The sequence below is a fragment of the Ascaphus truei genome, unplaced genomic scaffold, assembly GCF_040206685.1.
Source record: "Ascaphus truei isolate aAscTru1 unplaced genomic scaffold, aAscTru1.hap1 HAP1_SCAFFOLD_985, whole genome shotgun sequence".
In the NCBI taxonomy this organism is placed as follows: domain Eukaryota; kingdom Metazoa; phylum Chordata; class Amphibia; order Anura; family Ascaphidae; genus Ascaphus; species Ascaphus truei.
The window spans coordinates 1-135,198 of NW_027457325.1; the positions used below are offsets into that span (position 1 = coordinate 1).

The following is a 135,198-nucleotide window of genomic DNA, read 5'->3' on the forward strand; positions in this document are numbered from 1 at the left end:
CTTAGCTCGGTGCTTAGCAATGCTGAAGAAGTAGTTTAGCGGTACTGTCACTGCCCTCTGAAGCTGGTAACCCCAAGTGAAAAAGAACGCCGTGACGTTCGAAACGCGTTGGATGGGTCTTTTATCACATTAAAGTGCCCTTTTAATTATTTTTCGTTTTGGGTCCTTCCTGCTCCGTTTTGTGCTGGTGCGCTTTTGGTCTCCTTTAACCCCAAGTGTAGGCTGGTGGGGGAGGGTTAGGGTTGCCCCGCAGTGCCCCAGGCCCGAGACGCTTATCCCGGCTCGCCTTCCCCTGTTGGCGGCCCTCAGTGTAGCAGGCGCCTAAATTAGATTGTGAGCTCTATCGGGCAGGGATGTCTTGTGGCCTGCAAAATCTCTTTGTACAGCGCTGCGTCCACTGTGAGAAAACCAATATTTATTATTAACTCCGATTACTGCAGGCCCTTTTTGGCAGGGAAGGGGTTAACCAGCCCAGTTCTATTTACAGTCTAAAATATTCCGTTACTGAACAATGCTCCCTTAGGATAAGCACACCGCCTGTAACACGGCAGCAAGAAACCGCCAAGTGTCACACGCAGAATGCACAATTCAATGACAGATCGATGACAACAGCATTTAAAGTATCCAGGAAAGTTCCCGCCCCGGGGGACCTGCTCTCCTGGGACTTTGCTGGCAGAGAGCACGTGGAAGTGCACACGTCGGCCTTCCTGCAACAAATCCGTTACATTGTCATTATGGGTGACACCGTATAGTTACATTCTCCTTTCATTCAAACGCATTTAAACAGCTATATTGCATGTGACCACCTCTGACGGGCAGCACATCTCCGCGGATCTCAGAAGAAGGCTCGCGTTGGGTTTCCCAGAAAAGTCCTTCAGTGACTTATAAGAAAACCAGCAGGGCATTATAAAGTAAAAAAAGGGTTATCAGAAATAACTCAATACAAACTGCTGATACAATAACGAGTGTTAAACACTCACTTGCAGCTCAATTAAAGCAATGACTTAGGGTCTGGTTCTATAACGGGTAACAGCGCTGCGCCAGTGACCCCGCATGGGACGTCCCACCAAAGTCACGGTATAGGATAAGGACGTGACATGTTAGATCTCCTCACACAGATACAGGAGAAGCAAAGTATTCTTGGGGTTTCAGCTACTAAAAATGTGAATATGCTCAATAAGAGGAGTACTCGTGGGCCAGTTTCACAAGGAGTACACATACACATACACACATACACACATACACACATACACATATATATATATATATAGCATAAAAGCAAAATAGATCTAGCACACTTGGACTTTTTCAATAGGTGGAGTTTATTTACATAGTGATTGACGTTTCAAGATCCCCGTTGGGACTGTGTATATATATATATATATATATATATATATATATATATATATATGCAAAGCTGTGACCATGCAGCAAGCTTAAGCCTATAGGGAACCATGTTAAAATGGTTTTAGAGGCAAAAAGTGACACTGTGTGCTCATTTGCATGTCATTTCCCAGAATCCCTTGCTGCAGTGGAAGTGCTGTATGCTGGGTGATAAAGGGGAAAGGCGGGGTTGCAGACCTGCCTAAGACATGCAGATGAGCATACAGTTGTATTTACATTTGCATATTTGCTTTGCTGTGGAGGGTTTTTGTCACTTTTTTTACTCACCATAACTTAACTCAGTATTATGGTATACACACACACACACACACACACACACACACACACACACACACACACACACACACACACACACACACACACACACACACACACACACACACACACACACACACACACACACACTCTCACACTCACACTCACACTCTCACACTCACACTCACACACTCTCTCTCTTTACTCATACACTTTACCCACACACACAGCACTGTGTTGGGAATTACCCATCCTCCGTTATTAATGAAAGGCAGTCTGCCTGATGTCAGTCCTGTTTATCATCACCAATGCTGTGTCATACATAAAGAAATAGGCAGTTTTCCAATGATTAATAACTGGGATTTCTCACTTATTCATATGCTGGTCATATGTGAGAGATCGGCACTATTGCAGCTTACAGAAAAAGTCCCGTTGTGTCTCCGGCGCAGTTAGGGGCACAGTGGCCGAGAGACGAGAGGTATATTTCTAGGATTGTGTCTGCAATTGGTGCAGTCAGTTATACCCAAGCAGATCCGAAGTGATATTAATACCTGAGCACGGTGTAATAGAACACATTGCATCATGTGAACGTACCCCCAGAACATATTGGGGGCGATGGAAAAAAATCGTTTTTTTTTGTTTTGTTTTTTAAAGTGCATTGCATCCAAAAAAAATCTATTTTCCCCTTTAAATCCTCAGTGCACATGTTGGCATCATCATTCCTGTTCTTACACCGAGTGCACGCTTCCTCGCTCTTTGTACGCTGTGCGTCATGCTCATACATATAAACGCAGTAAGACTTGTTTGCGTTTTCTTGCGCTTGTCTTTTACGGCAAGAAAAACTTGGTGCACAATTTTAACGCATTTCTGGTGCATAAAGTGGCGCATGCGTGTGGTTTAATATTACATATCATTTGCATGTGTGTCACAGACAACATCCCGTCTCTGACTCAATGCCACGTGCATCGTTTCTGTCATAGAGAGAAAGCCGGCGGCGATGACACCGCACGAGACATTAGAAATCGTTTTGTACATTGGCGCACGGAAACTCGCAATTCTTATCGGCCTCCATTTAACAACGAAATCACTGCCAGGCGAAGTGAATCTTTATAAAGAGCCTTCTTTGTCTTTATCCGCTAGCAAGCCCAGACAGGAGCAGAAGATTCCACTTCAATGTGAACAGTGGCTGGTTTGTGAACCTACCCGGTCTGCGTGCGCCTCTCTCTTTGCCTCACTAACGCTGTCTAGGACTGGAATAACTGGCGCTGCCTGGTAGTAAATGTACATTATTAGGTCAGTGGATCCCAACCTTTTATAAACTGTGCACCCCCTGTTAGAAAATATTTGTTCCATTGAACCCCTAATTAATTTTAGCGCTTACTCAGGCTATTCCTAACAGAACTGTGTGAGCGATCCCAGGCAGTGTGGTGTCCTGAGCTCATGGGGGGAACTTCCGCTTAATAAGGCCCCCAAATGACTCTCCGTGTTTGCAGGCAGCATGGGGACTGGGGATGGGGGGGAGGGGGGTATAGCTGTCACTCACTGTGGGAGCTTCCAAAGTCATGCCCCACAATGCCTTGCTGCTATGGATGCAAAGCAGTGTTGGTAGTGACTTTGGAAGCTCCTCTATAAGTGACAACAATACCTCCACGCTGAGGTGCAGTTTGGGGCCTTACTAAGTGTGCAGTCCCGAACGGGCTCAGGACCCCGCTATACTGCCTGGATCCCCCATTACAGATTATTTTTGCGCACCCCTTTGAGACACCTTACAAACCCCCTAGGGTTTCCCGAACCCCCTGGTGGAATCACTGCATTTCATCCTTGGGGGCAGTCAGCCCTTATTTAGACCAAGAGTTAAATGCCTTATTGCACCTCCAACATGAGTTGTACTCTGAGGGGCAATCCTTCCCGGTAATCAATGAAGAAAGCTCTTTATGTGAAGATAAAACCCCTCTCTTCACAGGGGATACATTATCTGGTTTTGATAACATCTGGTAGGCCAGATGCTTATTGGTGTGACATTTCAAGCATGCAGAACAGTATCTGAGCGGCGTTTTAATGCGGAGCTCAGAGCACCTTAGAAAAACCCTCTCTGCTTCGGTGACCACTGATAATTAGCTACGTGGCACCACATGAACGTGGAATGCGTTGGGGAGTGTTGTGGTAAACATACTTTGGCCAAGAAAAATAACAGAAGGTTACACTGTGTACATTGAGTTTAGCAACATGTCGTATATAAATATAACCAAAATTAGCAAAACTGTAACGTATAAGTAACTAGCACTGCAATGCGGCCACAACAAGCCCCTACTCCATAGCACAAATCTTGATGCCTGGGGCACAGGGCGATTAAGTAACTTGTCCAAGATCACAGAGAGCTGACAGGGCAGTGACATTACCCCATAGCTACTGCTTCTACCCAACTGGACTGTAAGTTCTGGGGCAGTAGGTGTTCCGTAGGATCAATATTAGGGCAGAACTGGTGCACACTAACTCTGCAGCCCTTTATAATAAAATAAGCACTCAAGGGTTGGATTAACTCAGGAGTTGGTGAAGTGGCACCTTAATTCCTCCTTGAGAAAGTGCCACACTGGTGCAAAATGCATTGGCGCTACACTGGTGCGAAATGCGTTGGCGCCACACTGGTGCAAAATGCGTTGATGGTATTGTTAGTCCATTTGGACTCTTTTATTCCTTGTGTACAGTATGATCTAAAAAAAATTAACAAATCATATTTTTCTAAAGATCCGGGTTTTCGTGCTACATTTGCTTGCTGTTGCTCTTGTCAGAAGTGGGATACATTTGAGGGTCCCCTCCCTGGTAAGTACAATTTTGAATTGCTTACCTAAGGGGGGGGTGCCCAACAACAGGTAACGTGTAGACTGGGGTGATTTAATGAAAAGGCGTCAGCGTAGCAGAGCCCGGTAGTGGGGGCACCATGAGTGATATATCAGAATGGGACGGGCCATTTTCCTCTTTGCACCTTAAAGTGGTTTAACATGAGGGTAACCTAGCTCCTGGGTGACATGTGGCAGAAGTTTACAAACAGCGGGTGTGTTTCACTGACTTTCTGCCACGCGGGGCTCCTTAGGAGAGCCATCATCACTCAGTAACACATTCATAACGCATCTTATCATTGTGACACTACACTGCAAAAAATACGCGCCCATGGAAAACCCAATGATAATCAACTAAATGAAAATAACAATAAGTCTACTAAAAATGTGACCGTATAGCAAGACACGTGACTGCCCACAGCTGGGAAGAGTCCTAGTGTAAACATGTATGAATAATGTATGAAACTATTTTCTTTCACTGCAGTGTACGCTCCAGCGAGCTCCTCAACCATAATATTCATAGTGTTCACAAGACTTTATACCTGAGCACACACCTCGGGACAAACTTCTAAAGGACATCATCATATAACAAACAAACAATTCTATTGGCTGATATTAGTTGCGCTAAACATTAAACACTAAGGGTCATTTTTGACAGAAAATAGATTTCAATGGGGGTTTCCAGCCATAACCATCCTGAAGGTTGCTTGGGTGTATATACAATAAGGCCCTAAAGCAGGGTTGGCCAACTCCAGTCCTCAAGACCCATAACAGATCAGGTTTTCAGGATATCCCTGCTTCAGCACAGGTAGCTCAATCAGTGGCTCAGTTGAAGAGCTAGCTTCAGCACAGGTGGCTCAATCAGTGACTCGGTCGTTGACTGCACCATCTGTGCTGAAGCAGGGATATCCTGAAAACCTGACCTGTTGGTGACCCTTGAGGACTGGAGTTCAAAGACTGCACCACCTGTGCTGAAGCAGGGATATATAGGACTAGAATTGCATACACAAAAGTTGCGTCGACTACATAAAATAGCCGGAAATAGACAAATAAGTGATAACTCATAAAGACTGCCTTAATCACTACCAGCGAAGAGAGCGGGGGACATATCACACATTATTTAACCCTTTGATGCCTGAGGGTACCACAATGCATTGCAAATAAAATGTCTTCAGGTACCAGAGGGGTTAACATAAACACCAAACAAATTAAATAAAAAAAAATCAAAACACCCATATGTGCAGATGTTAAGCCTTTAGAAGTGGCCAGATAGTCATAGGTTGGCCATTACTAGCCAGCTACTAAGGGGTTAATATATTAATATATTATACAATATTAAAGGAACATTTCACCCTAACTAACTAAGCCCATTATTTTTGTTTGCAGGATTGGAACACAGCTGCACCACACTCAACCTATATTCAGCTCTGTGGACGCCCGCATGTAAGAGATACTTACTGGTATCAGCTCTTGTTTTTTTAGGGGGGATGTAAATGGCCGTCCAATGGGCAGCCTCCACCGATGATATTGCAGCTTCCTATTGGCCCGAAAATTTGGCAGCCATTTTGTTAGGAGATTTGAAGCCGGTTGCTTCACCGGTAAATATCTCAGGACCCAGCGGGTCAGCGGAGCAGAAAATAGCGGCGTTTGCCTCAGGCGGGCATCTGGTTCCCACCCGGTAAAACAAGAAAAAAGGAGTAGGAGGAACTTCTCTTTTAATATGATGTATTTTTAATCGCATGTTCTAAGTTGGCAAGTCTAACATTATATGCATATCGTAAGGTAAGATAGGCCAGCGGCAGCCTGGCGTAGCTCATGGAAATTGGCAACATGTGTTGCCGGTAGGCTAGGCACTGGAGTTTAGTGAATCAGTAACTTGGCAGGAATTACTCATTTCCATTCAAAGTAACGCAGACATCGTGACGCGGTAAAACAGGCCCTTAGTACTGCTGGCAATACGGCTTCAGGGAATAGGCCGATAAATAAACTCGGCGATACGCGCGACTAATGCCAATGTTATATTTATTGGCCTTTATTGAATGTAGACCTAAGGGAGCGATTCTCAAAATCACTGATGCCCAATATCACACCCGGTGATCCAAGTCGATGGCAAACAAAATACATGTTACATTCAGCATAGGTTGAGCTTGAGGGACGTACGTCTTTTTTCAACCTCATCTACTATGTAACTATGTAACTATGTAACTATGTAACTGTGTAACTATGTAACTATGTAACTGTGTAACTACTGTATGTACACAATACACTGGAGTCTTCATTGTAGCAGATGAACGGTTGCAGGGTTAATGTCACAGGCCCATGTATGACGGACGTGACAGTGATACGCTTTACAGGTTAAAACAATTTGACCGATACTTTAAAAAAATGTCAGGTGAGTATAGTTTTGAGTTCAGTTTAGAAATAGTAATCTGAAATATTTCTATTTTACCCTATCCACCTGCATAGCTAGATATTTTAAAGGATGGAGTCATGCAAAATTCTAATTATATATATATATATATACACACACACACACACACACACACACACACACACACACACACACACACACACACACACACACACACACACACACACACACACACACACACACTGCCTTGTAGTAATCTATCTAGTACTGAAGCTACATTTGTTATTAGTCCCGTGCCTTCCTCTGTGTTTTTCTGGTCATGTTTGGGATATTTAATACAACTTTCTCAGACCTATTAGCTGCACTAGAGAATGTGCTAAAATGAATACATGCCATTATCCTGAGTGTGTCACATAATTCCTCCGCCGTCCCTTGTAATTGTTCTACATAACCATTCCCTGCAGGACTAAATCAATGCAAAGAAGGCAGATACTGTGAAGAGACATATATTTAATAACACAATGGCAATATCACGTTAATGTCAAAGCGGCCGGCCTGATAGCTTTTCCAACAAAGCACAAATTATCATTTTCTAGTGGTACTCCCTTGTGTTTAAAATCCCAAATCCCTGGTTTAATCTATATATCCCTTCAATATAAAACAGAAGCTTCGCGGCACGTCGCAGGTGACTCTGGCAGTGAAGGGTTTAGTGTGCTGCAGTGTTAACAATGAAATGTATGCACCTGGCATGGCGCCTGCCTGTCAGTGGTGCTTTGAGGTCCCCTCCTCTACGTGCTTGGGGTATTTCTTTGTTCCTTTGTGCTGTAGCAGTGGGCCGGGAGAGCAGGGACAGCAGCCAGTGCTGAAATCGCTCCTAACAAAGAATCCTTGGGGACCACATGAAAATGCTTCCCTCATAAGGATGCTCCTACATCAGGTGGTCTCAAGGGAGGGTCTCTGCAACAGCTGCTGCTTCCCCCATCATTGAAAAGGAAACTGGCTGAGTGAGCAGATTCTGTGGGATGGTTTTTACGCCTCTGCTGCTGGAGGGGCCGCAGGAAAAGCAGGTTTTCTGGCCAACCCAACAAAAAGGAGACTTACGTTGTATTGTTATCTTATCGGGAAGGGCAAGATAACTGGCTGATTATATGCCCTAAAGAACACACACATTAGTGCTGTCCTTGTATGTATGTATATATGTATGTATATCTTTATATAGCATCATCTATGTACATAGCGCTTCACAGCAGTAATACATGTGACATAATAATATAACACATAATGGAAGGAAAAAGAGGGCCCTGTCCCGAAGAGCTTACAATCTAAGTCTTGAACTCTTTGGCTCTGATCCACAAAAGGGGGCTAACCTTCAGCATCAGCACGCATTTACTCTCATGTAAATGGGAGTATATTTGTGCTAAAGCTTAGGCCCCCCCTTTGTGGATTTAAGCCTTCGGAAGTTACAAATGTGACAAGTGATTTTTATTAAAAAGAGAAGAGGGAAAAAAAGGTGCTGCTCAAGAACGCAGAGTCAGTGATATGTCGCTGCCAGCACCAAAAGGGTTAAGGATGTAAGTTATTGCGCTAGGAGGCGACAATGATCGTGGGTTTAAAATACAAAGGAATAAAGCCGGTCATGATCCATGTGGAAACACACGGGCCAATAATGTAGCACATGATATTATCCGTGGGGAACATAGTGTACTGTAGTAATCACTGTTACAAAGGAACAAATAACAGCCGCGTGTGGTTACAGTATTACAGCCTAATCTTTCTTTGTGTCTGATTGATGTTCACATTTTTAACACCTTTGCACTGCAATAAATTGCTGGGCTTCACTGTCAGCGTAGGGTTAACATAACCATGCCCCACATGAACTGTAGGACATGGGACAAGATTAACTCCTTCTGTGCTAGGGAAACCTGCAAATCAATGTGGGGTTTCGCAAACCCTGCCATGGACTATTGGGGTTGCCTTTGGATATGGATTAAGGCAGGGGTGGGCAATTCCAGTCCTAAAGGGCCTTCGACTGAGCTACTGATTGAGCCAACTGTGCTGAAGCAGGGATATCCTGAAAAACAGACCTGTTGGTGGTCCTTGAGGACTGAAGTTGCTCACCCTTGGAATAAGGGATATATAAGAAAGACATGTCACAGCCAAACCGCGTTTGGTTAAGTAACAGTGCACAATTTCATGCTGTCTGTCTATAAAATATTGAGTTACCACTAGAGACTGCTTTATCTAATAGCTACATTGATTTCTCATAGTGAGGTCAAGCGACAGAGATATTGATAAGATGAATGGAGTGTTGGGCAAATGTGGACAGTGTTCCCTTCTCTTTCCTTAGCTCCTAATATGTGTCAGGGTATTCATAAAAGACAGAACCAGGTCACAGGTCTGATGCCCTCATTGCTTTCCTGGGTAGGGTAGGACTATAATTACTGCTCTGCTAGTCCCAGTCTCCATGGTGACACAGAATAACACCCAAACCCCCTTCTGTTACATTAAACCCTTGCTACAACATTATAAATGAGATACCTGTGATCCATCATTACAGTGTAAATCAATTGTACCAGGGAGCTTGTGCTGTGAAGCTCTGAAACAACCCCAACATGCCTGAATGACCACTTGCACACAAAATAATAACTGACTTCATTTGTTTTCCTGCCCCTGAAATTGCCATAATTCATGCTTTCCTACAAGTGTAATTACAGCATAGCACAGTTGTGCAAACCCTGCAATTACAGACGCCATCAGCAGGTACAAATCCAGCTCCCCTTTTGTTCTGCGTCTCAAATGAACATTTTATTTTAACAAGACAAGTGTATTTGGCAGCAACCCTTAATTCTGATCTACAGTATATTAACAGTACATGTTATGTTTTGAAACAACTCCACTACTACAGAATAGCTACAATAAACATGTCAATTTTCTTTCTCTTAAAAATTTCCCTAAATTTGTTATTTTTGCATGGATGGTCAGAAAATATTGACATCAAATTACCCTTTGAGCACTAAAAGTTGTTTGTTTTTTTAAGCAGAAACATGTAATATGTAGCTGCTGTGGACACTGCAGACTTCCTGTGCATACAATGGCAACAGCATTAGCAAGAATATGTATAGAAGCACAAGTACATTGCAGAATACATGAGAATGAACAAAGGCTAAATACAAAGCCAAGTCACATTCATAACAAAACGGCATGAAATACAATGTATTTAACACTGCAATGCCTTTGAGTAAGAAACACTACATATTAAATATTTCCTCTGCAAGCAGGGGGTGCTGTGTACTGGTGGTTAATCTGCATGCATCACCAATGTCCTGTTTTGCGCCTAAAATATAGTCTATTCCCTTTCTGATGGATCATGATAGCAGCTTTTAGGGCATGTACTTATAATGGCGCACCTTGCAGTTACTGTAGGTAACCTCGTGTGACTGGATGTCTTTGCATTGTCATGATTACATGTGCTGCTCCATTATTGTTCTGCATTGACCCATTCGGGATCCTGCAAGGCATTCCAGCCCTGAAGAGGCAATGGGACCACACCTCCCCCCTACACACACCCCCTCTAATATGTCTACAGAGCAGACAGCCCCAGGAATAGCTCCAAGCAAAAACCAGACCCTCATATACCTGTGCTGTCCTCTGATTCCGATCCATTTTCATTGAGGATGCTTGGGTCACTCTGGGATCTGCCTCTCTGAATAAGTGATCCAGTGCGCTCTTGTGATGTGGCCATGGGAAGCTCGGGTGAAGAGATTACCGGACAGGTTGCAAAATGCCCTCATTAAAGATGGGGCCTGATCTCAATCCAGTTGACCAATCCAAGAGAAAGATGCTTTGAATCAGGACAGTTCTGACTTCAGCAGATCCATGGAAGCAAGCTGGGGATCTCCTGGAATCTGTCCCAGATGTAACAAAGGCTTACCAGTTTCATCCTGCCCTCCAGAAAGGGCTGAGCAACTTTGACTGGGTGTGGGTTGAAACCCCATAGAGACACCAAATCTTAGCCCTCACCAACCGCTTTTGATCTGGTGCTTTTCTTATTGCATCTACTGGAAAATATTGGGATTTTACCATCATCCCTTGCGAGAGGGATGCAACATTCTGACGTCAGTGGTCCCTGAGAGATGAAATACCTGCACTGCTACAGCAAGGAAGAAGTATGTCTGTGTGTCTGTGGCTGTGACCTGATCTAACCATGGCCCAAACCAGGACACACCCTGCTAAGGTGAAGTCAGTGTGTGCACTGCTGATAATGTACAGGTGATGCTGTGAGACACTCCTTACTCTGGCTCTGAGAAATGATTCTCTGTGCATCTGATGCTGAGCTGATTACCATTTCAATGTCTTTGCAAACCCAGAGGAGAACTTTTATTGCAAAACCAAACCAACCACAATTTCCTGTTTGTTTTACAAAGACTCGTACATACAGTAGGCTACCCCCTCAAACTCCCCCCCCACCACCACCACTTGTGTAACAGTACATAATATTACCATTGGCTTTTTTTTTTTGCTATCAAAATCTGAGTCTGCAGTGATTATTAACCCATTCTGTGCTGGACTGCAATGCTCTCTGTTAGCTCAACTGGCACTAGCGGGGTTAAATTAACTAGCTCTTCACTCCCCTGATAACAGATTATTGTCATCCAGCGCCAGATATGTGCCCCACTATCCAAAATGCAAGGATTATAAGAAAAAAAAAACTGGCGTTTGTGATAAATATAAATAATGATAGAATATATCAATAGCAGCTCTTAACCCAAAATAGAATTCACCTCTAAATTCACAGCAGATATACAAAATGATTGAGGGGAGCGCTATTTAGTTGTGCAAATAAATGCAACCACAAGTGCTACTGAAATTGCAATTTATAGTGCTGATTATGTGCAAAGTACAATATGTGCAAAATAGTGTATCATTAAAGTGACAATATAATCTTTTTGTCTTCAGAAAAGCTATAGAAAATGCATTTGCTACATTTTAAGCATAACCCCCCCCCCCCCACTCCCTCTCCCAATTATTCACTGCGACACCTTTTGCGCAGCCTCAAAAGGGCTAATAATGTTGTTAAATGGGTAGGGCTTCCACGAACATATCAGTGCAAACCATGGCGTGCGCATCCTATGTATAGTTCCAGCATTCCGCTAAACCTAGCGATGATGGCAAATTAGCACAATAGAGAAAAGAAAAAATAGATGATCCCGGGCAATTTCGGATTTATCTAAAGAAATTTAATTAGCGCAAAAAAAACACAACGTTTCATTCTTCCAAGAGGACTTTGTCAAGTGACGGGCTGATAAAGTCCTCTTGGAAGGCTGAAACGTTGTGTTTTTTTTGCGCTGATTACATTTCTTTCGATAAATCCGAAGTTGCCCTGGGATCATCTATTTTTCTCCATACGCTGGATTCTTTTAGGCAGATATCCCTGAACCTGGAGCACCGGTCATTGCAAGTATTTTGATTCTATTCATTGTGGATGTGCAGCTTTTCCTAGTATTAAATTAGCACAATAAACATAATTGCGATGCGCACTGACTTAACGCTCGGCGAATCGCTTGCGAACCCGGACTCGGGGGCCGGCTATTTTTCGGGACTGCGAAATTTCGCAGGGTTAGCGGCCTCGTGGGAAAGTTTTCGCCCGTCGCTGTCCGGTAGCCAGTCGTCTTGCGTTTTCACTGCGCCTCCTTGGCAGCCACTCTCCGGCGTACTCCGCCGGGTGTTATGCATTGGTTTAACAATGCCCGATATCGCTGGATTGCGGCTGGTTCTGCAGCACTCACTTGCCTCCCATCTATGCTTCTCCGGGGAGCGTTTGAAAGCCGCCAATCATTCTGTGGCTGCGATAAAGTGCTGTACATTCAATAAACTGTACACAAGGTAGAGTTCTGCTTTTCATTAGTCTCTAAGTGGCGTTTGCAAATCAATCCCTTTAGCCACCTTTCATATCCCTGACGCAGACCCTAAGCACAGCAGCGCTTTCGTTAACCCTTCCCAGACCCGGCCTTGTGGTTGCCATGGTGATTTCATAAAGGCAAGTTACGCTAATGTGGGTCAAACCCTATGAGAGCTGCAGGGGTCGCCGGGTTTGAGTCGCAGCCCCAGTTGGGTCGCGGGTACCGCGGCGGCCATTTTCTGGGAAACGGAAGAGAAGATGGCGCCCTGCGCTCCGTGGGATCGCCGGACACGATCACGAAATAACAGACTCTACGTCTTGATGCACGCACAGGGTTAACGAAACCCTTCGATGCCAGAGGGGCCGGCAACGCAGCTGGTTGTGTAGGCCTACTTGGCAACATGTATTGGAGACCTATGTATGCGTATCTTTGTGCGTGCAGCGCCACCGATGTAAGCAGCGCTTCACAGCAGTCATACACGTGACAGAATAATAGGAGACATAGAGTGATAGGAATAATCACTGCAGGCATAAAAGTAAACTTTAAGAAGAGGAGTCCTTGCCAGAAGAGCTTACAGTCTATGTCAGGGGCGGCCAACTTCAGTCGTCACGGGCCACACATAGGTCAGGTTTTAAGGATATCCCTGCTTCAGCACAGGTGGTGCTGTCTCCCACTGAGCCACTGATTCAGTAATCTGTGCTGAAGCAGGGATATCCTGAACACCTGACCTGCTGGTGGCCCTTGAGTTGAGGGGGGTTGGCCGCCCCTGTGTAAGAGAATTCTCCTGCATTGTAGGCGGGAGATACTATGGAAGTCTATGGACCAGATGCACTAATCTCCATCAGGCTATTTAACCGTCCCACTAACCCATTAACCCATTAACACCATTAACCCATTAACACAATTAACCCATGCACCTAAATTAACAGCAGGTTATGCGTAACGTGATCCGCCGAAGAAAATATTGTGAATCCAGTGTTACCTTTATAAATAACGTTAAATAAATCCACTGAGGGACGTTCAGGTTAATGCGGGGATTTAACCAGACGTTATTTAGGTCTAAAAGTGGCGTTACCCCTTCAGACCCGAAAATATGAGTTTTACTTGAGAGGAGAGAGGAGGAAGGTGGAGAGAGGAGGAAGGAGATGGTAGGAGAAAGGAGGGGAGGAGAGAGGAGGAGCAGAGGGGAAGAAGGAGGAGAGAGAGGAGGAGGTGGGGAGAGAGGAAAAAGGAGAGAGGAGGAGGAAGGAGGAGAGAGGAGGAGGAAGGAGGAGAGAGGAGGAGGAAAGAGGAGAGGGGAGGAAGGAGGAGAGGGGAGGAAGGAGGAGAGGGGAGGAAGGAGGAGAGAGGAGAGGAACAGGGAGGGAGGAGGAAGAAAGAGAAGAAGGAGGAGGGGGTGGAGGGGGAGGAGGGGGAGGAGGGGGAGGAGGGGGAGGGAGGAAGGTGGGGGGGGAGGAAAGAGAAGGGGAGAGAGGAATAGAGGGGAGGAAAGAGAGGAGGAGAGGAAGGAGGATGTAGGAGGAGGAAAGAGGAGAGGGGAGGAAGGAGGAGAGGGGAGGGAGGAAAGAGAAGGGGAGGGAGGGAAGAGAAGGGGGGGAGGAAAGAGAAGGGGAGGGAGGAAAGGATGAGGAGGAGAGGAAGTAGGAGAGGGGAGGGAGTAAAGAGAAGGGGAGAGAGGAATAGAGGGTTAGAAAGAGAGAGGAGGAGAGGAAGGCATACTCTCTCCTCTCCAGCAAAACCCATATTTCAGGAGTAAAGCTACCTTTAGGTAAGACTGGTTCCGTTGCCATGTTATTGGAAGCTAACACCAGGCAGTGCTAATTTAACCTGATGTTAAGCCTGAACGGACATTGTTTACCATCATTAATCTCAGGTAAAATGACTGAGCCACCTGCGCTGAAGCAGGGATAGCCTTACAACTTGACCTGTTGGTGGCCCTTAAGGACTGGAGTCAGCCACTCCTGGTCTAAGCGATATTCTGTGGAGATGTAATAACATGCAAGCCACGTCCCTAGAGATGTGTGAATGTCTTTGCCCATGGTTTCGTGGTTCTCGCTTAAGTTTTCCGTTTCTCGTGGCACTTTTACAAAAGTTTCCATTACTGTGGAATGCACAAAAACAGACTTAGAAGCGACATAGTCACCAGATTATCGCAACATGTTGCTAATTTCATCAGAATTTTGACACTTTTCTCAAACATTGCAGTAAATGACAATATGTAAAGGGTACATGACCTTTCAAATAGATTTTTTTAAAGCGTGGCGATATTTTTTGTGTGGCTTGCTGTTTTTGCTAACGTTTTTCGGACAGAAATAAAATGGAAAATTGCGCCCAATTTGCTCACCTCTGCGAGGCGTTTGCAATGTCTCTACATGTAACCACTTCACTGCCATCTTAACAGCGGTTTCATAATACAAGATGTATTTAATAGCTTTAGGAGCTGTTGTTAACTCAGGCCCACAAGGGTTAACTCTGAAATGCACACTAATAAAAATACCTCACAATATACAATATATATTGCTATGGGATATTCAGAGATTCATGTGTAGGAAAGACTGAAGCAGCTATCGCAAATGTACAGTAATGTATGTATATCTGTATTTGTGTACGCGCTTTACAGCAGTCACACATGGGGCATAATAATGGGAGTGAGCACTTCAGACATAAGTTACATTAAGAAAAGGAGTCCCTGAAAGGTCTTATCTCTGAGATCTACCGTGCACTGGAGAACTCAACGACCTTCAAACAGCATGACTATATGCTCAGATGGGCGACGGACCTGAGTATAACTATAGAAAGAGAGACTTGGGAAGAAATCTGGCAGGCAGCCTCAGAAACTTCCCTATGTACTACAATTAAGGAAAATATTTATAAAATTATGTTTGGCTGGTATCTTACCCCAGCACGGTTAAACCAGATCTACCCTTTGGCATCAGACCTATGTTGGAGAGGCTGTGGTCATAGAGGGGACATGGTCCACATCTGGTGGTCCTGTCCAGAAATTGTAAAGTATTGGGCCAAGGTCCAAATTTTGATAAAAGAGGTCACCGACCTAGAATTACCTATCGAACCACTGACCTTCCTATTGGCCGCCCCAATGTCCGACCAACTAGGAAATTAATATCCTTCATCCTCACCGCGGCGAGATGTGGGATTGCGGCCTCCTGGAGGAAAACAACCACACCAGCTATGAGAACAATCAAAAAAAGAGTCGGTGATGTGATGCTCATGGAAAGGCTTACTGCTACCGTGAGACAAAAACTCCCCGCCTTCGAGGATGTTTGGGAGCCTTGGATTCTCCTCAACAGAGAGAGACAGTCTGCCCCGCCTAGACGGAGAACCACCCCCTCCCCCTAGAGGAATAAGAGTTACTCCTCGGACTGAACCCCCAACAGCCAGGTGGGACACCCACCCCTTATCCCACCCTCATTCCCCCCCTCCTTCTTCCCCCCCCCTCAGACCCACCCTACTCCCCCCCCCCTCTGACCCCCCTCCCTGAAGGCACTCCCCCGTTTCGACAACTCAGTTTGTCACTCTGTTCCCCAAAAAAATTATGTTAAAATGTTAGGCAATATGATCTGTTAAGATTTTATTGATGTATCAAAGCCTAATAAAAATATTTGAAAAAAAGAAAAGAAAAGGAGTCCCTGCCCCGAAGAGCTTACAATCTTTATGGTAATCTGGAGAAGTTACAGAGACAGTAGGAGGGTGTTCTGGTAAGTGTGTCTGCAAGGGGTCGTGGGTAAATGCATATGAGATGTACACAGGGCCGGCGTGATGGTCGCGCCGAGTCTCGTGGTTACAGAGGCCCCACGCTCTTCTCCACAACAATAAAGCTGATTGCCGGGGAAGAGCGCGGGGCCTGTGTAACAGTCTCTTACCTATTCGGCGGCATCTCCTCCTCCAACGTCCCGCTATCATGGCGCCACAGTGTCAAATGACATCACGTTGCCATGACAATGTGACGCCACATGGCTCCACGATGTCATGACGCTGCATCATCTGAGAAGAACAAGAACAAGCTGGCTCTGAGTATGAGATGTACAGTATCAGCCCGCGGAGCCACCTAAAGGCTTTGTTACATAGTTGCGTTTTAAGGTGGGTCCTAAAGGTGGAGAGAGAGGGTGCCAGTCGGATATTGAGGTGAAGGGCATTCCAGAGGTGTGGGGCAGTCAGTGAGAGAGGTTTCAGACGGGAGAGGGCTGACAAAAGGGGTAGAGAGAAGACATCCTTGAGCAGAACGCAAGACGAGCCAGAAAACTGTTTGTGGATCTCAAAATGTACAATAAATTGCAATTTGCCTTACGTTTTATTTTGATCATTGTTCGTAAAGTAATTATGATGCCGTCACCAGCCAAACTGATATAGGGACAACCCCCCTCCATTGAAGGAACTCACCAGAAGAATGTTCTTTTCATCCGCACACCTCACGAAACCATAGCGAAACGCGTAGGGTTAACGCGAGAGCTAGGGAGAGATTGAGAGCCCAGCTGTTGGCATCGCCCTGCTCTCTATCTGGTGGACTTATCCTGATATCGCGAGAGGAGAGATCCCTCACGTGACGCGGAAGTTCTCCGTTCCAGCTGCAGGTCGCGCACAGAGAAACACCGGCATCGAAGGACACGGGCGTTGGCCTTTGGGCTTTTCTCTAACCGCGCTTTTACATCCTCAAATTTGTTTCCATCGTGGCAGTCCGACAATACCACAAGCATTTCCATCGTTTCTCCACCTCTGGCTGCTGGTTCCAGATCCACTCCAGCCCTCTGTGCAAAAGAACATTGTTCTGTGAGTTCCTGCATCAGAGAGGGTTATCCCAAGTCCCCCACACATTTCACTATGATATGTTTCTCTGTCTTGTCTCTCCCAGTGCTATAGGTTCTAGCTTCTTGGGGCCTTTTCTCTCTCTCTCTCTGGGTGAGAGAGAACCTGAGATGCAGGGACAGATAAAGATTTATATATTTTTATATTTAATAATTGTTTTATTTGTTTCACATGTTGTGACCTTAATCAGAGATTTGTCGCACACTTTTATATCTTCTTTCCTGATATAGGAGCTTATTTAATGTACGCTGAAGTGCCCGAAGGAAAAACTCCTATTCCTCGTTTAATGAGCATGAACCTCCCGCAGCGTATCTGCTGCTTGCTGTTGACATAATACAGTGACATCAATTTAGTTAGCACCAGTTGATTGTGAATGTATATAAGAAGCACAATGTGCCAGACCTACAAATGTGCAAATGCTCATGGGGATTGAGCGACAAATATATCAAATAAGATCAAAAACAGGTCCCTATTTTCATTATATGAACCTCATTTGCTGGGTGTAGAGACTCTCTCCTCTCTCCTCTCTCTCTCTTTCTTCTCTCTCTCTCTCTCTCTCTCTCCTCTCTCTCTCCTCTCTCTCTCTTCTCTCTCTTCCCTCTCTCTCTTTCTTCTCTCTCTCTCCTCTCTCTCTCCTCTCTCTTCCCTCTCTCTCTTTCTTCTCTCTCCTCTCTCTCTTCTATCTCTCCTCTCTCTCTCTCCTCTCTCTCTCCTCTCTCTCTCCTCTCTCTCTCCTCTCTCTCTCCTCTCTCTCTCCTCTCTCCTCTCTCTCTCCTCTCTCTCTCTTCTCTCTCTCTTCTCTCTCTTCCCTCTCTCTCTTTCTTCTCTCTCTCTCCTCTCTCTATCCTCTCTCTTCCCTCTCTCTCTTTCTTCTCTCTCCTCTCTCTCTTCTATCTCTCCTCTCTCTCTCCTCTCTCTCTCCTCTCTCTCTCTCCTCTCTCTCTCCTCTCTCTCTCTTCTCTCTCTCTCTCCTCTCTCTCTCTGTGTCTTCCTGGTGGTGGCAGCAGAGTCACTGCAAAGGCAAACACTGGGCCGGTGTGGGATCGCGTTTTCTTTCCCTTGCTGTTAGCTGAGGAGTTTTGATCCCTGCACGGACCAGTAGAGGCGCCAAAATTGAAACTCAGGAGATGCCGGAAGTGCAGCGGAGAGCACAGTGAGTGATACAATGTTACCGGATAAGTGTTACAGACACACACAGGGTACTGATGTAAATGGGTACATAAACACCCGTACTACAGCACCTCACGGTCCTCACCCCACATATTCCCTCACCCCGCAGCCACTCCTATTCCCTCACCCCCCCTCATATTCCCTCACCCCACCGCCCCTCATATTCCCTCACCCCACCGCCCTCATATTCCCTCACCCCACCGCCCCTCATATTCCCTCACCCCACCGCCCCTCATATTCCCTCACCCCACCGCCCCTCATATTCCCTCACCCCACCGCCCCTCATATTCCCTCACCCCACCCCCCCTCATATTCCCTCACCCCACCCCCCCTCATATTCCCTCACCCCACCCCCCTCATATTCCCTCACCCCACCCCCCCTCATATTCCCTCACCCCACCCCCCCTCATATTCCCTCACCGCCCTCATATTCCCTCACCCCCCCTCATATTCCCTCACCCCACAGCCCCTCATATTCCCTCACCCCACAGCCACTCCTATTCCCTCACCCCCCTCATATTCCCTCACCCCACCGCCCCTCATATTCCCTCACCCCACAGCCACTCCTATTCCCTCACCCCCCTCATATTCCCTCACCCCCCCTCATATTCCCTCACCCCACCGCCACTCATATTCCCTCACCCCACAGCCACTCCTATTCACCCACCCCACAGCCACTCCTATTCACCCACCCCACAGCCACTCCTATTCACCCACCCCACAGCCACTCCTATTCCCTCAGCCCCCCTCATATTCCCTCACCCCCCCCCTCATATTCCCTCACCCCCCTCATATTCCCTCACCCCCCCTCATATTCCCTCACCCCACCGCCACTCATATTCCCTCACCCCACAGCCACTCCTATTCACCCACCCCACAGCCACTCCTATTCACCCACCCCACAGCCACTCCTATTCCCTCACCCCACAGCCACTCCTATTCCCTCACCCCACAGCCCCTCCTATTCCCTCACCCCACATATTCCCTCACCCCACATATTCCCTCACCCCACATGTTCCCTCACCCCACAGCCCCTCATATTCCCACAGCCCCTCATATTCCCTCACTCCACAGCCCCTCATATTCTCACCCACAGCCCCTCATATTCCCTCACCCCACAGCCCCTCATATTCCCACATCCCCTCATATTCCCTCACCCCACAGCCCCTCATATTCCCTCACCCCACAGCCCCTCATATTCCCTCACCCCACAGCCCCTCATATTCCCTCACCCCACAGCCCCTCATATTCCCTCACCCCACAGCCCCTCATATTCCCTCACCCCACAGCCCCTCATATTCCCTCACCCCACAGCCCCTCATATTCCCTCACCCCACAGCCCCTCATATTCCCTCACCCCACAGCCCCTCATATTCCCTCACCCCACAGCCCCTCATATTCTCCCACCCCACAGCCCCTCATATTCCCTCACCCCACAGCCCCTCATATTCTCTCACCCCACAGCCCCTCATATTCCCTCACCCCCCTCATATTCCCTCACCCCCCTCATATTCCCTCACCCCACAGCCACTCCTATTCCCTCACCCCACAGCCACTCCTATTCCCTCACCCCACAGCCCCTCCTATTCCCTCACCCCACATATTCCCTCACCCCACATATTCCCACAGCCCCTCATATTCCCACAGCCCCTCATATTCCCTCACTCCACAGCCCCTCATATTCTCACCCACAGCCCCTCATATTCCCTCACCCCACAGCCCCTCATATTCCCTCACCCCACAGCCCCTCATATTCCCTCACCCCACAGCCCCTCATATTCCCTCACCCCACAGCCCCTCATATTCCCTCACCCCACAGCCCCTTATATTCCCTCACCCCACAGCCCCTCATATTCCCTCACCACACAGCCCCTCATATTCCCTCACCCCACAGCCCCTCATATTCCCTCACCCCACAGCCCCTCATATTCTCTCATCCCACAGCCCCTCATATTCCCTCACCCCACAGCCCCTCATATTCTCTCACCCCACAGCCCCTCATATTCCCTCACCCCACAGCCCTTCATATTCCCTCACCCCACAGCCCCTCATATTCCCTCACCCCACAGCCCCTCATATTCCCTCACCCCACAGCCCCTCATATTCCCTCACCCCACAGCCCCTCATATTCCCTCACCCCACAGCCCCTCATATTCCCTCACCCCACAGCCCCTCATATTCCCTCACCCACAGCCCCTCATATTACCTCACCCCACAGCCCCTCATATTCTCTCACCCCACAGCCCCTCACCCACATACCCTCATATTCCCACATCCCCTCATATTCAGTCACCCCACAGCCCCTCACACAGACCTTGTATACCCCAACACCTCAGGCACCCTCCACATGCCCCTCCTATAGATTCCTCATATACCATAACCCTCATATAGAGCACATTTATATTGTTTATATTATTGTACAGGCAGGACTGGGGTATATTTATATTATTGTGCAGGCAGGACTGGGGTATATTTATATTATTGTACAGGCAGGACTGGGGTATATTTATATTAATGTATAGGCAGGACTGGGGTATATTTATATTAATGTATAGGCAGGACTGGGGTATATTTATATTATTGTACAGGCAGGACTGGGGTATATTTATGTTATTGTACAGGCAGGACTGGGGTATATTTATATTATTGTACAGGCAGGACTGGGGTATATTTATATTATTGTACAGGCAGGACTGGGGTATATTTATATTATTGTACAGGCAGGACTAGGGTATATTTATATTATTGTACAGGCAGGACTGGGGTATATTTATATTATTGTACAGGCAGGACTGGGGTATATTTATGTTATTGTACAGGCAGGACTGGGGTATATTTATGTTATTGTACAGGCAGGAATGGGGTATATTTATGTTATTGTACAGGCAGGACTGGGGTATATTTATATTATTGTACAGGCAGGATTGGGGTATATTTATGTTACTGTACAGGCAGGACTGGGGTATATTTATATTATTGTACAGGCAGGACTGGGGTATATTTATATTATTGTACAGACAGGACTGGGGTATATTTAGGTGACACTGAGTGGGGTATATTTATAATATTATAGAAGCAGGACTGGGTTTTATTTATATGTAAACAATGGGTCTACAACTCCTGATTATCAATTACCATGATCAGCTGATTGTAACAGTCTCTGGATTCTGACATTTCTTTCCTGGTGCCATTTAATAGAGGGGTTCTCAATCAATATTGTATGATTTATGTTGTGGATTTCACCGATATAAAATGAAGTAGGAATAGTTGTGTTAGTCCAGGTGCGACAGTGCCGAGTAAATAAGTACGTCAGCATTAGGTGATACCTTTTCTTATTTAGACCAACAATTGATGATATAGGACAATATTCGAGAGTTCTCCTCTCTTCCTCGGGTCAGCGAAACTGATTAACAGAGTTTCCATGAGCTTAAGACAGATGTAAAAATAGAAGAACTAGATATAAAACATATAAAAATACCACTTGTGAGCATATTCACATCTCGAATAGGTCTGCAAACCTGTTTTTCACCGTCATCTCTTGGCGTACAATGCTTCCACTGCAGCGAGGGATTCTGGGAAATAACATGCAAATGAGCACACAGTATATACAGTGTACACAGATATAAAAGGAACCACAACTATTTTTAGGAGGCATAGACATGGAGTGATAAATATATATATATATATATATATATATATATATATTTTAATGCATATTGTTTCCATGCGGCTGGGGTTTTGCACGTTATTCGAAATCGTTGGTTATAGACTCAGAAAGGACACTAGATGGCACTAACTAACAAGTTTCAAGTCCAACTCATTCAAGTGATTTCATGGGAACATACAGAACTTGTAGCTAAGAATCTACACATCTCCATCAAGTAACAACCGACGGGAACCTTTCAAATGAAGATGGAATGGAGTGTATCTGGAAGAAACAATATCATCTTACAAGGAAACCTTCCACTGTGCCTCAAAAAGTAAGTGTTTGACCAGTGCATCCTGCCCGTGCTCACTTATGGATGTGAAACTTGGACCCCAACTGCGAAGACCATTGAGAAGCTTTAGACAACTCCAAATATGGAAGAGATGTATGCTGGGTATTACCCGAAGAGACAAGAAAAATAATGAATGGGTCCGAAGGCAAACAGAAGTCTGGGACATCATCACAAAGGTGAAGAAATTAAAAATGGCGGTGAGCCGGACATATTGCAAGAAGAAATGACCATCGTTGGACAGACATGTTAACACAACTGTATTCCAACAGAAATTAAAAGACCAAGACGACGACCAAAAGTAAGATGGGAGGATGAAATCAGAAAATGTGTTGGAGCGACGTGGAGGAGAGAGGATTGTAACCGCAATAGCTGGGGGATCATTGGAGAGGCTTCATCCAGCAGTGGGGAAACAGGGGCTGAAGATGAAATAGATTAACCCCTTCACTACCTAAGCAGTGCTGGCACCTCTGGCAGGGATGGTGTTAAACAAATAAACATCTCACACCACATAATTTGTATATTAATACAGTTTACTTATAGCACCTTTTATTGATTAACTGGCCAAGCCATTATCTTTTCAACTATAGGAAATCATGGTGAGGGGGGGAGGGGGGGAAGGGTGGCACGACCAATCACAGCACGGATGCTGCACGGGTACCGGAATCAGGACACGAGTGCTCGCCTACATTGGCCAATGAGGGCTGGATGCGAGGCGGAGGTGACTTAAAGGGTAGGGAGGGAAATAGGAACGTCCAATGGGAGCAGCACCTACCAGCAGGAGCTTGGCAACGGGTTCCCCGGCCGGCAGGATATCCCCCACTGGGCTCGGCGCCCGGATGTCTGGGCAAACAGCCAAATGCTCTACTTTTCAGGCGGGTGGCTCCCCAATCTTCGCCCCCGGCCACTCTCTCCTTTATCCCCTGCACCTGACCTCACCCTCCCAGCAATAGCCAGTTCTCTGGACATGCGGGCTGCACAAAGGGTCTCTCAGCCCCGCATGTCCAGAGAGCTTGGCTACGGTTTATAGTGAGCACCATTACATTCTTATGCTCGGGTACAGTTTATAACACACAGGGATAAGGAATGACCGTTTCAGGGTATGGAAGGGCAACTGGGTATATAGAAATGGGGTAACTCCGGGGTCTGGCGAGCTCCAGGGAAGGGCGAGCAGAGTCCTGGGACCGGGCGTACCCTTTATTATGCTGGTGCCTGGGCCCCCTTTCCATCACAGTCAGTCTACAAGCTAAGCACTTAGATACGTAGCAGAGAATACAACGTACGAAAGGTAATACGTTAAGTCCAAGGAAAATAGGAAATTTGAGGGTTGTTTGAGACGTGTTTGGGGCGCGAACGCCTCCCCGTCTCCTCCTTAAACCTGTAAACATTCCTTGTGACTGCAGAATAAAAAAGCTGGAGGGGAAAAGTCCTGCCCAGCGGTGCTTTAGTTTCAGGAGGAAATGTAACAGTATTGTATCAATCAGCAGTTTGAAATGAATTTTTATCTTCAGTTTACAGCCAGTGGCATTTGTACTCTCATCCCTTTTTTATTTATTTTTTAATTTACTACAAGTTTGTGGAATCTCTAAGAAGGTTACCCTTAGGCGACAGATGCAAAAAAACATGTGCTTGTAATTTGATAGCGTCGCTATACACCCTATTTACTTTTTGAGTGGCAAATCTTCAAATATATATTTGTTAGACATTTGGACACGCCTGTCCATGTGTATTCCTGCAGTTGCTTTATCAAATTAACTGCATTCATTGAGGAGGTAAACAATGTTCTTTACGGGTTGGGATTCCCTTTTATTATACATCTTAAAATTGTACATAATTGTTTTGCTTGGGAATCTATAAGGTTGATCCTAAAGATGGATGCATGTATTTATATCTTTATTTATATGGTGCCCTTGATGTACATAGCGCTTCACAGCCGTAACTACCCCAGGATCACAGAAGAAGAAGATATTTTATGTAGGAGGGCAGTCGGAAAAAGCAAGGTTTCATGAAGAGTAAATCACTCTAGAAGCGGTTACTCTAAACCAGCTAGTTGGAGAGTGGCTAAAGTGGCCTTTTTCATGGGCACAAGTCAAGGGGTTGATCATACAGCAGATACAAACCCACATTATGCCTGCGGGGGCCCGGGGGAGTTTGTAGTATGTCGGAGGACGTCTCTGGGATTTTGCTACAGTCTACTCTAGATACTATCGGGGCCAAGTGGGTTCTAAAAATAATGCCAGACGGTTCTAGATTAGAATTCAACCAAGAAGATACCTAAGATTCAAAGAACCCAGAATGTCCCAGGCGAGGTTAGCTTTACCTCGAGGTTAGCTTTACCTCGAGGTTAGCGTTAGAAGGTTAGGACCTGCGATGTTATGGTCATGCCTTGAATGTGGCTCGCAGGCTTATACGCTTTGGCCAAAGGGTTAAGTAAATGACCCTTTTTTCAAGAGATATATAGGTATTTCACTGTGCATTTTTGTAACATTGGATGTTGCTCTGGACTTCTTTGTTTCGAGGTTAGCGCTACAACAGAATATCTATAAGCTTCCATGGGAGTCTCGTGATTACAGAGGTACAAGCCTATGGCATACAGGACAGACTCACAAGATTTTCAGTAGGACTTCAGACTGGTGTGTGTATATATGGACAAAATCAGAAGAGAGTGGAAGTGATGGCTGTATTGCCAAGTTGGCCACGGAGAGCATGGTTTTGACGGCTAATAAACATGGGCTGGCCATAGAAAAACCTTGGCAAATACCAGTGACACCAAGAACCTAGAAACAAAAGCCCATCAACCTTCCAAATGCACAAACCTTGAGTTTGGTGTCATGGAGATTCAGCAGGAGCAACTCAAAACTGTGGGACTATCGGCTACACTAATTATATGCCAGAAAGCCTTCTACATCCAGAGTGTATAATAGGATATAGCATCAATTCAAGAAATGGGTAAACAAAGCTCGTATAGCATGGTCTGACCCTCCCACATCCTCTGTATTGGATTTTTTGTAAGAAAGATTTGATATGGTATTAAGCTACAGTACTCAAAGTACAGGTTTCTGCCTTATCATTATTATTACAAAAGGATCAATCAGAAAACAGGCTAAGCATTTTTCCCAAGCAATCAAAAGATTAAGACCCCAGTTTCGGAAAAATAATGCAACCTGGGACTTGCCACTGGTGCTAGACATGCTGATTAAGGATCCCTTTGAACCCTTAGATTGTATACTGCTTAAGTACATCACAATATATATTTACATCAGCAAGAAGAGTGGGGGAGATGTAGGCATTATCAGCAGAAGAGTGGAGGAGATGTAGGCATTATCAGCAGAAGAGAGGGGGAGATGTAGGCATTATCAGCAGTAGAGCCATATATTGTGTTACATGAGGACAAAGTGGTACTCGGACTAGTAGAGTCTTTTCTGCCTAAGGTAGTGTTAGTTTATCATTTAAACCAGGAAATAGTACTACCATCATTTTTCCCGAATCCAAGACATGGAGAGGAAATTCCACTTGTTGTTTTAAAGAATACACCAATAGAGTAAGAAGTATACAAAAGACGGATGCACTCTTCATGTTACCAGGGGGGGGGGGGGTCAAGGAAGGGCCAAGCCATTTCAAAGTCAACAATTGCAAAATGGATTTAGAGGCGAATTACGAAAACATACGAGGAGAGAGGCGATGGCCACAACTTGGGTGCCAAAAGCTCAAGTATCGCCTTCCGAACTGTGCAAGCCAACAGTATGGTCCTCAAGGAATATGCTCATCAAGTTCTTCAAATTAGACCTACTGGCCTTAGCTGACGCAAGCTTTGGTCATAAGGTCTTATAGGCCGTTGTAAAAGAAAAGGTTCAAATGGTACAGTGATATATTGGAACCGAAAGTTCATGACCAGTGCTGCAAAGTGAGAACAGGAATAAAGAGAATATATCTCCTGAAGTGTTTGTGTAATAGATGTAATCATCAGGATGTGGGTGCAAAATAAATGAGTCACCCCCATTATAAGAGTAATGTCCTTCTATTTAGATAGAAAATGACGTTAACAGGTCGCTTCCACATACCACCAGAAGATAACAGTTACACTTAAAGTCCATTCCACAGGGGAAGGAAGGCAGGAAGAGACGGGAAAAGGGGAGGAGGGCGGGTTGGGCCACTGTCCTGCTGGGGCCCAGTTTGGTCCAGTAACTGGTGTGGCTTTTGTCTCCCTCCCTTGGTAGCTTAGGTATGTCCCTTACATGATCACTGGCCATGATGGACGATCCAGTTTGCTGGAATCTTGTTTCCCTGGAGTCCTATCATGGCCTCGGTCACCAATCCCCCCCCCCCCCTTCTTTTAGCCGATTTTAGTTATGTTGTTCAGCTTTGGGAGACTCTGAGGCTAAGTGCAAGTATAATGAGGGGCCTTATATACAGTAGGTGGTGCTACCTGCAGGAAGAACATCTTCTGTCCTAGCGAGGGATGGGATTAACTCTTATGGGACTACTGCCATCAGTGTCAGGAAAAGGAAATTCCATCAAACCAGTGGTACTGCAAATGTTCTCCTCCTACACAAAAATATTGAACTAGTTTATATTAAGAGGGTTCTCCCTATATCCTGCACCAGGAATTTTTCATGCAGCAAAAGTTGTTTAATTAAGTCTTCTGAGAGCACGAAGCGTTCATTTTTTTTTTTGCATTAAAAGTAAACTCTTTTGGATACTTTTTTTAACCTGCTTTTCCAGTTTATATTTATTTTCAGAACAAGCTAAAAGAGCTTTGCGCATTTATATTTCAAAGTTAATACCAACCTTTCTCATTAATTAACCAGCCAACATTGTTTGTTTTTTTTTACGTCTTTACCGTCCAAAGTTCATATTTTTGATTTCTTTGGCACCTTGAATCCTATGCGAGCTTATCATCAGTGCTTATTCCTGGGTCATAAGTAACCTTTTCCTGTTTTGCTGTATTCTCAGCAAATCTCATGAATCTGGAATACATTGTGAAAGTCTGCACATGGCCAATGGTTTGATTACTTTCTTATAGTGTTAGTTTGCCAACAACATTGTTTTTTAGTATAAAAGCCTATAGGAGCTGTTTGGACTATTCTGATATATCCTAAGCCAAGAACAGCTGGCTAGGCATAGGGTAAGCTACCCTGCTGCTAGAATATCAAATACAAATGTGGCTGGGTACATCAAACAAATATATATATATATATATAGTGGGTCACAAAGGCAGCTGCTGAAAATAAATGCATCATTTGACTATTTATATTGAGAATTGGTCTTCTGTGGTTGTTCTATCCTAGGCTTCTCTGGGCTCAGTAAGCTTTGACAGGCAGATAAACTCATCCCCTTCATGCAAGATCGAGTCGTCCTTGAGTTTCTGCTAAACGTTATTCAAAAGCACAAACAGAAATGAATAGAAAATGTTTGGGGGGATCCATAAGTTGGTGTAAAAACAATACTGTGACCGGGAGAGCAGAGGAAACCACTTAGGCTGGGGCCATGGTGCCGCAGAGTGTGCGGAGGCGTCCGCACGCCAAGCGATCAGACTGCCATAAGGCAGTGATCGCGTCCATGCGGCGGGAGGGGGCGCGCATTGCGCAAGGAATCAGTTGAAATTGATTTCTTTGCGCGCCAGGCCAGTCACGTGAGTGGTTCGCCCAATGAGAGCGAACCAGCTCCGTGACACCCGTAGGCACACCCCCCACGGTCCGTCCACCATGGCCAGGGAAAGCACCCGCTTCACACTGGTCACTGCACAGGCTCCGCACGCCTCCGAACGGTCTGCGGCACCATGGCCCCAGCCTTAGGCTGCCTCCATAGTAGATCTGACATCACTCGCGCCGAATACAAACACATGGATGCAATGCGCATAGATCGCACGTGCAGGAGGGCGAACCGTACTGGTTTTAATTTGCTGCGCGATGACCCAGTCATGTGTGCGGTTCAGCCAATGAGGGTGAACCACTCACGTGATGTCACGGGCACGCCCCCCCCCACCCCCCATTGCGCAACCCTGCGGGTCAAAGATCACAGCAAGTGCAGCTATGTACGGAGCCTTAGCTGACTGCAAGCTTAAAAAAGACCCAAATACAGGGCTGGCCAAGAAGGAAGCAGGGCAGGACTTTCCCAAGTGCTAGGGAGAGGGGAACAAATCAAATCCCCCCTAGGGGCCGGGGAAGGGTAGTTCATGAGGCAACAAGCTGAATGACAGGTCTAATGCAAAGATACATAGTAACAGAGGGGCGGAACTGCAGCAAAGGTGCTGAGCAACAAAGTAGCAGACAAACACAGGCTGGAGACAGAACAGTGGCTGATACAAATACTGACCAACTGATCTGTTTAGCATGTTCTTATTGACCTCTAAGTACTTACTGTACCACTCTGGGGATCCTACACTTTTCCTTTTATTCTTTTTCGGGATCCCTTTGATTCTTTTACGCTTTTACTATTTTCCAATGTTCAGCCGTTGTCTCCAAGTGGGGAAGCTGTTCCGTGGAACCAAAGTGACCCCGGGAAGGGTCTGCTCGCAGCCCAAAAGTTACACAATTGTATTTATGAGATAGGTAGAAATAACACAGAACTATAAGCAAACACAGCACAACAAATGTCCAACGCACCCGATGAGAAATCCACAACATTTTGGGTATTTCCACATTCTGCCCCCACCAGCTCATTTGTTGAACCCCACGATATGCTCTTCTATACAATACTGCGAACGCTGTGACATTTTGTATCCAGGCAAGAGTTAAGTATGCAAACAAAATATCGTATATTTTACGATCCACCATTGTGGGTTTGTGATCGGCACACACGGGGGTAGCTTCACCATGGGGGTGGGGAGACAGCTTTGTATGACACACATCATTTCACCTTTGGAAAGCTTAACTCGGACCCACGGAGAGTGTCTGCTAGTTCCCCCGGCTGTAAATATGGAGGTTCATTGGGTTATAATGTTTCGTTTTCAAATCCTATGCTTTCTTAAACCGGTAACATCAAAACGTTTGAGCCATCAAAGGGGCTTGAGAATGTAACAGAAATATAATCTCTTAGTGGAGAAAAGGGTTATAATGTAGGACACTGAAGAACACTGTAGGATGAAAGCTTGGAAAATATTTCTGCTATTTCTCCTGTCTGCAGGGAGAGGTGCATAGAGCCTCGTTATACACTGAAGAAAGGCCTCGCGCCCTGGAAACATTTCATTGGCACAAAGTATTGCTCTCCGTCGTATTACCGAGACCCCAACAGGTCAGGTTTTCAGGAAGTCCCAGCTACAGCACAGGTGGCACAATCGGAGGCTCAGCCGAAGATGTGGGATGAGGTAGGAAGGAGCACAGAAAAATAAGAAGGCAGTGGGGAGGGGGGCACGGTACATTTAGTTCATTTATACATTTTCTTCTGTTCTCCAGCATATTTTTAAAATAATTGCCCATCTTCTTTTTTTATCGGGTTGTATTCATGGAGTGCCATTGGGTGGTGTGGTGTGGTGACGTGGCATGGTGACGTGGCGTGGTGACGTGGCGTGGAATGGCCAACAATCTACTCTACTGAGTATAATGGAAAACACGTAGCTGACAATATGCTCAGTTTGGTACTGTCGAGTTAGAATCTGTCAATTGGCCTTACTGTATGTAAGTATGTCTTTATTCATATAGCACAAAGAAGAAGAAGCAGGTACACGGTCTTACTCAAAAGGAGGTTTAATATGCCATAAAGTCCTACGTTTCGGCAGTCAAATACTGCCTTTCTCAAGTATTTGATTGCCGAAACGTTGGACATTATGGCATATTAAACCTCCTTTTGAGTAAGACCGTGTGCCCGCTTCTTCTTCTTTGTACTGGAACATTTGGGACTACAGGAGCTCCCCAGGACCAGCGCACCGGCAGCTAAGTACCCCACCTCTATTACCATTGATATTGAGTGCGTGTCTCATCCTCTGTCTATTTATTCATATAGCGCCAGTAATGTACATAGAGCTTCACAGCAGTAATACACGTGACAATCATATAAATAACAAATAATGCAAATAACAGATCAAGGGAATAAGTGCTTCAGACATAAAAGTAACATTTGGGAAAAGGAGTCCCTGCTCCGAAGAGCTTACAATCTAATTGGTAGGTAGGAAGAGCGTACAGAGACATAGGAGAGCGTTCTGGTAAGTGTGTCGGCAAGGGGCCAGGGTTTATGTATGAGGTGTATAGTATCCGCCACAGAGCTACTCATATGCATCGTTAAGCAGGTGTGTTTTAAGGTGGGTCTTAAAGGTGGATAGAGAGGGTGGGTTCTCTAGTCCTCAAGACACCCCAACAGGTCAAGTTTTAAGGATATCCCTGCTTCAGCACAGGTGGCTCAATCAGTGGCCTAGTCAAAGACTGAGACACCTGTGCTGAAGCGGGGACTGATTGGGCCATCTGTGCTGAAGCAGGAATATCCTGAAAACCTGACCTGTTGGGGGGGGGGATCTTGAGACCGGTATTTGAGAACCCCTGCCTTACTGGTTATAATAAACGTTTCCTCCACAAGGTATGAATAAACACCTCATTTTTAACCTCCAATTTTTCACAAGTTGTCAAAACTGCAATCCTATCATTTGAAGACACTCTGCCCTTAATTCTCAGTTAGAATGTTCTGGGCTCGGCCCTTAATGCTCAGTTAGAATGTTCTGGGCTCGGCCCTTAATGCTCAGTTAGAATGTTCTGGGCTCGGCCCTTAATGCTCAGTTAGAATGTTCTGGGCTCGGCCCTTAATGCTCAGTTAGAATGTTCTGGACTCAGCCCTTAATGCTCGGAGTTAGGATGTTCTGGACTCGCCCCTTAATGCTCAGTTAGAATGTTCTGGACTCGCCCCTTAATGCTCAGTTAGAATGTTCTGGACTTGGCCCTTAATGCTCAGTTAGAATGTTCTGGACTCGGCCCTTAATGCTCAGTTACAATGTTCTGGACTCGGCCCTTAATGCTCAGTTAGAATGTTCTGGACTCGGCCCTTAATACTCAGAATGTTCTGGACTCAGCCCTTAATACTCAGTTAGAATGTTCTGGACTCAGCCCTTAATGCTCAGTTAGAATGTTCTGGACTCAGCCCTTAATGCTCAGTTAGAATGTTCTGGACTCGCCCCTTAATGCTCAGTTAGAATGTTCTGAACTCACCCCTTAATGCTCAGTTAGAATGTTCTGGACTCTGCCCTTAATGCTCAGTTAGAATGTTCTGGACTCAGCCCTTAATGCTCAGTTAGAATGTTCTGGACTCGGCCCTTAATGCTCAATTAGAATGTTCTGGACTCGGCCCTTAATGCTCAGTTAGAATGTTCTGGGCTCGCCCCTTAATGCTCAGTTAGAATGTTCTGGACTCGGCCCTTAATGCTCAGATAGAATGTTCTGGACTCAGCCCTTAATGCTCAGTTAGAATGTTCTGGACTCGCCCCTTAATGCTCAGTTAGAATGTTCTGGACTCGCCCCTTAATGCTCAGTTAGAATGTTCTGGACTTGGCCCTTAATGCTCAGTTAGAATGTTCTGGACTCGGCCCTTAATGCTCAGTTACAATGTTCTGGACTCGGCCCTTAATGCTCAGTTAGAATGTTCTGGACTCGGCCCTTAATACTCAGAATGTTCTGGACTCAGCCCTTAATACTCAGTTAGAATGTTCTGGACTCAGCCCTTAATGCTCAGTTAGAATGTTCTGGACTCAGCCCTTAATGCTCAGTTAGAATGTTCTGGACTCGCCCCTTAATGCTCAGTTAGAATGTTCTGAACTCACCCCTTAATGCTCAGTTAGAATGTTCTGGACTCTGCCCTTAATGCTCAGTTAGAATGTTCTGGACTCAGCCCTTAATGCTCAGTTAGAATGTTCTGGACTCGGCCCTTAATGCTCAATTAGAATGTTCTGGACTCGGCCCTTAATGCTCAGTTAGAATGTTCTGGACTCAGCCCTTAATGCTCAGTTAGAATGTTCTGGACTCTGCCCTTAATGCTCAGTTAGAATGTTCTGGACTCAGCCCTTAATGCTCAGTTAGAATGTTCTGGACTCGCCCCTTAATGCTCAGTTAGAATGTTCTGAACTCACCCCTTAATGCTCAGTTAGAATGTTCTGGACTCTGCCCTTAATGCTCAGTTAGAATGTTCTGGACTCGGCCCTTAATGCTCAGTTAGAATGTTCTGGACTCGGCCCTTAATGCTCAGTTAGAATGTTCTGGACTCGGCCCTTAATGCTCAGTTACAATGTTCTGGACTCGGCCCTTAATGCTCAGTTAGAATGTTCTGGACTCGGCCCTTAATGCTCCATTAGAATGTTCTGGACTCGGCCCTTAATGCTCCGTTAGAATGTTCTGGACTCGCCCTTAATGCTCAGTTAGAATGTTCTGGACTCGCCCTTAATGCTCAGTTAGAATGTTCTGGACTCGCCCCTTAATGCTCGGAGTTAGAATGTTCTGAAATCGCCCCTTAATGCTCAGTTAGAATGTTCTGGGCTCGGCCCTTAATGCTCCGTTAGAATGTTCTGGACTCGCCCTTAATGCTCAGTTAGAATGTTCTGGACTCGACCCTTAATGCTCTGTTAGAATGTTCTGGACTCGCCCTTAATGCTCAGTTAGAATGTTCTGGACTCGCCCTTAATGCTCAGTTAGAATGTTCTGGACTCGCCCTTAATGCTCAGTTAGAATGTTCTGGACTCGCCCTTAATGCTCAGTTAGAATGTTCTGGACTCGCCCTTAATGCTCTGTTAGAATGTTCTGGACTCTGCCCTTAATGCTCTGTTAGAATGTTCTGGACTCTGCCCTTAATGCTCTGTTAGAATGTTCTGGACTCACCCTTAATGCTCAGTTAGAATGTTCTGGACTCGACCCTTAATGCTCTGTTAGAATGTTCTGGACTCGCCCTTAATGCTCAGTTAGAATGTTCTGGACTCGCCCTTAATGCTCTGTTAGAATGTTCTGGACTCGCCCTTAATGCTCAGTTAGAATGTTCTGGACTCTGCCCTTAATGCTCTGTTAGAATGTTCAGGACTCGCCCTTAATGCTCTGTTAGAATGTTCTGGACTCTGCCCTTAATGCTCTGTTAGAATGTTCTGGACTCACCCTTAATGCTCCGTTAGAATGTTCTGGTTATGTTTACAAGATCGTAGCGGTTTGGAAAAGGGTATGTCTTTTTTTCCTATGAGCGTGCAGATCGAAATTCTAAAATATTCCAAAACTTTGGCATACAAAGATTAACATTTGATTGATATAGAAAAGAGAGGGGGGGGTATATCTACATAGTTCGTGAACTGGGGCGCATGCCTATTTCAGACCTACAGTAATACATAGTGAAGGCTTGGGAGATATCCATGCATAGTAAGTACTGTAGGTCACATATTTAAACGGCATAGCATATGCTGAGGTGCAGGACATATTCCATCAGCTTTGCTTGTGAATGTATTTATCTGAGATTTTTTTTTTTTTTTTTTAATGTTCCTAGACTGAAAGCACACGAATCTACGTATAAACATCATTGTAGGGCGCCCAGCATTAAGAGATAATGCGTATCATCTGGTAATATGTGAACTTTACTATTTACCGGAAATATCCACATTTCCTGGATGAAAACGTGATTGAACGTATTGAAACAATAGTCTTCTTTGGTTCTGACACTGATGCAGTGGTGAACATTTCATTGACCTCACCATATGTACAATGGTACAATGTGTACATTTTCCTTTTTCTTTAACCCAAGAGTACAACATGCTGTTGGCCTAAACACTTCTCCGTGGTTTCTGGAGACAATTACTTCAGGAGGAGTTATTTCGGTTTTGAAGCCATTGCTAGCTCCATGGGACCTCGAAAAAGTACTTTCACAATTTACATTGTGCCTCCAGGTTTAAAAATTAGATTATAATCCCTTTGAGACAGGAACTGTTGGGGTCCTTGTATCTGTGGCATACTACCGCCGGGATGCCCTCTGTAACCCCCAAGCGGTTACACAGGCCCCCCGCTCTTCCCCACAGCAATGAAACTGACTACGAGGGGAAGAGCAGGGGTCTCTCTAAGAGAGCAGTACTGTATACCAATTGTATCTAGTGACTGCCTGGTCACATGATCTTCCCCACAGAACTTTGCGTATTTGGTCCTCTTCTGCTGTACTGGCAGCCATTTAATGAACCCCCACTCCGAATCTTCGCCGATCGATCGTCAACTTAGCTAATTACTTATCATTGCGTAACACATGTAAATAAACAATAATATATATGTACATTACACAATAATATATATATATATATATATATGCAAATATAGCTGTATGCTCATCTGCATGTCTTAGGCAGGTCTGCAACCCCGCCTTTCCCCATTATCACCCAGCATACAGCACTTCCACTGCAGCAAGGGATTCTGGGAAATGACATGCAAATGAGCACACAGTGTCACTTTTTGCCTCAATAACCATTTTTAACATGGTTCCCTATAGGCTTAAGCTTGCTGCATGGTCACAGCTTTGAGCACAGCCAGGGTTAAGGTGCATACCCAGAAAACCACCCACAGACAGCTGTTTCGACCTTGATGTATATATATATATATACGTTACACAATAAATTAGGGCGCTGTGCTATTTTCCCTTATAATAGTCCCAGTGTCCAGTGTAGAAGCCCTTAGGGTAATATTATTGCTAGCGCTGCTTTGGAGCTCTGTTCTCAAACTTGTGTGTAGTAACATTGCAGGCCTGTTAAGGGTGACATATTTGTGAGGTGTGTGTGCTACACAAAGGATACTTGATAGTTGTGGGAAAAGGCCTCCCGGATATCTGTTTTCCAGGAGTACTTTAACAGCCGGGAAAGTATCTGGATCTCACTTGGTCTGGGTTCTTCTCTCTCTTTCTCCGTGTGTAGAGAATGTGTTTCTGCTGCTGTCTCTGACTTTCTGTCCTTGGCTAGCAGTCTCATACAAGCCTCCTATTTTACCTCTGCGAGTGTCAGGTTATCTCTCTGTAGTCCATCTCGCCGTCATCATCTGGGCCCAAAGTATACATATATTTTTATAGCATGGGATATGCATGTCATTACATGCTATAAACATGTAACTGTAACTGTGACACGAGGGGGTAACCAGGCTCTCTAATTAAGGTCAAGCCCGTTTTGGTAACATTGTATCATTGTGTTATACTGTATGTATTAAAAGTATTTTTTGTGTTTTTCCCTTTCCGGGTATGCAATCAAGCAGGGATTGCTAGGGTATGAGTTTGAAGGGGGTGGGGGAGGTTTGTGGGGGAATCGTTGACAGAATGTACCTAGGAGGTTGGGGTCAGGAGTTGCAGTTTCCCCATAAATGTACCCAGGAATCATGCTTGACTCTCGGATACATGTAGACACATTGTCCCGGCAATACCTCCCCTTGAAAACGCAAGCGCGACTCACCACTTGGGTACCCTGCTTCAGCACAGCCCAGAAAGGCGAATGAGGCACAGGGATACAACATGTATTCCTGTAGCTGAGGGAATCCCTAGGTTAATGGGGGTACTACAGCTAGTGCCCAGGTGACCCACAACCAGTATAGGGTTTGTGGGTGCCCCAACCGAATGTAAGGTTGAGGGGGACTCTCAGAGTCCAAACTGAGTCCAACAGGAAGTGTGTGGGGAATAAGGCAGATAGAAATAAAACTACAATGCTTTTCCTTTTCTGTCCCCTGTCCCCAATGACTCAGAGTGTATTAAAAGATACTTTAATGTAATGTGCTTTTTACATTCGGAACCGATGTCCAAACAGGCTGTCCGAGCTAATCCATAGGCGCCGCTAAGTCTGATGGACATTGGAGTTCAAAGCAGTCAGAGGAAGCCCAGAGGTGTGAATAGCATTTGGTCAGCGGGGAAAGCCGGAGATCAATGGCAGCCCTCAGGGATGTCGATTGTTCTGCCAGACCTGGTGGAGCCTGCCCAGCGGGTGGCATTGAGATAGCCAGGGAGAGAGGTGCGCATGCGCTTGCGCATGTCTCTTGGCTATTTTGGATTTCTCACTGACCCGCCTATTCTAGCTGGCTTGGCTCTGATTGGTTGCTTGGGAAAGTTCCCACGCGTTGATTGGCTATTCAGTTTTGTGAATGAAACTGAAAATACTATAAAAATCGATGAGCCAATCAGATTCGCTGTCTCTTGTAGTTGCTTCTGAGTCTAAGTCCCGACTTTTGCGCCCAAGTTCTCAGAAACAATCGTAGCGGACGTGGCTGGGATTTTATACCGATTTGAGTTCCAGGAGATTTGGACTAACTCGCGGTCTGGAGGGACCAAGTTCTCAGAAGAGAATGTAGCGGTGGCGTATGGAACTTTATGCCAATTTGGGTTCCAGGAGATTACCTGGATTCTGGGTAATAACCTGGTCTCCCGTGACAATTAGCCAGAATCCCTGGCTGCAGTGGAAGCATTGGATGCTAAGATAATGGGGACAGGCAGAGTTTCAGACCTGTGAATGTGCTCACAAGGGTATTTTTGTTTGCTGTACACTGAACGGGGGAGGGTTTTTTTTTTGTTATTTTCTTTACTCGCCATAACTTATTTATATAGAAACGATATAAAGCAACATCCCTACAGCATCCCCGTCTTCTCAACGTGATCTAAAATTGGAATGAAGGCAAAATGACACACTTGGGAAGATTCTGTCACGGAGACAAGCACTCTTTCACAGCATCAAGTACCAGACAAGATGTTTATTTCAGCCGAAGCCAACAGGGCAGCACAAAGTCACCTAACACACGCCACACCCGGAATATAGCAGTCCTAGGTGCCCGGTGGCACTGGAATGGCTTACCCAGCGCAGCTTCCACTCCAGTGGGGGATCGGGAACTCCAGGCAGTGCTGACTGCAAGTCGCAGAAGAGCAACATTAAATCTACGACTAGGAATAGCAGGAAGACTCGGATTCGGGTGTATCTGGCACAACCTCAGAGAACACCATTCAGTCCATCTCCAAGCCAGTCCAGGAATGATCTGTGAAACTCAGACCGGTCGTCCCTTTTCTAGATTCCCGTCTCCATAGGAAATCATGGAGAATTGGTGGAGACCAATCACAGCATGAGGGCTTGCCTGCGTTGGCCAATCCGGACTGAGGGGTGTGACGGAGGCCGAGGTAAGGAGTGTGGGAATTACAAACCAGCCAATGAGAGCAGCACCTACCTGCCCAGGTTCTCAATGCTGACTTGCTATCTCTTGATGAGATAGGCGCCTCTCTGTCTGGGGCAGACAATGGCTCCCAAATAGGAGGCCATCCCATCCCCACTCTCCTCAACCCCCTCGTGTAAGCAGCTAAACCCAGATCCCAGGGTTTGCAGGCAGGATAAGTGTATTGCCAGCCTAGCATGCCAAGGGCACAAAGAGGTACACTGTTCAACACAACACATTTTACATCGAATAAAGGGTTTCATATACATTATTAGATACATTTGGCCCAATGAGCCACAGAAGGATGGAGTTACAGGGAAATCCTGTATAACCAGACAGATTGGGGCAATGCCTGGGCTTAATCTTAATTATAAGAGCCTAATTGCCCCTACTGTCACACCTCCACTTTTAAGCCGAGAGCTCTGGGGCGACAGCCCTACTGGTTTGAGCCCCAAGATCGAGGCCAAAAGGTTGCTCTCGGGCCATACAGGGAGGGATCCTTCCCTCAAAACTCCATAGTCCAAAGGGGGTAGCTTGCCATGCAAATAGGGTTGCCATTGCCTGGCATCCTTGCCTAGCATAGGCAACCCCCCAGCCAAACCGGGCACGAAGGCCGGAGAGAGTGACCTTGCGTTCGGGCTATCTGGGCATTGCGCGAGAGAGCCGGGGTGGGGGCAAGTCAGTCGTTGGGGCCATCGTGGTCGGCTTCCCTTGGCTTACCTCTCGGGTGGAGACTCCAAGGTCATTGGAGCAATGGGTCTTGAATCTGTCGCCGATATCTCGGGTTTTTGCGCCGGCAATCCCTCGGCTCTGGTGGCTGGACACGGCCGCGATCGGGGACACCTCTGGGCCCGCATAGCCACAGATGAATCTGCCCAGATCGCAGATATTTGAGTGTGCTCACAAAGTGGTATTTTTATTTGCTATCCAACTAACAGATGAATTCCACATTAGTTCAGCATGAATTGAATGAAATACTTGCTTTTGTGAGCCAGGAAAGATTAGCAGAAAATTTACACATTATTCACACCTTGTGTAGTTTGAGATGACTTTGTTTCACAAAGGTTCAGTCAAAATAAAAAACCTTTGGTGTTATTATGTTAAATGACATGAAAGCAGTACTTGCAAAAGAAGCATGAGACATACTTTATTAAATTCTATTTGCTGCCAGTATTTTTTTTTAAGCTACTTTGAACCTGTTCCAAATATAATCTTTACATAACATATTTATTGGCACAAAAACAAATCCTCACAGATGGAAATGATCCATTTTTTCCAGACCGAGTTAAGAAATTGTGTTTTTGCTTTGAGTACAGTTTTATTCACACTAGCCTACACATTTTTAGGCTTGGATTTGAAAATCAGTTACAGGTGCCTCGCGGTAAGGAAGAAACCTGGGCAGGCATGTCCTTTAATACAGTGTTTTGTAACCTTTTTTTTTTTTCTTTTGGTTAAGGATCCATATCATTATATTGTGAAATTCTGCAGAATCCCGACCCTCTCTAATAGCGCATCTGAGATCGGATGCATTTAAGGAACCCCGACCCTCTCTAATATCATGTCTGAGATCAGATGCATTGCAAGGAACCCCAACCCTCTCTAATAGCGCGTCTGAGATCAGATGCATTATAAGGAGCCCCAACCCTCTCTAATAGCACGTGAGATCAGATGCATTGTAAGGAACCCCAACCCTCTCTAATAGCGCGCCTGAGATCAGATGCATTGTAAGGACCCCCAACCCTCTCTAATAGCGCATCTGAGATCGGATGCATTTAAGGAACCCCAACACTCTCTAATAGTGCGTCTGAGATCAGATGCATTGTAAGGAACCCCGACCCTCTCTAATATCATGTCTGAGATCAGATGCATTGTAAGGAACCCCAACCCTCTCTAATAGCACGTGAGATCAGATGCATTGTAAGGAACCCCAACCCTCTTTAATATCGTGTCTGAGATCAGATGCATTGTAAGGAACCCCAACACTCTCTAATAGCACGTCTGAGATCAGATGCATTGTAAGGAACCCCAACCCTCTCTAATATCGTGTCTGAGATCAGATGCATTGTAAGGAACCCCAACCCTCTCTAATAGCACGTATGAGATCAGATGCATTGTATGGAACCCCAACCCTCTCTAATAGCACGTCTGAGATCAGATGAATTGTAAGGAACCCCAACCCTCTCTAATAGCGCGTCTGAGATCAAATGCATTGTAAGGAACCCCAACCCTCTCTAATAGCGCATCCGAGATCAGATGCATTGTAAGGAACCCCAACCCTCTCTAATAGCGCGTCTGAGATCAGATGCATTGTAAGGAACCCCAACCCTCTCTAATATCATGTCTGAGATCAGATGCATTGTAAGGAACCCCAACCCTCTCTAATAGCACGTGAGATCAGATGCATTGTAAGGAACCCCAACCCTCTTTAATATCGTGTCTGAGATCAGATGCATTGTAAGGAACCCCAACACTCTCTAATAGCACGTCTGAGATCAGATGCATTGTAAGGAACCCCAACCCTCTCTAATATCGTGTCTGAGATCAGATGCATTGTAAGGAACCCCAACCCTCTCTAATAGCACGTATGAGATCAGATGCATTGTATGGAACCCCAACCCTCTCTAATAGCACGTCTGAGATCAGATGAATTGTAAGGAACCCCAACCCTCTCTAATAGCGCGTCTGAGATCAAATGCATTGTAAGGAACCCCAACCCTCTCTAATAGCGCATCCGAGATCAGATGCATTGTAAGGAACCCCAACCCTCTCTAATAGCGCGTCTGAGATCAGATGCATTGTAAGGAACCCCAACCCTCTCTAATAGCACGTATGAGATCAGATGCATTGTAAGGAACCCCATCCCTCCCTAATAGCGTATCTGAGATCAGGTGCAGTTTAAATTCTTCAGTAGTTGCAGGGAACCCTTTAGTGATGCCCGGGGAACCCAACGGTTCCTAGGAACCCCGGTTTTAAAACACTGCCCTAATGGGAGGCAAATAATAAGCCCTGGTACCAGACTGTGCAGTGTATTTATTCATCATACATTTATTCCAAGCAGAGCATTTTTCAGCAAATAAAAATATCACGTGAGAGCACATTCACATGTCTCAGACAGGTCTGCAACCCTGCAGTTCCCCATTATCTCTTAGCATGCAGTGCTTCCACTGATCAAGGGATTCTGGGAGATAACACACAAATGCGCGCACAGTGTCACTTTTTTTCTTCGTGTCCTTTTTAACATGCATTATTCAAAACTGTAATGTGGAAAGACTGCAAGTTAAAGTGTGTAAAACAAGTAAATCAAGCCTACAAGCCTGCACAGTGCTCAGATTCTTTTCAGCTTGTTGACTGGTTTATAGTTTTGATTAATCTTTTTAAGTTACACAACGGATCTGGATTGTGTAACTGCCAACTTTACAAATTCATCCAGTCGCAGAACTGAAGCAAGCAGCAACTGATTTTCCCACATGACCCCTCTCCTCCAGCCCCCAACTGTTTTCAATGGGATTTTATGTCTTGCACTCATCCAGCTTAGGCTTTAATGCAAAAAGAGGTCTCCGATGAATTACTGCAGCTCTGCTTTGCTTCATTCCTTTCAAAGCTACATTATTAAACGGAATTCCTTTTTGAGGAGCAATCCAAGCAATATCCTACACGTGTTTAAAAGAAAATCAGTTCTGTAGTATTAGATAATACTTACTACCTTTTATTTTTATTTTAAAATTCAACTCTTAATGCCATTTTTAATGAGTTTTAATATACTGATTTATTTTGCTTTCTATAGCCCACCTCCCCAGCAGGGCAAACTATTTGCAACACTTTCCTGTTTGTGATAATTTGTTGCCAATGTTCCCAGCAGATTGAGCTGCCAACTGTAACAATAGATAATGTTACCGTAGTAATATAAAAATACATTGTAGCTGCTCAGTTACAATGACTGAAGGATTGATTTGAAACTGACAGGCAGCCATTTAGTGAACCCTGGGAAACAGTATTTTGCTGAATGATCAGCAAACCAATTGATCGGAAGCTTAGGTAGTTTTCAATAAAATGTAAGACTGCCTCTTTAAAGCTGCAGTTCAGTCTTTTTTTTTTTTTACTTCAATAGTTTCATGTGTGCAATCTCTAATTACCTAAAGAACTGCATAGCTGCCGGTCAATTCGTTCTCCGTCTATTGATCGGCAAAGTTTGGCGACATCTTTAAATATGGGGAATGTAAATCGGTGCTATAGGAACAAGCATGCTTGTTAAAATAGAATACAAAGAAATTGGTCTTTCAAAGTTGTTTTTTTTAAAACAGAAAATGCTAAAAGTATTTTTTCTTACTACAGAACTGATTTATTTAAAAAAAAACACACATGCAGGATATTGCATGAACTGCAGCTTTAATCAACGTGTCATGTTCTATAAATGACACAAGCTGTAAGATTGCAGAATGAAATAGAATATGTAGAGATGAGCGAGTTGAGGTTTGTCACCTGAACCTCAGCAAACAGAATGTAGCATGATGCTATCGTCTTAATTTGGTGCGGATTAACAATCTGCTGTATTATGGCCGTAGGATGGTACGATGTGTAGGAATGGTATACTGCAGTTTAGCAAAGTAAGAAGATTAAGAGACAGACAAAACACTCTGATTCAGCAAGTTTAGCCAAATCCTGCGGAAAAGCTTGGGTAATATTGCTAGGACATGTTAACTACTTTGGAACAAAAAGACTTTATATAAAGCCAAGATATGATTAATATTATAACTATATTATATTGATATTCACTTTATCCTGACTTTGGGTTCCTCTCCCACCAACCCCAGTTACTCTAACTCTGCCAAACTCATCTCGGATCAGGGCCGGCCTCACCTCTTGTGGGGCCCAAGGCAGCATGCTGACAGCAGGGCCCCTGCAGGCAGCATTGCTCCTCCAACAACGTCACAGCGCCATTTACGTCACGGCAATATGTGACATCACGTTGTCATGTCGGGTCGCCATGATAATGCGACGCTGCAGGGGGAGGGGTTACGGAGAAGGTAAGACCCCCTCCTTAAACGTTCCCCTGCACACGTGAACACAATGCACCTTGGGGTGAGCAGCGGTCCCTGCACCGGCCCAGCGGACTCCGCAGCTCCCTCCTCCGCCAGACAGGCGAGGGGAGAGCTGAAAGTGGGATCCCGTCGCTGACAGGAGGAGGGAGCTGCGGGATCCCCTGCAAGGGGCGGGGCCCAACCACCTCGCTCACCTTGCCCTAAGGGCGTCACCAATTTTAAAATGCGTCATACTTACCGTTGGAAATCTTCCGCTCATAATGACGCTTCCTTTTGGAATATTTACTTTGACACATTGCACCAGTCGGATGTTTCAGCCTCGCTTCAGGTGATTAAAAAAACCAAAAAAATACTTGTTTCAAATTGCGTTTTTTAATTATTTTTATACAATTACAATCTTATAGCTCAGCGGTGCGCAAACTGGGGGGCGCGACCCCCAGGGGATGTCGCAAGACTGCCTGGGGGGGAGAGGGGGCACACGGTTTACAGAGGTCCCGCACGCTTCCCGAAGGTACTTAAATTAAGTGCCGGGGGAGCTGCAGGGCCTCTGTAAACCTTTACTTACCTTGGCTCCACACGCGTCGCCATGGCAACGTGACGCCATGACGCTGGAGCCGAGGTGAGGGGGAGCAAGGGGGTGAGGTGACTGCCAGCAGGGGGCGCAGGGAAAAAAGTTTGCGCCCCCCTGTTATAGCTCATTGTAAAATCCTGAAATCTGGCAAAATATGAAATAGCTTTTGTAGCTCTGACCACAGCACCGTTGTAATAATTTCTTTCACTGTGATCTCTTGGTGTAAACCGTGACATGTTTAGGGGGTCAGTCCCTCCTAGGGGCAAAGTGTACTAATGGCAGTGACATGTTTAGGGGGTCAGTCCCTCCTAGGGGCAAAGTGTACTAATGGCAGTGACATGTTTAGGGGGTCAGTCCCTCCTAGGGGCAAAGTGTACTAATGGTAGTGACATGTTTAGGGGGTCAGTCCCTCCTAGGACCAATGTGTACTAATGGCAGTGACATGTTTAGGGGGTCAGTCCCTCCTAGCGGCAAAGTGTACTAATGGCAGTGACATGTTTTAGGGGTCAGTCCCTCCTAGGTCCAATGTGTACTAATGGCAGTGACCTGTTTAGGGGGTCAGTCCCTCCTAGGGGCAAAGTGTACTAATGGCAGTGACATGTTTAGCGGGTCAGTCCCTCCTAGGGGCAAAGTGTACTAATGGCAGTGACATGTTTATGGAGTTAAATTTTGGTTACAATTTTTTTTTTTTTTAAATCAAAATCTGACACCTAAGAAGAGCTTTAAAATCTTTGTTTAAAGGTATTTGCACACATGGGCAGCTGAAACTTGGGAGGGGTTTGATTTCTTTTTGCCTGATGTCACTGTACATTCAACAAGCGGTTATACAGGACAGGGTGGGCAAACGCTATGAAACATTTGATTGACAAATACACCCCCTCCAACTGGGAGGCCCCTAGAAAAAAAGAAATTCTGTATTTCTAAAGAAATAAAATTATCCAAATCTCGCTTTGAGCAGGAACATTTGGGAAAGCTAATTAGATGGTTACAGTCTCTGTAAAAGAATGGTTCCTTTGTCAGCTATCTGGGATTGCTCCCTAAATTGTCTGCATTTTACACATTATTACATACTATATATTAAGCAGTCTTTGTTTAATTTGCCGGATTATTGGATCATGTGTTTTGAAACCATTCCAAGGTAGACATGCCCTCAGTAATGTAAAGGGTCGCATTTCTAATGGTTTAAATAGCATTCTTAATCAAATCTAAACAATAACAGAGTCTTATAAGAAAATATCCCATATTATCCGCTTCGGTGACCTGTGCTGTTTAGTGCTTGGGTGTATACCCTAAATCAGCAGATAATTGACAAAACAGATTTGAATTCATTATGATGTTTTCCTGGTAACGCGGATGAAAATTAACCTCGAGTGATGGAAACACATCAAATGTAACGTAAGCGTCCCGGGGCGGACTATGGCATGATAACGAACTCTGCAAACCATCTGCATTTAATGATGTGTTAATGGCAAGATGCAATCAATTATACAAAGTGTAAGATAGATCATGGGATTCTTTTGCGTGTTACTAAAAATATTCAGCTGCCTTTTTTTCAAATGTCTCTTTGGAACCCATACTGTAAATTGATAAACTATTATTTTGACTGCTGTAGCATATCTGCTTGTTATCTGAACATTACATGCAGATATGAAGCATCTGTGGTTTTCAACCTGTGTTGTGTGGAAGCCTGGAGCTCTACAACAGGGGTGCACAAACTTATCTTCATGTGCCCCCTTTCTCTCCTCCCCACCGGCTCGCGCCTCCCTCCCCCCCCCCCTTGCACGGCTCCGGCGTCAAATGACGTCGCGGGGTCGTGTGACGTCACATTGACCCTGCAGCGTCATTTGATGCCGGTTGCCATGGAGATGCGTTGCAGTTTTGGGGTGCACGGTAAGAGGAGGAGGAGCGGCCGGATACTTTGCTGAGCCTTGGGACCATGAACAGTCTTTTGAAGTCTGATCTCAGATGATAAATGGATTACAAAGGCTTATACTCCTCAATCTTGTGTTATGGGTATTAGTAGTTTCAGTGGGATATTAAATGTTGTACTGCAACGTTAGAAAAAAATGTAATTCTTACTGCATCAATAGTATTTTTACGAGTGCTTGAGCTTCACAAAGTCACAGTACTTTGCTCTCGGGGTCCACAGAGTTAGAATTTTTTTTTCTTATAATGGTTTACAAAAGTTCTAAAAAGCTTGAAAAACACTGTTCTATATCATAAAGAAAGAGTCACTCGTTTATTTAAAGGTGACATTAGCAAAGAATTTCATTTTTATTTGTTTTCTTTATAAAGGTGTGAAGAGAAAATGTTTTACTTACTAACTTGGGGCAGGTAAATGGCAGATGAGGTTTAATACAGATACATGTAAGGTTATGCATTTGTAAACAAGAATAAACATGCAACTTAGAAATTAAATGGAGAAAAAATAGATGAATCCTTGATGGAGAAGGATTTAGGAGTGCTTGTAGACAGCAGGCTTAGCAATAGTGCCCAAAGTCATGCAGTAGCTGCAAAGGCAAACAAGATCTTATCTTGCATTAAACGGGGAATGGATGGAACAGAAGTAAACATAATTATGCCCCTTTACAAAGCATTAGTAAGACCGCACCTTGAATATGGAGTACAATTTTGGGCGCCACTACATAAAAAAAGACATTATGGAACTAGAGAGAGTGCAGAGAAGAGCCACCAAATTAATAAAGGGGATGGACAATCTGATTTAGGAGAAGAGGCTAGCTAAATTAGATTTGTTTACATTACAGGTTTCTGTTTTACTAAACCGTTCCTTGGAGCTGTATGGCTCCTCCCTTCGGTATAGAAGTCCTTACCAATTCTCCAATTAGCATCATGGTATAATACACCTCCATTGTCAGTCCACTCTTCACCTTCCTCTGAAGAGTAAGTGAGTGTTTATCACCGACAGAAAGAGAGATGTGCAAGTATTAATATTTCACACTAGGCTATTTGTGCACCCACAGTTTACCTTTATAATAAGGGAACATTGTCACTGGCTTTGGCCAAGCTTTTAATTGCACTAAATCACAAATATGCACATGCTTCATTTCTTTAACCCCTGCAGGGCACTTTCACATCACAAAGTTTAGTCCATAGGACAATAAGAAATTACATATATTCAGTGTAGGTTCCTGCTAAATAGTCTACCGTGATGAGGTTGGCGGCCTGAATCATGTTTTGATCAAAAGATGCAACCAAAGGACTCCTTTGTTACACAGACTTCGGTTCTACATGTAAACAGGTCACTAGTATATTGTGGCCCAGTTAGTAGGAGCACAGGAACTGTTCTTTGTTATCCATAGTTAGAAAAGAAGTGTCTAAGAGGGAATATGATAACGATATACAAATATATTATGAGACAATACAAGGAGCTTTCAAAAGAACTTTTCATCCCAAGGGTAGTACGAACAACACGGGGTCATCCCTTAAGGGTGGCGGAAAACAGAGATTTCACCAGCAACAAAGGAAAGGGTTCTTTACAGTAAGGGCAGTTACAGTGTGGGATTCATTACCCATGGAGACTGTGATGGCAGATACAATATAGCTCTTAAAAAAAGAGGCACTGTCTGTACCCTTTGGGACAAATGATTTGTTTTTCCTCCCCCTTGTTTTGGTGAAACTAAATTAACAGCAGAAAATTAATTTCTTAGGAAAGACCGAACAAAATGCCCAAGTACAAATGTGTCTATGTTTATTTTGAATGTTTTGTTCTTTTGGTTTCTGTATCGTAAAGTTGGAATGCGCTTTGAAATAGTCACATTGGGCAATGAGTTTATGACTAGTTTGGGATGTACGGGAGTCAAATCTTCTCCAGTTGTGTTTTTTGACCATATTTATGATGGGCTCTTAGCTTATTATGACATACCAAGTCATGGCAAAAAAGCTTATTTACCAGGGCAGGCGTGACAAACTGCAGTCCTCAAGGGCAACCAGCAGGTCAGGTTTTCAGGATATCCCTGCTTCAGCACAGGTGGCTCAATCAGTCCCTGCTTCAGTCTTCGATTGAGCCACCTGTGCTGAAGCAGGGATATCCTGGAAACCTGACCTGTTGGTAGCCCTTGAGGACTAAAGTTGGCCACCCCTGCTGTAGGGGATGATCTGACTAACTGCTACTTCCCCTTCTGTCTGCCAGACAGGGTTAATGGTGGTCATGTGATATGCTGCTGAGGTGATCACATGACCGGAAATTATCTCCAAGACTGAAAAGGTTAAAGCTGCAGTTTAAGCTGTCGTTTTAATTTTTTTCATTCATTCAATATGTGCATCAATACAATCTGCACACTGATAAGTGATTAGCTAAGTTGCTGATCGATCCGTTCTCCTGTGATCAATTGCTGAAGATTCAGCTCGGGGGTTCTTTAAATCACTGTCAGGCCCAGGCCATGGTGCCTTCGCCCGTGCGGAAGCTGTGGCGCTTTCCCTGGCCATGGTTGATGGGCCGTGGGGGGCGTTCTTAGGGGCGTCACAGAGCTGGTTCCCCTCATTTAGAGAGATAGTCAGAGACTTCTCCTTGATAGACATTTGGAGATCCCAACATCAGGAACAAAAAGATTTTACTTTCTACTCTGCTCCTCACCAGACCTACTCTCGTATAGACTATTTTCTGGTAACCAAGAATGTTCTAGAGGCTTCTTCAAATTCAGGTATTGGTCCGACTACTTGGTCAGACCATGGACCTATTACATTAATCCTCACTACTCCATTTGTGAAATCGAACTCTTATAACTGGAGACTAAACGACTCTTTACTGAACCATCCAGAAATAGTAAGGGAGATCAAAATAGCTCTAACAGGCTATTTTACCCTTAATTTAGGTTCTGTCACTTCACCGGCGGTCCTGTGGGAAGCCCATAAGGCCGCAATCAGAGGTGACCTTATTTCTATTGCATCTCACAGGATAAAGACTAAATTAAAATGACTCAAGGATTTGACAGACACATTTAATAAGTTGGAGCAACAACATAAATCTAATCCCTCGAAGAAAGTTTACAAAATTTTGACCGCCACCAGAAATGAGTTAAGGCAAATCCAGCTGGAGAATGTAGAGAAATCCTTTAATCGGACCAACCAGCGGTACTACGATAAGGGCAATAAAGCCGACAGACTTTTGCCACCACTATAATTGTAGGCTTAAGTCTTACAAATATATATTTGGATATATTTTTAGAAAGGAAATGTATACAGGGATATACTAAATAAGTAAACATGGGAAGAATCTTGATTCAGGGAGTAATCCGATTGCCAATTCTTGGAGTAAGGAAGGAATTTATTTTCCCCCTTATGCGATATCACTGGATGATATGACACTGGGGTTTTTTGTTTGCCTTCCTCTGGATCAATAAGTAAGTATAGATATAGAATAAAGTATCTGTTGTCTAAATTTAGCATAGGTTGAACTTGATGGACGTATGTCTTTTTTCAAACTCATCTACTATGTAACTATGTATGTACTGTATGTATGTGTATATATATATATATGTATGTATGTATTTCTGAGGCTCCTGAATATTCTAATACTCTTGGTCTGCTTGCAGATTGGCCTGGAATTAACAACCTTTTTGGACATCTGGAGAAGAGCTGAAACCTTTTTTGCAGCCAATATGGATTCTGTCCGTATGTGGCTTTTGAAGAAAGTCGATTTTCTAAAACACATGATCCTTGGTTCCCCAGATGTTGAACCTGCTCCCTTACCCCCATGGTCCTTAGAGTCACCTTTTCAGACCTGGAATATTTACTCCAAAGCGTCTTTGGCTGCTTCCATGCTTTGTTTCATTGGCTTCCTCGTCCTGTTCTCACGCAAGAAGCCGATAGGCCATTCAAAGAGTCTTGTCAAAAGAAAAACAGCTCTCAGGTTAAATGTCCGGACTGTACATAATCGCCCTACGCTGGACACTTGGCTAGAAGCATTTGCACTACTAATGGTCCTTTGCTTGTTCGTAACCATCCCATGGGAGTGGGTACGACTGTATCAGATTGAAGTGGCCAAAAAGACAACAGTCCTTTCAGAGGTAAGAAACCCATTTTCATTATTAAATCCATAACTTAAAAGAGGGATCATTTTTAATTTGTGCTGGGAATAAAAATTTCAGTTTGTTGGCTGATCTGATAATCCAAGAAATCACTTACAATAATTCCTATTCCCTTTTCTCACTGAAATAAATAAGAACCAGATATTGGGAATTTGAATAATTGTAATTATTTTATATAATTTTTTTGCTTCCTTTGTTATTCATTCTGTCTGAGTCACAGAGAATTGTTTTTTTGGGTCTGCCCCAAACACATTCCAGTTTTATGGCTGGTGGAATATTTTCCAGTATCTCATGTACTGTATGGTCCATCACACATCTCAGTGGGGAGGCAATTTGTTTCTTTTGAAGAACAGAAGTAACAGATATCTGTGGTCGAAACAAGATGTGTCCTGCTTCCTGGAAGTGAGTCCTCTGTGTCAGCCAAACATGCATACATATTCTCTCTGTCACTCGCATCCTTAATACCTGAATATCATATCAATCTTCTTAACAATGTATCAAGTACAGATGTGACCGCTGCTCCCTCTTACTTGTTACCCCCCACAACCTTATTGTGTCTGGTTTGCTGGCTGCTTTCATCTTAATAGTTAATAAAGGGGCAATCAAAGTAGCACTTAAAAAAAAAAAAATAGATATATATACGGGTTTGTTTTAATATACACAGCCTTTGATTACCTTTATTGATACCTAATTACCTAAGCTGCCAATCGATTCATTCTCCTGAGATCAATCGGCAAAGATCCTGCTGCTTCCCAGGGTTTACTAAGTGGCTGCGCCTTTCAGTTTCAATCAATCCTTCAGTCAGTGTAACTCCGCAGCTACAATGTATTCTTATATCACTAAGGTAACATCATCCGTTGTCAGGCCACGTCCATAGAAGGACAAGCCGCGCTGAGCCGTGCGGACGCTCCGCGCTGAGCCCCGGCATCCTCTATGAGGATGTTTTTAGAGGGGGCTCACGCGAGCGTCCGCAGGCGTGCTGAGGAGTTGGATTTTTCAGCCGGCAGCCAAGCTGTTTTTCAGCGCGCTGTCGGCTGAAAACATCCAATCAGCTCGAAGCAGCATCAACGTCACGGCGCCTCGACGTCGGTGCGTCGCGGGCGATTGGCCCAGCGACGTCACTGCCCACGCCTCCCCCTGCCTCCCGATCGCGGACGCTGGCTCGCCTGCATGGGCATGAAATCGCTCATGCTTGATCAGGTGAGCATCAGCGTCCGCGCGGCTCAGCGCTGCTCCACATTCTATGGACGCAGCCTCACAGTTTGCAGCTCAAACTGCTGGGAATATTGGCAACAAATGACCCCATTCAGGAAAGTGTTACAAAGATCTCACACTGCTGGGGAGGTGGGCTAAAGCCTGCTGTAGAAATCAAAGGATTTAAAAAAACACACACAGAATATTGTTCCTTTAAAGCAGCACTCCAAGCTGCTGTTTTTTATAGATTTTTTTCCCCCCTTTAATATGCGCATCAATACAATCCACACAATCATAGGTAATTAGCTAAGTTGCCGACTGATCCGTTCTCCTGCGAGAAGATTCGACTCGGGGGTTCACTAAATGGGTGATTGGTGGGTCATTGCAGCAGAAGAGGACTAAAGCTGCAACGTTCTGTGGCGAAAATCATGTGACCAGGCAGTCACTAGATACAATTGGTGCACTGCTAGAGAGAGGGCAGGGCTCAAAAAGGGGTGTGCCAGAGCCTGTTTCAGAAGAGGAAGGGGGTGTGACTTTGTAAATGCTTGCTATAGAAACAAAAATTATTGTTACATTATACTACATTAAAAAGGTCATTCACAGTTGTTTAAAAAAAATACTACAAGTATTTTCTTATAGTACAGAACTTATTCATTTAAAAAAAAAACATGTCGAATATTGCTCGGTCTGCAGCTTTAAGAGACTGAGTCAAGCTGAAGTGCCCTAAAATATTACCCCGCTTCCCTTTCAGTGATTACAGTTATATATTTAAATTGCTGGTTGTCGCATTAAGGATTTGTTGCAGATAGATTTTCTTTTGCCTTAACAATAGCATCATAAAACAGCCACGACTAGATGGGGAAAAAGCAGTGTGTCTGCCAACTCGCTCTATAACTCATGACTCCTAAAACGATATCAGAGACACGGCATCACACGTTACTCCCCCCTCTGACCCTCCCATTAATGCTGTCTCTACGACCGTTACAGTTTCCCTCCATAACGTTGTGACGATACGCCCTTTCCTCTGTTGCTCTACTGCTAAATCTAAAGCATTGGCATCGTTACATAGTTATATAGTTACGCAGTTACATAGTTACATCGTAGATGAGGTTGAAAAAAGACGTACGTCCATCAAGTTCAACCTCTGCTAAATTTAGATGAAACTTGATCCTATATTTGTATTTAAAGTAAATTGATCGAGAGGGAGGCAAACACAAGGCCCCAGTGAAATATCATCTAATGATGTCTCATAAGGGGGAAAATAAATTCCATCCTGACTCTAAATTTTGGCAAACAGATTACTCCCTGGATCAACATCCTTCCCATGTTTACTTATTTGGTATATCCCATTCTCGCCCATCTTGACTACTGTAACCTCCTGCTGTCCGGCCTTCCTGCCTCTCTCCTGTCTGCCCTACAATCTATCCTAAACGCTGCTGCTAGAATCACTTCACACTCTCCCAAATCTGTCTCTGCGTCTCCCCTGCTGAAATGCCTCTCCTGGCTTCCCATGAAATCCTATATTACTTAGAAAATTCTCCTTCTCTCTTTTTAAGGCTAAACATGTCCATCTCCTAAATATCTGACACACGCGCCTTCTCTCTCCACTTTCAAGGCCCTTCTTAAAACTCACCTCTTTAATTAAGCATTTCAGTAATTAGTACTCGCCCCCTGTATAAGCACTTACCATGACACCCGCCAAATGTCTCTGTAACAAAGTTCTCCCTACATACAGCAGGGCCCTGCTTCTCGGCGATCCGCTGGCACCGAGAAGGGGGCCGCCATGTTGAATTTGAAATCGCGCAGAACGGGCGGGTGCGCCCGGCCCGCATGCGCAGACCGGCAAAAATGCCAGTTTGCGCATGCGCAGCACTGAAAATCGCCGGATCCGCTTTCCGGCGATTTTCACGATACGGCGGGCCTCTGGAATGGAACCCGCCGTATACCCGGGGCCCTGCTGTACTACTACTACTACTACTAATAATAATAATAATAATAGCATTGTAATTATAATAATATAATTAACCATTATTAACTATTATTAACTATAGTTAATGTAATAACTACTACTACTACTACTACTACTAATAATAATAATAGCATGTTCTTGTATAGCGCTGGTAGGTTTACATACGCGTTACAGAGACATTTTGCAGGCACAGGTCCCTGACCCGTGGAGATTACAATCTATGTTTTTGGTGCCTGAGGCACAGGGAGATAAAGTGACTTGCCCAAGGTCACAAGGAGCCGACGCCGGGAACTGAACCAGGTTCACACTCAGTGCCAGTCAGTGTCTTTACTCACTGAGCCGCTCCTTCTCCCAGGTTCCCCTGCTTCACACTCAGTGCCAGTCAGTGTCTTTACTCACTGAGCCGCTCCTTCGCCTACATACAGCTTGGATTGTAAACTGCTCAGGGCCGGACTCTTTTTCATGATGATTCATGTTGTTTGGTGCGCTTACTCCCACTATGGAACTTATTCTATAGCCCTCGAAGCAGGCGATTGGGACGTTTTTGGACAAAATTCCCATTGTCCACAATGACCAGATAGGCCGTTTCGGCTGATCTAGTATAAGCCTACGATTTCTCACACTATCTTTCTGTGTATAATACTGGGAAGCACTATGTACATGGATGGTGCTATCCAAACAAAGATAAACATACATAAAACAAGCATTTTGTGGCATACTGACAGTTCTCCATGGAGTGGGATATATAAACCGCTATTGCATGGTTAGAACGGCAGTTCATGGTGCCCGGGTACCATGATATGTCCATCTTGCTTCCTAAGGTCAGTGGCCCCATGTAGTTGGACAGCAAGTTATTTCTGCTCCTAATGTTCCTTTTGGACTAAAGTACAATGTCAAAGTGCTGGGAAACGGCCTCAGGCGAGGAGGAGAATCCGGCTTGTGCAGCCAACGCGGCACAGACACACAATGTCTTCCAAGTGCCCGTCTCCTCTGAGACAGAGATACAAAGTAGCGCTCTACTCACACGTTCATAATGAAGCTCCCCACTAATGTGACAGCCAAGCACAGTGGGGACAAAACGTTTCTGGTCCCATATGGAGCTTTCGTTATGAACTTGTGAGTAGCGCGCTACTTTGTAGCTCTGTCTTTGAGGAGACCTGCCTTTTGGATTAAGCCCATCATACCAGAAGAGCTACATTTAATAATCTTTCAATGTAGTTTGTTCTCTGTTTATTTCATGCCATATTGCACGCTTCCTGTTAACACTATAATTGCTGCGGACGCTTCTTTTGTTTCTGCATTCAGCAGCTGTGTTGTATATACAGTCTTTTCTATTGCAACATATTCTGACCAAACAGAAATATCCAATGCCAATTCATTTCTGAATATGGGGATCTTTTAGTGCTTAGAATACAGCTGTGGCGCAGCTGGTTGTTTGCAAAGCACTGAATACATGCTCATCATTCAGAGGCTGATATTAATAACCTCCCCGGGTATTCACTATAATTGCCATTGTTTGGTTACTTTATATATGTACAGTATCATGCCGCTATTGTGGTAACTCTAAACACCGGTGACAAATCCATTGGCTTTATGATCTAAAAGTTGAACTGCATTTTTGACTGAAATTCACGTAAGCATTTCACCTTCAGAATGTAAAAATTTCCCCCTCACCCTGAAAATAAATATTTAGCATAACGGGTGCATTTTGTGGCCTTTTTAGCATAACCGTTGAAGAAACTTAAATATGACGCAGATCAGCGACTGGTTCCTTTCTGCTCAGAACTGGTAGATTTTTCTGTCGCCATAAAAAAGGGGAGAGAACGCCAGACCTGCATCTATTTATATTATCTGCACCCACTAAATTCTCCCCATGTCGTGCTGACACTCCCAGAATTCCTGGCTGGTGTGACGCATCTGCTACATTGGCACTGAGACGCAATGCCGGTGTAAGGGGGACTATGTTTTGTTGATTTGTGTTCCTTGATTAAACCGATCCTTTAGTACTGTAGCTCTATACATTTTCTGGCCGCTAAACCAAATCTTACAAAGTCTCCCCAAATGTGTTAGCATTCTGTGTGTCCTCTTCTGCTGCCTTACTTTCCTGGGGATGCGGGAGCTGACCTCCTGCAGTTTGCGAGGAGTTACTAGGGCAGAGGCGGCTAACTACAGTCCTCAAGGGCCACCAACAGGTCAGGCTTACAGGATATCCCTGCTTCAGCACAGGTGGCTCATTGAGGACGGGTTGGCCACACCTGCCCTAGGGTATAGAAGAGGTATGCATGTTCTGAAGAAGTGAAGAAACAGTTGTAGGAGTTTAAATCAGCAATCCTCCCCTCCCCCAATACCAACCAACCCCCCCCCCCCCTTTTTTTTTTTATATTTAAAGTTTTTTTATTGGTAAGCTTTACAACATTAACTGAAATAAAACATACAAAACAGTACAATGGTATTGAGGAAATGACAGAAATAATAATGGGGTGGAAATCAAAAAGGGGGAGGGATGGGAGGGGGGGACACATTAATTTGTAATACAGTGGTATTTACGTGTGAATTCTATCAGGTACATCTTAAAAATATGACATTTACTGCTAGATTCGGCTCATCTAGGGCAATTAATCTCCAAGGCAAGGGTTACGAATGGGTCTTTGATTTCCACCCTTGGGGTTTGACACCCCAAATGCTCTCATAAGAGGATAGTGTGCTGGTTGAGGCCTGGGATAGCGGCGTGTGTGCGATCCATGGGTGCCATACTCTGACATTTTATAGGCGTTTTCTTTGATTGTTGTACAAATGGAGCTCTTGATGGTAGCTTCAAAGATTTCCTCCCAGTCCTCACCATTCAACTCTCCATTGAGGTCTGTTTCCCATTGGGTCGTATATTTAAGTTTATTGCCCCTTTCTTCAGGGCTACCAGTAAAATAGCCGTGCAGTTGGGAGGTTAATTTCTATCTTTCTGACCATCCTATACATAAACTTTCAAATTTGGTTAGGGGAGCGAATCCCGAGTTAAAGGACCTTAGCTGTAGGAATCTAAAAAAAACTCCTGGTTAGAGATGTCCCAATTCCTATGGAAAAAGTCGAACTGTAATGGGTTGTTGTCCTTATTCAAGTCCATTACTCTCTCGACTCCTGCCCCACCCCAGCTTGTGGAGGCTTTGGTTTGGAGGCCAGGTAAGAAATCTGGGTTTCCCCATAATGGGGTCAATTGGGATTTTGCAGTGGTGAGAGAGAACTTCAGTCTGGTTGTGTCCCATATCTTTAACGAATGTGATGTGGTCGGTAGTGATTCTCTAAAACGTCTTTTATGTTGTGGCGGAAGCCAGATTAGTTTGTCGAGAGACAATGGGCTGGTCAGAGAAGATTCCATTTCTACCCACCTTCTCAAACTAGGGTCCAAGTGACTACTTGGGATAATTGGTCTTCTCTATAGTACGCCATTAGGCAGGGGAGTACAAAGCCTCCTGCTATTTGTCGGGGTAGTCAAAATTCTCCTGCTAATCCTAATTCCATATAGATTTAAATATGTCTCTGAGGCCTTGAGGGCCTTGATTTTAATGGGGATTGGGAGAGTTTGAAACCAACAGCAGTCGTCCAATCCAGGAAATTTGGAACTCAGTCCACATTATTAGCTCTTCTCGTAGCTTTTTTTAAATTAGTTTAATTAGTTAATTAGTTGTAATTAATTAGTTTGGGATAGTTTACTTGATGCAATTTGTTACAATTCAGGGCTTCTGATTTATTGTTGTTAATTTTAAACCCTGATAGTCTTTGAAAATTTGACGAGAGAGAGAGAGAGAGAGACTGACTCTCACTGCGAAGAGTGCTAACTTGTATGAATGATCACCTACTTGTATTCCTGTAATATCAGGATTATTCCTGATGGTCGCGGCCAACCCCCCTTTTTTTACAGAATGGAAAGAGGGGTGTAACAGAGTTTTTGTAGTCAGGGCTGTGTCCTACATACAGACACTTTGAAGGCTGAGGCTTAAAGTGGAAATCCAAGCCGGCCATTTTTTTCAGAATTATTTTATTTTTTAAAAGGGGGTCTCCGGAGCTGAACCTCGTTAATTTCGGCTCTGGCGATCCCCTACTTCCGGCGATACTTACCTCCATAGGGGGTGCCGGTAGCCACTCCGGTCAGCTTGTAGGGTTCACGTAATGGTGGAGTTTCCAAGCTCTTGCTCCCTGCGGGCCAATAGGAAGCCGTGACGTCATCAGGTTTGGCCACGCATCACACAGGAGCATGAAACTTTGCAGAGATACAGCTCCCCCACCCCCATGGTGCTAAGTATCTCAGGAAACAGGAGATCCCCAGAGCTGACATGAATGGGTTTGAGCCCCAGAGACCCCCTGCTTCAATCCTGAGTAGATTTATAATAATAACAACAACATCTCATGAATTGCTCGTTTAAAAGAGACAAGTTTATTGCAGCACAAACCTATTTACAGAACTCAGCAGCTCCAAATAACATAATGTGCTACCCTGCACGTCCTGTCTAAATGCTGTGTCTGAGACTTGCTCACAAGCAGTGACCTCCAGCCCTCTCCAGACCTAGATTCCGTCCAGCAGTTTCCCCAGGGATTCTCTCTCCATGACTGAGCCCATTGGCTGACTTTTATCAAGCACAGAGGCTGATTTAGCCGGAGTGTGCGGTGCTAGCAGCCTGGCACTACCCTCACCGATCCCCTCACTGCCCCCCACCCTCTTAGTAGAGATACCCTGGTATTACTACATGGGGGGCCCAGGGGTGGTGTTAAATGGCGTCCACTTGATTTCATCAACCTATGATGTTGTGGCTTCCTATTGGCCAGGGGTTTGGTGGCCATTTTGCTTTTCCTGGAGGGACATTTAAACTTGGGCTGCAGACAGTGTGGTTCAGATCCTGTAAAGAAAATATAAATATATGAGGAGGGGGAATTGATTATTTACACCCAGTAGTCTTGAATTGGTGCCGGCTTAATGGCAGTGCCGTCGCACTGTGCCCCGCGCTTACAGAGACCCCGCGCTCTCCCCACCCAGCAATTAAACTGATAAACTGATTGCCGGGGGAGAGTGCGGGGTCTCTGTAACACACTTACCTTCTCCGGCGGCATTCCCTCATGCAGGGTCCCCTTATCATGGCTCTGTGACGTGAGATCACATTGTCATGGCAACGCAGCACCATTTGACGTCGCGGAGCCATGATGACGCGACGCTGAGGAGATACCGCCAGAGAAGGTCCTTGCACGGAGCCCCACAAACATCCCGACCGGCGCTGGTCTTCACGCAGAAAAGTTTGTTTTGAAGCACTTCACAATTTCCTGCGACCAGCTGCATCATATGGAGTGGCTCAGTGAGGGGCTGACTGAAAGCAATGGCAGGGGGAGACTGGATCAAACCCCGGGGTGGGCTCCTGGTGATCTGGGGCAAATCACTCTATCTCCCTGTGCCAACATTAGATTATAGGGTTGTTAGGGCAGGGACTCGCTGAGCCAGTAAAATTCTATGTACACTGTCAGCCCTATACAGACAAGCAAGGCTTCTCTGCTCCCGATGATAACACAACGTAACACAGAATAGCTACAGCATAACATTTAATGGCAGTGATATCACAGAATATCCCGCTTAATGTGTCAGCAGGAGCATTAACCTTTGTTGCATCTCTAAAAAAAAAAATACAGCTCAACACCGTTATAACGCGATCCGCTACAACGCGAATCAGCTTATAACGCGGTCTGAGCATGGCTCCCGATTTTAAAACCTCCATTTTGCCGCGCGAGGACTTACCGGCATCTAGATCTCTCTCCTCACTTCATAGGAGCCCACGTGCTCTCCTCTCTGCATCTGTCCACGTGCTCTCCTCACTCTCCTCAGCAGTGTCAATTTTTTTTTCAAATTTTTTTTAAAAACATTTAATTCAATGCTTTATTGACTAACGGACACATACACACACCATGTGGGAATTGAACATTAGTACATTTTGTATAATACACATGCAGGGATCGAACTCAGGACCTTCCATATACTGATACCAATGCTTTACCTCTACACCATAGGCTGGGTGAAATTTTAACGCGATCCCAGTTGTGGACCCCAAGGACCGCGTTAAAACGGGGTTCAGCTGAATGTATTAAACTTTGTTAATCCACTTTCCCGCCCAAGATAAAAGTTCAGTTAGGACAGGGGCATGGTTATTAGGTTGATTTACACTTAAAAAAAACCATTTGACAAATAAGTATTTTTAAATAACATTTTAAACTTTTAACAAACCTAAATCTTAGAAGGGTTTTTACCATCCATAATGCTTTATGGTTACATGACTGTTTGTCAGACCCTAAAGCCGCAAGTAAATGGTTCTTTTTTTCCCCCTCAGTTCTTTATTTGCAAAGTACTTATTTAGGCCAGCATTAGTCCAACAGGTAAACAGAAGTAGCTAAAAAATACGCTGGTATCCGGTGTTCCCTGAAAAATGCAAAACATATTGATTTTTTTTTAATGGATTTTTTTAGACTAAACTCAGTGACATTAGTATAAAAAGAACCCATTTTTTAATGGGTTTCTGGCTCGACACGTGCACTAATTAATTGAGCAGGCTAATTGCCGTTTCCCAACTCCAGCCCACAAGGGACCCCTAACAGTCCAGGTTTTAAGGATATCCCGGCTTGAGCACAGGTGGCTCGGGTCAAAACCATTGAGCCACCTGTGCTGATCTGAGCATCTTCTTAAGACCTGGATTGTTTGGACTCCGTGAGGACTGGAGTTGGGAAAACACTGATTTTAGGGTAATCCGTGAAAAGGAAGGAAGGAAGGTAACAAGTGGCATGCTTTTAAACATATGCCCATGTTTTCCCCCATGGCAGTCGAGGGGTTAACCTGCCTGCCCGCCGCCATGTTATGTGTTCCCTACATTTTCTGGATGCGGATGAAAGCTCCGAATTCCAAGAGCTGCCTCGCAATTTCAGATGAAAGTTGTACAAGAAAATCAACCAAACCGCACCCCCCATCCTCTTCCCCTTTTTTATTAACCACAGAAACAATACAGTATGTGCACATGACAAAAAGAATACACTTCATGAATGGCCACACTTTGTCACATCTGTCCCAGATGTTTCCTCTTTCTTGGTAGTCATCCACTGTATCCTTTTTACGGCATTTAAAAAGAATTGCTCTCTCCTTCTGGTGGTGTGTATGTGTATGTGTATACCGGTATTACCTCTCTGGCCGTGTATGTGTATACCGGTATTACCTCTCTGGGTGTGTATGTGTATACCGGTATTACCTCTCTGGCCGTGTATGTGTATACCGGTATTACCTCTCTGGCCGTGTATGTGTATACCGGTATTACCTCTCTGGCCGTGTATGTGTATACCGGTATTACCTCTCTGGCCATATATGTGTATACCAGTATTACCTCTCTCGGCGTGTATGTGTATACCGGTATTACCTGTCTGGACATAGTGACCTGACCAGCTTGGAGGGCCGCGGGATTTTCCCGAGCAGGGCTGTTGCTATGGGGCTGGGCAGCTTTCTCCATCCTGATTATGTAGAGTAGTGGGTGCTCTAATAGTGCCAGGAATATATTCAGTATTCATCAAATGTCATGGAACAAATGGCTTTCCTTATTGGAGTTGGTATACTTCTAGGTGAGGGATAATAATGTCAACTTAGTCAAATTTCCTGAAGATAGCAGAAAAAATGATGGTCTCACTTTGCCGCACCTCATTGGAGACAGTAATATAGCTTATACCTCTCCCATCGCACATTTTTGGTCTCTGTTGCTGACATGTCTTTGTCTCCTGTTAATCTATCCGTTGGTGTATCTTAAGGCAGGGGAGCACAATCTTTTTCTCCTGTGTCCCCCTGACAGCTGTCCCCGTCTCTGGGTGCGCCCCCCCCCCCCTTACATTGCTTCCAGCGTTCTGGGCGTCATGACGTCACGTTGTCATAGCAATGTGACATCACATGACCCCGTGGCGTCATTTGATGCCGCATTGCCATGGCGACACATCACCAGAAGTCGTCTGAACCAAGATAAGGGAAGTTTACAGAGGACTTCGGCACTTCCCCGGCATTTAATTTAAGTGCCTTCAGAAAGCGCGCAGGACCTCTGTAACCCCCCACCCCCACCCCCCCGCAGATAATCTCATGCCCCCCAATTTGCGCAACCCAGCCTTAAGGCTCTGTTCTGGGACATCTCCTTTTCTCTCAACATACTATCACTTGGTGTCCTCATCAACTCTTTTGTCCTTGGGTATCATTTCTAAGCAGATGATGCACAAATATATCCACCCTAACCCCTAACCTCCCGCCTATAATCCAGTCCCAAGTCTCGGGTTGCCTCTTGGCTATATTTTCGTGGATGGTGCTCCGCCGCCTTAAACTTAATATGTCTAAAACTGAGCTCATATTTCCTCCTGAACCTGACCTAAAAGCCCCTTTCTCCATCACTGTACAAGATACCATCATCCTATCCTGTCACCAAAGCGCGTTGCCTAGGAGGGACATTTGACTCCTCCCTTTCCTTCTCCATTCACTGCATGGCCACAATGTGTTGCTTCTTCCTCAGTAATATTGCCAAGACCCGCCCTTTCCTCTGTCAACGTTCTGCTAAAACGGTAATGCATGCAGGGTTGCCACCTTCTGCTCAATGATAACCCGGAGATTCAAATGAAAATTAAAAAAAAGGGTTTTATTTACAGTATATATTTAACTGTCTTACCGTCTCTGGCGGCTGCATCTCCCCCTGCATGGTCCAATCAAGATGGCTCAGCGATGTCACGGTCACGTGACACCGTGGAGCCATTGTTAACAATTCCTTTTGAGGGACATTCCATCTGAGAAAAGCAGCTGGTTATCAGAAGAATCTACCATCAAGACTCAAGAAAGAGCAACGAGATCAAGTTGAAGGAAGAGACGGGAAGAAGATAAAGAAAAGAAACCTTGATGAGATAACACTTACACAAGGCCGTGTAAGTATTTTTAATTATATTATACACTCTACCATCAGCCCATCCACTAACTTGGGGATTGATATCCCAGTAGCTGTTAAACTATCATTCAGTGTTTCTCCCCCCTTTTCTCCTTGTTTCTGTTTTGGTGTATTGAGATAGAGTGTAACATATTTTAACAGAAGCATGTATAGAAGTATATTTTATTAAGTAGCAGTGTTTTACTAAAATATGTTTTACTTTATACATGCAACATTAGGCAGGGTCTTTTCATATCAGGATCAAAGGAGTCATCTCTTGGAAGTCCCATAGATCAAAGTAACACTTGTGCCATAGGTGTGAGCAGCCAGATGGGCAGGATAGCTAAGTTAAGTGCTAGCATCCTGGGATGAAGGCAAGCTATCCTGTTCAGTTGTCACGTGCCCCAGACTTTCGGGCATTGAGTCTGCGGGGGGCTTAGAATAGTAAGTGAGCAAGATGGAGATCTTGCGCACATGCCCTCTTACTTTTCTGAAGCCATAGGTGCCAGCTTTCACAAACCTGGCAAAGTGTGTAATTGGTCAGTGATTAAATTCCCATGCCGGGGGTTGGTGGACAAGCTGTGGGACTGCCTGTCCCAAAGTGTATAAGACAGCTAGTCACAATCCCAGAGGTGGGATTCAATGTGTGTTCCAAGAATTCCAAGCTCTGAGTAAGTCATCTAAGATTCTCAGAGGCTAAGGGGCCTATGCATTAAGCGTTCATAAGCCACTTATCAAGCACTTACCGCCCAAAATGCCTGCTGCTTTTCAGTAAGTGGTAATAAGTGGGTAATAAAAGACTGAATCGCTCAAAAAAAATTGCTCATAAAAAAAAATCACTGAGGCAGCGGTGATAAGCCATTTATCACCGCTTTTCGGCATGTTCATAAACTCACGCAATTCTAGTAGCAGTGATTAGGCTATGAACGCCTATCACCGCTCTAGAATGGTGATTTTATCACAAAATCCTCACGCCAGAAAAAGTTGGCGTAAAGGTGTTGGAAAGCTGCAGAGGAGCGGCGAGATGGGATTTAGAAAGAAATCCTGCATAGGATTGATGCCGGGAATCTCTGGAGCTGATATACATTAATATTAGCACTATTATGCAATAAAAATGCATTTACAGTAAACTTCATTACCATGGCGAATAGCCTCAGGGACACCCTACTTCCTGAGATACAGGCCCCGTTATGGGGTGCCGGTATCGCCTATGCATTTAAATGTCCGCGTCACGTGACCATGGGATTAAAATGCATAGGAGACACCGGCACCCCATAACAGGGCCTGTATCTCGGGAAGTTGGGGGTCCCCGAGGCTGAAACCAATTCAGTTCAGCTCAGGAGACCCCTTGCTCATGTAAACTATTAACAAAATTAAAATTTATACACATACATTTCGGGCGAGATTTGCACAGGGAGAGACGGCTCTCTCAGAGCAGCTCTCTCTGCAGCAGATACAACTCGCGGGGTAAGGCCTTTTCAGAGGGTCGTTAAAGCTGCAGTTCATGCAATATCCTGCATGTGTGTTTTTTTTTAATAAATCAGTTCTGTAGTAAGAAAAAATACTTTTAGCATTTTCTGTTTTAAAAAAAAAAAACACCTTTGAAAGACCAATTTCTTTGTATTCTATTTTAACAAGCATGCTTGTTCCTATAGCAACGATTTACATTCCCCATATTTAAAGATGTCGCCAAACTTTGCCGATCAATAGACAAAGAACGAATTGACCGGCAGCTATGCAGTTCTTTAGGTAAGTAGAGATTGCCCACATGAAACTATTGAAGTTAAAAAAAAAAAAAAAAAATAAAAAAAAAAAAAAAAAAAAAACGGGAGCCTGAACTGCAGCTTTAATCAGATCACCGGCTTATCGCCCGTTTTGTGAATTTTTCTATGACAGGTAATGAAGGCTTTCTGATACCGTGATAGCAACGCTCATAAAAACGGTGATTTAAATGGCCCGGTGATTTTTTTTTATGAACCTTTAGTGCATAGGCCCCTAAGTGTAACGTAACAAGTCTCTAGCAGGAAGATGCTACTTGCAGTAAAAGCTGCCTGGATTATTTAGCTGTTTGTTTTGCAATGGTTACTAGGATAAGCTTGGTCATAAGCCCCTACAACTAGGAAAGGTGTTATGCTACCCCTGGTTTCCAAAGTAAGTGTAAATTGTGTTGCATTGTGTGTTGGTCTTTTCCTGAAATAAATGACAATTTATTTTACCTCCTTGTTTTGCTCAATCATATGACCCTGGTCTCCCGTGACATTGACACAATGCAGACAGCAATATAATAACTCTGTTACACAATTAGGGGTATTTATCGCAGCAGAGAAAATGACACTACTTGGGACCTATTTATCAAGTGAGTACAGTAGTGCAATTTGTTATTGACAAAAAGAAACACAGTTTAAATCTGTGACTGTTATTCTCTGTAATTTTAGAACCCGCAGTCTGTTCTTTACAAACCAATATATACATTTCCAATGCAAAATATCAGGTATTCGTAAACCTAGTCATACATATATTAAGAAGGCTATGCTGAAATGTATACATGCTGCTACTGGTATAATCTTTTTCTTATTACTGACGGGGGAGGGGAAACACAAGCTCCCTTAAGCAGTTTTAGATCAAAAACATTTTATTATTTAATTGTATTTTTTGACAAAGCAGGTTTTTTCTTGTGTGCAGGAACTCAATCAATCTTCCTAGGTTTCTTCCCTGATGTCCGAGGGTGTGAACAGTGCTAAAGACGGATGTGTACTTTGCAGACATCCGTGGAAGTCTTTGGAATCTCTTTGTATTTGGTGAACTAATCGGTATGGAATTGTCAGGATGAACTTGTACATTATCATTACCCTTGTCAGAAAACAACAAGGATTTATGTGTATTTCTATTGTGTTTTAACATTTGGCTGCGAGTAAAGCACCGGGGAATAATAACACAAGTCGCTGTGTTCTTTTCCAGCAGTCAGTCCCCTGGCTGTTTCGCAGCATGTTATACAATCCAAACGCTCTCCCTTCTACTCTCGAGTGTTTCACGATCAGTCTACGACGTTTGTTTGCAGGCCTTTTTGCCGCAACCGAATCTCTGCCGGCGCTCATGCGCCACTCAGCTTGCCGCAGGGACATCTCGCCACCAACATAATCCCTTAACCTTAACCCTTACACTAAAAACCCCTAATACCGATGCTACCCCCTACCCTAAAAATCTTAGCCCCTTATCCCAATCCCCTGCCCTAAAAACCTAACCCCACACCCAGAAACTGCTATCCTTAACCCCCGACCCTAACCGCTAAAACCACTTAAATTAAATGAGTTTATTGTCGCCGTGGCTGTGTCCAGTGGCGGAGCAGCTGTGGCAAAGGGTCCATCAGCGACCAAACGCTGGCGGAGACTCAGTCACGGCTAGTCAGCCGCGTCCAAACGCCTGATTCCGTTTTACGATACAAACCTATGCCGTGTTCTCAAAGATCTGTGACATGAGCTCTTTCCATCTATTCATTTTCTGCAATTAAAGTGCTTCACGCCTAAGAAGGGCGTTATTTCTCCTTCTACGTGTATCACTCTTATTACAAAACAATGCACGTTTTTAACCAAACACATAATACTTGTAAACGTCCCCATATTTATTAAAGAGCTTTTAGTAGGTTGGAAACATATGTGCAAAAACATCTACACACACACTGCAGGACCCCCTCCTATTTACATAAAATTCTGTAGTATATTAAACACTTTTTGAAATGTCGAATTATATTATAACCATCCTCGCACTGATGAGACTCAAGGTCGAAACTGCTGTCTGTGAGTAGGGTTACTGGCTCTGCACTTCTTGAAAAAGCTGTGGAATACGGCAGGCATAAGCTTATAGGGGATAAGAAGCAAAAAGGTGACACTGTGTGCTCATTTGCATGTCATTACCCAGAATCCCTGGCTGCAGGGGAAGCATTGTATGTAGGTTTGCTGGGTGGCTTCTCCAAAAATACTGGACACAATAGTTAAAGATGAAACACACACATACCTCTCACCCCTCTCTGCTGCATGCTGTTTTCTCCTCTCCTTGGCCCCACCCTCAGGTTCCTGACGCCTCCTGTTTGGCTGATGATGGATAATACAGCCAATCAGGGTGCAGGAAGCTGCCCAGCACCCTGCTTGGAAATATCCCACGGCTGCCCGAGACAGTTAGGTCACTATGTCCAGAGAGGTAATACCAGACACATACATGTCCAGTATTACCTCTCATTTTTTTTGTGGCCAGTGTTCAAATACAGGACAGCCAGGTTCAATACTGGACACCTGGCAACCTATTGTTTGCAGACCTGTTTGAGACGTGATTGTGCTCACAACATGGGATTTTTATTTGCTTAATTATAGGTGAGAGGTTTTTTTGGGTTTCTGTTGGTAAAATGTATTTGATTGAGCCACCTGTGCTGAAGCAGGGATATCCGGAAAACCTGACCTGTTGGTGGTCCTTGAGGACTGGAGTTTGAGCACCCCTGACAGAGAATTTTGGGGCTGGGTTTGAGAGCCAGTCACCCATACAAGCAGTGACTTCAAGACCACTTCCGTTTGTGGTAAGGATAAAATTTTGACATTCTAGATTGTGTATCTAGTTCAAGTGTGTGTATCTCTCAGAGGAATTCGCATTCGGCCTGTTTGTGCATACAGTAACGTGAAGCCAGCCGCCGGACATGGACTTTTGAACTCTTAATCTTACGTAAAAGCTTAAAAAGACGAATGTTACCTCTCCTGTGGCTAATCTTGGCCTCCAATATTCCTCCTTGCCATGACATTTCCTTCAGATTCCCTTTCAGATTCGGTGATATATCAAACAGAACAGTTTGATCGTTAGAATTGCTTCTTGCTACCAGTTTGCTGTACAGGCGAGGGGATGCCCGGCTTAAGGCCAAGGTGAGCAAGGCAGTTGCTTTGGGCCCCGCGCTTTCAGGCGCCCGACGCTCCCTCCTCTCCCTCCTATCGGCGCCGAAATCCAAATTCCGCCCGACAGGGGAGAACTGGAGGAGGGAGCTGGGGAGTCCCCAAACTGGCGCATGTCCGCACCGCTGCTCGCCCCGTTAGGGTGGGGGTGTGTGTGCGCGGCTGAGGGAGGCGTGCATGCGTTGCGCGGGGTGGTCTTACCTTATCCAGAGCGGCCTTCCTTCTACAGCATCATGGCGACGTGTTGCCATGACATCATGACACTGCAGGAGGAGGGGCCCCGTTTAAACTATGTTTGGAACATTTTATAAAGATGTAATTTTTTCTCAAACATGGCAGTTCAAACAAACCTCTCAAGGCCAAGTTGGAAAACATCTTCTCATTTTAAATCCAGGAGTCCAAATAGATTTCTAACACAGCAGAATGTAACGATTGACATGGCAGAGTCACTTAAGCTATGTTTGGAACACCGCAATCTTGGCTAACCGACTTGGAGCACATCTGCTTGAAATTGTTGCACGACATTTTTGGGTGCGCTAATGTTTTTTTACATTCTGTAACTTGAAACATTTACAAGCTTGGAAGGGGAAACAAAAACACTATTTAAAATGTCCTGTTAATAAAAAAAATGTAAATAGCTTGACATTAATAGACAAACACGGAGCACTTAACCAATTCCCCATCTATTATGCTAGTGGTTACAGTTTTGTTTCATGTTCCCACCCCTGCCCACCACAAAGACTTCTTAACAATGACTCTATGCCCATCACATGAAATGTTCCATATTGGGGTTGCCAGGTGTCCAGTTTTGAACCGGACAGACCGATATTTTGCCCCTATGTCTGGTAAAAGATATGGGGTAATACCGGACATTTGAGTATCCGGTATTACCACTCTGAGCGTGGGGGGAGAGCCGGGACATGTGTCCGGTATTACCTCTCTGAGCGTGGGGGGAGAGCCGGGGCAGGTGTCCGGTATTACCTCTCTGAGCGTGGGGGGAGAGCCGGGACATGTGTCCGGTATTACCTCTCTGAGCGTGGGGGGAGAGCCGGGACATGTGTCCGGTATTACCTCTCTGAGCGTGGGGGGAGAGCCGGGACGTGTCCGGTATTACCTCTCTGAGCGTGGGGGGAGAGCCGGGACATGTGTCCGGTATTACCTCTCTGAGCGTGGGGGGAGAGCCGGGACATGTGTCCGGTATTACCTCTCTGAATGGGCAGCGCGAGCAGGGCCGCAGACAGGGGGAGAAGAGCCGGGGCAGGTGTCCGGTATTACCTCTCTGAGCGTGGGGGGAGAGCCGGGGCAGGTGTCCGGTATTACCTCTCTGAGCGTGGGGGGAGAGCCGGGACATGTGTCCGGTATTACCTCTCTGAGCGTGGGGGGAGAGCCGGGACATGTGTCCGGTATTACCTCTCTGAGCGTGGGGGGAGAGCCGGGGCAGGTGTCCGGTATTACCTCTCTGAGCGTGGGGGGAGAGCCGGGACATGTGTCCGGTATTACCTCTCTGAACGTGCAGTGAGCAGGGCCGCAGACGGGGGGGGGAGGAGGGAGAGCCGGGACAGGCGTCCGGTATTCCCTCTCTGAATGTGCAGTGAGCAGCGCGAGCAGGGCCGCAGACGGGGGGGGGAGGTGAGAGCCGGAACATGTGTCCGGTATTAACTCTCTGAACGTGCGGTGAGCAGCGCGAGCAGCGCCGCAGATAGGTGGGGGGGAGAGTCGAGGCATGTGTCAAGCACTGGTCAAGAAAACTTCCATAAGAGGCCGTGTGATTCATTTCAATTAGAAACCTGTTGGAGCAAAATTGAGTCTCATTGTCCCAAAAAATGCCTACAGATAAATTGAAACGGCAGGTAAAGGTAAACCGCAGACAAAATAAAAATGTACGTATCAAATCTGTTTTCGTTTTTTTTAATCTACATTGTTATGTTTTATTCATAGGGAAACAGACCCCTGCTTATTATGAGAGGCCCATGAATAGCCGGCCTCTCCAGTACCGTAGGGATTTCAGTCCATTTAATGACTGTAAGAGGATTGACCCCTTTGGCTATGGAAGGTATAAAGAACGGGGCTCCACGGAATTTTGCAAACTAATTTATTGCCAACGAAACGACTGACGTTTCGGCCACGCCTGGCGCTTCTCAAAGCAGAATGGCATAATACTAAAAGTCCCAAATACAAGCTTCTTATAACCATAACACCAGGTGGATCCTGAACCAGTAGCACCGGTAGTTGTATCCTTATATTATTTTTATTTGGTGTGCAGCATTTTCCGTGTAGTACCCATTTGGCTATGAGCGTCTCCGGTTAATTCTTTGCATTGCTCTGTCAGAGCCACACTGCGGCCCCTTGCACATGGGCGGTACCTGTCACTTTGTCTCCTATCCGCCCTTTGAAGACAGCCCTAATCTGAGATGATTTGGGGTCATGGGGCTCGGTAAAGATGTTTTTCTTTGCTGCTTTCCAGCTTCTGTGGCCCACCTGTAATATTAAGCTCTCCCTTGTGGCATTATACAGGGTTGCTGTCAGTTCATGCAGATAATTAGGAAGACACATTAACGTCCAGCATGAAAGGTTTGGAAGAAGTGAAGGTTCTGGGCCTATGTATCATGTATTGCCGACATCAGACAATTAATAGTATTAATCTTGCTATAAAGGGGTTAAATCACATCCTTAGCATTATTGCCAAACACTCACTTTTTCCAGATTTGATAGGTAGGCGATTTTAAGGTCAGAACTTGCTGAGAAGAGATTAATCAATACACAGACAATAGGATTGTAACAGGGATTTATCCCCGTTTAAAGAAACCTGCCTCTAATCCAGCAGTTAGCTGGTTAATTGCATACAGGAGGGCCCCGGGTATACGGCGGGTTCCGTTCCAGGGGCCCGCCGTACAGTGAAAATCGCCGGAAAGCGGATCCGGCGATTTTCAGTTCTGCGCATGCGCAAACCGGCATTCTTGCCGTTTCTGCGCATGCACGACCTGGTCTGCGCACGCAACCGCCCGTTCTGCGCATTGGCGCCGAGCGCAACCGCCCGTTCTACATTGTGCGATTTAGGATTCAACATGGCGGCCCCCTTCTCGGTGCCGCCGTATCTGCGGAGCGCCGAGAAGCGGGGCCCTGCTGTACTTCAGGGAAAGAGACGTGCTTTAACAGTCATGCCACTAGAGGGCAGAGGCGGCTGGGAATTTTGCGGGGCTCGTTGCGTGGGGCTTTTGCGGGTCCCCCAAGCCTTGTCCGGCGCAACATCTCTTCCTCAGCTGACTCCGCGCCATGACGTTGCGACGTCACGGTGCCATGCAGCATCACGTTTTCATGGCAACGCGACACCATGTGACGTCGTGTGATGCGTCATGGCAACGCAGCGCCATGATAACGGGACGCTATAGGAAGAGATGCTGCCGGATAAGGCAAGAGACACTTCGGCTGCGCTTACAGAGCCGGCGACAGCGACGCAATGTCGCGTCAAAACAAATGCATTGCCGCCGTCGCGTGTGCTTATAGTACAGCCTGCCGTCGCGTTGCCGGCGCTATAAGCGTAGCCTAACAGAGACTCAGCGCTCTCCCTGGTAATCAGTTCCATTGTTGTGGGGAAGAGCGCGGGGCCCCTGTTAGTGCAGGACCTCTGAGCGCGGGGTTCGGTGCAATGGCACCGGTGGAACCATCCATCAAGCCGGCCCTGCCGGAGGGCGATATCCTCAGCGGAAATGTGAAGAAATACCGTATTGGCGTGAATATCGTGCTTCCGAAAGCTGTCCTCGCATTATATGCGCAGCCTAACATCTTTTACTTTTCATGTAGAACATCTTCAAAACGTTAGGGCCGTAATACAGTATGTGCGAGGCCGGACTGTATTCTGGCCAATACGGTACTTCTCATGTAATGGGGGGGGGGGGGATTTGGGAAATAGCTTCTTAGCAGGTGGGAGAGGCTAATAAAGTAAGGGAATTAAAAAATGCGTGGGACAGACACAAGGCTAAATCGTAAATACAAAATAAAGCCCCGAGGATTAAATAGTGTCTGTGGTTCTACAATAAAGGGGAAACTTGGGCCGACCCGGTGGGCCAGATGGTACTTATTAGCCGTCAAATTCTATGTTTGCAAACACTGATCCTTCTTCAAAAATGTACTGACCCTAAATGGTGCTAACCTGCTGAATTAGATCCCTGATGAATCCACAACAAGTGGGGAAACTAGTTGGATGACTGCAGCCGGCACCGATTGAGGCTAGTCTCCGTGCCCACCCCTGGCCTGCACTTATCAAGAGATTTGGTGAGCTGTGTCCGGATTGCTGACGGGGGACGCACTACTTCCGGGTTAGTGACGTCAGACCCGGAAGGAGCGACGGGGATACCGCATTGCCAGGGACGCTGATCGGGAGAAGGAGGCAGCCGTGGAGAGGAGCTGCAGGTTTGCAGGGCTTCAAGCGGACACTTGCCTCAGTACCGAGACCCCCCTGGCAGCCCAGCGGATACCCGGGGAAAGCGTCCACCCAACATCTGGCATCCAGCCAGCATCAAGCGGCCAGGAGGAGAGAGACACTATACTTTTTTTAAATCAGGCAATTATACCTTTTTACCAGTTGTTAGTGTACACTATTGTATTGTTTTTATGTTTATCTAAAGTGACATACAGGCATACCCCGCATTAACGTACGCAATGGGACCGGAGCATGTATGTAAAGTGAAAATGTACTTAAAGTGAAGCATTACCATTTCCCCACTTATCGATGCATATACTGTACTGCAATCGTCATATACGTGCATAACTGATGTAAATAACGCAGTTGTAACAGGCTCTATAGTCTCCCCGCTTGCGCACAGCTTCGGTACAGGTAGGGAGCCGGTATTGCTGTTCAGGACGTGCTGACAGGCGCATGCGTGAGCTGCTGTTTGCCTATTGAGCGAGATGTACTTACTCGCGAGTGTACTTAAAGTGAGTGTCCTTAAACCGGGGTATGCCTGTATATAAGGTATTTATTTGATTTGCACCCTTCACGTTTTCTTCTTTCTGAGGTGCTCAATTAGTAGGATAGAGCATCATAGCAGTGCGGGCCAGATCGTAAACGAAACATATAATCAGCAGTACCGTGCTCTGGCCGGCAGGCTACGATAAAGACAGTCAGGAAAAAACATACTGGTAGCTCTTAAATAACAGTTTGAAGGTTGCTCCCACACTTTTCTCCCAAGCCTTTCCCTGGCTTAGGAAGAAAAAGGTAAAATCCTGCATCATTCAGTGAAAATATATTGATATACAATGAACTCAATGCCAAACATCTGTTTCCGTGCTCCTCATTCATTACATCTGGAAATCCCTTTGGATCCCCAAGATTAAGTTTATGGCTACAAATATTGTACAGCGCAAAAGTGCATTTGAACGAAGTGGTTGCCTGTAACATTGTATCTTCACAGTGGAGAAACATTTCAGTTGGGTTACAGTAAGGAGATGAGATTTCATGTCTGTACTAAGGGCAGCTACAGTACTTGAGGGTTTATGCTAATATATTGATAGTTTGTTGGAAAGCGCTCTAAGGCCTGGGACATGGTCAGCGCTTATGTGCTGACCCATGCTGAGGCACGCTGCTGCTCGGCACTGAGCCCCTGCAGCCGCAATGAGAGCGGCTTTAGCAGGGGCTCGCGCACGCGTCGCGCACGCTTGGGGAAGCGTGTGTCTGACAGCGTTTTGACATTTCCCCGCTTGCCGGAGCGCAGGGCCGGTCACATGAGCGGTTCGCCCAATGAGGGCGAACCAGCTCCGTAACGTCACTGGCCCGCCCCCGGCCCTCCCCCTGACGGTGAGCTGTGTAAGGCCAGGGAAAGCACCGCTTTCCCTGAGCCTCAGCGCGCCTCCGCACTGGTTAAAGGCGCTATGTCCCAGGCCTAATGGAGTATAACCAGATGTTGTTCAATGTTGTAGTGCCTGTGTTGACCCTGGAGAAGTGTAGAATCATTGTTAGTAACCGCACTTTATAATGGATTAAAGAGGCGATCCGTGCAGGCAAAGTTTTTTTTTTTAACATAGGATTGAAACACAGTGTCTCCGAAGCTGAACCCTATTAATTTCAGTTTCGGGGACCCCTGCTCCCAGAGATACAGACCTCTGTAGGTGGTGCCAGTAGCCGCTTGGCTAACACGGATCACGTAATGGTCATTTTTCAAATCTCCCTCGCCCTGCGGGCCAATAGAAGGCCGTGACGTCATCCGGTGCGGCTTCCTATTGGCCCACGTGACGGGGGCTTTAAACGTTTCGGAGATACCAGCAACCCCTTCGCGTTTGTATCTCGGGCGGCAGAGGATCCACAGAGCTGAAATGAATGGGAGTTCAGATCCGGAGAACATGAAAGAGTAGAGGATGATGATGGATCGCACAGCCACGAAGATCCAAATCCCAGTGGAACCGGAGGATATAAAATAAAAGTGCACACTCCAATATGGCAATAGGTCTGGTTTATTGCGGGTAGGTAGAGTAACAGGACAAACACGAACGCACCTACGCGTTTCGTGCACGTAGGTGCGTTCGTGTTTGTCCTGTTACACTACCTACCAGACCTAAACCAGACCTATTGCCATATTGGAGTGTGCACTTTTATTTTATATCCTCCGGTTCCACTGGGCTTTGGATTTTCGTGGCTGTGCGATCCATCATCATCCTCTACTCTGCTGTTTACCTACCTGGATGGGCTGCACGCCCTGGATGTCCACCCAAGCACTCAGGTAAAGGGCCGCAGTGGCCTATCATATATATATATATATGCATACCTGTGCTTGTGCATCGTGATATTGCTTATTTGGTTGGGTGTATACTGTGTTTAAGCTGTGGAGGTCAAGTGGACCCCACTAGACACTTAACCCTTCCTATATACATGCATTACTACTTAAGGACTTTCCTTTGTCATCCTGATTATCTATATATGCTGTGAATGGAATTCTCTCCAATTTTGGATGCACCACATCTCTTCTACCGGAGAACATGAAACATGAAAATATTTCTTAGATGAGAATACAGAGCATTTAAAACTTTACAGGTCTATTCTTCAAGTGCTCAGTTATGAGAGAGACCGGTGAGGTTTGGAAGCTCTGTACCCTACATTGGTTTGATGTTTTTTCCCCATACAGGAGGATTCAGGGTTGTATGTATGTATGTCTTTATTTATAGAACGCCATTAATGTACAGCAGTAATACACGTGACAATCATATAAATAACAAATAACAGATCATGGGAAGAAGCGCTTTCAGACATAAAAGTAACATTTAGGAAAAGGAGTGCCTGCTCCAAAGAGCTTACAATCTAATTGGTAGGTAGGAAGAACGTAGAGAGACAGGAGGTTGTTCTGGTATGCCCGTCTGCATTGGGCCAGGGTATGAGGTGTAAATTATTAGCCATGGAGCTATTCATATGCTTCATTAAGCAGGTGGGTCTTAAAGGTGGGTAGAGAGGATGCTCCTCCGATATTTAGGGGAAGAACGTTCCAGAGGTATGGTGCAGTCAGTGATCAGCATCTCGTGCAAGTTGCCCAGACATTTCCAGCCTCAGAAACATGAAACACAGGGTCACTAGCTTTAAGAATAAGTGGTACTGTGTCTGAATTTGATTTAAAAAAAAATCTAAATAAAATATACATTTATGAGACTATGGGACCAGCTATTTACATTTTGCTCAGAATGCAGAAAAAGAGAGGCTTCCTAAAATAAACCGATCTTCTTTACGTACAAACCATGTAAATTAGTAGTAAAAAGTAAGACAAAGTAGGGGTGTTCTTGGACTGTAAATGACAAAGTAGGGGTACTCTGTACCCCTTCTAACTCCACACTTTCATCACTGCGTTGATCAATCTGGAGATGATCAACTTCTGAGTATAAGTACGAGGACGCAACGCGCCACTTGTGCCGCTCCATAGCAACGGCATCACTTTATTAACCATTCATCAGAATGTCGGATCCTTGGTATATTCTTAGTAAACCCTTTTACTGCAGGTGCAAATCACAGTATAAACCAGGGCTCTTCAGCCAGTTCTCCAAAGGGGCCAGATCTGAAAAGGGCCACAATCTGATTGCAATGTCATTTTAGATACATTTAAAGACTTAGATTATAATATTGAAACATGCTGAAAGCATGTATAATATCTGTACCATACAGTAGGGCCCCCCATCTCGGCGATCCGCCAATACAGCGGTACCGAGAAGGGGGTCGCCATGTCCGCGCATGCGCAGAAGGGGACGGGCGAGTTTGCGCATGCGCAGAAGGGGGGGCGGCCAAGTTCGCGCATGCGCAGAAGGGGGGACGGGCGAGTTCACACATGCGCAGAAGAGGGGACGGGCGAGTTCACGCATGCGCAGAAGAGGGGACGGGCGAGTTCGCACATGCGCAGAACGCGGGAGAGGCTGAGTCTGCGCATGCGCAGAAGGTGTAGGAGACACGGAAAATCACCAGTGGACATAGCATCCGCTTTTCGATGATTTTCGCTTTCAGGCGGCACCCTGCAGCGGCGCCCGCCTTATGAGCGGGGCCCTACTGTATATATTTACATTACCGTAACTTACAAGTACTTTTTAGTGTGACAAATTGCTCTTTGTTCCTGCTAATTTCATACTAGTTGCTGGGGCAGCTGACAGTCCGAGGGTCACACTCAGGCTTTCTGCGCGCCGCTAGTTGAAGCCCTGGTATAAAGCATCGAAATGAGATGCCGCACGGTGCAACAAACGTCTGGGTGTTAATGTTTTCCTAGCTGTCATACCTGTGGAAATCAACTAAGAGTGTATCATTTCTTATACATTTAGTACAGTTCATAAAATGTTTGATTTACAGCATTTTGTCATGTTTTATTCCAACCTCTAAAGTTAGATAAGCCTCAAGGTTGAACAGCATTCCAATGTACATGTAGGAACAAAGGAGGGATTAGGTGGTATGATACCTTTCATTGGCTTTTATTTACATGTGTGTATACATCCCCACATATTTGTATGCTTTTTTTCAGCATATAAAAAGATCATTTGTGAGCACATTCACATGTCTTAGGCAGGTCTGCAACCCGGCTTTTCGCCATTATCACCTAGCCTACAGTGCTTCCACTGCAGCAAGGGTTTCTGGGAAATGACATGCCAATGAACACACAGTGCCACCTTTTGTCTCAACTCCATTATTACATGGAACCGTTAAGCCAATGCTCGCTGTTTTAACCACCGCTTTTAAACATAGCCTGGGATGAGATGCAAAGCCAGGGAACCCACTCACAGACAGACTATGCTTTTTTATGTACAGATGCAGATGTGTGCACATTTACTCTTTATATATGTGTATGTGCTTGTCTAGGTGTGTGTGTGTGTATATGTTTATGGGTGTATAGGCATGCACACACACACACTTGTGCATATTTATTTATTGTTCTTTTACGTACACTCACCTGTGCACACATGCACAGACATTTGCACTATTACCTGATAACATTCGTTATATAGATCACCGGACATTAAATAGTTGTAGTGGTTTTCCCATTGATAGATTTTTTTTTTACATTCAGTGTATTGTCCCCCTCACCTCTCCTTAATGTCTAGACTGCATTTGCATTTCAAAAGAGAATAGCCTTCTACAGTATGTCTCTACTGTTCATTTTCACACCAGGCGACCTGCTTCTACCTCATCTTATTTCACACTTCCTGTCTACATCCATTGTAACCAGAAATCCCTCTTCCATACACTGTACTGTGTGTCTGGCATACCCGATGAAGGACCCCGACAGGTTGGAAATCTTGTGGTACTGGGGTTACATGATGACTGACCCTGAAAGGTTGGAAAACTTGTGGTACTGCGGTTACATGATGACGGACCCTGAGAGGTTGGAAAGCTTGTGGTACTGGGGTTACACGATGACGGACCCTGAGAGGTTAGAAAGCTTGTGGTACTGGGGTTACACGATGAAGTACCCCAAGAGGTTGGAAAGCTTGTGGTACTGGGGTTAAACGATGACGGACCCTGAGAGGTTGGAAAGCTTGTGGTACTGGGGTTACATGAAGGACCCTGAGAGGTTGGAAAGCTTGTGGTACTGGGGTTAAACGATGACGGACCCTGAGAGGTTGGAAAGCTTGTGGTACTGGGGTTACACGATGAAGGATCCTGAGAGGTTGGAAAGCTTGTGGTACTGGGGTTACATGATGATGGACCCCAAGAGGTTGGAAAGCTTGTGGTACTGGGGTTACATGATGAAGGACCCCGAGAGGTTGGAAAGCTTGTGGTACTGGGGTTACACGATTAAGGACCCTGAGAGGTCGGAAAGCTTGTGGTACTAGGGTTACACGATGACGGACCCTGAGAGGTTGGAAAGCTTGTGGTACTGGGGTTACACGATGAAGGACCCCGAGAGGTTGGAAAGCTTGTGGTACTGGGGTTACACGATGGACACTGAGAGATTGGAAAGCTGGTGGTACTGGGGTTACACGATGAAGGACCCTGAGAGGTTGGAAAGCTTGTGGTACTGGGGTTACATGGTGACGGGCCCTGAGAGGTTGGAAAGCTTGTGGTACTGGGGTTACACGATGAAGGACCCTGAGAGGTTGGAAAGCTGGTGGTACTGGGGTTACACGATGAAGGATCCTGAGAGGTTGGAAAGCTTGTGGTACTGGGGTTACATGATGATGGACCCCAAGAGGTTGGAAAGCTTGTGGTACTGGGGTTACATGATGAAGGACCCCGAGAGGTTGGAAAGCTTGTGGTACTGGGGTTACACGATTAAGGACCCTGAGAGGTCGGAAAGCTGGTGGTACTAGGGTTACACGATGACGGACCCTGAGAGGTTGGAAAGCTTGTGGTACTGGGGTTACACGATGAAGGACCCCGAGAGGTTGGAAAGCTTGTGGTACTGGGGTTACACGATGGACACTGAGAGATTGGAAAGCTGGTGGTACTGGGGTTACACGATGAAGGACCCTGAGAGGTTGGAAAGCTTGTGGTATTGGGGTTACATGGTGACGGGCCCTGAGAGGTTGGAAAGCTTGTGGTACTGGGGTTACACGATGAAGGACCCTGAGAGGTTGGAAAGCTGGTGGTACTGGGGTTACACGATGAAGGACCCTGAGAGGTTGGAAAGCTTGTGGTACTGGGGTTACACGATGAAGGACCCCGAGAGGTTGGAAAGCTTGTGGTACTGGGGTTACACGATGGACACTGAGAGATTGGAAAGCTTGTGGTACTGGGGTTACACGATGGACACTGAGAGATTGGAAAGCTTGTGGTACTGGGGTTACACGATGAAGGACCCTGAGAGGTTGGAAAGCTTGTGGTACTGGGGTTACACGATGACGGACCCTGAGAGGTTGGAAAGCTTGTGGTACTGGGGTTACACGATGACGGACCCTGAGAGGTTGGAAAGCGTGTGGTACTGGGGTTACACGATGACGGACCCTGAGAGGTTGGAAAGCTTGTGGTACTGGGGTTACATGATGAAGGACCCTGAGAGGTTGGAATGCTTGTGGTACTGGGGTTACATGATGAATGACCCCGAGAGGTTGGAAAGCTTGTGGTACTGGGGTTACACGATGACGGACCCTGAGAGGTTGGAAAGCGTGTAAACTATCAACTACTTGTTGGTGCAATAAAAGGTATCATACCCCTACTCCCACCACTATATGGAAGAAAGGACCAACACTACCCCCCACTCTTTGCTTCGAATGGCCATGTAGCACTTTGACATGCGATAGGATGTATTTTAAGAAGAGAATGCAGGGAGTAAACAAAGAACTGTCCCATTTGGGACCTCTCAGATTCAGTTTTGCTATATAAACACCCCTCCGCTTTTTCCAGCTGGGCTCAGATGGCTCTCCATGACCGCAACAAATGTCCCCATTCTATATCACTGCCAAGTCACAATCCTGTGCGCTCCTTCCTCTGAATCGCACAGCGCTGCTGCTGCTGCCTCTGAGGCTTCTCCTAATTTCTGTTCTGTAGAATCAAAGCGAGACCCTTGCATCTTCCTTAATGGGACCCAGAGTCAAATATTATGAGTAGCTCTTATGTCCTTCATTACAAAAAGATGGGGCAGGATGGTTAGAAGTTGAGTCACCCCTTTTTTCCTCTACTGCACCATATGAATATAAGAACAGAAAGAATGCCTTGGTATTTTGCACTTTGTGGTTTGGAAATGCTGCAAAGAGAACCACACTGTTGCATTTGCTATTCATTTTTTTTTGTCATGACAACATGGTTTGTGTGTTCAGTACTTTAGCGTGTACGAGATACAATGTTGCATAGATAGATGCATACCCCAATCTGCAAGTGAATGTGAATAGTGAGAGCATTCACAGACAGATAGAAGTCTTCGGTGCAGTTAAAGAGGCAACCCATGCAATATCCTACATTTTTTGTTATAATCAGTTCTGTAGTATTAGATAATACTTACTGCATTAAAAAAATATATATATATATTATTCAACTCAATGCAATTTTTTTATGTGTTTTAACATACTGAGCATCCTTAGATTTCTACAGCAGGTTTAGCCACTTCCCCAGCAGTGCAAGATCTTTGTAACACTTTCCTGTTTGTGATCATTTGTTGACAATGTTCCCAGCAGTTTGAGCTGCAAACTGTAACAACAGATAATGTTACCGTAGTAATATAAGAATACATTGTAGCTGCTGAGTTAGACTGACTGAAAGATTGATTGAAACTGAAAGGTGGCCATTTGGTGAACCCTGGGAAGCAGAATCTTTGCTGATCGATCACAGTTTCATAAATCACCGCAAAGGAGGAAAGGCTTAAATCCACAAGTCTTGGCAGCCTTCCCAATGACAAGGAGATGTGACTTATGTATCTCCTGTAGCGTGGCTATGGCTGCATCCATACAGCCTTCGTCCACATGGAGGCGCGTGCGTGACGTCACCCGTGTGAAGCGGGTGCGTTTGCAGGACATGGTAGATGCGCCGTCTGGGACGTGTCTGTGATGTCACGGAGCTGGTCCGCCCCCATTGAGCGAACCGCTCACGTGACCTGCCCGTCGCGCCAAGAAATCAGTTTGAACTGATTTCTCGTGCAACGTGCGCCCCCTCCTGCTGTCGCCCGTGCGGTCTATGGCAGCATGGACGACGCCTATGACAGAATAGTCAGATACTCCCTGAACTTTGAACCCTTGTGGCAGATGGGACTAGTAGCATAGAACCCATTCTTGCTATATTGTATCAACTGATTTTATGAAGCTCCGTGACAGTTTTTGCCCAGAGAGAGCCCTGGGATAATATAAATCCTTCGTTTTTATTTTTACCTAGTGCAGAGTTTTCATATTTTCTTTATACTTGTTTAAAGATTTATTTTCATGAAAGCATTGACCGTATATGACGTGCCACATGTAGAATGTCATAAGACCCTGCCCAGGAGTATATGTCACTATGACTATGTTGTTTTTTTTTTTTAAACTTTCTTTTTATTGGTTTTTGCATACATACATAGGGAAAAATAATATCAACCTCCATTTTAGGTAAACCAAAACAGAAAAAAAAGCTGTCTGGGACATACAACACAAAACTGGTCACATGATGGGGAGACGACAAGACAACACGACAACACAACCAGGACTACACAGGGAAGTGGGGGAGGGAAAGGTTGGGGGGAGAAGGGTCAGGCGATGATTGTCAATCTGTTCATCTTCAGTCTGCGTCCACCGGTCCAATGCCACAGCTGCTGTATGGCTCACCAACATCCGCTTAGGCGATACTGCTTCTGATTTACTAATTCTATCTAAGGGATCCCTCTGTCTGGTCAGCCCATCCCGTCCTGCTACACAGCCTCCATCAGAGGAGAACTCACTTACTTCAATCACAGCCAAATTGTGGTATCATTCACCCCTTGAATATCTGTCTGGGCCAGCCAAGGCAGCCAGACCTTTTGGAATTTATCGCCGGAGTCAATAACTAGGCTCGTTAATTTCTCCATCCGGCATATGAACCAAATTCTGTTCCTGATCTTTGCTATTGATGGAATTGCGTTCTGATTCCACAGTGCTGCGGTCTCGCACCTCATAGCTGTTGCAAAATGTGCTATTAATTTGTTCCCCGTGCGTGAAACATCCTTTGTGGGTTTGCTTAACAGAAACAGCCACGGGTCCAGCTGAATTTGGAGGCCCAAAAAAATCCTCTGTAGCCAATCTCGAATCTGGATCCAAACAGGCACTATTTTCGGGCAAGACCACAGCATGTGTACCAGGTCCCCCCGTTCCCCGCACCGCCTGGGGCAGAGCGGGGAAGAGCCCGGGACGAATTTAGCTAATCTAACTGGGGTGAGATACCATCGTAACAGAACCTTATATGAGTTCTCCTTTAATGTCGTGCAAATGGAGCTTCTAGCTGCAGCCTTAAAGATCGCTGTCCAGTCCTCGTCCTCTAGTGTGCACTGTAAGTCTGATTCCCATTGGTCCATAAATCTGGGCTTGTTCGTACCGTCCTTGTCAGCACCGACCACGTCTCTGTACAAAGCAGAGATCAGTCCCCGCGTGACTGTACCTCTCCCGCAGAGCCTTTTCGAAATTTGTTAACGGTGGTCTCACTGGGTGTGCATTGTAAAATGCCCGGACCTGGAGGTACCTAATAAATTCTGTGTTGGGAATGTCCGTTTCTGACTTTAATAGCTCAAATGATTTAATTGTGTTACTACTCTCCAGGTCCTTCAACCTCCTAAACCCAAATTTGCGCCACAGTGGGAAACTCTTGCCTGCTAGTCCAGGAGCAGAATCCGGATTACCATATAAGGGAGCCATAAGTGTGTGTTTGGAGGTTAGCAAGCGGTTACCTTTAGACGCCTCCCAGACCGAGAGCGAGTTGAGCACAGAGGTCAGTGGTTTGTTTATGTCCTTTACCCGTATCCTCGGGTACCAGATTAGGTCCCTAAACTCTAGAGGGGCACACATCTCCTTCTCCAGTGCCACCCACCTCCTGAGCTCGGGGTCCCCGTGCCATTGCGTGATTTGGCACAATTGCGCCGCTTTGTAGTAGGACATAATGCTCGGGACAGCTAGACCCCCCCCCTCCTTAGACTTCTGCATCATTTTGGCGTTTATCCTTGGTTTTTTACCCTTCCATATAAATTTTGATATCGATTTTTGCAGCCCTGTGATATCCGCCCTTGTCACGGGTACTGGGAGAGTTTGAAACAGGTATAAATATGACTATGTTTTTTAGTATTTGTTCTAGGGAAGTATAGGTTCAGCTCAGATTGTGATACCAACATGATAGTTCTGTATCCATCTATATACACAGTGTAAACAGTGGAGGTGCACAGGTAAAAGTATGCAAAAATAGGCTTACTCTTTGCTTAATCCACCAGAAGAAGAGCAGGTACATGTAATGTGTTGGGCAATCCTTGATGGAGAACTATTTATGAGTGCTTGTAGAAAGCAGTCTTGGCAATAGTGCCCAATGTCAAGCAGTAGCTGCAAAGGCAAAATAAGATCTTATCTTGCATAAAATGGGGTATGGATGGAAGGGAAGAAAGCGTAATTGTGCCACTGTATAAATCATTACTAAGACCACACCTTGAATATGAAGTACAGTTTTTGGCATGCTGGAAAGCACACATACTGCACCTCACTTTAGCATACAGAATCCCTGACTGTCACACTATGTACTTATATATCCGTGCACCTGCTCCGTATCTGGTTTATTAAACAAAGCGTAAGACTTCCCCTCCACACCCAACCTCATTGGGACCAGCTGTGCGCTAGACCAATCTCTACGCTACGTAGCACCCCCTAACATCTCCACCCTCAAACATTAATGGGATTAGCTGTGCGGCTGGAACCTACTCCATCCCACAATGAGCAGCCACTTTACCTTTTGTTTTCATATTGTCCCTTATTTGCGCTAGAGTGTAAGCTCTCAGGATCAGGGCCTTCATTACTTCCTGTATCTGTCTGCGCTTGTCTGCCCTTATTTGTATATCCTTCTGTTTATGTAATTATAAAATCTCTGTACCCCTCATTGTACCGCGCTGCGGAATATGTTGGCGGTCTACAAATAAACCCTAATAGTAATAAATATTTAGCATCCTATTACGGGTATTCCTCCTACATTTCCGCTTGAATAGAATAAGGATCCAGATTTAAGACGATGGGATCTTGGGTGTATTGAGCACCACGGTGAACCCTGCGTGACCGTTTGGGAGTATTGCTGTCACACATTGCCAATGATCCTGTTTACGCTAAAGTTTCAGGCCTCTTCTTCAGAATAACACAACTAAAGAAGAGAATTGTGGTGTCTGGAAAACGGATGTGGGACCAGATTTCTACTCTAGCATAATGTGTGTTTTTCAGAGTGAACAGAGCTTTAAATATCAACATGAGATGTGCCAATAAGTGTGATATCATCATCAATCATCCATCATAATCATCAATCAACCATCAATTATCATCCATTAATCATCAATCATCATCCATCAATCATCATCCATCATCCATCAATCATCATTAACATTTTATAATGCTCCAACATGTTCTGCAGCGCAGTATTATAGGGCTGGGATAAGTGTAATATTAGTGGAGGTTGCATGGGGATAAACATTATTTACATTGCTTCTGCTTTTAATTTTGTAAGTTGTAAAATGTGAGGTTTCTGTTGAAAGGCTCAATCCTCATTTTGCCCCCCATCACCCCCCCTCTTTTTTTTACATTTTTGGAAGCACAGGGTCCCTAGAGCTGAACCACTTTCCTTTCAACTCTGGGGGACGCCTTGGTCAGCAAGATACATACTGGTAAAGGTACGTCCGGCTACTTCCTGGTATTTAAATCCCTGCGGCAAGCAGGCCAATGGGAAGCCGCGACGAGTGATCTCATGGCTTCCAATTGGCCTGCATAAAGTGAGAGATTTGAAACTGCCATTGTGTATCTCCTGGAGGGGAAGCTACTGTTGGCACCTTCCCCCTGTATATATATCTCGGGAACCAATGCGTTGTAAGCTCCGGAGTCTCCCTGCTTCGTAATAAAACGCACGTAATAAAAAAAATGGAGGAGGGTTAAAAATAAAGAGAGGAGAGGAACTGCGCCTTTAAGATTAAAACAGTTGAATCCCAGTTAAAAGTATTCTACATTATGAAACAAGTTGCATTGAGTGAAAGAGTTTGTAATTACCATGATTGTATAAGTGTGGCTGCCATGTGACCTGGCTGCTCTGAGATATATTTTATACCTTGAAGTACTTTTTCCCCCAAGCTAGTGTAGTCTGCAATGTATGAGGTTACACTGCCGTCCGTCCCTCGTCCCCCCAGCCAGCAAGAAAACTGACATCGCCCGTTAAGTTGTGTCTTTGCTTCTTTAGGGCTACTCAAATAGCTGTTACAGAGAAGACCACTCTTTCTGGGAAGCGGTCAAGGTTTGGCTCTCCTGGAATTTTTCCTGGGACAAAGATTCTTGCGAGAAGTACTATAAAGCTCTCATTGTGGATCCAGTTTGGGAAGTGACTCCACTCATGGTAAGTAACATTTTGGATACTGCTTAAGATGAATGTATTCATTCTTGGTGGAGACCAACAATTGGGTACCATTAATGTGTCCTGTTTGATGTCCTGTTTGACAGTTTTTTTTTTTTTGTACAGATATGTTGAATGCTATTTTTTGTTTTCATAATCGGGCTCCTCCTAATTTCCAAAAATGAGCAGGATAAAGCAAGTACTGAGTATAAACACACCAGTTGAGCTTTCCACAATTCTACATTGGTTCCTCTATATCAGGGGCGGCCAACTCCAGTCTTCAAGGACCACCACCAGGTCAGGTTTTCAGGATATCCCTGCTTTAGCATAGGTTGCTCAATCAGTGGCTCAGTGTTTGTGCTGCACCACCTGTGCTGAAGCAGGGATATGCTGAAAACCTGACGTGCTGGTAGCTCTTGAGAACTGGGGTTGGCCGCCACTGCTTGTGTGTTGACCTATATCTGCCTATATCTCCGCAGCTGTTGGGTAGGGACCGTTCAGTAGATGATGATTGTGTATAAAAAGGCCGTGAGGACGTCACGTGTACAGTCAGGAATATTCCAGCACACAACTCCAACACACCTGGAATATTCTCACATCTGTGAATCAATCTCATATTAATCTGCAACCGTCATTTACAAATATATCCAAGGTCCATACAAGGAACTTTCCTTCTTTACCGCAGGGGAGCTCTCAACTCCAGTCCTCAAGATCCCCCAATAGGTCTGGGTTTCAGGATATCCCTGCTTCAGGACAGGTGGCTCAATCAGTCCCTGCTTCAGCACAGGTGGCTCAATCAGAGGCTGGCTCAATCAGAGGCTCAGTCAAAGACTGAGCCTCTGATTGAGCCATCTGTGCTGAAGCTGGGATATCCTGAAACCGGACCTATTTGGGGGTCTTGAGGACTGGAGTTGAGCCCCCTACCCATGGAGACAGTTTCGTTAGATATGTTAAAAACAATTAAAAACATTTAAACAGTTGAAACATTTTTAGAAAAGAAAGATATACAGGGACAAGAACAAGTAAAGAGAGTATTGATCCAGAAAGCCAAGTAGGATTTTTATTTCTCCTAGTGAGATATAATTAATAATAATAATAGCATGTTCTTGTATAGCACTGCTAGTTTTAAGTAGCGCTTTACAGAAACATTTTTTGCAGGCACAGGTCCCTGCCCTGTGGAGCTTACAATCTATGTTTTGGCACCTGAGGTACAGGGAGATAAAGTGACTTACCCAAGGTCACAAGGAGCCGACACTGGGAATTGAACCAGGTTCCCCTGCTTCAAACTCAGTGCCAGAGTCAGTGCCTTTACTCCCTGAGCCGCTCCTTCTCCCTTCTCCCAATGGACAATGTTTTTGTTTTACCTTCCTCCGGATCAATATAAATACATTTGCAGCATGAGTATTTCACCCAATTACAATGTAGCAAAGCTTGGACTCCGTGGACATGTGTCATATATGGACACCTGAGCCACTGCTTGAGCCACCTGTGCTGAAGCTGGGATACCTCTTTTTAAGGATATCCCTGTGTCAGCATAGTTGGTGCAGTCTTTGTTTGTTCTGTGTACATTTTGACGTTTCCTGGATGTGGTTGAAATCCTGTGGAGTTTGCAGCTTGTCCTAGTGATCCAGTCCCGAAGAATCCCATACAAATGCATCAGTATATTCTTATCCATTCACCACTTACCAGCTGGATCTTCACAATATCGTTCTGACTTTTGATGCTACATGGTTGGGACACAAATTCCCATTTATTACTGTCTGAGAATGTTAGACACCCTGCCCTGTTGGGAGGTCTTGAAGACTGAAGTTGAGCAGCCCTGATTTAGATGTGGTTTGTAGTAATGGTTTGCAGACACCTCTGGTCCTGAAGAGATGAAGCAGATATAACCCGGATGGAAGATACAAGTTTCCAATCATACATCGAATTTATTCCCTGCAGCGTAGAGAAAGGAACCATTGCAACAGTAAAACGCAGCAACATCTGCCAGATACAATCAAATAAGCATCTAGCAAACAGATGCTAGTCACTCGTGGTTTAGACTGAGTATAAATGATATCCTCGGCCAAATCTGTTACATAGCATTGTGCAGCAAAGACATTCATAAGGCAGAAGGTATGCACGCTGTACTTTACAAATGTCTCAGATTAGTTTCCGTTTGTGGAAATATTTGTGCAAAGTGAGTTGATTGAAAAGAATTCTAAGAATATTGTAGGTTTGAGCAAAAACGATCCAGAAAGGGATCCAAAGTACCTCCTATTACTGCAGTCAATACACAATGAACAGATATTAAAGACTTACATAGTCCTTCAGATAAATCTACTGGTTGGCGATCATAATAGATCAAGTTGGACCAGCAATTAAAATGTAAAACAAACTTTATTTACATCAAAGAATCACAAATCTCACCAACAAATGAAGTATATACAATGGAAAGCTTTTAATATCTAAAATGCTCTGAATGTTAGGGTGACCAAACACAGACCGGATATACCTGCTAATATGCCAATATACATAACGAGTCAATATTAGATACCTGTGTGTAAACACAGTGTAATGATATGTATGTATAGCAGCTAGGTATGACCCTAGGTGACTGTGGACTCTATGACAGACATTCATGAGTAAGACTAATAGTAAGTAACAATATGGGTGAACTATTGTATATCTTAAAGATAAAGACATAAGGGCACTAATGTGCTTACTAGTTCACTCGGTTGTCACTATTATACAGTCATATGTGATGTTCACAACGGACCATGTGCGTCATGGTTCCCTCAGGTATTGCTAATATATCATGATGCATAGTGGTCATAACGGACCATATTAGAAACGCCAATGCATAATATGTATATCATGATAAGAGACACTAATATGGCTGTATCCGTTATGTACTGACGTTGCAGCAACGGCGCCTTCCCGCCAGGTCACCTGTTAAGGCACAGTGGCCGTGCACCGCTAATGATAAAACACAAGCACTGATAGAGTGTATACAATACAGCACTCACGAGTTGTAATCTCGCTGGTGAACACCTTTTCCCATATGCACGTATCATTGCCAGCAGGCGGCTAATGAGTAAACGAGCACTTGCCACGAAGGACCAAAATAAAGACGTTGTAAAACCGCATACGATATGTGTCTCTAGTTAGTTGTCTATCAGAATCGCCACCTCACAGATGTCACGTAGTGTAACGCCCTCTTGCCGACATACGTTTCGCACGTTACACGTGCTTCATCAGGGGGAGGAGTCTAAAATGCTGATCACTAAGCAACAATATATACAAAAAACGAATGTGGGCGCGATGTCCCGACAGCCAATAATATCGGGACCTAAGCGCCATAACCAATCACTAAGGATCAGTTATATCCTATGGAGTAATCTCACAGGTGGTTAAATTAGGAAATTATTGTAAAATACTTAACTCAATAGAGACATTATCTTATATAGAGTTGAGACCATATACGATGCAAATAAAAATGATAATAGTAAACCCATTGTCCGTTCACAGAATGCATATACAGCTCAACCCCCTTATAACGCTGTGCTTGGGGTCCAAAGAATCACATCGCGCTACAAGCGGATCGCGTTAGAAATGCATAAGCAGTTTATAATAGCATATAAAATAAGTACAAAAACTTACAATAAAACGGGATCTTATTGATCCAATAACACCAGGCAGGTGAAACCACAACGGGAGCTTCGTAGTCCAGACACCCCCCTCCTCCGGATCGCAGATGGTATGTGCCGAGGGGAAGCTCCAGGCCGGCAAACACTTGTAGTTCTCCGTGCTCTTGTGAAGGCAGCACTGGGTCTACAGCGTCGTCACGTTCGTACCCAGCATGCAATAGGCTCACCGACGCGTTTCGTGTCACGTGGGACACTTCATCAGGGCATAGCCACAGTACTCATGGGAGCAAACTAAATGCAGCAAGCTGACCAATGAGAAACCTTGTAAATCGTCTGGAAATTGGTTATCATCAGCCCTCCAATTAGTAAAACACAATAAACATATAGCAATCTACAATTGAAAGCATATATACATACACACATATATGTACATATATATATATACATACATACATACATATACAATTACAAACATATACATTCATAAAGAAATACAATAATAAACACAATAATGAACAAAAAACGAGGAAAAGGGCAGCTAAACAAAAATACAAAAAACAGTAAATACTGTGCGTAATAAATTGATGGATTAACCATAATAACCATAAAGTAAATATATATAGAACAAATGTGTAGAAAAAATGCTCATAAAGATGCATGTATTAAACCACATGTTAAAACCTATTACAAAATATAATTTATAGAGGCTGCATACCCTATAGCACATTAAAGTGAAAACCTCTGCTCATAGAGAACACTCCAAGAGCTACAGTATGCATAGGGTGCTCTTAAAGCTATAGTCGAAGTGTCTATGTATATAGCTGTAGGCACATATACAGTAACATGTTGGTAATATGTTTACATAGTGCAATAATAGTAGTATTACACATAGGCTTGATATTATTATGAAATTCTGATTTTAATATTTTATAGCATAAATAATCACCCAACATTATCGCATGAAACTTTATGATTTAAAACTGTTTACTTAGTACTTTTGTTTATTTACATGATAATGGTCTCGTATAATAAATCTAATATTTCTACAATCACCATTTACATTATCACCCAGGTAGCGTGTTACCATTCAGAGGAAGATTCTTGATTTCTCCTATATTGTTTACCTCTCTGATATCTATTTTTATAACGGAAAATCTTCCCTTCTTTGAAGTCTGATGTGTCCCTCGGAAACTTTTTCTGCTTGCGATCTTTCATTCCAGCAGTAAACTTATCTATATTCAATTTAAGTTTATTCTCCAAGGTCTCAAAGTCGGGATTTGTCTGCCAGATTTTAATATCCGTTGATAGGGTCTCAATTTCCGCATTTACTTTTTCCAATTTATTGGACCCAAAATCAATCAGAAGTTTGATCAGTCTTGCTGAGCATTCACGGAGAATTCCCTCCCAATTAGAAACGAATTCAGTATCAGTAATCTGGTGTGATGGTTAAAGTCTTACTCGAAGGCCTCTGGGGACTAGCTCTGATTTAATATAGTTTTTTTTAAACTAGCTACTACCCACTCAATCTTCGACTGATCCACATGTGCTGAAGCAGGGATATCCACAAAAGCTGGCCTGTTGGTAGCCCTTGAGGACTGAGTTTGAGACCCCTGACTCGTAGCATTGGATGTAACGTCAACCCGGCCTTTGACTATTAATATCAGTCATTATCACCTCTGTCTTACTTTTCCGATCTACTAAGCGTTTTGCTTGAATTTTTTATTACGTCTCACAATTGTTCGGGTAAGGAGTGACTGACGTTCCATAGCTTCCGCACTCCTGTGAGAGGCTTTTAATTTGTTTAAAATGATTAGATGGGATTAAAGGCTCAACTAAGCTTTCACTTGTTGCTGTAATCTCTCAGTAAACTCAATGGCTAAGTATTTTATGATGCAGATTCCTCCAGCAGCAGATTATCAGAAAATGTCACTTCATCCGTGTGTGTGTGTGTGGCCTGTAGGTATTCTCGCCGGTTGATGTTATGTTCTTAATTGATATAGCAGTGTCATGTAACTCGTGTCACGGCCAGAAGAGACATCCGTAAAATCCAGATTCTGTTACCTTTTTCCTGCATAATCCTACAACAGGTCCATAGATGACAATGCGATGATGACAATGTACAATTACTATGTTTGTGTGTATATATATATTTGGAATGTGTGTGTGAGTGTGTATTGTATATGCCGTAGCGCAGTACAATAGGGTTGGAGGATGAAAACAATAGGGTAACATACATTCTTAAAGTAGGTAAGGAGGGCACTACCCCAAGGAGCTTACAATCTATAAGGTAGGGTAAGTGGAAACCTTATGGAACTGGGTGATCAGAAAGTTGGGGTGTTTTGGATTGCTGCGTACCACAGTATGTGAAGGAGTTGTTGTTGGGGAAGCAGTAAGTGGGAGTGCACGGAGGTAGAGCTGTGAGAGCAGGTAATGTGTGAGGGAGTTGGGGAAGCAGTAAGTGGGAGTGCACGGAGGTAGAGCTGTGAGAGCAGGTAATGTGTGAGGGAGTTGGGGAAGCAGTAAGTGGGAGTGTGCGGAGGTAGAGCTGTGAGAGCAGGTAATGTGTGAGGGAGTTGGGGAAGCAGTAAGTGGGAGTGTGCGGAGGTAGAGCTGTGAGAGCAGGTAATGTGTGAGGGAGTTGGGGAAGCAGTAAGTGGGAGTGTGCGGAGGTAGAGCTGTGAGAGCAGGTAATGTGTGAGGGAGTTGGGGAAGCAGTAAGTGGGAGTGTGCGGAGGTAGAGCTGTGAGAGCAGGTAATGTGTGAGGGAGTTGGGGAAGCAGTAAGTGGGAGTGTGCGGAGGTAGAGCTGTGAGAGCAGGTAATGTGTGAGGGAGTTGGGGAAGCAGTAAGTGGGAGTGTGCGGAGGTAGAGCTGTGAGAGCAGGTAATGTGTGAGGGAGTTGGGGAAGCAGTAAGTGGGAGTGTGCGGAGGTAGAGCTGTGAGAGCAGGTAATGTGTGAGGGAGTTGGGGAAGCAGTAAGTGGGAGTGTGCGGAGGTAGAGCTGTGAGAGCAGGTAATGTGTGAGGGAGTTGGGGAAGCAGTAAGTGGGAGTGTGCGGAGGTAGAGCTGTGAGAGCAGGTAATGTGTGAGGGAGTTGGGGAAGCAGTAAGTGGGATTGTGCGGAGGCATAGCTGTGAGAGCAGGTAATGTGTGAGGGAGTTGGGGAAGCAGTAAGTGGGAGTGTGATGAGGTAGAGCTGTGAGAGCAGGTAATGTGTGAGGGAGTTGGGGAAGCAGTAAGTGGGAGTGCACGGAGGTAGAACTGTGAGAGCAGGTAATGTGTGAGGGAGTTGGGGAAGCAGTAAGTGGGAGTGTGCGGAGGTAGAGCTGTGAGAGCAGGTAATGTGTGAGGGAGTTGGGGAAGCAGTAAGTGGGAGTGTGCGGAGGTAGAGCTGTGAGAGCAGGTAATGTGTGAGGGAGTTGGGGAAGCAGTAAGTGGGAGTGTGCGGAGGTAGAGCTGTGAGAGCAGGTAATGTGTGAGGGAGTTGGGGAAGCAGTAAGTGGGAGTGTGCGGAGGTAGAGCTGTGAGAGCAGGTAATGTGTGAGGGAGTTGGGGAAGCAGTAAGTGGGATTGTGCGGAGGCATAGCTGTGAGAGCAGGTAATGTGAGAGGGAGTTGGGGAAGCAGTAAGTGGGAGTGTGATGAGGTAGAGCTGTGAGAGCAGGTAATGTGTGAGGGAGTTGGGGAAGCAGTAAGTGGGAGTGTGCGGAGGTAGAGCTGTTAGAGCAGGTAATGTGTGAGGGAGTTGGGGAAGCAGTAAGTGGGAGTGTGCGGAGGTAGAGCTGTGAGAGCAGGTAATGTGTGAGGGAGTTGGGGAAGCAGTAAGTGGGAGTGTGCGGAGGTAGAGCTGTGAGAGCAGGTAATGTGTGAGGGAGTTGGGGAAGCAGTAAGTGGGAGTGTGCGGAGGTAGAGCTGTGAGAGCAGGTAATGTGTGAGGGAGATGGCGTTGGGGAAGCAGTAAGTGGGAGTGTGCGGAGGTAGATCTGTGAGAGCAGGTAATGTGTGAGGGAGTTGGTGTTGGGGAAGCAGTAAGTGGGAGTGTGCGGAGGTAGAGCTGTGAGAGCAGGTAATGTGTGAGGGAGTTGGGGAAGCAGTAAGTGGGAGTGTGCGGAGGTAGATCTGTGAGAGCAGGTAATGTGTGAGGGAGTTGGGGAACCAGTAAGTGGGAGTGTGCGGAGGTAGAGCTGTGAGAGCAGGTAATGTGTGAGGGAGTTGGTGTTGGGGAAGCAGTAAGTGGGAATGTGCAGAGGTAGAGCTGTGAGAGTAGGTAATGTGTGAGGGAGTTGGTGTTGGGGAAGCAGTAAGTGAGAGTGTGCGGAGGTAGAGCTGTGAGAGTAGGTAATGTGTGAGGGAGTTGGTGTTGGGGAAGCAGTAAGTGAGAGTGTGCAGAGGTAGAGCTGTGAGAGTAGGTAATGTGTGAGGGAGTTGGTGTTGGGGAAGCAGTAAGTGGGAATGTGCAGAGGTAGAGCTGTGAGAGCAGGTAATGTGTGAGGGAGTTGGTGTTGGGGAAGCAGTAAGTGAGAGAGTGTGGAGGCATAGCTGTGATTGCAGTGTTACGTGTGTTCAAAATGCATCTGAAATATCAGTCCATATCACTGCACTGTGGAATTGTTGTGGACTGGAGTTGAGAACCCTTGGCTTAAGAAATCACTCGTCTTTTTCTATCAACAAGTCTCTCAAGTGGGATAAGGGTGATTGAAATAAAACCAGTGACTGCTGTCAGCACTTCTGTAGCCTTTCACAGAGGTTGGAGTGTTGCCAAGCTTGTAAACATCTTTGCCAATACGGTGGTCTAATTTCCAGTAGATTAAAGTGGATATTGGGTTAGCTGCAAAGTTAAAAGCACAAAGCTATGTATCACCTGCTGTGCCTTGGGTAACATTTCTTTTATAATGTAATATACTTGATGGATATTGAAGACATGTATCCATCGGCGAAATTACAAATACTATACCGGACCCCCCAAATTTGGTTCATGAGAGCAACCAAAAGGACCGTTTTTCAAGGTTACTCAAACACTTAATAAACCAATTAACATAACTTTAATTATCTTCAGGACAACTGGCTTAGGTCTGCGTTGGCCTAAAAAAAAAATGGTATGTTGATTGCTCACAAAGGCTAAATATATAGAGGGTCTATGTATCACGGCACTTTTGGAGCAAAACCAAGGCATTTTCACAGCGTTCCTATGTACCAAAGAAATTTGCTCTAATTTTGCCACATCTCCCCAGCTTGATCCATGGTGAGAGCCAGCAGGAGTCGTCTGGGGGAGTTACATGGTGCACAGATTATAATGCGATGTATCACATTCTGCGTCTCTGCCCCGGCCCTCCCCCTGACGGCGAGCTGTGTAAGGCCAGGGAAAGCACCGCTTTCCCTGAGCCTCAGCGCGCCTCCGCACTGGTTAAAGGCGCTATGTCCCAGGCCTAATGGAGTATAACCAGATGTTGTTCAATGTTGTAGTGCCTGTGTTGACCCTGGAGAAGTGTAGAATCATTGTTAGTAACCGCACTTTATAATGGATTAAAGAGGCGATCCGTGCAGGCAAAGTTTTTTTTTTTAACATAGGATTGAAACACAGTGTCTCCGAAGCTGAACCCTATTAATTTCAGTTTCGGGGACCCCTGCTCCCAGAGATACAGACCTCTGTAGGTGGTGCCAGTAGCCGCTTGGCTAACACGGATCACGTAATGGTCATTTTTCAAAATCTCCCTCGCCCTGCGGGCCAATAGAAGGCCGTGACGTCATCCGGTGCGGCTTCCTATTGGCCCACGTGACGGGGGCTTTAAACGTTTCGGAGATACCAGCAACCCCTTCGCGTTTGTATCTCGGGCGGCAGAGGATCCACAGAGCTGAAATTAATGGGAGTTCAGATCCGGAGAACATGAAAGAGTAGAGGATGATGATGGACCTATTGCCATATTGGAGTGTGCACTTTTATTTTATATCCTCCGGTTCCACTGGGATTTGGATTTTCGTGGCTGTGCGATCCATCATCATCCTCTACTCTGCTGTTTACCTACCTGGATGGGCTGCACGCCCTGGATGTCTGGATGTCCACCCAAGCACTCAGGTAAAGGGCTGCAGTGCCCTATCATATATATATATATGCATACCTGTGCTTGTGCATCGTGATATTGCTTATTTGTTTGGGTGTATACTGTGTTTAAGCTGTGGAGGTCAAGTGGACCCCACTAGACACTTAACCCTTCCTATATACACGCATTACTACTTAAGGACTTTCCTTTGTCATCCTGATTATCTATATATGCTGTGAATGGAATTCTCTCCAATTTTGGATGCACCACATCTCTTCTACCGGAGAACATGAAACATGAAAATACTTCTTAGATGAGAATACAGAGCATTTCAAACTTTACAGGTCTATTCTTCAAGTGCTCAGTTATGAGAGAGACCGGTGAGGTTTGGAAGCTCTGTACCCTACATTGGTTTGATGTTTTTTCCCCATACAGGAGGATTCGGGGTTGTATGTATGTATGTCTTTATTTATAGAACGCCATTAATGTACAGCAGTAATACACGTGACAATCATATAAATAACAAATAACAGATCATGGGAAGAAGCGCTTTCAGACATAAAAGTAACATTTAGGAAAAGGAGTCCCTGCTCCAAAGAGCTTACAATCTAATTGGTAGGTAGGAAGAACGTAGAGAGACAGGAGGTTGTTCTGGTATGCGCGTCTGCATTGGGCCAGGGTATGAGGTGTAAATTATTAGCCATGGAGCTATTCATATGCTTCATTAAGCAGGTGGGTCTTAAAGGTGGGTAGAGAGGATGCTCCTCCGATATTTAGGGGAAGAACGTTCCAGAGGTGTGGTGCAGTCAGTGATCAGCATCTCGTGCAAGTTGCCCAGACATTTCCAGCCTCAGAAACATGAAACACAGGGTCACTAGCTTTAAGAATAAGTGGTACTGTGTCTGAATTTGATTTTAAAAAAAATCTAAATAAAATATACATTTATGAGACTATGGGACCAGCTATTTACATTTTGCTCAGAATGCAGAAAAAGAGAGGCTTCCTAAAATAAACCGATCTTCTTTACGTACAAACCATGTAAATTAGTAGTAAAAAGTAAGACAAAGTAGGGGTGTTCTTGGACTGTAAATGACAAAGTAGGGGTACTCTGTACCCCTTCTAACTCCACACTTTCATCACTGCGTTGATCAATCTGGAGATGATCAACTTCTGAGTATAAGTACGAGGACGCAACGCGCCACTTGTGCCGCTCCATAGCAACGGCATCACTTTATTAACCATTCATCAGAATGTCGGATCCTTGGTATATTCTTAGTAAACCCTTTTACTGCAGGTGCAAATCACAGTATAAACCAGGGCTCTTCAGCCAGTTCTCCAAAGGGGCCAGATCTGAAAAGGGCCACAATCTGATTGCAATGTCATTTTAGATACATTTAAAGACTTAGATTATAATATTGAAACATGCTGAAAGCATGTATAATATCTGTACCATACAGTAGGGCCCCCCATCTCGGCGATCCGCCAATACAGCGGTACCGAGAAGGGGGTCGCCATGTCCGCGCATGCGCAGAAGGGGACGGGCGAGTTTGCGCATGCGCAGAAGGGGGGGCGGCCAAGTTCGCGCATGCGCAGAAGGGGGGACGGGCGAGTTCACACATGCGCAGAAGAGGGGACGGGCGAGTTCGCACATGCGCAGAACGCGGGAGAGGCTGAGTCTGCGCATGCGCAGAAGGTGTAGGAGACACGGAAAATCACCAGTGGACATAGCATCCGCTTTTCGATGATTTTCGCTTTCAGGCGGCACCCTGCAGCGGCGCCCGCCTTATGAGCGGGGCCCTACTGTATATATTTACATTACCGTAACTTACAAGTACTTTTTAGTGTGACAAATTGCTCTTTGTTCCTGCTAATTTCATACTAGTTGCTGGGGCAGCTGACAGTCCGAGGGTCACACTCAGGCTTTCTGCGCGCCGCTAGTTGAAGCCCTGGTATAAAGCATCGAAATGAGATGCCGCACGGTGCAACAAACGTCTGGGTGTTAATGTTTTCCTAGCTGTCATACCTGTGGAAATCAACTAAGAGTGTATCATTTCTTATACATTTAGTACAGTTCATAAAATGTTTGATTTACAGCATTTTGTCATGTTTTATTCCAACCTCTAAAGTTAGATAAGCCTCAAGGTTGAACAGCATTCCAATGTACATGTAGGAACAAAGGAGGGATTAGGTGGTATGATACCTTTCATTGGCTTTTATTTACATGTGTGTATACATCCCCACATATTTGTATGCTTTTTTTCAGCATATAAAAAGATCATTTGTGAGCACATTCACATGTCTTAGGCAGGTCTGCAACCCGGCTTTTCGCCATTATCACCTAGCCTACAGTGCTTCCACTGCAGCAAGGGTTTCTGGGAAATGACATGCCAATGAACACACAGTGCCACCTTTTGTCTCAACTCCATTATTACATGGAACCGTTAAGCCAATGCTCGCTGTTTTAACCACCGCTTTTAAACATAGCCTGGGATGAGATGCAAAGCCAGGGAACCCACTCACAGACAGACTATGCTTTTTTATGTACAGATGCAGATGTGTGCACATTTACTCTTTATATATGTGTATGTGCTTGTCTAGGTGTGTGTGTGTGTATGTTTATGGGTGTATAGGCATGCACACACACACACTTGTGCATATTTATTTATTGTTCTTTTACGTACACTCACCTGTGCACACATGCACAGACATTTGCACTATTACCTGATAACATTCGTTATATAGATTACCGGACATTAAATAGTTGTAGTGGTTTTCCCATTGATAGATTTTTTTTTTACATTCAGTGTATTGTCCCCCTCACCTCTCCTTAATGTCTAGACTGCATTTGCATTTCAAAAGAGAATAGCCTTCTACAGTATGTCTCTACTGTTCATTTTCACACCAGGCGACCTGCTTCTACCTCATCTTATTTCACACTTCCTGTCTACATCCATTGTAACCAGAAATCCCTCTTCCATACACTGTACTGTGTGTCTGGCATACCCGATGAAGGACCCCGACAGGTTGGAAATCTTGTGGTACTGGGGTTACATGATGACTGACCCTGAAAGGTTGGAAAACTTGTGGTACTGCGGTTACATGATGACGGACCCTGAGAGGTTGGAAAGCTTGTGGTACTGGGGTTACACGATGACGGACCCTGAGAGGTTAGAAAGCTTGTGGTACTGGGGTTACACGATGAAGTACCCCAAGAGGTTGGAAAGCTTGTGGTACTGGGGTTAAACGATGACGGACCCTGAGAGGTTGGAAAGCTTGTGGTACTGGGGTTACATGAAGGACCCTGAGAGGTTGGAAAGCTTGTGGTACTGGGGTTAAACGATGACGGACCCTGAGAGGTTGGAAAGCTTGTGGTACTGGGGTTACACGATGAAGGATCCTGAGAGGTTGGAAAGCTTGTGGTACTGGGGTTACATGATGATGGACCCCAAGAGGTTGGAAAGCTTGTGGTACTGGGGTTACATGATGAAGGACCCCGAGAGGTTGGAAAGCTTGTGGTACTGGGGTTACACGATTAAGGACCCTGAGAGGTCGGAAAGCTTGTGGTACTAGGGTTACACGATGACGGACCCTGAGAGGTTGGAAAGCTTGTGGTACTGGGGTTACACGATGAAGGACCCCGAGAGGTTGGAAAGCTTGTGGTACTGGGGTTACACGATGGACACTGAGAGATTGGAAAGCTGGTGGTACTGGGGTTACATGATGAAGGACCCTGAGAGGTTGGAAAGCTTGTGGTACTGGGGTTACATGGTGACGGGCCCTGAGAGGTTGGAAAGCTTGTGGTACTGGGGTTACACGATGAAGGACCCTGAGAGGTTGGAAAGCTGGTGGTACTGGGGTTACACGATGAAGGATCCTGAGAGGTTGGAAAGCTTGTGGTACTGGGGTTACATGATGATGGACCCCAAGAGGTTGGAAAGCTTGTGGTACTGGGGTTACATGATGAAGGACCCCGAGAGGTTGGAAAGCTTGTGGTACTGGGGTTACACGATTAAGGACCCTGAGAGGTCGGAAAGCTTGTGGTACTAGGGTTACACGATGACGGACCCTGAGAGGTTGGAAAGCTTGTGGTACTGGGGTTACACGATGAAGGACCCCGAGAGGTTGGAAAGCTTGTGGTACTGGGGTTACACGATGGACACTGAGAGATTGGAAAGCTGGTGGTACTGGGGTTACACGATGAAGGACCCTGAGAGGTTGGAAAGCTTGTGGTATTGGGGTTACATGGTGACGGGCCCTGAGAGGTTGGAAAGCTTGTGGTACTGGGGTTACACGATGAAGGACCCTGAGAGGTTGGAAAGCTGGTGGTACTGGGGTTACACGATGAAGGACCCTGAGAGGTTGGAAAGCTTGTGGTACTGGGGTTACACGATGAAGGACCCCGAGAGGTTGGAAAGCTTGTGGTACTGGGGTTACACGATGGACACTGAGAGATTGGAAAGCTTGTGGTACTGGGGTTACACGATGGACACTGAGAGATTGGAAAGCTTGTGGTACTGGGGTTACACGATGAAGGACCCTGAGAGGTTGGAAAGCTTGTGGTACTGGGGTTACACGATGACGGACCCTGAGAGGTTGGAAAGCTTGTGGTACTGGGGTTACACGATGACGGACCCTGAGAGGTTGGAAAGCGTGTGGTACTGGGGTTACACGATGACGGACCCTGAGAGGTTGGAAAGCTTGTGGTACTGGGGTTACATGATGAAGGACCCTGAGAGGTTGGAATGCTTGTGGTACTGGGGTTACATGATGAATGACCCCGAGAGGTTGGAAAGCTTGTGGTACTGGGGTTACACGATGACGGACCCTGAGAGGTTGGAAAGCGTGTAAACTATCAACTACTTGTTGGTGCAATAAAAGGTATCATACCCCTACTCCCACCACTATATGGAAGAAAGGACCAACACTACCCCCCACTCTTTGCTTCGAATGGCCATGTAGCACTTTGACATGCGATAGGATGTATTTTAAGAAGAGAATGCAGGGAGTAAACAAAGAACTGTCCCATTTGGGACCTCTCAGATTCAGTTTTGCTATATAAACACCCCTCCGCTTTTTCCAGCTGGGCTCAGATGGCTCTCCATGACCGCAACAAATGTCCCCATTCTATATCACTGCCAAGTCACAATCCTGTGCGCTCCTTCCTCTGAATCGCACAGCGCTGCTGCTGCTGCCTCTGAGGCTTCTCCTAATTTCTGTTCTGTAGAATCAAAGCGAGACCCTTGCATCTTCCTTAATGGGACCCAGAGTCAAATATTATGAGTAGCTCTTATGTCCTTCATTACAAAAAGATGGGGCAGGATGGTTAGAAGTTGAGTCACCCCTTTTTTCCTCTACTGCACCATATGAATATAAGAACAGAAAGAATGCCTTGGTATTTTGCACTTTGTGGTTTGGAAATGCTGCAAAGAGAACCACACTGTTGCATTTGCTATTCATTTTTTTTTGTCATGACAACATGGTTTGTGTGTTCAGTACTTTAGCGTGTACGAGATACAATGTTGCATAGATAGATGCATACCCCAATCTGCAAGTGAATGTGAATAGTGAGAGCATTCACAGACAGATAGAAGTCTTCGGTGCAGTTAAAGAGGCAACCCATGCAATATCCTACATTTTTTGTTATAATCAGTTCTGTAGTATTAGATAATACTTACTGCATTAAAAAAAATATATATATATATTATTCAACTCAATGCAATTTTTTTATGTGTTTTAACATACTGAGCATCCTTAGATTTCTACAGCAGGTTTAGCCACTTCCCCAGCAGTGCAAGATCTTTGTAACACTTTCCTGTTTGTGATCATTTGTTGACAATGTTCCCAGCAGTTTGAGCTGCAAACTGTAACAACAGATAATGTTACCGTAGTAATATAAGAATACATTGTAGCTGCTGAGTTAGACTGACTGAAAGATTGATTGAAACTGAAAGGTGACCATTTGGTGAACCCTGGGAAGCAGAATCTTTGCTGATCGATCACAGTTTCATAAATCACCGCAAAGGAGGAAAGGCTTAAATCCACAAGTCTTGGCAGCCTTCCCAATGACAAGGAGATGTGACTTATGTATCTCCTGTAGCGTGGCTATGGCTGCATCCATGCAGCCTTCGTCCACATGGAGGCGCGTGCGTGACGTCACCCGTGTGAAGCGGGTGCGTTTGCAGGACATGGTAGATGCGCCGTCTGGGACGTGTCTGTGATGTCACGGAGCTGGTCCGCCCCCATTGAGCGAACCGCTCACGTGACCTGCCCGTCGCGCCAAGAAATCAGTTTGAACTGATTTCTCGTGCAACGTGCGCCCCCTCCTGCTGTCGCCCGTGCGGTCTATGGCAGCATGGACGACGCCTATGACAGAATAGTCAGATACTCCCTGAACTTTGAACCCTTGTGGCAGATGGGACTAGTAGCATAGAACCCATTCTTGCTATATTGTATCAACTGATTTTATGAAGCTCCGTGACAGTTTTTGCCCAGAGAGAGCCCTGGGATAATATAAATCCTTCGTTTTTATTTTTACCTAGTGCAGAGTTTTCATATTTTCTTTATACTTGTTTAAAGATTTATTTTCATGAAAGCATTGACCGTATATGACGTGCCACATGTAGAATGTCATAAGACCCTGCCCAGGAGTATATGTCACTATGACTATGTTGTTTTTTTTTTTTTAAACTTTCTTTTTATTGGTTTTTGCATACATACATAGGGAAAAATAATATCAACCTCCATTTTAGGTAAACCAAAACAGAAAAAAAAGCTGTCTGGGACATACAACACAAAACTGGTCACATGATGGGGAGACGACAAGACAACACAACCAGGACTACACAGGGAAGTGGGGGAGGGAAAGGTTGGGGGGAGAAGGGTCAGGCGATGATTGTCAATCTGTTCATCTTCAGTCTGCGTCCACCGGTCCAATGCCACAGCTGCTGTATGGCTCACCAACATCCGCTTAGGCGATACTGCTTCTGATTTACTAATTCTATCTAAGGGATCCCTCTGTCTGGTCAGCCCATCCCGTCCTGCTACACAGCCTCCATCAGAGGAGAATATGGAATTACCCAGTATACCGAGGCTGCTAACAGGTAGTGCACACACTTTATGGCAACTTGATTGAAGAGAGACCCAGCAATGATTAATGAAACAATAAGCCTCCGGTATTGAAAACAGGGAGTTGGGTAATAGTAAGCCGGATAGAGGTACAGGGGGACACCTCCCTAAGGGGCGCCCCCAAGTAAATCACAGCCCGGCACTAACCGCCTCAATAATCTCCCTGAAATACCGCGTGGAGGTTAGGAGTACTCACGAAAAAGCCGTCCCTGTTGGTGCAGGGAATTCTGCAGCGGCTTCCTCCTCTGGTGTAGCTGGCGTCAGCGTGCTCCGCCGGAAATGATGACACAGGAAGAAGGGGGTAAGATGGTCCGTGGTTCACAGCAACTTCAGCAGCCAACGCATGGATGTCTAAAAAACTTTATTGATCGCTAGCAGCAAACATCAGGCAACCACTCTAACATGTTTCGTCCAGGCTATGGACTTTTTCAAAGAGTCTCTTGGGGCAGAGCGGGGAAGAGCCCGGGACGAATTTAGCTAATCTAACTGGGGTGAGATACCATCGTAACAGAACCTTATATGAGTTCTCCTTTAATGTCGTGCAAATGGAGCTTCTAGCTGCAGCCTTAAAGATCGCTGTCCAGTCCTCGTCCTCTAGTGTGCACTGTAAGTCTGATTCCCATTGGTCCATAAATCTGGGCTTGTTCGTACCGTCCTTGTCAGCACCGACCACGTCTCTGTACAAAGCAGAGATCAGTCCCCGCGTGACTGTACCTCTCCCGCAGAGCCTTTCGAAATTTGTTAATGGTGGTCTCACTGGGTGTGCGTTGTAAAATGCCCGGACCTGGAGGTACCTAATAAATTCTGTGTTGGGAATGTCCGTTTCTGACTTTAATAGCTCAAATGATTTAATTGTGTTACTACTCTCCAGGTCCTTCAACCTCCTAAACCCAAATTTGCGCCACAGTGGGAAACTCTTGCCTGCTAGTCCAGGAGCAAAATCCGGATTACCATATAAGGCAGCCATAAGTGTGTGTTTGGAGGTTAGCAAGCGGTTACCTTTAGACGCCTCCCAGGCCGAGAGCGAGTTGAGCACAGAGGTCAGTGGTTTGTTTATGTCCTTTACCCGTATCCTCGGGTACCAGATTAGGGGCCTCATGCAGAGAGCATAGAATTTTAAAATTGGCGAATTTCATAAAAAGTAGCTTTTTTGGAGAGTTTTATTCTCCATATGCAGAAAAGTGCGAATTCTGCTATGTTTAACATGGATGCGTGTGGCGAGTTTAAATTGGCGAAATGCGCGCTTCAGAAACGTGTAAAAACAAATTTGCGCCTTTTTTTCCCCCTTTACTATAGGCGGCGAGCGCCATCTTGCCATCTTTTCCTGGCGCGGCAAAAATGCGAGAATCGCGCCATTTTTTGGCGCGAACAGCCGCTACTTGCCGTTCGCACCTCTCTGCATTCGGAGAGTTTTAAAAATGGCAAGATGGAGGTTCTCGCCAGCCGCGAGGCGAATTTTAGCAATTGAAAAAACAAAATGGCGCGTTTTTCGGAACTCGCCATTTTCTGCCGGTTTCTGCGCGAAATTGTACAAAAAATGGCGAATTTCGAAATAACGATGCTCTCTGCATAAGGCCCTAGGTCCCTAAACTCTAGAGGGGCACACATCTCCTTCTCCAGTGCCACCCACCTCCTGAGCTCGGGGTCCCCGTGCCATTGCGTGATTTGGCACAATTGCGCCGCTTTGTAGTAGGACATAATGCTCGGGACAGCTAGACCCCCCCCCCCCTCCTTAGACTTCTGCATCATTTTGGCGTTTATCCTTGGTTTTTTACCCTTCCATATAAATTTTGATATCGATTTTTGCAGCCCTGTGATATCCGCCCTTGTCACGGGTACCGGGAGAGTTTGAAACAGGTATAAATATGACTATGTTTTTTAGTATTTGTTGTAGGGAAGTATAGGTTCAGCTCAGATTGTGATACCAACATGATAGTTCTGTATCCATCTATATACACAGTGTAAACAGTGGAGGTGCACAGGTAAAAGTATGCAAAAACAGGCTTACTCTTTGCTTAATCCACCAGAAGAAGACCAGGTACATGTAATGTGTTGGGCAATCCTTGATGGAGAACTATTTATGAGTGCTTGTAGAAAGCAGTCTTGGCAATAGTGCCCAATGTCAAGCAGTAGCTGCAAAGGCAAAATAAGATCTTATCTTGCATAAAATGGGGTATGGATGGAAGGGAAGAAAGCGTAATTGTGCCACTGTATAAATCATTACTAAGAACACACCTTGAATATGAAGTACAGTTTTTGGCATGCTGGAAAGCACACATACTGCACCTCACTTTAGCATACAGAATCCCTGACTGTCACACTATGTACTTATATATCCGTGCACCTGCTCCGTATCTGGTTTATTAAACAAAGCGTAAGACTTCCCCTCCACACCCAACCTCATTGGGACCAGCTGTGCGCTAGACCCATCTCTACGCTACGTAGCACCCCCTAACATCTCCACCCTCAAACATTAATGGGATTAGCTGTGCGGCTGGAACCTACTCCATCCCACAATGAGCAGCCACTTTACCTTTTGTTTTCATATTGTCCCTTATTTGCGCTAGAGTGTAAGCTCTCAGGATCAGGGCCCTCATTACCTCCTGTATCTGTCTGCGCGCGTCTGCCCTTATTTGTATATCCTTCTGTTTATGTAATTATAAAATCTCTGTACCCCTCATTGTACCGCGCTGCGGAATATGTTGGCGGCCTACAAATAAACCCTAATAGTAATAAATATTTAGCATCCTATTACGGGTATTCCTCCTTCATTTCCGCTTGAATAGAATAAGGATCCAGATTTAAGACGATGGGATCTTGGGTGTATTGAGCACCACGGTGAACCCTGCGTGACCGTTTGGGAGTATTGCTGTCACACATTGCCAATGATCCTGTTTACGCTAAAGCTTCAGGCCTCTTCTTCAGAATAACACAACTAAAGAAGAGAATTGTGGTGTCTGGAAAACGGATGTGGGACCAGATTTCTACTCTAGCATAATGTGGGTTTTTCAGAGTGAACAGAGCTTTAAATATCAACATGAGATGTGCCAATAAGTGTGATATCATCATTCATCAATCATCCATCAACCATCAATTATCATCCATTAATCATCAATCATCATCCATCATTAACATTTTATAATGCTCCAGCATGTTCTGCAGCACAGTGTAATAGGGCTGGGGTAAGGGTAATATTAGTGGAGGTTGCATGGGTATAAACATTATTTGCATTGCTTCTGCTTTTAATTTTGTAAGTTGTAAAATGTGAGGTTTCTGTTGAAAGGCTCAATCCTCATTTTGCCCCCCATCACCCCCCTCTTTTCTTTACATTTTTGGAGGCACAGGGTCCCTAGAGCTGAACCACTTTCCTTTCAACTCTGGGGGACGCCTTGGTCAGCAAGATACATACTGGTAAAGGTACGGCCAGCTACTTCCTGGTATTTAAATCCCTGCGGCAAGCAGGCCAATGGGAAGCCGCGACGAGTGATGTCATGGCTTCCAATTGGCCTGCATAAAGTGAGAGATTGGAAACTGCCATTGTGTATCTCCTGGAGGGGATGCTACTGTTGGCACCTTCCCCCTGTATATATCTCGGGAACCAATGCGTTGTAAGCTCCGGAGTCTCCCTGCTTCGTAATAAAACGCACGTAATAAAAAAAATGGAGGAGGGTTAAAAATAAAGAGAGGAGAGGAACTGCGCCTTTAAGATTAAAACAGTTGAGTCCCAGTTAAAAGTATTCTACATTATGAAACAAGTTGCATTGAGTGAAAGAGTTTGTAATTACCATGATTGTATAAGTGTGGCTGCCATGTGACCTGGCTGCTCTGAGATATATTTTATACCTTGAAGTACTTTTTCCCCCAAGCTAGTGTAGTCTGCAATGTATGAGGTTACACTGCCATCCGTCCCCCAGCCAGCAAGAAAAGTGACATCACCCATTCAGTTGTGTCTCTGCTTCTTTAGGGCTACTCAAATAGCTGTTACAGGGAAGACCACTCTTTCTGGGAAGCGGTCAAGGTTTGGCTCTCCTGGAATTTTTCCTGGGACAAAGATTCTTGCGAGAAGTACTATAAAGCTCTCATTGTGGATCCAGTTTGGGAAGTGACTCCACTCATGGTAAGTAACATTTTGGATACTGCTTAAGATGAATGTATTCATTCTTGGTGGAGACCAACAATTGGGTACCATTAATGTGTCCTGTTTGATGTCCTGTTTGACAGTTTTTTTTTTTTTGTACAGATATGTTGAATGCTATTTTTTGTTTTCATAATCGGGCTCCTCCTAATTTCCAAAAATGAGCAGGATAAAGCAAGTACTGAGTATAAACACACCAGTTGAGCTTTCCACAATTCTACATTGGTTCCTCTATATCAGGGGTTAGCCAACTCCAGTCTTCAAGGACCACCACCAGGTCAGGTTTTCAGGATATCCCTGCTTTAGCATAGGTTGCTCAATCAGTGGCTCAGTGTTTGTGCTGCACCACCTGTGCTGAAGCAGGGATATGCTGAAAACCTGACGTGCTGGTAGCTCTTGAGAACTGGGGTTGGCCGCCCCTGCTTGTGTGTTGACCCATTTCTGCCTATATCTCCGCAGCTGTTGGGTAGGGACCGTTCAGTAGTTGATGATTGTGTATAAAAAGGCCGTGAGGACGTCACGTGCACAGTCAGGAATATTCCAGCACACAACTCCAACACACCTGGAATATTCGCACATCTGTGAATCAATCTCATATTAATCTGCAACCGTCATTTACAAATATATCCAAGGTCCATACAAGGAACTTTCCTTCTTTACCGCAGGGGAGCTCTCAACTCCAGTCCTCAAGATCCCCCAATAGGTCTGGGTTTCAGGATATCCCTGCTTCAGGACAGGTGGCTCAATCAGTCCCTGCTTCAGCACAGGTGGCTCAATCAGAGGCTGGCTCAATCAGAGGCTCAGTCAAAGACTGAGCCTCTGATTGAGCCATCTGTGCTGAAGCTGGGATATCCTGAAACCGGACCTATTTGGGGGTCTTGAGGACTGGAGTTGAGCCCCCTACCCATGGAGACAGTTTCGTTAGATATGTTAAAAACAATTAAAAACATTTAAACAGTTGAAACATTTTTAGAAAAGAAAGATATACAGGGACAAGAACAAGTAAAGAGAGTATTGATCCAGAAAGCCAAGTAGGATTTTTATTTCTCCTAGTGAGATATAATTAATAATAATAATAGCATGTTCTTGTATAGCACTGCTAGTTTTAAGTAGCGCTTTACAGAAACATTTTTTGCAGGCACAGGTCCCTGCCCTGTGGAGCTTACAATCTATGTTTTGGCACCTGAGGTACAGGGAGATAAAGTGACTTACCCAAGGTCACAAGGAGCCGACACTGGGAATTGAACCAGGTTCCCCTGCTTCAAACTCAGTGCCAGAGTCAGTGCCTTTACTCCCTGAGCCGCTCCTTCTCCCTTCTCCCAATGGACAATGTTTTTGTTTTACCTTCCTCCGGATCAATATAAATACATTTGCAGCATGAGTATTTCACCCAATTACAATGTAGCAAAGCTTGGACTCCGTGGACATGTGTCATATATGGACACCTGAGCCACTGCTTGAGCCACCTGTGCTGAAGCTGGGATACCTCTTTTTAAGGATATCCCTGTGTCAGCATAGTTGGTGCAGTCTTTGTTTGTTCTGTGTACATTTTGACGTTTCCTGGATGTGGTTGAAATCCTGTGGAGTTTGCAGCTTGTCCTAGTGATCCAGTCCCGAAGAATCCCATACAAATGCATCAGTATATTCTTATCCATTCACCACTTACCAGCTGGATCTTCACAATATCGTTCTGACTTTTGATGCTACATGGTTGGGACACAAATTCCCATTTATTACTGTCTGAGAATGTTAGACAACCTGCCCTGTTGGGAGGTCTTGAAGACTGAAGTTGAGCAGCCCTGATTTAGATGTGGTTTGTAGTAATGGTTTGCAGACACCTCTGGTCCTGAAGAGATGAAGCAGATATAACCCGGATGGAAGATACAAGTTTCCAATCATACATCGAATTTATTCCCTGCAGCGTAGAGAAAGGAACCATTGCAACAGTAAAACGCAGCAACATCTGCCAGATACAATCAAATAAGCATCTAGCAAACAGATGCTAGTCACTCGTGGTTTAGACTGAGTATAAATGATATCCTCTGCCAAATCTGTTACATAGCATTGTGCAGCAAAGACATTCATAAGGCAGAAGGTATGCACGCTGTACTTTACAAATGTCTCAGATTAGTTTCCGTTTGTGGAAATATTTGTGCAAAGTGAGTTGATTGAAAAGAATTCTAAGAATATTGTAGGTTTGAGCAAAACGATCCAGAAAGGGATCCAATGTACCTCATATTACTGCAGTCAATACACAATGAACAGATATTAAAGACTTACATAGTCCTTCAGATAAATCTACTGGTTGGCGATCATAATAGATCAAGTTGGACCAGCAATTAAAATGTAAAACAAACTTTATTTACATCAAAGAATCACAAATCTCACCAACAAATGAAGTATATACAATGGAAAGCTTTTAATATCTAAAATGCTCTGAATGTTAGGGTGACCAAACACAGACCGGATATACCTGCTAATATGCCAATATACATAACGAGTCAATATTAGATACCTGTGTGTAAACACAGTGTAATGATATGTATGTATAGCAGCTAGGTATGACCCTAGGTGACTGTGGACTCTATGACAGACATTCATGAGTAAGACTACTAGTAAGTAACAATATGGGTGAACTATTGTATATCTTAAAGATAAAGACATAAGGGCACTAATGTGCTTACTAGTTCACTCGGTTGTCACTATTATACAGTCATATGTGATGTTCACAACGGACCATGTGCGTCATGGTTCCCTCAGGTATTGCTAATATATCATGATGCATAGTGGTCATAACGGACCATATTAGAAACGCCAATGCATAATATGTATATCATGATAAGAGACACCAATATGGCTGTATCCGTTATGTACTGACGTTGCAGCAACGGCGCCTTCCCGCCAGGTCACCTGTTAAGGCACAGTGGCCGTGCACCGCTAATGATAAAACACAAGCACCGATAGAGTGTATACAATACAGCACTCACGAGTTGTAATCTCGCTAGTGAACACCTTTTCCCATATGCACGTATCATTGCCAGCAGGCGGCTAATGAGTAAACGAGCACTTGCCACGAAGGACCAAAATAAAGACGTTGTAAAACCGCATACGATATGTGTCTCTAGTTAGTTGTCTATCAGAATCGCCACCTCACAGATGTCACGTAGTGTAACGCCCTCTTGCCGACATACGTTTCGCACGTTACACGTGCTTCATCAGGGGGAGGAGTCTAAAATGCTGATCACTAAGCAACAATATATACAAAAAACGAATGTGGGCGCGATGTCCCGACAGCCAATAATATCGGAACCTAAGCGCCATAACCAATCACTAAGGATCAGTTATATCCTATGGAGTAATCTCACAGGTGGTTAAATTAGGAAATTATTGTTAAATACTTAACTCAATAGAGACATTATCTTATATAGAGTTGAGACCATATACGATGCAAATAAAAATGATAATAGTAAACCCATTGTCCGTTCACAGAATGCATATACAGCTCAACCCCCTTATAACGCTGTGCTTGGGGTCCAAAGAATCACATCGCGCTACAAGCGGATCGCGTTAGAAATGCATAAGCAGTTTATAATAGCATATAAAATAAGTACAAAAACTTACAATAAAACGGGATCTTATTGATCCAATAACACCAGGCAGGTGAAACCACAACGGGAGCTTCGTAGTCCAGACACCCCCCTCCTCCAGATCGCAGATGGTATGTGCCGAGGGGAAGCTCCAGGCCGGCAAACACTTGTAGTTCTCCGTGCTCTTGTGAAGGCAGCACTGGGTCTACAGCGTCGTCACGTTCGTACCCAGCATGCAATAGGCTCACCTACGCGTTTCGTGTCACGTGGGACACTTCATCAGGGCTAAGCCACAGTACTCATGGGAGCAAACTAAATGCAGCAAGCTGACCAATGAGAAACCTTGTAAATCGTCTGGAAATTGGTTATCATCAGCCCTCCAATTAGTAAAACACAATAAACATATAGCAAACTACAATTGAAAGCATATATGCATACACACATATATGTACATATATATATACATACATACATACATATACAATTACAAACATATACATTCACAAAGAAATACAATAATAAACGCAATAATGAACAAAAAAACGAGGAAAAAGGCAGCTAAACCAAAAAACAAAAATACAAAATACAGTAAATACGTAATAAATTGATGGATTAACCATAATAACCATAAAGTAAATATATATAGAACAAATGTGTAGAAAAAATGCTCATAAAGATGCATGTATTAAACCACATGTTAAAACCTATTACAAAATATAATTTATAGAGGCTGCATACCCTATAGCACATTAAAGTGAAAACCTCTTCTCATAGAGAACACTCCAAGAGCTACAGTATGCATAGGGTGCTCTTAAAGCTATAGTCGAAGTGTCTATGTATATAGCTGTAGGCACATATACGGTAACATGTTGGTAATATGTTTACATAGTGCAATAATAGTAGTATTACACATAGGCTAGATATTATTATGAAATTCTGATTTTAATATTTTATAGCATAAATAATCAGCCAACATTATCGCATGAAACTTTATGATTTAAACCTGTTTACTTAGTACTTTTGTTTATTTCCGTGATAATGGTCTCGTATAATAAATCTAATATTTCTACAATCACCATTTACATTATCACCCAGGTAGCGCGTTACCATTCAGAGGAAGATTCTTGATTTCTCCTATATTGTTTACCTCTCTGATATCTATTTTTATAACGGAAAATCTTCCCTTCTTTGAAGTCTGATGTGTCCCTCGGAAACTTTTTCTGCTTGCGATCTTTCATTCCAGCAGTAAACTTATCTATATTCAATTTAAGTTTATTCTCCAAGGTCTCAAAGTCGAGGTTTGTCTGCCAGATTTTAATATCCGTTGATATGGTCTCAATTTCCGCATTTACTTTTTCCAATTTTTTGGACTCGAAATCAATCAGAAGTTTGATCAGTCTTGCTGAGCATTCACGGGAATTCCCTCCCAATTAGAAACGAATTCAGTATCCGTAATCTGGTGTGATGGTTGAAGTCTTACTCGAAGGCCTCTGGGGACTAGCTCTGATTTAATATAGTTTTTTTTAAACTAGCTACTACCCACCAAATTTTTGCTTGTGAGGCATATGTTCTTTCTAGTTCTATAAAGTAATTCTTAATAACTTTCGACTGTGTGCTTTCCTTAGGTATCGCGTTGGTAGAGTATACAGTGATTAGCAGCAAGGTGTCAGTGTATAGGGAGAGGTATTAGCAGCAGGGTGTTAGGGTGTATAGGGAGAGGTTTTACTCAGTCCTCAAGTGCCGCCAACAGGCCAGGTTTTATAGATATCTCTGCTTCAGCACAGGTGGCTCAATCTTCGACTGATCCACATGTGCTGAAGCAGGGATATCCCCAAAAGCTGGCCTGTTGGTAGCCCTTGAGGACTGAGTTTGAGACCCCTGACTCGTAGCATTGGATGTAACGTCAACCCGGCCTTTGACTATTAATATCAGTCATTATCACCTCTGTCTTACTTTTCCGATCTACTAAGCGCTTTGCTTGAATTTTTTATTACGTCTCGCAATTGTTCGGGTAAGGAGTGACTGACGTTCCATAGCTTCCTCACTCCTGTGAGAGGCTTTTAATTTGTTTAAAATGATTAGATGGGATTAAAGGCTCAACTAAGCTTTCACTTGTTGCTGTAATCTCTCAGTAAACTCAATGGCTAAGTATTTTATGATGCAGATTCCTCCAGCAGCAGATTATCAGAAAATGTCACTTCATCCATGTGTGTGTGTGTGTGGCCTGTAGGTATTCTCGTGTAACTCGTGTCACGGCCAGAAGAGACATCCGTGTGTGTGGCCTGTAGGTATTCTCGCCGGTTGATGTTGGGTTCTTAATTGATATAGCAGTGTCATGTAACTTGTGTCACGGCCAGAAGAGACATCCGTAAAATCCAGATTCTGTTACTTTTTTCCTGCATACTCCGACAACAGGTCCATAGATGACAATGCGATGATGACAATGTACAATTACTATGTGTGTGTGTATATATATATATCTATATATCTATATATATATATATATAGATATATATATATTTGGAATGTGTGTGTGTGTATTGTATATGCCGTAGCGCAGTACAATAGGGTTGGAGGATGAAAACAATAGGGTAACATACATTCTTAAAGTAGGTAAGAGGGCACTACCCCAAGGAGCTTACAATCTATAAGGTAGGGTAAGTGGAAACCTTATGGAACTGGGTGATCAGAAAGTTGGGGTGTTTTGGATTGCTGCGTACCACAATATGTGAGGGAGTTGGTGTTGGGGAAGCAGTAAGTGGGAGTGTGCGGAGGTAGAGCTGTGAGTGCAGGTAATGTGTGAGGGAGTTGGGGAAGCAGTAAGTGGGAGTGTGCGGAGGTAGAGCTGTGAGAGCAGGTAATGTGTGAGGGAGTTGGGGAAGCAGTAAGTGGGAGTGTGCGGAGGTAGAGCTGTGAGAGCAGGTAATGTGTGAGGGAGTTGGGGAAGCAGTAAGTGGGAGTGTGCGGAGGTAGAGCTGTGAGAGCAGGTAATGTGTGAGGGAGTTGGGGAAGCAGTAAGTGGGAGTGTGCGGAGGTAGAGCTGTGAGAGCAGGTAATGTGTGAGGGAGTTGGTGTTGGGGAAGCAGTAAGTGGGAGTGTGCAGAGGTAGAGCTGTGAGATCGGGTAATGTGTGAGGGAGTTGGGGAAGCAGTAAGTGGGAGTGTGCGGCGGTAGAGCTGTGAGAGCAGGTAATGTGTGAGGGAGTAGGTGTTGGGGAAGCAGTAAGTGGGAGTGTGCGGAGGTAGCGCTGTGAGAGCAGGTAATGTGTGAGGGAGTTGGGGAAGCAGTAAGTGGGAGTGTGCGGAGGTAGAGCTGTGAGAGCAGGTAATGTGTGAGGGAGTTGGGGAAGCAGTAAGTGGGATTGTGCGGAGGTAGAGCTGTGAGATCGGGTAATGTGTGAGGGAGTTGGGGAAGCAGTAAGTGGGAGTGTGCGGAGGTAGAGCTGTGAGAGCAGGTAATGTGTGAGGGAGTTGGGGAAGCAGTAAGTGAGAGTGTGCGGCGGTAGAGCTGTGAGAGCAGGTAATGTGTGAGGGAGTTGGTGTTAGGGAAGCAGTAAGTGGGAGTGTGCGGAGGTAGAGCTGTGAGAGCAGGTAATGTGTGAGGGAGTTGGGGAAGCAGTAAGTGGGAGTGTGCGGAGGTAGAGCTGTGAGAGCAGGTAATGTGTGAGGGAGTTGGGGAACCAGTAAGTGGGAGTGTGCGGAGGTAGAGCTGTGAGAGCAGGTAATGTGTGAGGGAGTTGGGGAAGCAGTAAGTGGGAGTGTGTGGAGGTAGAGCTGTGAGAGCAGGTAATGTGTGAGGGAGTTGGGGAAGCAGTAAGTGGGAGTGTGCGGAGGTAGAGCTGTGAGAGCAGGTAATGTGTGAGGGAGTTGGGGAAGCAGTAAGTGGGAGTGTGCGGAGGTAGAGCTGTGAGAGCAGGTAATGTGTGAGGGAGTTGGTGTTGGGGAAGCAGTAAGTGAGAGTGTGCGGAGGTAGAGCTGTGAGAGCAGGTAATGTGTGAGGGAGTTGGGGAAGCAGTAAGTGGGAGTGTGCGGAGGTAGAGCTGTGAGAGCAGGTAATGTGTGAGGGAGTTGGGGAACCAGTAAGTGGGAGTGTGCGGAGGTAGAGCTGTGAGAGCAGGTAATGTGTGAGGGAGTTGGGGAAGCAGTAAGTGGGAGTGTGATGAGGTAGAGCTGTGAGAGCAGGTAATGTGTGAGGGAGTTGGGGAAGCAGTAAGTGGGAGTGTGTGGAGGTAGAGCTGTGAGAGCAGGTAATGTGTGAGGGAGTTGGGGAAGCAGTAAGTGGGAGTGTGATGAGGTAGAGCTGTGAGAGCAGGTAATGTGTGAGGGAGTTGGGGAAGCAGTAAGTGGGAGTGTGTGGAGGTAGAGCTGTGAGAGCAGGTAATGTGTGAGGGAGTTGGGGAAGCAGTAAGTGGGAGTGTGCGGAGGTAGAGCTGTGAGAGCAGGTAATGTGTGAGGGAGTTGGGGAAGCAGTAAGTGGGAGTGTGCGGAGGTAGAGCTGTGAGAGCAGGTAATGTGTGAGGGAGTTGGTGTTGGGGAAGCAGTAAGTGAGAGTGTGCAGAGGTAGAGCTGTGAGAGTAGGTAATGTGTGAGGGAGTTGGTGTTGGGGAAGCAGTAAGTGAGAGAGTGTGGAGGCATAGCTGTGATTGCAGTGTTACGTGTGTTCAAAATGCATCTGAAATATCAGTCCATATCACTGCACTGTGGAATTGTTGTGGACTGGAGTTGAGAACCCTTGGCTTAAGAAATCACTCGTCTTTTTCTATCAACAAGTCTCTCAAGTGGGATAAGGGTGATTGAAATAAAACCAGTGACTGCTGTCAGCACTTCTGTAGCCTTTCACAGAGGTTGGAGTGTTGCCAAGCTTGTAAACATCTTTGCCAATACGGTGGTCTAATTTCCAGTAGATTAAAGTGGATATTGGGTTAGCTGCAAAGTTAAAAGCACAAAGCTATGTATCACCTGCTGTGCCTTGGGTAACATTTCTTTTATAATGTAATATACTTGATGGATATTGAAGACATGTATCCATCGGCGAAATTACAAATACTATACCGGACCCCCCAAATTTGGTTCATGAGAGCAACCAAAAGGACCGTTTTTCAAGGTTACTCAAACACTTAATAAACCAATTAACATAACTTTAATTATCTTCAGGACAACTGGCTTAGGTCTGCGTTGGCCTAAAAAAAAAATGGTATGTTGATTGCTCACAAAGGCTAAATATATAGAGGGTCTATGTATCACGGCACTTTTGGAGCAAAACCAAGGCATTTTCACAGCGTTCCTATGTACCAAAGAAATTTGCTCTAATTTTGCCACATCTCCCCAGCTTGATCCATGGTGAGAGCCAGCAGGAGTCGTCTGGGGGAGTTACATGGTGCACAGATTATAATGCGATGTATCACATTCTGCGTCTCTGCCCCAGCTTGCACCTTGGGGAAAGTCAGTAGGAGGAGTTGGGGGGGGGGGGTCACATGGGGCACAGATTATAATGAGATGTATCACATTCTGCGTCTCTGCCCCAGCTTGCACCTTGGGGAGAGTCAGTAGGAGGAGTTGGGGGGGGTTACATGGGGCACAGATTATAATGAGATGTATCACATTCTGTGTCTCTGTCCCAGCTTGCACCTTGGGGGAGAGTCAGTAGGAGGATTTGGGGAGGAGTTACATGGTGCACAGATTATAATGAGATGTATCATATTCTGCGTCTCTGCCCAAGCTTGCACCTTGGGGAGAGTCAGTAGGAGGATTTGGGGAGGAGTTACATGGTGCACCGATTATAATGAGATGTATCACATTCTGCGTCTCTGCCCCAGCTTGCACCTTGGGGAGAGTCAGTAGGAGGAGTTGGGGGAGAGTTACATGAGACACAGATTATAATGAGATGTATCACATTCTGTGTCTCTGCCCCAGCTTGCACCTTGGGGAGAGTCAGTAGGAGGAGTTGGGGGGAGTTAAATGGTGCACAGATTATAATGAGATGTATCACATTCTGCGTCTCTGCCCCAGCTTGCACCTTGGGGAGAGTCAGTAGGAGGAGTTGGGGGGAGTTACATAGTGCACAGATTATAATGAGATGGATCACATTCTGCATTTTACTTGCCCCCCAAAATCCTCCATATTTGAAATGGCGTACGATGTAATAATATTGGATCAGATGTAAGAAACTGTTCTGTGCTGAAGGAGCAGCTCAGTGAGTAAAGACACTGACTTTATTTATTTATTTATTTATTTATAAAATATTTTACCAGGAAGTAATACATTGAGAGTTACCTCTCGTTTTCAAGTATGTCCTGGGCACAGAGTAAAACAAATAATACATGGTTACAAATACAGTTACATAAATGAACAAGGTATACATTTATATACAAGACATTGCATGCACAGTTAAAGAAAATATATATTATGAGCGTATGAAACAGTTACAGACCAGATTAAAGTGTGAGACAGCCTTAGATTTGAAAGAACTTAAGCTGGTGGTGGATATGAGAGTCTCTGGTAGGTTGTTCCAGTTTTGGGGTGCACGGAAGGAGAAGGAGGAACGTCCGGATACTTTGTTGAGTCTTGGGACCATGAATAGTCTTTTGGAGTCTGATCTCAGGTGATAGGTACTGCATGTGGTAGGGGTGAGGAGCTTGTTCAGGTAGCTGGGTAGCTTGCCCAGAAAGTATTTGAGGGTGAGACAGGAAAGGTGAACTTTGCGCCTAGACTCTAGTGATGACCAATCTAGTTCTTTGAGCATTTCGCAGTGATGTGTGTTGTAGTTGCATTGGAGAACAAAACGACAAATTGAATTGTAGAGGGTGTCAAGTTTGCTAAGGTGGGTTTGAGGAGCCGAGCCATATACTATGTCTCCATAGTCAATAATTGGCATTAGCATCTGCTGTGCAATACGCTTTCTGACCAGGAGACTTAGGGAGGATTTGTTCCTGTAAAGTACCCCTAGTTTGGCATAGGTCTTGGTTGTCAGGGTATCAATGTGCATCCCGAATGTTAAGTGGGAGTCAAACCATAAGCCCAGGTATTTAAAACTAGTGACAGGTGTTAGGGTGGTTTTAGCGTTGGTTCTAATCAGGAGCTCAGTCACTGGAAGCTTTACAAATTTAGTCTTGGTCCCAAATACCATTGTTACAGTCTTGTCAGTGTTTAAAAACAGTTTGTTTTGGGAAATCCAGTTTTCGAGTCTCAAAAAGTCAGACTGAAGTATGTGTTGAAGGTCAGAGAGGCTATGGCTGTGTGCATACAGGATTGTGTCATCTGCATACATGTGTATTGAGGCTTCCTTACAAGCTGTGGGAAGATCATTAATGAACACTGAGAAGAGTAGGGGCCCCAGAACAGAGCCTTGCGGGACACCACAGGTGATATCCAGGGGGTTGGAGTTAGAGCCTGAGATGGACACATGTTGGGATCTTCCTGATAGGTAGGACTGAAACCAGTTTAAAGCATGTTTCCCTATTCCAGAGCTCTGGAGTTTATTAAGCAGGATAGCATGATCAACTGTGTCAAAAGCCTTTGCAAAATCTAGGAATACTGCACCAGTGAGTTGTCCCCGTTCCATTCCACACTGGATTTCATTGCAAACTTTTAGCAGGGTAGTTACGGTGGAGTGTTTGGGACGAAACCCAGACTGGAATTGGCTAGGGAAATTTGTCTTGGTGTAGAACTCGCTTAATTGGGAGTGGACACATTTTTCCATAACTTTGGATAGAATTGGGAGAAGTGAGATTGGCCTGTAGTTTGAGACAGTGTTTTTGTCCCCACTTTTGAAGATTGGGACAACTCTGGCAGTTTTCCAGGTCTTAGGGATATGGCCTGCAGACAGGATAGAGTTGACTATGGACGCAATTGGTTTGGCAATGGCTGGGGCACCAAGTCGTTGGAACCTAGATTGTAGTAAGTCGGGTCCACATTGGCTGCTTAGTTTTAGTTTGAGGAGCGCTTGTGTAATCTCCTCTTCAGATACTGGGCTAAATTGAAAATTGTGGGCAGTGTTGGGAGGGGGTGGGACTGTAGGGATACTCCCAGGATGAGATTCATGTTTGGGGTTTGTGCTGCGTTTCGCTAATAAGTTAGTGGCACACCCCACAAAGTAATCATTGAATGCATTTGCAATGTCAGTGGGGTTTGTCAGAGTAATATCCCCCTTAGTGATATTACTTGGTTGTTGATGGTTAGGAGGCTGGAATATATTGTTGATAACCTTCCAGAAGTTAGCTGGGTTTGATGTATTCTGGAGGAGATTGTCAGAGTAATATTGTGCTTTTGCATGCCTTGTTTGCCTTGTGCACACGTTCCGCAGGCATCTGTAGTGATTGAGATCCTTGGTAGTGCCAGTTACTTTGTAGCTTTTCCACAAGGCATCCCTGAACTGGTAGAGTGCTATAAGGTCAGGTGTAACCCATGGAAGGTGGGCCCCCCGTACCCTTATTTTGCGTAGTGGAGCATGGGTATCGCAGAGTTTTAAGAACTCGGATTGGAAATAGTCGAGCGCAGAATCAGGGTCGGGAATTAAATCGATTCTGTGCCATGGGCAGTTGGTAAGGTCATCCAGAAACTGTTGTGGGTTAAAGTTTTTAAATGTTCTAGTGAGGAGAACTTTGGGGCTTGAATGGGGCGGTTTAATTTTCCTTACACAGTACACTATTGCATGGTCACTGAAAATGTCAGGAAGGATGCCAGAGGATTGGATTCTGCTGGGGTTTGAGGAGAGAATCCAGTCTAGCAAGGAATGGTTATGCGACTTCAGGTTTATTCGTGTGGGTTGGGAAATGAGTTGCGATAGGTTAAGTGACTTGAGTTGTATCTGGATTTTGTGGTTTTTAGGGTCAAGCCAATTGAAGTTGAAATCCCCAAGAACTAGCAGCTCACTCTTCTCATTCAGAGAGGAAATGGAGGCAAGAAATTGGGTGATATCAGTCAGGGATTGTAGAAGGGCTTTAGGGGGGCGGTAGATGCCAGCAAGCAAGATGGGCTTAGAAAAGGGGAGGCAGATTTTGCCAACTAGAGTTTCAAAAGAGGGTGGACTTGGTGGGCAATGTAGCAGTGTAAATTGTAAGGTGTCTGCAATATAAAATAACACCCCTCCTCCTCTCTTTGACCTATCTCTCCTAAAAATGGAGTATCCCTGAATGGCGATATTTGCATCAGGGGTTTTAGAGGATAGCCATGTTTCTGTAAGAACGATGGCTTTGGGTTTATGCATAAGGCACCATGCCCTTAGTTCATCTAGTTTGGGCAGCAGGCTCCGGATGTTTATATGGGCGACAGATAGCCCTTTTTGGAATTTAAAGGTGGAATTCTCAGGGGCATGGGACAGAGCTGAAATGGGAGGACCTGGGTTAGTTTCAATATCACCTGCTAGAGAGAGTAATAGTATGAGAAGAAATTTGGGTAGTTGTTTGCAAGTTGTAAATTTGTGGTGTTTTCCATTAGAGTGAGCAGTGGTTGGTGTGCTGGTTTTTAGAGTTCTCCACCAACATTCAGTAGATAGTGCAAGGCTTTTGAGTAGTCCAGGGTGTATGGTGATGTTGGGTGCGGGCCAGGATGGAGGAGTTTGTAGTGGATAGAGGGAGTAACATCTCCATGAGGCCAGGAGAAAGAAAAAAGTTAGAAGACATAGCAGGTTCATGATGCCAGAGGTAGGCAGTGTTGCATGGAGCTGTTATGAGCAGAGTGAGTGTGTGCAGACTAAACAGCAGGGGTGAACCTGTACCTTGTCATGTGTTTTGCTGCATTGCAATGCTAGGGTCAAGTCAGGGTTTCAGTGTTTTGTGCAGTCAGTTTTGGGAGAGGCTGCAGTGAAAGAAGTTGTAAAGGGGTGGGGGGTTAAACTATGCAGGCTAACAAGCATGGGATCATAGTGTGATCTGAATAGCTTACCATTTGTTGTCTTGAGTTAAAGAGTTTGCAGAAAGAAGCAGTCCCCAGTCACCTCTAGATTAACTGTAGTCTAACTGTATCACTTAAAAACCTCACTTTAATTGCCTCACTGCCTAATGCAGTTCCTGCCAAATGCAGCTGAGCTGTTAGTATTATACACAAAAAAAAGGTCACATGACCCTCCCCCTCCCCAATCAGTCACCTTGTTCCATTTGTTCAATTAACAGCACAGAGTTAAGAGGAAAGGAAAAAAAAAATAAATACTTTTTACATTCAAACATACTAACTTATATATCAATTCAACAAGGCCAGATTCAGTCTTATACAGAGAGTTTCAACATCAGGAACATACCTGTGAAGACTTTGGCACTGAGTGTGAAGCAGGGGAACCTGGTTCAAATCCCCGTGTTGTCTCCTTGTGACCTTGGGCAAGTCACTTTATCTCCCTGTGCCTCAGGCACCAAAAACATAGATTGTAAGCTCCATGGGGCAGGGACTGTGCCTGTAAATTTTTCTCTGTAAAGCGCTACGTAAAACTAGCAGCGCAATACAAAAAGAATAACAATTACATACAGTATGCTGCATATACTGCAAAATAGCAATACGCCTGAAGACACCTTTCTCTACGTTGATCCATAGACCCCATAATACGTAATGCTGCTGGGGAGCAGATAACTGAATGCAGCAGAATTTTGACATAAGAAAACTAATTTAGCAATAGAGCAATTTTACTTAGAAAAATCGGTGGCCCTGCAAAAAAATAGTTTTTACTTTTAATTCCTCTACAACGCAGAAAAACGATTTTCAGGTGAAAATTCTTAAACGGACGACAATGAGAAAGTAAAGCGCGTGTGGGCAATAACATATTTTTGCACACCAGAAGTAAAACAGCGAGCCTGGAATTCCTTCGCACGGGGGACCCTTCCTAAAGTAATAATAAAGGATCTAAATCGTGTTTTTGGGAAATAGAGTGTACGGGTAGCACCTCTAATTTGAATGAATGGGGGGGGGGAGGGAAGAAAGATGTTAAAATAAAAGAGACTGGTGGATTGAATCTTTTGAGAGGTCCGATGCCTTGATTTCCCCTAAGGAATTTTTTACTTGGTTGCTTTCTATCCGACTTCAAAACATCGCGTCTGTTCTCATGGGTTCAGGGTTCTCCTAACAGAAAAACAGGGATTTGTACTTTTGCCCTCATTAAGTAGGAAAATATCGTTTTCTTAAGTGTAAAGGGTGTGTTAATATTTTATTAAAAGATCCCCCGGGGGTAAAAACCAACAATGGAGACCCACAGTCAAGTTCTGCCTTCTTAATGTGGACCGGAAAGAGTTGTTTAGGTTGTCTTGCTCTGTGTAATTTAATTTAGTTTCCGTTTGAATATTTATCTTGAACAATTCAAGTTGGCTGTTTAATGTCTTCATTGCCAGTTTTAGCCGCATTGTTTGGATTTCATGAACCATTCCACTTTCTCACCCCGGCATTCAGAAGCTGATAAGCTTTGCTACGCTGGTATCTTTTCCTGTGTATGGGAGGTCCCGGTATATGTCAATTGGAGGGACTCGCAGATCCTCACGTCTGCTACAGACACGGGGAAAGGCCTGGAACTATACCCTACTGTCACAGACGGGTCTAAACGCAGAGCCAATCCATAACCTCTGTTCATATTTCATATGACATACACTGAAACCTTTTTTTTTCCTGTGAAGGAAAAGGCAGCCATCTTGTTGTATCCCTAAAACAACAACAACAGATGTTTGTGAAGCGCTGTGTGACCGTAATAGAAAGAAAAAGCAAGAGTTCTTGTACTTAATACGTCTTCTTCCAAGTAATATACTTTGAGCTTCTGCTAACGTGCTACTCTGTACCCGGTAGAAAAGTCAAAAAAGCCGGCACACCAAATGGTGCAATAAATGTGTCTTTCCGAGCGCAACGTCTCGGCTTCCCATGGAGCTATGAAAAAGGCTACATTGGAACGACGAAACGTTGTGCTAGGAGAGGCACATTTATTGCACCATTTGGTGTGCCAGCTGTTTAGGGCTGGACTTACGGCACGGCGAGCAAGGCCGTGCTCCCTCCTCCTGTCGGCGCCGAGGTCCAAATTCCGCCCGACCGAAGGGAAGAACTGCGGAGTCCCCGGGCCGGCAGCAACACTTTTGTACATATATCTTTATATAGCACCATCCAGGTACATAGCAGCCATACACGGCACATAATATGTAGCACATACTGGTAATAAGAGCTTCGGACATGACAGTAACAGTAGGGAAGGGCCATTCACCCCAAGGTGAGAGTGCATGTTTTTTTTAGAAGAGGGGGGGGTCTTACCTTCTCCAGAGCGGCCCTCTTCCTGTTGTTATGGCAACCGGCAGCTAATGACAACATGAAGTCGCGTGACACCGTGTTGCCTTGACAACGTGACGTCACATGCCGCCATGAAGTCATGACGCTGCAGGAGGAGGGCTGCTCTTCAAGGAATCGCCCGGGCCGGCAGGCAAGTACCCCTAGCTACTGCCACCAGAGGGGCCGCTCTACCAGCATGGTGAGCGCTGGCGCCAACATACTCTGAAGCGTGGTACAATGGGGGATGAGTGAGCGTAAACAGATGCAAAAGGTAATGAGGGCCCGGCTGTAGAGATTCAGTTTCTTTTATTACTTCGGAAAAAGTCGCAGACGCGTGCAAATGTTCCCTTTTTTCCCCGCTTGTGAACTTCTGTCTGTAAGGGAACGTTCCACGCAGGAACTCATTTTAAAGTATTTATTTTTGAATTAAAAAATGGCAGTGAATTGATATTTTGGCGAAACATTCATCCATTTCGGGTGCGCTCCCAGAAAAGGAACTTTTATCCATAGATAGAAATCTCACGTAAATGTATATTCTCATTGATTTTAGTTCAGTGGATATTTAGAAATACACAGACAGCCGGCCTTCTAGCCAAACAGGCAAAGGACGACCGAGAGCAGGGGGCAAGGCCCCCCTCACTGCAGATTGGTCGCCAAAGCGGCCAGGGTGTAGGAGGGGAGGGGTAAAAGTGGCTTTAGAGGGCACTGCCAGGAGCGAGTGCGGTCACTTTGCTCCTGGCTGTGACGGTTTCCCCCCTCCCCCCAGTTGCCGGGCTATACCCTGAAGTGGTTGAAGGGGATGCCCTGTCTTCCCCGGCTGCTCTCTTCCCCCGTCGCGTCCGAGCACTCCCTCCTGCCCACCCCCCTTCTTAGGCTAAGGCCCCGGTCACGCCGCTGTAACGCGCGCCCGCGATATTGGCGGCGCGTTCAGCCGATTCCCCGGTCTGCAGCTCAGAGTGACGGGGGCGCGGCCATGACGTCACCCGGCAGGTTCGCCCTCATTGGCTGAACCTCCGGGGGGCGTGCCTAATCGCTCGAGCAGGAGCAGCTCTCGCCCCAGCGCTGCGGCCCCCCCTCGCAGCGGGCCCGGCGCCATTGAGGGGAGGGCTCTCGTGCGTGCAGCGTCCGCCACAGCGGACGCTGTAGTATGCAGCGGGGGCAAGGCCTTATTGTTAATATTGAGGGGATAGCCTACGCTCTAGGTGTTTGCATTCCTCCATAGTGTGTAAAATCAGTCCTGAAATCATTTAATCTTTGTGTTCTGCCAGGGAAGCTGTTGCCCTGTGAAGGGTTAAATGGGGTCACCTTTTTGTGGGATTACACACAGTGACGTGGGACATGGTGGAATGTCCAATCACTTGATGTCACATAAAGAAGAAATAAAGCGTTGCTTGGAGTCGGCCTCCAAGCTGGAACTGATGTTTGAGTATTTTTATTGTGTGGGATTAAAGCCTAGAAAATATACTTTTCTCTGATATCCTGGGCACTGGTATTGTTTTGGTGGGGTTTATGTTCGCTAACTTCATCATTGTGATTAGGGAAATAAGGATGAAAAAGGACATTAACATCTGCAGCTTTTACTGCACAGAGGTTTCATATAGAAGTGCCCCACGCGGCCACCCCTCCCCTGCCACTCCACGCGGCCACCCATCCCCTGCCACTCCGCGCGGCCACCCCTCCCCTGCCACTCCGCGCGGCCACCCCTCCCCTGCCACTCCACGCGGCCACCCCTGCCACTCCGCGCGGCCACCCATCCCCTGCCACTCCGCGCGGCCACCACTCCCCTGCCACTCCGCGCGGCCACCACTCCCCTGCCACTCCGCGCGGCCACCCATCCCCTGCCACTCCGCGCGGCCACCACTCCCCTGCCACTCCGCGCGGCCACCACTCCCCTGCCACTCCGCGCGGCCACCCCTCCCCTGCCACTCCGCGCGGCCACCACTCCCCTGCCACTCCGCGCAGCCACCCCTCCCCTGCCACTCCGCGCGGCCACCACTCTCCTGCCACTCCGCGCGGCCACCCCTCCCCTGCCACTCCGCGCGGCCACCACTCCCCTGCCACTCCGCGCGGCCACCCATCCCCTGCCACTCCGCGCGGCCACCACTCCCCTGCCACTCCGCGCAGCCACCCCTCCCCTGCCACTCCGCGCGGCCACCCCTCCCCTGCCACTACGCGCGGCCACCCCTCCCCTGCCACTCCGCGCGGCCACCCCTCCCCTGCCACTCCGCGCGGCCACCCCTCTTCTGCCACTCCGCGCGGCCACCCCTCCCCTGCCACTCCGCGCGGCCACCACTCCCCTGCCACTCCACGCGGCCACCCATGCCACGCGGCCACACTTCCCCTGCCACTCCGTTTAGCCACCCCTCCCCTGCCACTCCGCGCAGCCACCCCTCCCCTGCCACTCCGCGCGGCCACCCCTCCCCTGCCACTCGCGCGGCCACCCCTCCCCTGCCACTCCGCGCGGCCACCCCTCCCCTCCCACTCCACGCGGCCACCCCTCCCCTGCCACTCCGCGCGGCCACCCCTCCCCTGCCACTCCGCGCAGCCACCCCTCCCATGCCACTCTGCGCGGCCACCCCTCCCCTGCCACTCCGCGCGGCCACCCCTCCCCTGCCACTCCGCGCGGCCACCCCTCCCCTGCTACTCCACGTGGCCTGTTACCTGTTGATATTGCTTTGCAGCGGTTGTCCACGGATTATCCACGGATCAGGGGTAACCATTCATGGGCTTGACCTTTATTGAGAACCTGGTTACCCCCCTACAGTCACATACCTCCCTACCGTCACATACCTCCCTACCGTCACATACCTCCCTACCGTCACATACCTCCCTACCGTCACATACCCCCCTACCGTCACATACCTCCCTACCGTCACATACCCCCCTACCGTCACATACCCCCCTACCGTCACATACCTCCCTACCGTCACATATCCCCCTACCGTCACATACCCCCCTACCGTCACATACCTCCCTACCGTCACATACCCCCCTACCGTCACATACCCCCCTACCGTCACATACCTCCCTACCGTCACATACCCCCCTACCGTCACATACCCCCCTACCGTCACATACCTCCCTACCGTCACATACCCCGCTACCGTCACATACCTCCCTACCGTCACATACCCCCCTACCGTCACATACCCCCCTCCCGTCACATACCTCCCTACCGTCACATACCCCCCTACCGTCACATACCTCCCTACCGTCACATACCCCCCTACCGTCACATACCTCCCTACCGTCACATACCTCCCTACCGTCACATACCCCCTACAGTCACATACCCCCCTACCGTCACATACCTCCCTACCGTCACATACCCCCTACAGTCACATACCCCCCTACCGTCACATACTTCCCTACCGTCACATACCCCCCTACCGTCACATACCCCCCTACCGTCACATACCTCCCTACCGTCACATACCCCCTACCGTCACATACCCCCCTACCGTCACATACCCCCCTACCGTCACATACCCCCCTACCGTCACATACCTCCCTACCGTCACATACCTCCCTACCGTCACATACCCCCCTACCGTCACATACCCCCCTACCGTCACATACCTCCCTACCGTCACATACCCCCTACCGTCACATACCCCCCTACCGTCACATACCCCCCTACCGTCACATACCCCCCTACCGTCACATACCTCCCTACCGTCACATACCTCCCTACCGTCACATACCTCCCTACCGTCACATACCCCCCTACCGTCACATACCCCCCTACCGTCACATACCCCCCTACCGTCACATACCTCCCTACCGTCACATACCCCCCTACCGTCACATACCTCCCTACCGTCACATACCTCCCTACCGACACATACCTCCCTACCGTCACATACCTCCCTACCGTCACATACCTCCCTACCGTCACATACCCCCCTACCGACACATACCCCCCTACCGTCACATACCCCGCTACCGTCACATACCCCCCTACCGTCACATACCTCCCTACCGTCACATACCTCCCTACCGTCACATACACCCCTACCGTCACATACCCCCCTACCGTCACATACACCCCTACCGTCACATACCTCCCTACCGACACATACCCCCCTACCGTCACATACCTCCCTACCGTCACATACCCCCCTACCGTCACATACCCCCCTACCGTCACATACCCCCCTACCGTCACATACCCCCCTACCGTCACATACCTCCCTACCGTCACATACCTCCCTACCGTCACATACCTCCCTACCGTCACATACCTCCCTACCGTCACATACCCCCCTACCGACACATACCTCCCTACCGTCACATACCCCCCTACCGTCACATACCCCCCTTCCGTCACATACCTCCCTACCGTCACATACCCCCCTACCGTCACATACCCCCCTACCGTCACATACCCCCCTACCGTCACATACCTCCCTACCGTCACATACCCCCCTACCGTCACATACCTCCCTACCGTCACATACCCCCCTACCGTCACATACCTCCCTACCGACACATACCCCCCTACCGTCACATACCCCGCTACCGTCACATACCCCCCTACCGTCACATACCTCCCTACCGTCACATACACCCCTACCGTCACATACCCCCCTACCGTCACATACCCCCCTACCGTCACATACCTCCCTACCGTCACATACCCCCCTACCGTCACATACCCCCCTACCGTCACATACCTCCCTACCGTCACATACCTCCCTACCGTCACATACCCCCCTACCGACACATACCTCCCTACCGTCACATACCTCCCTACCGTCACATACCCCCCTACCGTCACATACCCCCCTACCGTCACATACCCCCCTACCGTCACATACCTCCCTACCGTCACATACCCCCCTACCGTCACATACCCCCCTACCGTCACATACCTCCCTACCGTCACATACCCCCCTACCGTCACATACCCCCCTACCGTCACATACCTCCCTACCGTCACATACCTCCCTACCGTCACATACCCCGCTACCGTCACATACCCCCCTACCGTCACATACCCCCCTACCATCACATACCTCCCTACCGTCACATACCCCCTACCGACACATACCCCCCTACCGTCACATACCCCCCTACCGTCACATACCCCGCTACCGTCACATACCCCCCTACCGTCACATACCTCCCTACCGTCACATACCCCCCTACCGACACATACCTCCCTACCGTCACATACCTCCCTACCGTCACATACCCCCCTACCGTCACATACCCCCCTACCGTCACATACCTCCCTACCGTCACATACCTCCCTACCGACACATACCCCCCTACCGTCACATACCCCCCTACCGTCACATACCCCGCTACCGTCACATACCTCCCTACCGTCACATACCCCCCTACCGTCACATACCCCCCACCGACACATACCTCCCTACCGTCACATACCTCCCTACCGTCACATACCCCCCTACCGTCACATACCTCCCTACCGTCACATACCCCCCTACCGTCACATACCCCCCTACCGTCACATACCTCCCTACCGTCACATACCCCCCTACCGTCACATACCTCCCTACCGTCACATACCCCCCTACCGTCACATACCCCCCTACCGTCACATACCTCCCTACCGTCACATACCCCCCTACCGTCACATACCCCCCTACCGTCACATACCCCCCTACCGTCACATACCTCCCTACCGACACATACCCCCCTACCGTCACATACCCCGCTACCGTCACATACCCCCCTACCGTCACATACCTCCCTACCGTCACATACACCCCTACCGTCACATACCCCCCTACCGTCACATACACCCCTACCGTCACATACCTCCCTACCGTCACATACACCCCTACCGTCACATACCCCCCTACCGTCACATACCCCGCTACCGTCACATACCCCCCTACCGTCACATACCTCCCTACCGTCACATACCCCCCTACCGTCACATACCCCCCTACCGTCACATACCCCCCTACCGTCACATACCTCCCTACCGTCACATACCCCCCTACCGTCACATACCCCCCTACCGTCACATACCTCCCTACCGTCACATACCCCCCTACCGTCACATACCTCCCTACCGTCGCATACCCCCCTACCGTCACATACCTCCCTACCGTCACATACCCCCCTACCGTCACATACCCCCCTACCGTCACATACCTCCCTACCGTCACATACCTCCCTACCGTCACATACCTCCCTACCGTCACATACCCCCCTACCGTCACATACCCCCCTACCGTCACATACCCCCCTACCGTCACATACCCCCCTACCGTCACATACCCCCCTACCGTCACATACCTCCCTACCGTCACATACCTCCCTACCGTCACATACCTCCCTACCGTCACATACCCCCCTACCGTCACATACCCCTCTACCGTCACATACCCCCCTACCGTCACATACCTCCCTACCGTCACATACCCCCCTACCGTCACATACCCCCCTACCGTCACATACCCCCCTACCGTCACATACCTCCCTACCGTCACATACCCCCCTACCGTCACATACCCCCCTACCGTCACATACCTCCCTACCGTCACATACCCCCCTACCGTCACATACCCCCCTACCGTCACATACCCCCCTACCGTCACATACCTCCCTACCGTCACATACCCCCCTACCGTCACATACCTCCCTACCGTCACATACCCCCCTACCGTCACATACCCCCCTACCGTCACATACCCCCCTACCGTCACATACCCCCCTACCGTCACATACCTCACTACCGTCACATACCTCCCTACCGTCACATACCTCCCTACCGTCACATACCCCCCTACCGTCACATACCCCCCTACCGTCACATACCTCCCTACCGTCACATACCCCCCTACCGTCACATACCTCCCTACCGTCACATACCCCCCTACCGTCACATACCCCCCTACCGTCACATACCCCCCTACCGTCACATACCTCCCTACCGTCACATACCTCCCTACCGTCACATACCCCCCTACCGTCACATACCCCCCTACCGTCACATACCCCCCTACCGTCACATACCCCCCTACCGTCACATACCTCCCTACCGTCACATACACCCCTACCGTCACATACCCCCCTACCGTCACATACCTCCCTACCGTCACATACCCCCCTACCGTCACATACCCCCCTACCGTCACATACCTCCCTACCGTCACATACCCCGCTACCGTCACATACCCCGCTACCGTCACATACCCCCCTACCGTCACATACCCCCCTACCGTCACATACCCCCCTACCGTCACATACCCCCCTACCGTCACATACCCCCCTACCGTCACATACCCCCCTACCGTCACATACCCCCCTACAGTCACATACCTCCCTACCGTCACATACCTCCCTACCGTCACATACCTCCCTACCGTCACATACCCCCCTACCGTCACATACCTCCCTACCGTCACATACACCCCTACCGTCACATACCCCCCTACCGTCACATACCCCCCTACCGTCACATACCTCCCTACCGTCACATACCCCCCTACCGTCACATACCTCCCTACCGTCACATACCTCCCTACCGTCACATACCTCCCTACCGTCACATACCCCCCTACCGTCACATACCCCCCTACCGTCACATACCCCCCTACCGTCACATACCTCCCTACCGTCACATACCTCCCTACCGTCACATACCCCGCTACCGTCACATACCCCCCTACCGTCACATACCTCCCTACCGTCACATACCCCCCTACCGTCACATACCTCCCTACCGTCACATACCCCCCTACCGTCACATACCTCCCTACCGTCACATACCTCCCTACCGTCACATACCCCCCTACCGTCACATACCTCCCTACCGTCAGATACCTCCCTACCGTCACATACCTCCCTACCGTCACATACCCCCCTACCGTCACATACCTCCCTACCGTCACATACCTCCCTACCGTCACATACCTCCCTACCGTCACATACCCCCCTACCGTCACATACCCCCCTACCGTCACATACCCCCCTACCGTCACATACCCCCCTACCGTCACATACCTCCCTACCGTCACATACCTCCCTACCGTCACATACCTCCCTACCGTCACATACCCCCCTACCGTCACATACCCCCCTACCGTCACATACCTCCCTACCGTCACATACCTCCCTACCGACACATACCCCCCTACCGTCACATACCCCCCTACCGTCACATACCCCGCTACCGTCACATACCTCCCTACCGTCACATACCCCCCTACCGTCACATACCCCCCTACCGACACATACCTCCCTACCGTCACATACCTCCCTACCGTCACATAACCCCCTACCGTCACATACCTCCCTACCGTCACATACCTCCCTACCGTCACATACCCCCCTACCGTCACATACCTCCCTACCGTCACATACCCCCCTACCGTCACATACCTCCCTACCGTCACATACCCCCCTACCGTCACATACCCCCCTACCGTCACATACCTCCCTACCGTCACATACCCCCCTACCGTCACATACCCCCCTACCGTCACATACCCCCCTACCGTCACATACCTCCCTACCGACACATACCCCCCTACCGTCACATACCCCGCTACCGTCACATACCCCCCTACCGTCACATACCTCCCTACCGTCACATACACCCCTACCGTCACATACCCCCCTACCGTCACATACACCCCTACCGTCACATACCTCCCTACCGTCACATACACCCCTACCGTCACATACCCCCCTACCGTCACATACCCCGCTACCGTCACATACCCCCCTACCGTCACATACCTCCCTACCGTCACATACCCCCCTACCGTCACATACCCCCCTACCGTCACATACCCCCCTACCGTCACATACCTCCCTACCGTCACATACCCCCCTACCGTCACATACCCCCCTACCGTCACATACCTCCCTACCGTCACATACCCCCCTACCGTCACATACCTCCCTACCGTCACATACCCCCCTACCGTCACATACCTCCCTACCGTCACATACCCCCCTACCGTCACATACCCCCCTACCGTCACATACCTCCCTACCGTCACATACCTCCCTACCGTCACATACCTCCCTACCGTCACATACCCCCCTACCGTCACATACCCCCCTACCGTCACATACCCCCCTACCGTCACATACCCCCCTACCGTCACATACCCCCCTACCGTCACATACCTCCCTACCGTCACATACCTCCCTACCGTCACATACCTCCCTACCGTCACATACCCCCCTACCGTCACATACCCCCCTACCGTCACATACCCCCCTACCGTCACATACCTCCCTACCGTCACATACCCCCCTACCGTCACATACCCCCCTACCGTCACATACCCCCCTACCGTCACATACCTCCCTACCGTCACATACCCCCCTACCGTCACATACCCCCCTACCGTCACATACCTCCCTACCGTCACATACCCCCCTACCGTCACATACCCCCCTACCGTCACATACCCCCCTACCGTCACATACCTCCCTACCGTCACATACCCCCCTACCGTCACATACCTCCCTACCGTCACATACCCCCCTACCGTCACATACCCCCCTACCGTCACATACCCCCCTACCGTCACATACCCCCCTACCGTCACATACCTCACTACCGTCACATACCTCCCTACCGTCACATACCTCCCTACCGTCACATACCCCCCTACCGTCACATACCCCCCTACCGTCACATACCTCCCTACCGTCACATACCCCCCCTACCGTCACATACCTCCCTACCGTCACATACCCCCCTACCGTCACATACCCCCCTACCGTCACATACCCCCCTACCGTCACATACCTCCCTACCGTCACATACCTCCCTACCGTCACATACCCCCCTACCGTCACATACCCCCCTACCGTCACATACCCCCCTACCGTCACATACCCCCCTACCGTCACATACCTCCCTACCGTCACATACACCCCTACCGTCACATACCCCCCTACCGTCACATACCTCCCTACCGTCACATACCCCCCTACCGTCACATACCCCCCTACCGTCACATACCTCCCTACCGTCACATACCCCGCTACCGTCACATACCCCCTACCGTCACATACCCCCCTACCGTCACATACCCCCCTACCGTCACATACCCCCCTACCGTCACATACCCCCCTACCGTCACATACCCCCCTACCGTCACATACCCCCCTACCGTCACATACCTCCCTACCGTCACATACCTCCCTACCGTCACATACCTCCCTACCGTCACATACCCCCCTACCGTCACATACCTCCCTACCGTCACATACCCCCCTACCGTCACATACCCCCCTACCGTCACATACCCCCCTACCGTCACATACCTCCCTACCGTCACATACCTCCCTACCGTCACATACCTCCCTACCGTCACATACCTCCCTACCGTCACATACCTCCCTACCGTCACATACCCCCCTACCGTCACATACCCCCCTACCGTCACATACCCCCCTACCGTCACATACCTCCCTACCGTCACATACCTCCCTACCGTCACATACCCCCCTACCGTCACATACCCCCCTACCGTCACATACCTCCCTACCGTCACATACCCCCCTACCGTCACATACCTCCCTACCGTCACATACCCCCCTACCGTCACATACCTCCCTACCGTCACATACCTCCCTACCGTCACATACCCCCCTACCGTCACATACCTCCCTACCGTCACATACCTCCCTACCGTCACATACCCCCCTACCGTCACATACCCCCCTACCGTCACATACCTCCCTACCGTCACATACCTCCCTACCGTCACATACCTCCCTACCGTCACATACCCCCCTACCGTCACATACCCCCCTACCGTCACATACCCCCCTACCGTCACATACCCCCCTACCGTCACATACCTCCCTACCGTCACATACCTCCCTACCGTCACATACCCCCCTACCGTCACATACCCCCCTACCGTCACATACCTCCCTACCGTCACATACCCCCCTACCGTCACATACCTCCCTACCGTCACATACCTCCCTACCGTCACATACCCCCCTACCGTCACATACCCCCCTACCGTCACATACCCCCCTACCGTCACATACCTCCCTACCGTCACATACCCCCCTACCGTCACATACCCCCCTACCGTCACATACCTCCCTACCGTCACATACCCCCCTACCGTCACATACCCCCCTACCGTCACATACCTCCCTACCGTCACATACCCCCCTACCGTCACATACCTCCCTACCGTCACATACCCCCCTACCGTCACATACCCCCCTACCGTCACATACCCCCCTACCGTCACATACCTCCCTACCGTCACATACCTCCCTACCGTCACATACCTCCCTACCGTCACATACCCCCCTACCGTCACATACCTCCCTACCGTCACATACCTCCCTACCGTCACATACCTCCCTACCGTCACATACCTCCCCTACCGTCACATACCCCCCTACCGTCACATACCCCCCTACCGTCACATACCTCCCTACCGTCACATACCTCCCTACCGTCACATACCTCCCTACCGTCACATACCCCCCTACCGTCACATACCCCCCTACCGTCACATACCTCCCTACCGTCACATACCCCCTACCGTCACATACCCCCCTACCGTCACATACCCCCCTACCGTCACATACCTCCCTACCGTCACATACCCCCCTACCGTCACATACCCCCCTACCGTCACATACCTCCCTACCGTCACATACCCCCTACCGTCACATACCCCCCTACCGTCACATACCTCCCTACCGTCACATACCCCCCTACCGTCACATACCCCCCTACCGTCACATACCTCCCTACCGTCACATACCCCCCTACCGTCACATACCCCCCTACCGTCACATACCTCCCTACCGTCACATACCCCCCTACCGTCACATACCTCCCCTACCGTCACATACCCCCCTACCGTCACATACCCCCCTACCGTCACATACCTCCCTACCGTCACATACCCCCCTACCGTCACATACCTCCCTACCGTCACATACCTCCCTACCGTCACATACCCCCCTACCGTCACATACCTCCCTACCGTCACATACCCCCCTACCGTCACATACCCCCCTACCGTCACATACCCCCCTACCGTCACATACCTCCCTACCGTCACATACCTCCCTACCGTCACATACCCCCCTACCGTCACATACCTCCCTACCGTCACATACCCCCCTACCGTCACATACCTCCCCTACCGTCACATACCCCCTACCGTCACATACCTCCCTACCGTCACATACCTCCCTACCGTCACATACCCCCCTACCGTCACATACCTCCCTACCGTCACATACCCCCCTACCGTCACATACCTCCCTACCGTCACATACCTCCCTACCGTCACATACCCCCCTACCGTCACATACCTCCCTACCGTCACATACCCTCCCTACCGTCACATACCCCCCTACCGTCACATACCCCCCTACCGTCACATACCTCCCTACCGTCACATACCTCCCTACCGTCACATACCCCCCTACCGTCACATACCTCCCTACCGTCACATACCCCCCTACCGTCACATACCCCCCTACCGTCACATACCTCCCTACCGTCACATACCCCCCTACCGTCACATACCCCCTACCGTCACATACCCCCCTACCGTCACATACCTCCCTACCGTCACATACCTCCCTACCGTCACATACCCCCCTACCGTCACATACCCCCCTACCGTCACATACCCCCCTACCGTCACATACCCCCCTACCGTCACATACCCCCCTACCGTCACATACCTCCCTACCGTCACATACCTCCCTACCGTCACATACCTCCCTACCGTCACATACCCCCCTACCGTCACATACCCCCCTACCGTCACATACCCTCCCTACCGTCACATACCCCCCTACCGTCACATACCTCCCTACCGTCACATACCCCCCTACCGTCACATACCTCCCCTACCGTCACATACCTCCCTACCGTCACATACCCCCCTACCGTCACATACCCCCCTACCGTCACATACCTCCCTACCGTCACATACCTCCCTACCGTCACATACCTCCCTACCGTCACATACCCCCCTACCGTCACATACCTCCCTACCGTCACATACCCCCCTACCGTCACATACCCCCCTACCGTCACATACCTCCCTACCGTCACATACCTCCCTACCGTCACATACCTCCCCTACCGTCACATACCCTCCCTACCGTCACATACCCTCCCTACCGTCACATACCTCCCTACCGTCACATACCCCCCTACCGTCACATACCTCCCTACCGTCACATACCTCCCTACCGTCACATACCCTCCCTACCGTCACATACCCCTCCCTACCGTCACATACCCCCCTACCGTCACATACCCCCCTACCGTCACATACCTCCCTACCGTCACATACCTCCCTACCGTCACATACCTCCCTACCGTCACATACCCCCCTACCGTCACATACCCTCCCTACCGTCACATACCTCCCTACCGTCACATACCCTCCCTACCGTCACATACCCCCCTACCGTCACATACCTCCCTACCGTCACATACCCCCCTACCGTCACATACCTCCCTACCGTCACATACCCCCCTACCGTCACATACCTCCCTACCGTCACATACCTCCCTACCGTCACATACCTCCCTACCGTCACATACCCCCCTACCGTCACATACCTCCCTACCGTCACATACCCCCTACCGTCACATACCTCCCTACCGTCACATACCCCCCTACCGTCACATACCTCCCTACCGTCACATACCCCCCTACCGTCACATACCTCCCTACCGTCACATACCTCCCTACCGTCACATACCCCCCTACCGTCACATACCCCCCTACCGTCACATACCTCCCTACCGTCACATACCTCCCTACCGTCACATACCTCCCTACCGTCACATACCCCCCTACCGTCACATACCCCCCTACCGTCACATACCTCCCTACCGTCACATACCCCCCTACCGTCACATACCCCCCTACCGTCACATACCTCCCTACCGTCACATACCCCCCTACCGTCACATACCCCCCTACCGTCACATACCTCCCTACCGTCACATACCTCCCTACCGTCACATACCCCCCTACCGTCACATACCTCCCTACCGTCACATACCCCTCCCCTACCGTCACATACCCTCCCTACCGTCACATACCTCCCTACCGTCACATACCCCCCTACCGTCACATACCTCCCTACCGTCACATACCTCCCTACCGTCACATACCCCCCTACCGTCACATACCTCCCTACCGTCACATACCCCCCTACCGTCACATACCCCCCTACCGTCACATACCTCCCTACCGTCACATACCCCCCTACCGTCACATACCCCCCTACCGTCACATACCTCCCTACCGTCACATACCTCCCTACCGTCACATACCCCCCTACCGTCACATACCTCCCTACCGTCACATACCTCCCTACCGTCACATACCTCCCCTACCGTCACATACCTCCCTACCGTCACATACCCCCCTACCGTCACATACCCTCCCTACCGTCACATACCTCCCCTACCGTCACATACCTCCCCTACCGTCACATACCTCCCTACCGTCACATACC

General features: G+C 46.5%; 1 protein-coding gene across 1 annotated transcript; it reads left to right on the forward strand.

Moving 5' to 3' along the window:
* Window positions 1-18,706: 18,706 nt before the first annotated feature.
* Window positions 18,707-104,888, forward strand: LOC142486774 (uncharacterized; the record flags this gene model as incomplete). Its single annotated transcript, XM_075585230.1, has 5 exons — window positions 18,707-18,741; window positions 29,879-30,059; window positions 49,008-49,481; window positions 83,832-83,984; window positions 104,736-104,888. Coding segments are annotated over exons 1-5 (987 nt in total), but the record flags the coding sequence as incomplete, so codon positions are not given.
* Between the last annotated feature and the right edge of the window lie 30,310 nt (window positions 104,889-135,198).